Below are 144,179 nucleotides of genomic sequence, written 5' to 3'. Positions count from 1 at the left end.
TTGTGTCATTGGTCTACACACAATACTAGTTAAATATTTTTTTTATACATTTTTCTAAATTAATTAAAAATTAAAAGCAGGCCTCCCGGGTGGCACAGTGGTTAAGGGCGCTGTACTGCAGCGCCAGCTGTGCCATCAGAGTCCCTGGGTTCGCGCCCAGGCTCTGTCGTAAGCGGCCGCGACCGGGAGGTCCGTTGGGTGACGCACAATTGGCCTAGCGTCGCCCGGGTTAGGGAGGGATTGGTGTGTAGGGATCTCCTTGTCTCATCGCGCACCAGCAACTCCTGTGGCGGGCCGGGCGCAGTGTACGCTAACCAAGGTTGCCAGGTGCACGGTGTTTCCTCTGGCGCATTGGATGCACGCTGTGTTAAGAAGCAGTGCGGCTTGGTTGGGTTGTGTATTGGAGGACGCATGACTTTCAACCTTCGTCTCTCCCGAGCCCGTACGGGAGTTGTAGCGATGAGACAAGATAGTAGCTACTAAACAATTGAATACCACGAAATTGGGTAAAAAAATTAATAATTAAAAGCAGAAATATAATAAATATTGTTATGGCAAACCTAAGTTCAGGAGTAAAAATGTGCTTAACAAGTCACATAATAAGTTGCATGGAATAATTGTGTTGTGTAATTTTTGAATGACTACCTCCTATCTGTACTAAAAATAAAAAAGTATTTAGTCAGCCACCAATTGTGCAAGTTCTCCCACTTAAAAAGATGAGAGAGGCCTGTAAGTATTCGGCCCCCTTGAACTTTGCGACCTTTTGCCACATTTCAGGCTTCAAACATAAAGATATAAAACTGTATTTTTTTGTGAAGAATCAACAACAAGTGGGACACAATCATGAAGTGGAACGACATTTATTGGATATTTCAAACTTTTTTAACAAATCAAAAACTGAAAAATTGGGCGTTCAAAATTAGGACCGAATACTTTCGCAAGGCACTGTATATAGGGTACTGCACACACTACAATTACTAAGGTTTAAAAATAAGCTCAACTGAACACCTAAATGAGGCAGTGAATGAACTGAGAGAGAAAGTACGCAGGGCATTCTACGCCATTAAAAAGCTAATTCAAATTGAAATACCTATTAAAATTAGGCTAAAACGAATTGAATGTGTCATTGAAGCAATTGCACTTTATGGCAGCGAGGTGTGGGGTCCACTTGCAAAACAAGATTTCACCCAATGAGACAAACACCCCATTGAAACCCTGCATGCAGAGTTCTGTAAGAGTCTCCTACATGTCCAGAGGAAAACTACAAACAACACATGCAGGGAAGAATTAGGCCAATATCCACTAAAAATAAAAACTAAAAAAGAGCAATTAAGTTTTGGAAACATCTAAAATACAGTGACCCCCTCTCATATAATTACCAAGCCCTGCAATGCCAAGAGCTGAGCAAAGAAAAGAGTCCCCTCATCCAGCTGGTCCTGAGTTCACAAACCTGTTCTACTAACACATTGAAGCCTCAGGACTAATCAATCAGAATAAACCAAATGACAACACAGTAAAAAACAAAACTACATGACTTATTGGGAAACACAAGTACAAAGCAAAATGCAGTTTTATCTGGCCCTAAATCGATAGACACCATGGCAAAGTATTTTACCATGGTTACTGATCAAAACCTTAGAAAGTAGACAAAGTACAGGCTCAGTGAGCACAACCTTGCCATTGAGAAGGGTAGACACAGGAAAACCTGGCTCCCAAATTATATATTTTTTGCATTTCTTCAAAAGAAACGCACTTAGATTTTTTTTTAAAGCTTTACGTTAAATTCCTCTCCATTAGTGATGCCTCGTTTCCTGAAATGAGTCAAATATGCCAGTGAACCTGAACATCATGCACTCAGAAATTTAATTATTCTGCTGGGGGTGTAAAAACACAAAAGGGAACATATTAGCATCATGTCTTAAGTCTTGTGAAGACCGGCTGAATCCTGGCAAAGAGTATCTTCTTTTATCTCAGCATGTCTACAGATTCTCCCTTCTCCCTGTTTTTGTTTGTGTGGAAATGTTGATACTGGAGACCGTTATCAGAAGAAACTGTGTAACCTAGCATTTATACCGGCTAAGAAATGCATTGCCATTAAATGGAAGGTCCCACAATGGATGGAAGAAATGTCAAGTTATGCATTACTAGATTAGATTTTTTTTAACAAGATTAAGGGTATACTGTGCAACTTTCATAAAGGTCAAATCAAATCAAATTGTATTTGTCACATACACATGGTTAGCAGATGTTAATGCGAGTGTAGCGAAATGCTTGCGCTTCTAGTTCCGACCATGCAGTAATATCTAACAAGTAATCTAACCTAACAATTGTAAAGGAATGAATAAGAATATGTACATAAAAAATATATGAATGAGTGATGGCCGAACAGCATAGGCAATATGCAGTAGATGGTATAGAGTACAGTATATACATATGAGATGAGTAATGTAGGGTATGTAAACATTACATAAAGTGGCATTGTTTAAAGTGGCTAGTGATGCATTTATTACATACATTTTTCCATTAATATTAGGTCTGGATGGCTTATACTGTATTGAAAACATTCCCATGTCAGGGGAGATACCTATTTAGCCTATCCCTAGCTCCTGGGCTTGCTAAGGCCTGGCACTGTGGGTCCGCTGTACTGTTGACACTCTGGCCTTGGCCTAACACACCTGAAACCAATAATGAATGTTTCACTGAGATCCTCAAGCTGAGTGGGGTGTGTTGGGGCGCTGCAGGGCTGTGGACCCCTGGGGGCAGGACGGGGCAACCCAGCTATACAAGTAAAAAGAGCTCTACAGTACCATTAGCACTATGATATGAATTATATGGAGAATTTGCTGTTTATGTGTGTTTTTATTCAACTTTTGTTTTCCAAACATTTTCTTGAAACAAAAAAAAAAAAAACATGGGAAGGAAGTTGCTGGGGAGAGTTGAGTTATTGACTAGGCTGGTAGGGGGTCGGGGAGAGAGTTGAGTTGTTGACTAGGCTGGTAGGGGGTCGGGGAGAGAGTTGAGTTATTGACTAGGCTGGTAGGGGGTCGGGGAGAGAGTTGAGTTATTGACTAGGCTGGTAGGGGGTCGGGGAGAGAGTTGAGTTATTGACTAGGCTGGTAGGGGATCGGGGAGAGAGTTGAGTTATTGACTAGGCTGGTAGGGGTCGGGGAGAGAGTTGAGTTATTGACTAGGCTGGTAGGGGGTCGGGGAGAGAGTTGAGTTATTTACTAGGCTGGTAGGGGTCGGGAAGAGAGTTGAGTTATTGACTAGGCTGGTAGGGGGTCGGGGAGAGAGTTGAGTTATTGACTAGGCTGGTAGGGGTCGGGGAGAGAGTTGAGTTATTGACTAGGCTGGTAGGGGTCGGGGAGAGAGATGAGTTATTGATTAGGCTGGTAGGGGTCGAGGAGAGAGTTGAGTTATTGACTAGGCTGGTGGGGGTCGGGGAGAGAGTTGAGTTATTGACTAGGCTGGTAGGGGTCGGGGAGAGAGATGAGTTATTGACTAGGCTGGTAGGGGTCGAGGAGAGAGTTGAGTTATTGACTAGGCTGGTGGGGGTCTGGCATGCTGAAATTTGATATAGAGGATGTCTTAGTAGACAATGAAAAGTCTTTGTACTTTACTGGTAAGAGTTGTTCATTTGTTAGGATCTTGGTTAAAGTTGCAACACAATATTTAATATTGAATTATCATTGATCTATTTCAGTCTTATCAATCACTTAAACATATGTAATAATGATCTCTTACCTAGATTGATGTTTGGACATTTCTGATGACTTGTTATTCTAAATAGAGACGGTTAGAAGGGCCATTGGTCATATTAGATTGTGTAGAGATGCAGGAAATTAGCTTTAGATGCCCTCCAAAAAATGAGAGGACCCACACACCCCTACAAAGTGTTTTGTTTGGGACAAGTCGAATACACACATTACTGAGGATCATTCTCCATATTTTCAAGTATAGTAGTGGCGGCATCATGTTATGTGTATGCTTGTAATCGTTAAGGACTGGGGAGTTTTTCAGGATACAAAAATGTACGAAATTGAACTAAGCACAGGCAAAATCCTAGAGGAAAACCTGTTTCAGTCTGCTTTCCAACAGATACTGGGAGATGTATTCATCTTTCAGCAGAACAATAACCTATAACACACGGCCAAATATACACTGGAATTGCTTACCAAGAAAACAGTGAATGTTCCTGAGTGGCCAAGTTATTTTTTTTTTACTTAAATCTACATGAAAATGTATGGCAAGACCTGAAAATGGTTTTCTAGCAATGATCAATAACCAATTTGAGCTTGAAGAATTTTAATAAAATGGGCAAACGTTGCACAATCCAGGTGTGGAAAGCTCTTAGAGACTTACCCAGAAAGACCCACAGCTGTAATCACTACCAATCCAGGTGTGGAAAGCTCTTAGAGACTTACCCAGAAAGACCCACAGCTGTAATCACTACCAATCCAGGTGTGGAAAGCTCTTAGAGACTTACCCAGAAAGACCCCCAGATGTAATCACTACCAATCCAGGTGTGGAAAGCTCTTAGAGACTTACCCAGAAAGACCCACAGCTGTAATCACTACCAATCCAGGTGTGGAAAGCTCTTAGAGACTTACCCAGAAAGACCTACAGCTGTAATCACTACCAATCCAAGTGTGGAAAGCTCTTAGAGACTTACCCAGAAAGACCCACAGCTGTAATCACTACCAATCCAGGTGTGGAAAGCTCTTAGAGACTTACCCAGAAAGACCCACAGCTGTAATCACTACCAATCCAGGTGTGGAAAGCTCTTAGAGACTTACCCAGAAAGACCCACAGCTGTAATCACTACCAATCCAGGTGTGGAAATCTCTTAGAGACTTACCCAGAAAGACCTACAGCTGTAATCGTTGCCAAAAGGTGCTTCTACTGATGTGAATACTTATGTAAATTAGATATTTCTGTATTTCATTTCCAATACATTTGCAAAAATATCTAAAAACATGTTTTCAATTTGTCATTATGTGATATTGTGTGTAGATGGGTTAGAAAAATATATATATTTAATCCATTTTGAATTCAGGCTGTAACACAACAAAATGTGGAATAAGTGAAGGGGTTTGAACACTTTCTGAAGGCACTGTAATTTAATTATACCTCGAGTCCTCAGATGTAGTTACGGCCCTGATGATGGGTTCAATAAGGGTTTGATAATTTGCACCATGTTCAAGTTTCTCATGTTCCTCAACCTAGAGACAATAGTAGCTGACTAACGAAGGTTGAGAAAGTCACCGAGGTGATAGTGTGAGGAGAGGGAATTTGGTTGAGGTAAAAGTCCAGAACGCCCATGAGCAATTGGTTGAGATAAACAGAAAACCCTGTTCTGTGCCGCAAAAGCTAGAGATCTCTGCTGAATTTAAACACGACACTACTACTATCAGATCTGATATGCATATCACTGTCTACGTAAGCGAAAATATATGACTTGTTCTGTATATTCTATGGTATTTCACTTCTATTCCTCCCCCCAGTCTTCTACTTCATAGTATGACAAGTCTGTCATGTTGTGGTGGACATGTAGGCTTAAACCCTGCATACATATACTTTGCACAAGGAACGTATATGAAACTACCGAGTCTTGTGCAAAGCGTACGTGTCACATTGGTGGATAGACGAGAGGTCTTCTCATTCGCTAACAAGATCCGTATTTCAATCGGCACTGCTATTACTGAGAAAGAAGGTTGAGTAGAACACTTGGCTAAACTAAAAGAAACTGAACTGATCGTTACAAGTAACTCTTCCCGTCTTCCCCTTGAGGAAGTTGATTCCTTGTCTGGCTTCTCCTCAACAGACACTCAGCTATTTGCCCTCAGAACTGGTTTTATTTTTTTATTGTCTGCAACGCCTTATTTAATTACTTCATTATTTCACAACCATATATCAAAGATATTTACATTGAGATGAAATATATACAATTAAATCATTATTTTAGATTTTTACAAACTTTATGCTCAAGTATAGCGTGTATTCTAAAAACAAACTTGTGTGTTGGGCATGAGAGTGCTTGTATCTTCACAGACCTTGTCGTTTCCTGTGCGAGTGTATGCTGTGGCTTTGCCTCTAACCCAGGTGTTCAGATTCTTTAAATATCCCTTGTTTAAATACATCCGCTTTAGCTGCTTTCTGATAGAGATCTTTAGATATAGAGACTTGTAGCAGAACCTGGTTATGGATGTGGGGAGACAGACAGACAGAACAGACAGAACAGACAGAACAGACAGAACAGACAGACAGACAGACAAGACGGACAAGACGGACGGACGGACGGACGGACGGACGGACGGACGGACGGACGGACGGACAGACAGACAGACAGACAGACAGACAGACAGACAGACAGACAGACAGACAGACAGACAGGACAGGACAGACAGGACAGACAGGACAGACAGACATGTTGACTACTGTACATGAGAGAGCGATATGACCCAAAATTAAGCAAAGCTTTGACTATGTACAGACTCAGTGAGCATAGCCTTGCTATTGAGAAAGGCCGCTGAAGGCAGACCTGGTTCTCAAGAGAAGACAGGCTATGTGCACACGAGTAGTGTTAAAAATACTTGAAAGTACTACTTAAGTATTTTTTTGGGGGGGTATCTTTACTTTACTATTAATATTTTTTGACAACTTTTACTTTACTACATTTCTAAAGAAAATGATATACTTTTTATTCCATACAATTTCCCCTGACACCCAAAAGTACTCGTTACATTTGGAATGTTTAGCAGGACAGGAAAATGGTCTAATTCACACACTTGTACTTTTCCTTTTGATACTTAAGTACATTTTAGAAACTTACTTTTGATACTTTTGTATATTTAAAACCAAATACTTTTAGACTTTTACTCAAGAAGTATTTTACTGGGTGACTTTCACTTAAGTCATTTTCTATTACGGTATCTTTACTTTTAATCAATTATGATAATTGGGTACTTGTTCCACTACTGGTGCACACTGCCCACACAATGAGGTGGAAACTAAGTTGCACTTCCTAACCTCCTGATGTATGACCATATTAGAGACACATATTTCCCTCAGATTACACAGACCCACAAAGAATTTGGAAAAACAAAATCAATTTTGATAAACTCCCAAATCTACTGGGTGAAATACCACAGTGTACCACAGTGTGCCAATCCTACCGTATGTTGGCATGAATCCTACCGTATGTTGACATGAAAAGTCTCTTCATAAAACGTCAGCTGTTTCATCTGCTCAGAGATGTCTTCGTCAGGTTTCATTCGAACTCAATAACACAGCCAGAGTGGTGCTTGAGGTGAAATAGCATGCGCGCGCACACACACACACACACACACACACACACACACACACACACACACACACACACACACAGTGAGAAGAGCAGCCGCAGCACAGAGGAGAGCACACAGGAGAACTATAGAAGGTCATATCACCTGTGAGCTGTCACCAGAGGAACAGCAGGACGGACCGGATCAGACACGGACCGGAGGCCAGACAGTAAAGATGTATTTATTTATTTTTTAAACGATGCTCATTGTATAGGCTTTATTCCGGCATCAACGTAAAACATGGTTGTTTTCCTTAAGAAGAAGATGGGGGGGGGGAACGAGCTTCCGTCATTGTGCATCTGTCTCTGCTGATTCAACAACACTCAGAGAGGCCTGGAGAGAAGCCTGGAGAGAAGCCTGGAGAGAGGCCTGGAGAGAGGCCTGGAGAGAGGCCCGGAGAGAGGCCTGGAGAGAGGCCTGGAGTGAGGCCTGGAGAGAGGCCTGGAGAGAGGCCTGTGGTAACCTAATCTGTCTCTGCTGATTCAACAACACTCAGAGAGGCCTGGAGAGAGGCCTGGAGAGAGGCCTGGAGAGAGGCCTGTGGTAACCACCCACTTGATCTGAAAAGATTGGACAGGTGTAAACAATTTCTAAAAATATACTGCTTCAAATCTCCATTAGGTGCCTAAACCCTAAGGTGGGGTGTATGTGCTACAGCCTGGATATGACGATGGTGGTGATGAAGATGTCTTGGGAGAGACTCCTGGTACCAGTGGTAACTCAGGGTGAAACGCAGGTTAAAATACTCTCTCATTATTATGCAGTTGCCTGAAGCCCAGTCTGTAGTGGCCACAGGATTACACTGTAGTCTGTCTGACATTAAACCACGTTATATTTCTAACGTTCACAGAACATTCCCAGAACATTCCCACATTAGACAACAACCCTCTCTGGACCATTTCCATTTCAATCTCTGAACACACTCTCACACACACACACACACAAATACAAACACACACAAATACAAACACACACACACACACACACACTCACACACACACGTGCACACAGACACTCACAAGTACAAAACACACGTGCACACAGACACTCAGACACTCACAAGTACAAAGCACACGTGCACACAGACACTCAAACACACACACACACACACACACACACACGCACATTTAATTATATGTCCTTTACATTTCATGTTATTTAATGTATTTTATAAAGCTTCTAGAAAAAGAAGCAGTTTAACATAAGGAATTACACAGCAACAGTTTGATGTAGATATTAAGACGATCATCTCCTCAGATTAATGTCAATCTTCTTCAGTACACAGAGAACACTGACTGAGACGAGTTTGTGTGTGTGTGTGTGTGTGTGTGTGTGTGTGTGTGTGTGTGTGTGTGTGTGTGTGTGTGTGTGTGTGTGTGTGTGTGTGTGTGTGTAAAGTAGCTCACAGGGGCATAACAGACACCACTGCTCCACTTAGCTAGGTGTTGCTTTTACGAGATGTGGTTTGCAGTTAGTAAGCACACCTCCCGGTCAAAGACATACTGTATATTCTGTTTATAGAGAGCCTGTAAAAAAAAAAAGGTGCTTGTTGGTCTTTAGCAGGCTTTTGTTGCAAAAAGTAAGTAAATGATGTGTGCAGTATGCTTGAAAGAGGCCACAACAGAACACACACACACACACACACACACACACACACACACAGACAGACAGACAGACAGACAGACAGACAGACAGACAGACAGACAGACAGACAGACAAAGAATTCGCAAAAAAAACAGAGCAAACTAGAATGCTATTTGGCCCTAAACAGAGAGTATACAGTGGCAGAAAACCTGACCAATGTGACTGACCCAAACGTAAGGAAAGCTTTGACTATGTACAGACTCAGTGAGCATAGCCTTGCTATTGAGAAAGACCGCCGTAGGCAGACATGGCTCTCAAGAGGAGACAGGCTATGTGCTCACCAGTGGTGTAAAGTACTGAGTTATCCTTTATGTCCACAGAGAAAACACCAGGGCAAGTAGAGAGTCTACCACTATTCATACAGGGTCTGTTCAAGAAAAACAGGTGTGAAGAAAAGCAAGATGTGTGGCTGGCTGGTCTGACGATAGTCATATCAACACTATCCACAAGACGTGTGGCTGGCTGGTCTGACTATAGTCATATCAACACTATCCCCAAGACATGTGGCTGGCTGGCTGGTCTGACGATAGTCATATCAACACTATCCACAAGACGTGTGGCTGGCTGGTCTGACTATAGTCATATCAACACTATCCCCAAGATGTGTGGCTGGTTGGGTGGCTGGTCTGACTACAGTCATATCAACAGTATCCCCAAGATGTGTGGCTGGTTGGCTGGCTGGTCTGACTATAGTCATATCAACACTATCCCCAAGATGTGTGGCTGGTTGGGTGGCTGGTCTGACTACAGTCATATCAACAGTATCCCCAAGATGTGTGGCTGGTTGGCTGGCTGGTCTGACTATAGTCATATCAACACTATCCACAAGACGTGTGGCTGGCTGGTCTGACTATAGTCATATCAACACTATCCACAAGATGTGTGGCTGGCTGGTCTGACTATAGTCATATCAACAGTATCCCCAAGATGTGTGGCGGGTTGGCTGGCTGGTCTGACTACAGTCATATCAACACTATCCACAAGACGTGTGGCTGGCTGGTCTGATTGGTCTGACTATAGTCATATCAACAGTATCCACAAGATGTGTGGCTGGCTGGTCTGACTGGTCTGACTATAGTCATATCAACACTATCCACAAGACGTGTGGCTGGCTGGTCTGACTGGTCTGACTATAGTCATATCAACACTATCCACAAGACGTGTGGCTGGCTGGTCTGACGATAGTCATATCAACAGTATCCACAAGATGTGTGGCTGGCTGGTCTGACTATAGTCATATCAACAGTATCTCCAAGATGTGTTGCTGGCTGGTCTGACGATAGTCATATCAACAGTTTCCCCAAGATGTGTGGCTGGCTGGTCTGACTATAGTCATATCAACAGTTTCCCCAAGATGTGTGGCTGGCTGGCTGGTCTGACTATAGTCATATCAACACTATCCCCAAACCGTGTGGCTGGCTGGTCTGACTATAGTCATATCAACACTATCCCCAAGATGTGTGGCTGGCTGGTCTGACTATAGTCATATCAACACTATCCCCAATATGTGTGGCTGGCTGGTCTGACTATAGTCATATCAACAGTATCCACAAGATGTGTGGCTGGCTGGCTGGTCTGACGATAGTCATATCAACAGTATCCACAAGATGTGTGGCTGGCTGGCTGGCTGGTCTGACTATAGTCATATCAACACTATCCCCAAGACATGTGGCTGGCTGGCTGGTCTGACGATAGTCATATCAACAGTATCCACAAGATGTGTGGCTGGTTGGCTGGCTGGTCTGACTATAGTCATATCAACACTATCCCCAAGATGTGTGGCTGGCTGGCTGGTCTGACGATAGTCATATCAACAGTATCCCCAAGATGTGTGGCTGGTTGGCTGGCAGGTCTGACTATAGTCATATCAACAGTATCCACAAGATGTGTGGCTGGCTGGTCTGACGATAGTCATATCAACAGTATCCCCAAGATGTGTGGCTGGTTGGCTGGCTGGTCTGACTACAGTCATATCAACACTATCCACAAGACGTGTGGCTGGCTGGTCTGATTGGTCTGACTATAGTCATATCAACAGTATCCACAAGATGTGTGGCTGGCTGGTCTGACTGGTCTGACTATAGTCATATCAACACTATCCACAAGACGTGTGGCTGGCTGGTCTGACTGGTCTGACTATAGTCATATCAACACTATCCACAAGATGTGTTGCTGGCTGGTCTGACTATAGTCATATCAACAGTATCCCCAAGATGTGTGGCTGGCTGGTCTGACTATAGTCATATCAACACTATCCCCAAGACATGTGGCTGGCTGGCTGGCTGGTCTGACTATAGTCATATCAACACTATCCCCAAGACATGTGGCTGGCTGGTCTGATTGGTCTGACTATAGTCATATCAACACTATCCCCAAGATGTGTGGCTGGCTGGTCTGACTATAGTCATATCAACACTATCCCCAAGACGTGTGGCTGGCTGGTCTGACTATAGTCATATCAACACTATCCCCAAGATGTGTGGCTGGCTGGTCTGACTATATTCATATCAACACTATCCCCAAGATGTGTGGCTGGCATGTCTGACTATAGTCATATCAACACTATTCCCAAGATGTGTGGCTGGTTGGCTGGCTGGTCTGACTATAGTCATATCAACACTATCCACAAGATGTGTGGCTGGCTGGTCTGACGATAGTCATATCAACAGTATCCCCAAGATGTGTGGCTGGTTGGCTGGCTGGTCTGACTACAGTCATATCAACACTATCCACAAGACGTGTGGCTGGCTGGTCTGATTGGTCTGACTATAGTCATATCAACAGTATCCACAAGATGTGTGGCTGGCTGGTCTGACTGGTCTGACTATAGTCATATCAACACTATCCACAAGACGTGTGGCTGGCTGGTCTGACTGGTCTGACTATAGTCATATCAACACTATCCACAAGACGTGTGGCTGGCTGGTCTGACGATAGTCATATCAACAGTATCCACAAGATGTGTGGCTGGCTGGTCTGACTATAGTCATATCAACAGTATCTCCAAGATGTGTTGCTGGCTGGTCTGACGATAGTCATATCAACAGTTTCCCCAAGATGTGTGGCTGGCTGGTCTGACTATAGTCATATCAACACTATCCCCAAGATGTGTGGCTGGCTGGTCTGACTATAGTCATATCAACACTATCCCCAAGATGTGTGGCTGGCTGGTCTGACTATAGTCATATCAACACTATCCCCAATATGTGTGGCTGGCTGGTCTGACTATAGTCATATCAACAGTATCCACAAGATGTGTGGCTGGCTGGTCTGACTATAGTCATATCAACACTATCCCCAAGACATGTGGCTGGCTGGCTGGTCTGACGATAGTCATATCAACAGTATCCACAAGATGTGTGGCTGGTTGGCTGGCTGGTCTGACTATAGTCATATCAACACTATCCCCAAGATGTGTGGCTGGCTGGCTGGTCTGACGATAGTCATATCAACAGTATCCACAAGATGTGTGGCTGGCTGGTCTGACTATAGTCATATCAACAGTTTCCCCAAGATGTGTGGCTGGCTGGCTGGTCTGACGATAGTCATATCAACAGTATCCCCAAGATGTGTGGCTGGTTGGCTGGCAGGTCTGACTATAGTCATATCAACAGTATCCACAAGATGTGTGGCTGGCTGGTCTGACGATAGTCATATCAACAGTATCCCCAAGATGTGTGGCTGGTTGGCTGGCTGGTCTGACTACAGTCATATCAACACTATCCACAAGACGTGTGGCTGGCTGGTCTGATTGGTCTGACTATAGTCATATCAACAGTATCCACAAGATGTGTGGCTGGCTGGTCTGACTGGTCTGACTATAGTCATATCAACACTATCCACAAGACGTGTGGCTGGCTGGTCTGACTGGTCTGACTATAGTCATATCAACACTATCCACAAGACGTGTGGCTGGCTGGTCTGACTATAGTCATATCAACACTATCCACAAGATGTGTTGCTGGCTGGTCTGACTATAGTCATATCAACACTATCCCCAAGATGTGTGGCTGGCTGGCTGGTCTGACGATAGTCATATCAACAGTATCCCCAATATGTGTGGCTGGCTGGTCTGACGATAGTCATATCAACAGTATCCACAAGACGTGTGGCTGGCTGGTCTGACTATAGTCATATCAACACTATCCCCAAGATGTGTGGCTGGCTGGTCTGACGATAGTCATATCAACAGTATCCACAAGATGTGTGGCTGGTTGGCTGGCTGGTCTGACTATAGTCATATCAACACTATCCCCAAGATGTGTGGCTGGCTGGTCTGACTATAGTCATATCAACAGTATCCCCAAGATGTGTGGCTGGCTGGCTGGTCTGACGATAGTCATATCAACAGTATCCACAAGATGTGTGGCTGGCTGGTCTGACTGGTCTGACTATAGTCATATCAACAGTATCCACAAGATGTGTGGCTGGCTGGTCTGACTATAGTCATATCAACAGTATCCACAAGATGTGTGGCTGGCTGGCTGGCTGGTCTGACTATAGTCATATCAACACTATCCCCAAGACATGTGGCTGGCTGGCTGGTCTGACTATAGTCATATCAACAGTATCCACAAGACGTGTGGCTGTAATACAGTATATAACCTCATCGGAGCAGAGAGTAAAACATTTTGAAATCCAAACAGTGTACAAAAAATATATATATATTTTTTTACTAATGTTCATAATGGAAAAATGTTTTCAGTGTAAACTTAAAACGACTAAAACCAGATATACAGTTTGTAGAAACGATAATGAACCATTATAATATAATCTTTGAGAACTAACAATCACCAAAATAAAAGCTGGACAGTCAGAGAGAATAGAAAATAAACCACAAAAAATGATTTAGCAAAAGGATAGCATTAGCCATGGCAAAGTGCATCGAATAGCAGGAAATTAGATTTAAATCTACAACATTTTCTCTCAGCTTCATGGCAGAATATGTAGAATCGCAGGAAATTGCCTTAAAAATTCTAAAATCTCTCTACACCGCCAAGATGAGGGCCTAAACATGTTTCTAAAATTCAGCCGTGGCCATTGCTACTCCCCTTGCTACTCCCCTTGTCACTCCCCTTGTCACTCCCCTTGTCACTCCCCTTGTCACTCCCCTTGACACTACCCTTGACACTACCCTTGACACTCCCCTTGTCACTACCCTTGTCACTCCCCTTGTCACTCCCCTTGTCTCTCCCCTTGACACTCCCCTTGCTACTCCCCTTGTCTCTCCCCTTGTCACTCCCCTTGCTACTCCCCTTGCTACTCCACTTGCTATGAAAAAACAATACATTTACTAATTCATCTGTTTCTGATACCTTGTCTAATTTGCAGCTCCATTAGTCTACTAGTTAAAGCTCCCTTAGTCCAGTAGCCTACTAGTTAAAGCTCCCTTAGTCCAGTGGTCTACTAGTTAAAGCTCCCTTAGTCCAGTAGCCTACTAGTTAAAGCTCCCTTAGTCCAGTGGTCTACTAGTTAAAGCTCCATTAATCCAGTAGCCTACTAGTTAAAGCTCCCTTGGTCCAGTGGTCTATTAGTTAAAGCTCCCTTAGTCCAGTAGCCTACTAGTTAAAGCTCCCTTAGTCCAGTGGTCTACTAGTTAAAGCTCCATTAATCCAGTAGCCTACTAGTTAAAGCTCCATTAATCCAGTAGCCTACTAGTTAAAGCTCCCTTGGTCGAGTGGTCTACTAGTTAAAGCTCCCTTAGTCCAGTAGCCTACTAGTTAAAGTTCCATTAGTCCAGTGGTCTACTAGTTAAAGCTCCCTTAGTCCAGTAGCCTACTAGTTAAAGTTCCATTAGTCCAGTGGTCTACTAGTTAAAGCTCCCTTAGTCCAGTAGCCTACTAGTTAAAGCTCCCTTAGTCCAGTGGTCTACCAGTTAAAGGTCAGTAGCTTGTCTTTCACTACTACAGTATATCATGGGGCGGCAGGGTAGCCTAGTGGTTAGAGCGTTGGACTAGTAACCGGAAGGTTGACACGGTACAAATCTGTCGTTCTGCCCCTGAACAGGCAGTTAACCCACTGTTTCTAGGCCGTCATTGAAAATAAGAATTTGTTCTTAACTGACTTGCCTGGTTAAATAAAGGTCAAATAAAAAATACAATTGTTCACTATTTTGTCTCTGTTTTTCATGTAACACAGATGTTCTGTAGTGATATTCTGATGTTCTGTAGTGATATTCTGATGTTCTGTAGTGATATTCTGATGTTCTGTAGTGATATTCTGATGTTCTGTAGTGATATTCTGATGTTCTGTAGTGATATTCTGATGTTCTGTAGTGATATTCTGATGTTCTGTAGTGATATTCTGATGTTCTGTAGTGATATTCCGATGTTCTGTAGTGATATTCTGATGTTCTGTAGTGATATTCTGATGTTCTGTAGTGATATTCTGATGTTCTGTAGTGATATTCTGATGTTCTGTAGTGATATTCTGATGTTCTGTAGTGATATTCTGATGTTCTGTAGTGATATTCTGATGTTCTGTAGTGATATTCTGATGTTCTGTAGTGATATTCTGATGTTCTGTAGTGATATTCTGATGTTCTGTAGTGATATTCTGATGTTCTGTAGTGATATTCTGATGTTCTGTAGTGATATTCTGATGTTCTGTAGTGATATTCTGATGTTCTGTAGTGATATTCTGATGTTCTGTAGTGATATTCTGATGTCCTGTAGTGATATTCTGATGTTCTGTAGTGATATTCTGATGTTCTGTAGTGATATTCTGATGTTCTGTAGTGATATTCTGATGTTCTGTAGTGATATTCTGATGTTCTGTAGTGATATTCTGATGTTCTGTAGTGATATTCTGATGTTCTGTAGTGATATTCTGATGTCCTGTAGTGATATTCTGATGTTCTGTAGTGATATTCTGATGTTCTGTAGTGATATTCTGATGTTCTGTAGTGATATTCTGATGTTCTGTAGTGATATTCTGATGTTCTGTAGTGATATTCTGATGTTCTGTAGTGATATTCTGATGTTCTGTAGTGATATTCTGATGTGCTGTAGTGATATTCTGATGTTCTGTAGTGATATTCTGATGTTCTGTAGTGATATTCTGATGTTCTGTAGTGATATTCTGATGTTCTGTAGTGATATTCTGATGTGCTGTAGTGATATTCTGATGTTCTGTAGTGATATTCTGATGTTCTGTAGTGATATTCTGATGTTCTGTAGTGATATTCTGATGTTCTGTAGTGATATTCTGATGTTCTGTAGTGATATTCTGATGTTCTGTAGTGATATTCTGAAGTTCTGTAGTGATAACTCTGCCCCTGTCATCTGTCTCCTGTCCTCCTCAGTTAAGACAGAGCCTGTTAAAGTGAGACTGACTACCACAGAAGGCAGTACTGGATAGCCATGCAGGCGAAGGAAACACCACACACAGTTTCAACTTCACATTTGTCCCTTTAAAACGGAGCCTAACACACATGCTTCACTGTCAGATGTTGTTGTTGTACCAGCCATATTAAAACCAACTCTCACCATGTTTACCATTGCAGACATCCGTTTCACTTCACACCAGTACACACCGATACACACCAGTACACACCGATACACACCGATACACACCAATACACACCAGTACACACCGATACACACCGATACACACCGATACACACCAATACACACCGATACACACCAATACACACCAATACACACCAGTACACACCGATACACACCAGTACACACCGATACACACCGAAACACACCAGTACACACCGATACACACCGATACACACCGATACACACCAATACACACCAATACACATCAATACACACCAATACACACCAATACACACCAATACACATCAATACACACCAATACACACCAATACACACCAATACACATCAATACACACCAATACACACCAATACACATACGCTATTCACGTGATGTCATCGTTATTCTCACTCTTGTCACAAAATATCCTTTACCATATTTATTCAAAATCTACATAAAATTATATTTTATGCAGTGCTGGTGAAATGGACAATCCAACACATCAGCTGTTGCTTCATTGGATAATAACATCGCCATGCAACCTTATATCTTGTGCAATTTGTCCATTCTTTTGAAAGAATGTGAATTGTCCTACATGAAATTCTCTGAAAGATGAGGAAGGAATCCAGCAGGTGTTCCTACAGGAAAATGGCCGCCCTGGAAATCTTGTGGAATTACCTGGAGGATTCTTACCCGCAGGATATCCCACAGGATTTGGGGGCCATTTTGGTGTCGGACATTTCCTGCAGCTAGTCATTCAGGAAACAATCCTGCAAGATTTATTTGAGGTCTACCTGCAAGATTCCTACATGATTCTGCAGGATTCCTGTAAGAATTGTCCTACAGGAAAGTGGCCACGATAATCCTGCGATATATTCTGCAGGACTTCCTGTACGACCTTTTTTTGTTAAGGTAAGAACAAACAGAGAGGAGAGTTGGCAGCGGTACGTCTTTGTTACCTTTCCAAAGTCCCGGACATCAAACAGATCAAAGGCCTCGAACAGATCAGTCTTCTTCATCCCAAACACCTCACAGCAGGATGTCAGGAAGGTCCGGATATTCTTCAAGCAGAGGAACTGGGAACAGAAGAACACAAAATAGTTCAAAATAGAACACTGAGACATATTGGTTAGTGTTCTGTAACTAATACGTCGGCACAGGTGACAAATAACTGTTAAACGTCAGTATTTACACATATTCTAATGAGACCGGTTTGCACAATAAGACATTCATAACACATTCATAAGATAAAATACATTAGATGTTAAGACATTTATAACACATAAGACAGTAATAACCTCCTGGTGAACTCTAACATTTATCTCTGTTCATATTTCTGAAAACTCATCAAATTTATCAAACAGACTCAAAGAACACACACTGTATTTCAAAGCATTTGAGGGACTTCTAAGTTCCTACATTCTCTTTCTTGAACATTAATAACTGAAAGATGATGACATTAACCATCAATCTTTGATTGCTGGAGGAGGAGAAGGTTAAACCTTTAAGCAAAGTGGAGTTTTCCATCAAATCTATTCCGTTAGGATAAATCAGGACACATCACACTTGTGAACACTAGTCTGAGGGCCAGTCCAGGACAACATCACACTTGTGAACACTAGTCTGAGGGCCAGTCCAGGACAACATCACACTTGTGAACACTAGTCTGAGGGCCAGTCCAGGACAACATCACACTTGTGAACACTAGTCTGAGGGCCAGTCCAGGACAACATCACACTTGTGAACACTAGTCTGAGGGCCAGTCCAGGACAACATCACACTTGTGAACACTAGTCTGAGGGCCAGTCCAGGACAACATCACACTTGTGAACACTAGTCTGAGGGCCAGTCCAGGACAACATCACACTTGTGAACACTAGTCTGAGGGCCAGTCCAGGACAACATCACACTTGTGAACACTAGTCTGAGGGCCAGTCCAGGACAACATCACACTTGTGAACACTAGTCTGAGGGCCAGTCCAGGACAACATCACACTTGTGAACACTAGTCTGAGGGCCAGTCCAGGACAACATCACACTTGTGAACACTAGTCTGAGGGCCAGTCCAGGACAACATCACACTTGTGAACACTAGTCTGAGGGCCAGTCCAGGACAACATCACACTTGTGAACACTAGTCTGAGGGCCAGTCCAGGACAACATCACACTTGTGAACACTAGTCTGAGGGCCAGTCCAGGACAACATCACACTTGTGAACACTAGTCTGAGGGCCAGTCCAGGACAACATCACACTTGTGAACACTAGTCTGAGGGCCAGTCCAGGACAACATCACACTTGTGAACACTAGTCTGAGGGCCAGTCCAGGACAACATCACACTTGTGAACACTAGTCTGAGGGCCAGTCCAGGACAACATCACACTTGTGAACACTAGTCTGAGGGCCAGTCCAGGACAACATCACACTTGTGAACACTAGTCTGAGGGCCAGTCCAGGACAACATCACACTTGTGAACACTAGTCTGAGGGCCAGTCCAGGACAACATCAACACTGATTTTATGGCTTTTATGACTTTTTAACTTTCAGCTTTCCATTTATTTATTTGTATGTGTAAAAAAAAAAATGATATACTGTAATGGGATTTAATATATACATGTATTCAATCATGGCAATGTGATTGGCCGGATAAGAAATGTAGGGCTACAGGGGGGTTATTTGGTTGGGCTTTATACATTTTGACCAATTATCACGCTCAGTTGGGGGTCAGGAAATCCAGTCTTATTACAGTGTGGCAGGAAGTTGGAACAGGAATACTACACAACATTCATTCTCAACATGCCCAGAGCTGCTCAGAGCTGGTAACACAGTACAACTAGACATTTAGTTAATAAAGCCCTTTGTGAGTTAAATAGCTGTGACTTTGACTGTTGGGCAGCGCTCTTCCACTTCCTTCCACCGACAGAGAGCTAGCGCTAGAGCTAGAGAGAGAGAGAGAGAGAGAGAGAGAGAGGGCCCCTGGGGTTAGAGGATAAATCACAGGCATCTCTGTGATCAACTGTTATGATAAGGAGACCCAGGAGGAGACTAGCGACACATCCTCAGATGTAGAATACGCCAAGACTCTGCCATGTAACAACACTGGGGGGGAATCGATATGTAGGCCTAATAAATTTAGGTACTGTAGATACGCTATATTTTTTATTATATTGCACTGTTTTAAAGTGTGTCTGCCTAAAAGTCTCGGTTTTACTCCACGGGATCAATCTGAACGTCACAGCGCAAAGTAATCCACTTTCTCCCTCTCTCTTCTTTCTTCTTCTCTTTCAAGTCATCCATTTATTTTTCTCGGTCTCTGATTCTCTCGCTCTCTGTATGAATACACTGTTTTTGGTTGAAGAATCAGCTCTGTCAGAGATCAAAGACATGTCTCAACTACTGTGAGTATTCCACATTTAAATGTGAAATATATCAAAATGGTACAATATAAGTTGGCACCAACGTTGATAATGCATATCGTCACCCACACATACACATTCCACTGCCTGCTCCACAAAATGCAGATTTTACACTACCTACCCCTAGATGCAGTACTTGGCTAAAAATAGCAGTTCAGTAGGCTATAACTACTTAATCACAGTACACTGCCCGCTTATCCATCTCTCTCTCCCCATTCCTCCCTCTCTCCATCAATCCCTCCCTCCCCCTCTATCTCTCTCCATCCCTCCCTCCCTTCAATCCATTATGATAGACTTCTGCTTGTATTAAACCACCCACATCGTATGGCTAGAACAGTGGTAGCGCACAATGACAAAGCCATTTCCTATCTGGACTTACTACACAGATGACCTACTGCATCAGATGACCTACTGCTGTAGGCTACAGCTTTCTGCATTGTCCAGTAAGATATGCCTGGACCGGAGCTCTATTCTATTCTATAGTGCAGAATGGATAAACACACAATGGGAAAAGCTTACGAATCCACACAGATCAATGAAACAGCCATGTTGTGAGATAAAAACAACACTGATAATAAATGAATTGATTGTCCATTCGGGGAACGTTGACAATGACGTTGTGACATATTACAGAAACGGAAAGATTAAAACACATCCTAATCTATAGTGGGTGTTCTGACTGTGGGTGTTTCTGCAGAAATTGTCGGTTGCTCAATGCAGTGACACTCTTGAGCGAAACACACACCTTTAAAATGTCTTATGGCTGCGATCCCCGTACAGGGATCAACACCAGGGGAAATTTCAGAGTGACTAACTAAAAATACAACGTTGTAACATTAAACATTCTTGAAAATGCAAGTGTCTTACATCCTTCCAAAAGATTAGGATCTTGGTAATCAAACTACGTTTTTCCGATTTAAAATAGCTATTACAGAGAACAAATACCATTGCTTTTGTTTGAGAAGAGCAAGGTTTCTCTATGACCAAGGCCACAGGCAGGGCCAGATTCCCAGCTAAACATACACCTTTAAAACAGCGTTCTCTATGACCAAGGCCACAAGCAGGACCAGATTCACAGCTAAACATACACCTTTTAAAACAGCTTTCTCTATGACCAAGGCCACAAGCAGGGCCAGATTCACAGCTAAACATACACCTTTTAAAACAGCTTTCTCTATGACCAAGGCCACAAGCAGGACCAGATTCACAGCTAAACATACACCTTTTAAAACAGCTTTCTCTATGACCAAGGCCACAAGCAGGACCAGATTCACAGCTAAACATACACCTTTTAAAACAGCTTTCTCTATGACCAAGGCCACAAGCAGGACCAGATTCACAGAAGGTTATAATATGGTTTTAGCACATGGCAATGGCACCACATATAACATGTTGTGTGCGTTCACTGTTTCGGGAACAACAAAGTTGCTCAATAAGTTCTACACAGAGTACACCAAAACATTAAGAACGCCTTCCTAGTATATTGAGTTGCATCGCCGTTTTGCCCTCAGAACAGACTCAATTTGTCGGGGGCATGGACTTTACAAGGTGTCAAAAACAATTCCACAAGGATGCTGGCCCCATGTTGACTCCGATGATTCTCATCAGTCGTGTCCAGTTGGCTGGATGTCCTTTGGGTGGTGGACCATTCTAGATACACACAGGAAACAGTTGCGTGTGAAGAACTCAGCAGTGTTGCAGTTCTTGACACACTCAAACCGATGCGCCTGGCACCTACTCCCAGACCCTGTTCAAAGGCACTTCAATCTTTTGTCTTGTCCATTTGCCCTCTGAATGGCACACATACACAATCCATGTGTCAAATGTCTCAAGGTTTAAAAATCATTCTTTAACCCGTCTCCTCCCCTTCATCTACACTGATTGAAGTGGATTTAACAAGTGACATCATAAAGGGATCACAGCTTTCACCTGGATTCACCTGGTCAGTCTGTGTCATGGAAAGAGCAGGTGTCTTTGATGTTTTGTACACTCACTGTAAATCTGCCATTTTGATTTTAAGAGAATCTGGCAAAAAAACTACAAGGCCTAGTGGTCATTTCAATAAAGTCTACAACTAGTAAAAGGCTACTGACAGATGTAGTATAAATCATGCAGCCGACACACATCTGTGTGTGTGTGTGTGTGTGTGTGTGTGTGTGTGTGTGTGTGTGTGTGTGTGTGTGTGTGTGTGTGTGTGTGTGTGTGTGTGTGTGTGTGCGTGTGTGTGTGTGTGTGTGTGTGTGTGTGTGTGTGTGTGTGTGTGTCTGTAACTAAAGGGTGGATCAAAGCTGGGATGTTATCTGTCCCCTGGAATGAGTGTTGTGGTGGAGAGGATGGATGATTCTGGGTAGAGAGCAGCGATGTACCCTATGTCCTGTGCACTACTTTTGACCAGAGCCCCTATAGGGTAATAGGGTGCCAGTTGGGATGCACACTCTGGACAGCATTCCTGTGTCCCCATGGGGCTGAAGCTTTTTACAAACTTCCTCAACATGATGAGTTGAAGTAGTTAAGAGGAACCCGAGGTTGAAAACCAACAAGGTTTATAAGACTGTAGGCCAATAGAGTCAATATTATTCATGAACAGCTAGGAAATACATGTGTGTATTTGAAGTATTAGTTGTAGCTGGGTAGTATAGACCACTTAATTATGTAACAAACATGTCCATAAGAAAGTTGAGTATACTGACTGTCATTACTAAGAAGAGCGCTGGGGATTTTAGAATAGCAATTAGCAAACCTACTTGGCTTTGTGTCAACATAATAATATTGTTTGACACAGGGCCAAGAACAAACAGAAATACATGAGATGGTTTACCTCTCACTGACTCAGGCACCAGTTTCACAAGTTGGGGATGAAATAGGCCTATATGTTTAATATAATTACAGTGGCAGATGGTATTTATCTGTGATGATGAATAAACTAGCCAAACCCGAAATCGCATAATATAGTTTAACTAATGAGAATTATTTCAAATGTGTGTATGACATCAGGGACTATCATTTTCAAATAAATAATGAAATAAATTAATGTATTTAATCATTTACAAAAACAAATGTTGCTCGCACCAAAGAATCCTTGAATAAAAACAAATGGTTTGGTAGCCATTGAATTTATCACACTTTTAAGACTTTTCCCCTGTAGCTAGCCTACTAGGCTACACACCAAGCAAAATAACAGTTGTCTTTACCTGAGACATCTGTGGTCTAAGGTTAATCTCCTTCAGGTTGATGGTGTGGGGTTTCAAGTTGTTGAGCAGCTGACAGAGCAGCACCCCGTCCCGGAGCGTCTGAGCCAAGTCAAATACCTGGGCACTGTCCCCGGTTACCCGATGGGTCGGAGGAAGCACCTTGCAGTTTATCAGCCACAACGCGCACTGCCGCCAGTACTTCATCTCCGCTTTCGAGAGTCGAAACAAAGTAGAAGAATAACTAAAAATAGTTAAGTCTATTCAATAAGTGTTTGAATCGACATTGTAAACGAAGAACTAGACGTTTGAAAACTGTCACTCTGGTTCTGTTCCTTGTGACGATGAAGAAAGTGACGCTACTTTCTGCTCCACTCCAGCAGAATCGCGAGGTGCGCAATACTGAATTGGTTACAGTGTGTTTATGGAGCGTGATACTTTTGCACATGAATTCGAGCTCCGAAACGTCAAGCTCTATTTCACTTCCTCTTCCGTCTACATTTTTGTTTTTTTTTGTTGAATTCGTATGACAAATACTAAATGCTTCTCTAAAGAAGTGACATATTTGGACATGTCATTCATTCATTAAAAAAAAAATGGCAATTGACAAATGGCCAAATATTATTGAGGGAAATTCACTGAAATGCACTTAGCGAGTGGAATTCAATGGATTACCACACCATAATACACTATATGATACATAATCCCCGAATTTACTATGACAATCTATGTGAAAGTTTATTGGATCCATTAGAGTGATGTCATTCACTGTACAATATCATTAAGGCATACATACAGATTGTGACAACTGTATTTCTAGAAACACTTCATTGCTGTATAAAAATTAAAAAAGTAAAGCAGTGAAACATTGAGAAAGAAGACACAACCTTGTTTTAAAGCAGACATTCCTTCTGGATTACACTGTAAATGGCTTTACATGGTGACTGTTCACTTTAAAGTAAGGGATTTGGTGAAAGGAACCAGAAATATATTTTTGTTTCATGAAACTACAGTCTGAGACAATACTGGAATAGGCCTGCTATAGCGAACATTCACACATTTAAGGACCAGCCATGAAATGGGTTTAGAGTATTTATTGAGGAGATGGAATGGGTGTGCGAATGAGGATTCACTGGGAGAATGAGAACGGGTCGGATGAAGCCAAGGGCTTCAGATGAAGGATCCGGAGACGTTGACTCTCTAGGTTTTAGCTTGGAGTCTCAGGTGGCCTGATGGGGATGTCTATGGTAGTTAAGTTTTATCAATAATCTTCTGTGGGGGATTTCCTTCACCACAGCAGCCTAAGTAATAAAAAAAAAAAAGATGAAAAAAATAGAAAAACGGGGGAGGAGGGATGTGATGCAAAACAGAGAGAAGGAATGACTGTTTGGTCAGGGTTAAGTAGGGAGGTGGTAGTGATTAATGAGAGTGAGAACAGGTGTTGAGGCTGATTAGCAGTTAGTAGCAGCTGGAGCCTGTTTGAGGAGTTACATTCAATGTAACTAGTTAAGTGTTGCAAACAGTAGTGGAGGCTGATTGGCAATGGTTAGAAGCCCGGTGCTTGTTGAGTTGCGTTCAAGGCAACTAGTTAAGTGTTGCGTTCAAGTCTGGTCTGTTCTCCTGAATTTTTGTGAATCCATAACATTGGAGTTTAAGGACCAGACACTTTTAGAGTATTTATTGAGGAAATGTAATGGATGTGTGAATGAGGATTCAGTGGGGAAATGAGAATGGACAGATGAAGCCAAGGGCTGCAGATGCAGGATCCTGTCACGACTTCCGCCGAAGTTGGTCACCCTCCTTTTTCGGGCGGCGTTTGGCGGTCGAAGTCAGGTTTTGTTTGACCCATTTATTGTATTATTCTGTTGACGGTTGTTTATGGATATTAAACGACACCGTTGTAAATTAGTTTCCGCTCTCCTGCACCTGACTTCTCTGCTGCCAGTAGCATCGCATTACAGATAAATAACTACCTGGAAACTATAGTTATAACTACCTATAACTACCTGGAAACTGTAGTTATAACTACCTATAACTACCTGGAAACTATAGTTATAACTACCTATAACTACCTGGAAACTATAGTTATAACTACCTATAACTACCTGGAAACTATAGTTATAACTACCTGGACACTATAGTTATAACTACCTATAACTACCTGGAAACTATAGTTATAACTACCTATAACTACCTGGAAACTGTAGTTATAACTACCTGGAAACTATAGTTATAACTACCTGGAAACTATAGTTATAACTACCTGGAAACTAAAGTTATAACTACCTGGAAACTATAGTTATAACTACCTATAACTACCTGGAAACTATAGTTATAACTACCTGGAAACTGTAGTTATAACTACCTATAACTACCTGGAAACTATAGTTATAACTACCTATAACTACCTGGAAACTATAGTTATAACTACCTTGAAACTATAGTTATAACTACCTATAACTACCTGGAAACTATAGTTATAACTACCTATAACTACCTGGAAACTATAGTTATAACTACCTATAACTACCTGGAAACTATAGTTATAACTACCTATAACTACCTGGAAACTGTAGTTATAACTACCTATAACTACCTTGAAACTATAGTTATAACTACCTATAACTACCTGGAAACTATAGTTATAACTACCTGGAAACTATAGTTATAACTACCTGGAAACTATAGTTATAACTACCTATAACTACCTGGAAACTGTAGTTATAACTACCTATAACTACCTGGAAACTATAGTTATAACTACCTATAACTACCTGGAAACTATAGTTATAACTACCTATGACTACCTGGAAACTATAGTTATAACTACCTATAACTACCTGGAAACTATAGTTATAACTACCTGGAAACTATAGTTATAACTACCTATAACTACCTGGAAACTATAGTTATAACTACATGGAAACTATAGTTATAACTACCTGGAAACTATAGTTATAACTACCTGGAAACTATAGTTATAACTACCTATAACTACCTGGAAACTATAGTTATAACTACCTATAACTACCTGGAAACTATAGTTATAACTACCTGGAAACTATAGTTATAACTACCTGGAAACTATAGTTATAACTACCTATAACTACCTGGAAACTATAGTTATAACTACCTGGAAACTATAGTTATAACTACCTATAACTACCTGGAAACTATAGTTATAACTACCTATAACTACCTGGAAACTATAGTTATAACTACCTGGAAACTATAGTTATAACTACCTATAACTACCTGGAAACTATAGTTATAACTACCTATAACTACCTGGAAACTATAGTTATAACTACCTATAACTACATGGAAACTATAGTTATAACTACCTGGAAACTATAGTTATAACTACCTATAACTACCTGGAAACTGTAGTTATAACTAACTACCTATAACTACCTGGAAACTATAGTTATAACTACCTATAACTACCTGGAAACTATAGTTATAACTACCTATAACTACCTGGAAACTATAGTTATAACTACCTATAACTACCTGGAAACTGTAGTTATAACTACCTATAACTACCTGGAAACTATAGTTATAACTACCTATAACTACCTGGAAACTATAGTTATAACTACCTGGACACTATAGTTATAACTACCTATAACTACCTGGAAACTATAGTTATAACTACCTATAACTACCTGGAAACTGTAGTTATAACTACCTGGAAACTATAGTTATAACTACCTGGAAACTATAGTTATAACTACCTGGAAACTAAAGTTATAACTACCTGGAAACTATAGTTATAACTACCTATAACTACCTGGAAACTATAGTTATAACTACCTGGAAACTGTAGTTATAACTACCTATAACTACCTGGAAACTATAGTTATAACTACCTATAACTACCTGGAAACTATAGTTATAACTACCTTGAAACTATAGTTATAACTACCTATAACTACCTGGAAACTATAGTTATAACTACCTATAACTACCTGGAAACTATAGTTATAACTACCTATAACTACCTGGAAACTATAGTTATAACTACCTATAACTACCTGGAAACTGTAGTTATAACTACCTATAACTACCTTGAAACTATAGTTATAACTACCTATAACTACCTGGAAACTATAGTTATAACTACCTGGAAACTATAGTTATAACTACCTGGAAACTATAGTTATAACTACCTATAACTACCTGGAAACTGTAGTTATAACTACCTATAACTACCTGGAAACTATAGTTATAACTACCTATAACTACCTGGAAACTATAGTTATAACTACCTATGACTACCTGGAAACTATAGTTATAACTACCTATAACTACCTGGAAACTATAGTTATAACTACCTGGAAACTATAGTTATAACTACCTATAACTACCTGGAAACTATAGTTATAACTACATGGAAACTATAGTTATAACTACCTGGAAACTATAGTTATAACTACCTGGAAACTATAGTTATAACTACCTATAACTACCTGGAAACTATAGTTATAACTACCTATAACTACCTGGAAACTATAGTTATAACTACCTGGAAACTATAGTTATAACTACCTGGAAACTATAGTTATAACTACCTATAACTACCTGGAAACTATAGTTATAACTACCTGGAAACTATAGTTATAACTACCTATAACTACCTGGAAACTATAGTTATAACTACCTATAACTACCTGGAAACTATAGTTATAACTACCTGGAAACTATAGTTATAACTACCTATAACTACCTGGAAACTATAGTTATAACTACCTATAACTACCTGGAAACTATAGTTATAACTACCTATAACTACATGGAAACTATAGTTATAACTACCTGGAAACTATAGTTATAACTACCTATAACTACCTGGAAACTGTAGTTATAACTACCTATAACTACCTGGAAACTATAGTTATAACTACCTATAACTACCTGGAAACTATAGTTATAACTACCTATAACTACCTGGAAACTATAGTTATAACTACCTATAACTACCTGGAAACTGTAGTTATAACTACCTATAACTACCTGGAAACTATAGTTATAACTACCTATAACTACCTGGAAACTATAGTTATAACTACCTATAACTACCTGGAAACTATAGTTATAACTACCTATAACTACCTGGAAACTATAGTTATAACTACCTATAACTACCTGGAAACTATAGTTATAACTACCTATAACTACCTGGAAACTATAGTTATAACTACCTGGAAACTATAGTTATAACTACCTGGAAACTATAGTTATAACTACCTATAACTACCTGGAAACTGTAGTTATAACTACCTATAACTACCTGGAAACTATAGTTATAACTACCTATAACTACCTGGAAACTATAGTTATAACTACCTATGACTACCTGGAAACTATAGTTATAACTACCTATAACTACCTGGAAACTATAGTTATAACTACCTGGAAACTATAGTTATAACTACCTATAACTACCTGGAAACTATAGTTATAACTACATGGAAACTATAGTTATAACTACCTGGAAACTATAGTTATAACTACCTGGAAACTATAGTTATAACTACCTATAACTACCTGGAAACTATAGTTATAACTACCTATAACTACCTGGAAACTATAGTTATAACTACCTGGAAACTATAGTTATAACTACCTGGAAACTATAGTTATAACTACCTATAACTACCTGGAAACTATAGTTATAACTACCTGGAAACTATAGTTATAACTACCTATAACTACCTGGAAACTATAGTTATAACTACCTATAACTACCTGGAAACTATAGTTATAACTACCTGGAAACTATAGTTATAACTACCTATAACTACCTGGAAACTATAGTTATAACTACCTATAACTACCTGGAAACTATAGTTATAACTACCTATAACTACATGGAAACTATAGTTATAACTACCTGGAAACTATAGTTATAACTACCTATAACTACCTGGAAACTGTAGTTATAACTACCTATAACTACCTGGAAACTATAGTTATAACTACCTATAACTACCTGGAAACTATAGTTATAACTACCTATAACTACCTGGAAACTATAGTTATAACTACCTATAACTACCTGGAAACTGTAGTTATAACTACCTATAACTACCTGGAAACTATAGTTATAACTACCTATAACTACCTGGAAACTATAGTTATAACTACCTATAACTACCTGGAAACTATAGTTATAACTACCTATAACTACCTGGAAACTATAGTTATAACTACCTATAACTACCTGGAAACTATAGTTATAGCTACCTATAACTACCTTGAAACTATAGTTATAACTACCTATAACTACCTGGAAACTATAGTTATAACTACCTATAACTACCTTGAAACTATAGTTATAACTACCTGGAAACTATAGTTATAACTACCTGGAAACTATAGTTATAACTACCTATAACTACCTGGAAACTATAGTTATAACTACCTATAACTACCTGGAAACTATAGTTATAACTACCTATAACTACCTGGAAACTATAGTTATAACTACCTATAACTACCTGGAAACTATAGTTATAACTACCTGCACCTCATTACAGATCCAGAGGGGTTGACCCTGTAGGGTTTGATTGGAGTCTCAGGTAGACATCACTGCCAGGCCGTGGAAGTAAGGGTGCTGTGGTCAATGTGATCCCCCATAAAAGATAGCGTCAAGTTAGTCAGAACCTGGAATGGAAGTAAGCTGTTCTGGACTGCAGATGCTGAATGGTTGACAGTATAGTTGAGGTAGTACATCCATGTGGACTAAATGCCCAAGGACCAACCTTAGACCCCAGAGCGAACGAGCAGAAGCGACGGTCGCAAGAAAATAAAAAGGAAAACTGAAGGAAGAAGACCTTCAGAACCGATTGACTCAGCAGGGGAGCCAATCGTTCACTTCAGAACCGATTGACTCAGCTGGGGAGCCAATCGTTCACTTCAGAACCGATTGACTCAGCTGGGGAGCCAATCGTTCACTTCAGAACCGATTGACTCAGCTGGGGAGCCAATCGTTCACTTCAGAACCGATTGACTCAGCTGGGGAGCCAATCGTTCACTTCAGAACCGATTGACTCAGCTGGGGAGCCAATCGTTCACTTCAGAACCGATTGACTCAGCAGGGGAGCCAATCGTTCACTTCAGAACCGATTGACTCAGCAGGGGAGCCAATCGTTCACTTCAGAACCGATTGATTCAGCAGGGGAGCCAATCGTTCACTTCAGAACCGATTGACTCAGCTGGGGAGCCAATCCTTTTTTTGGGGGGGGGCTGGTTGTGTAGGATAACGGTGCGTGAGGTGGATTGGTGTCCGTGAAATGAGGCAGAGGCTGGAAGACTGCGCCTGAGTTAATGCAGTTTGAGAGATGAGCATGTTGTAGGCTGTCCGGATGTTGATGTCAGATTGGATGTAGGAATGATAAGCTTGAGAGGACCGGCGGCCGAGGAGTTGTATGGTCAAGTCCAGGGTGCCAAGGAGGCGGTGCAGATGCGGAAGGAGTCAATCAATTAAATGGATTTATAAAGCCCTTTTTATATCAGCCAATATCACATCGTGCTATACAGAAACCCAGCCTAAAACCCCAAACAGCAAGCAATGCAGATGTAGAAGCACGGTGGCTAGGAAAAACTCCCTAGAAAGGCAGGAAACTAGGAAGAAACCTAGAGAGGAAACAGGCTCTGAGGGGGGGCCAGTCCTCTTCTGGCTGTGCCGGGTGGTATTGAACATCTTGGCCATGTACTGTTATAAACATTCATAGATGACAAGCAGGGTCAAATAATCATCACAGTGGTTGTAGAGGGTGTAACAGGTCAGCACCTCAGGAGTAAGACCCCACACCACTAGAGGGATATCTTCGAACCACCAACTTACTATCCTGAGACAAGGCCGAGTATAGCCAACAAAGATCTCCCCACGGCACGAACCCGACAGGGGCGCCAATGCGGACTGGAAGATCACGTCAGTGACTCAACCCACTCAAGTGACGCACTCCTCCTAGGGACGGCATGGAAGAGCACCTGTAAGCCAGTGACTCAGCCCCTGTAATAGGGTTAGAGGCAGAGAATTCCAGTGGAGAGAGGGGAACCGGGCCAGGCAGAGACAGCAAGGGCGGTTCATCGGTCCAGTGCCTTTCCGTTCACCTTCACACCCCTGGGATAAACTACACTCAATCATAGGACCTACTGAAGAGACGAGTCTTCAATAAAGATTTAAAGGTCGAGACAGAGTCTGCATCTTTCACACGGGTAGGCAGACCATTCCATAAAAATGGTGCTCTATAGGAGAAATCCTGCTTCTAGCTGTTTGCTTAGAAATTTTAGGGACAATAAGGAGGCCTGAGTCTTTTGACCGTAGCGCACATAGGTAGGTAGGAGCAAGCCCATGTAATGCTTTGTAGGTTAGCAGTAAAACCTTGAAATCAGCCCTTGCCTTAACAGGAAGCCAGTATAGACGCTAGCACTGGAGTAATATGATCACGTGTTTTTGTTCTAGTTAAGATTCTAGCAGCCGTGTTTATCACTAACTGAAGTTTATTTAGTGCTTTGTCAGGGTAGCCAGAAAGTAGAGCATTGCATTAGTCTAATCTGGAAGTGACAAAAGCGTGGATACATTTTTCTGCATCATGTTTGGACAGAAAGTTTCAGATTTTTGCAATGTTACGTAGATGGAAAAAAGCTGTCCTTGAAACAGTCTTGATATGTTTGTCAAAAGAGAGATCAGGGTCCAGAGTAACGCAGAGGTCCTTCACAGTTTTATTTGAGATGACTGTACAACCATCAAGATTAATTGTCAGATCCAACAGATCTAGATCTAGAATCTTAACTAGAACCAAAACACATATTACTCCAGTGCAAGCTTCTCTACATTGGCTTCCTGTTAAGGCTAGGGCTGATTTCAAGGTTTTACTGCTAACCTACAAAGCATTAGATTTCTTTGTTTCTTGGGGCCTAAAACTAGCATCTGTTTTGTCTGAGGTTAAAAGTAAAACATTTGCCGCCATCCACTTCCTTATGTCTGAAACACAGGCTTCTAGGTCGGTAAATTTTGGATCTTCACCATGTTTCATCGAAATGTACAGCCGTGTATCATTTGCATAGCAGTGAAAGTTAACATTGTGTTTCCGAATGACATCACCAAGAGGTAAAATGTACAGCTTTTTCAAACATTTGAGAGGAATGGAAGATTTGATATAGGCAGATTAGTTTTTATATTTGCTGGGTCAAGGTTTGGCTTTATTCCTGTCACTTTTCAGTGAGTTTGGTACATATCCGGTGGATAGGGAGCCGTTTATTATGTTCAACATAGGAGGGCCAAGCACAGGAAGCAGCTCTTTCAGTAGTTTAGTTGGACTAGGGTCCAGTATACAGCTTGAAGGTTTAGAGGCCATGACTATGTTCATCAATGTGTTAATAGATATAGTATTGAAAAAACTCGAGTGTCTCCCATGATCCTAGGTCGTGGCAGTGTTGGGCAGACTCAGGACAACTGAGCTTTGGAGAAATGTGCAGATTTAAGAGGAATAATTTGCTTTCTGATTATCATCTTTTCATCATGGAAGTTCATGAATTTATCACTGCTGAAGTGAAAGCCATCCTGTCTTGGGGAATGCTGCTTTTTAGTTAGCTTTGGAGAATTGGTCAGAAGGACTGGTAAAGCATTGGTCTCAGATGGGAATGGAGCAACTGGAGTGAGGCGATGGAACCAGAATCGTGATGAATACTGGATCGGATGGAGAGACATGTTGAGATTGAGCTGCTTGAAGTAGGTGAGTTGTTCGTAAGGGTAGATGGTAGCCGGAACAGGTAGACTGTGGTTCTGCCAAACTGATCGGTTCTGCTGTGTTTGATGGGGAAGATGAGGGTTTCTTTGTCAAGGATGGTGACGTCTGACACGCTGGGAGGAGATCGAAGGATTGTAGATAGCAGACGAGGATGTAAACACTGAACATAGCAGGAATTCCAAAAGAAACATTGATTCTAGTGTGGAAGACACAGCGATGGAGATGTAGCCAGACAAGATGTTGAGTGTGATAGGCTGGCGGCGAGGGAGGGGGGGTGGTGGACTTTGGTTCATGAGCGCAAGGAGATGGATGAGCTGGCATAGGTGACGAAGGCAGACACAGTGACCAAGTCATTGGCGGGAAATAGATGTGATAAATGGTAAGGAAACCCTACATGCATCTTCAGACTGTCCAGTAAGATGGCAGAGTACTTGGTTCAACTGCCGATAGGATGGAGTGGTGTGATTCAGAAATGAGGCAATGGAGTGGATGGTTCACAGGAAGGTCAACATGGAATAAGGTTGGTAGGGTTTCTGCATACGGGGACAAGCGCCTGAATCTCTGAAATTTAAGAAAGACAGAATCAACGATTGAGTTACGTTGATCAGGTACACGGGCAGCTCTGAGAAGGGACTGATAGCCAGGTTTGACGTCTTAGGAAAACTCATGATAAAGGAGTCAGAACGGCCCTTGTTAAGGATGTGTACCATAGAAAGGTTGTCGGGAATGAATGAGTATGAACCTTCTGCACAAAGCTGAGGGGCCAGAGCAGGTGTACAAAGTGGGCAGGCACTGCTGGCAGAGGAGGAGACAAGGGCAGGGAGGGAGGGTTAGAGAGTAGGAAAAGCTGACGATAAGGTAGAGAAGTTAACGGGAACAGAAAGAAATGGAAGGCCCTTGGCAGGGGCAGAGGCATGGCGTCCAGGATGTTTACAGGTTGTGGGCCCGAGCCACCCCGCATGTGGAGAGGCTGATTGGTCTGGAGGCCGACCACCGCATTCCGGTTCTTTGTGAGGCCTGGAACGGTGGTGTTACAGGACTCATAAAGACTAAACTTTGAGGAGACCTTTTTGCTAACTCAAGGCTTGTCACACAGCATGCGACACAAAACAGAGAGAAGGAATGACTGTTTGGTCAGGGTTAAGTAGGGTGGTGGTGGTGAGTAAGGAGAGTGAGAACAGGTGTTGAGGCTGATTAGCAGTTAGTAGCAGCTGGAGCTTGTCGAGTTGCATGGGAGCTATGTTCAAGGCAACTAGTTAAGTGTTGCAAACAGTAGTGGAGGCTAATTGGCAATGGGTAGCAGCAGCTGGTGCTTGTTGAGTTGCGTTCAAGGCAACTAGTTAAGTCTTGCGTTCAAGTCTGATCTGTTCTCCTGAATTTTTGTTCATCCTTAACACCAAACACATGTGTCTGGGGGTTGCAAATACTTTTCTGTAGAAACAATAAGCTTCATGCGATTTCCAGAATATTGTTATTAAATTCATAGGAACAGACTGGATTGGGGAATCATAACAAGTGACATCAATAAGGGCTCATAGCTTTCATCTGTATTAACCTGGTCAGTCTATCTATGTAATTGAAAGATAAAGTGTTCATAATGTTTTGTAAGCTCAGTTTACTGTACACATACACAAACGTGCACAAACAGGAGTTTTGAGTCATGAAATAATTTGCAAGAGCAACAAACGACTGAGAGAGAGAAATAATCAAATAAAAGCTGTCTGAATGGAGTTCTTTACTTTCACCTGTGTGTATGTGTATGTGTGTGTGTGTGTGTGTGTGTGTGTGTGTGTGTGTGTGTGTGTGTGTGTGTGTGTGTGTGTGTGTGTGTGTGTTTTGGTTTTCAATTTGCAATGAAATGTATTTGAAACTGATATATTTGTTATTTTCTGGCAACAGCCTACGTTTAATTTTTATATATATATATATATATATATATATATATATATATAAAAATTTTGGGGGGCTACACCCTTTGTCTCGCCCGCCTCCTATAATATCTCTATCCCGCCTCCACACACAGCTGACCAATGAAAGCGTTTAGCTCACACAGAAGGACCAATCACTGAATAATGTACTCTGGAATCTGGAGCAATGGCGGTGTAATTCGGGTTTCCTTTTCGCGTCAACGGGTCGTTGTTCTGCTGCGTAAATGTATGAATCTACAAATCATCTAGATAGTCAGACACATGATGATGTTATAATTTGGGCTGTGAATATTTTGTATAGATCAATGAAAGTGTATGCGCCATGAGCGCACTTAATGTGAAGTCTGGAGCCGCATGGCGTAAGGAGGAGCGGCTTTTACGCAAATGTAGATTCTCATTGAGTCTGTCCAATGAGAGAACGGCTGAAGTTATTATTTTATAACGTCAGACAGCTGCATGGTGTAAATAGGCCCTGTATCTAGAACAATCTGAGGAGGTTTTCCACGGTAAGACATTTAACAAAAAGATATATATATATTATATGACAATCAGTGTTGTAGCGCGTCTTCAGCAAACCAAAATGTATCCAGCGACTGTAGCCTGTATCTCGTTCTGCCCCCCTGAATCGTCTGTAGACTGTTGCCTGTATCTATTTCTGCCCCATTGAATCGTCTTTAGCCTATTGGTAGATAGGCTATTATAGCACTGTCACTATTCTAGTCACAGTGCTATAGTAGATCTAAAGTAAATATCCTACAGGCATAGATTCCAACGTCATATGTCCAATATACATGAATAACGCCAGATTGGATTGATCCTAGGTTGACGTGTGTGTTTTTCCCCCAGATGGCCATGTCTCTGGCTGACAGAGCTCTAGGAGCCATCATTGGATCAGCTGTAGCCGACGCAGCAGGTAATAACTAATACAAATCGTTGGCGTTACTGTATAAATAGTTTGGACTTTTTTTTGTATAAATAAGGAGTTTTCCTTGACCAACTCTAGGTGCTATAGTTTCAGCCTGTAAATAGGGCGCAGTTTTTTGTAATTTTTATTTATTTGATTTTTTACAGATTTTCTATAATGTTGTTGGAATTTGGTTTATAGAGCTCCCATCACATGGTCTCTTCTCAGAGGCCAACATAGATAAGTGCTCACAAGTTAAGATTTAGAACATAAAATGGCATCATTGTATTCAGCATCAGTGTGTATTAATAACTCTGTGAAATAATGTTGAAAAACCTGCACCATCCCTTCTAGCCCAGCAATTTTCATTTTAAAGATTAAAAAAAACAAAGAACATACACATAATAAACAGATATTTACTTTGGCCATCAGCTTCCCCTCATGACATGACGTCAATTTGACTGTCAATCCCATCCCAGCCCAGCCCCTGCACTGGGTGTACGACCTGGATAAACTGGATGGCTTCCTGAATGAGGCCCCTACACCTGAGTTCAGGCCCAAGTCAGCCAACCCTTTCTACCGCCGTGACACGGGTAACCAGAGCTGCTATGGGGACCAGGCCTTCGTGTTGCTGGAATCACTGTCTGAATGTGGAGGTATAGTCAGTTGCATATTGTGCCACACTATAATAGAACAATTATTTTTTTTAACTAACTGTTCTCTTAAGATTAACCTCAAAACTATTCCTTTAGCTACACAGCATCTTCATAGATTCAGACCTCGTTGTTGTTTGTTTTGTTTTTTGTTCAGGTCTGAACGTCAATGATCTGAGGAAGAGGACGTATAACTTCTTTGGGCCCAGGTCCGAGTATGACACCCCTGTCAATGACCCGTACAGGGATAGGAGTGGTAAGGAAACCTGATGATGAAGGCTGAAAGGAATGAATACACTCCATTCAGGATGACGTAGTGGATAAATATAGTTGCATCTAAAATAAAACAAACATGACAGGACTGTATATATATATATATTTTTTAGGCTGTGGATATATACGACCAGCAGATCCCTAGCCTTAAATTTTACTTTACCCTAACCTCACCCCTTCCTCTATGTCAGGGGAAACTGGCCCCCAACCATGCATGTTAATGATTGTCAAAAAGCTGAATGTGTTGTATTGTGTGTCGTGTAAGGACCCAGACCCCAGCTGCCCATTGAGGGACCATGGCGACATGGAAGTATAAAGAGCTTCATGAAAAACATGGACGCAGGCAAGGAAGAAACAGGTAAACAATAATAAAAACAACATTATGTGTATACTATACGTACGTGATAGATGTAAAAATAAAGCCTTAGCAGCTCTAATCTTGCGTAATGTCTCTCTGGTCTTCTTCTAGGATGTGAGACGGACTTTCAGCCGGATGGCATAGCAAAGCTGGCTCCAATCGTTGCGTTGTATGCTGGGAAGCCTGACATGTTGGAGAAGGTAGAGGAGGCTGTCCGAGTCACTCAGAACAATGACGCGTGTGTGGCTGAGACACTGGCAGCAGCAAGGTCAGTTTCCTGTATGAAGGAAACATACTGTATGGCATGTACAGGTATCAGGACATGGTGATCACAAGAGCTCGGAGTTCAGGCGGGCCTTCGCGCTTCAGTGAATAAAGGAACGGAGGGATGCTCAACAACAATGACAGACATCATGTGAAGGACTTACCAAGAAAGACTTCCAAACGGACTAGGTAGAGGTAGAAAGGAGTTGGGAGTACTCCACACAAACAGCCAAACAGACTAGGTAGAAAGGAGTTGGGAGTACTCCACACAAACAGCCAAACAGACTAGGTAGAGGTAGAAAGGAGTTGGGAGTACTCCACACAAACAGCCAAACAGACTAGGTAGAAAGGAGTTGGGAGTACTCCACACAAACAGCCAAACAGACTAGGTAGAGGTAGAAAGGAGTTGGGAGTACTCCACACAAACAGCCAAACAGACTAGGTAGAGGTAGAAAGGAGTTGGAGTACTCCACACAAACAGCCAAACAGACTAGGTAGAGGTAGAGAGGAGTTGGGAGTACTCCACACAAACAGCCAAACAGACTAGGTAGAGGTAGAAAGGAGTTGGGAGTACTCCACACAAACAGCCAAACAGACTAGGTAGAGGTTGAAAGGAGTTGGGAGTACTCCACACAAACAGCCAAACAGACTAGGTAGAGGTAGAAAGGAGTTGGAGTACTCCACACAAACGTCCAAACAGACTAGGTAGAAAGGAGTTGGAGTACTCCACACAAACAGCCAAACAGACTAGGTAGAAAGGAGTTGGAGTACTCCACACAAACAGCCAAACAGACTAGGTAGAAAGGAGTTGGAGTACTCCACACAAACAGCCAAACAGACTAGGTAGAGGTTGAAAGGAGTTGGAGTACTCCACACAAACAGCCAACCAGACTAGGTAGAGGTAGAAAGGAGTTGGGAGTACTCCACACAGACAGCCAAACAGACTAGGTAGAGGTAGAAAGGAGTTGGGAGTACTCCACACAGACAGCCAAACAGACTAAGTAGAGGTAGAAAGGAGTTGGGAGTACTCCACACAAACAGCCAAACAGACTAGGTAGAGGTAGAAAGGAGTTGGAGTACTCCACACAAACAGCCAAACAGACTAGGTAGAGGTAGAGAGGAGTTGGGAGTACTCCACACAAACAGCCAAACAGACTAGGTAGAGGTAGAAAGGAGTTGGAGTACTCCACACAAACAGCCAAACAGACTAGGTAGAGGTAGAAAGGAGTTGGAGCACTCCACAAAAAAAAGGCAGATGAAAACATTTGCTGACTTTAATCCATTGTACAGGATGCGAACAGATGACTGACGTTTCAACATTGCAAAACACATCATTACAGACCTAATAACTCTGGTTATACACAGAGCAAAACACAACATTATAGACCTAATAACTTATACACAGAGCAAAACATATCATTACAGACCTAATAACTCTGGTTATACACAGAGCAAAACATATCATTACAGACCTAATAACTCTGGTTATACACAGAGCAAAACACATCATTACAGACCTAATAACTGGTTATACACAGAGCAAAACACAACATTATAGACCTAATAACTGGTTATACACAGAGCAAAACACATCATTACAGACCTACAGTGCCTTGCGAAAATATTCGGCCCCCTTGAACTTTGCGACCTTTTGCCACATTTCAGGCTTCAAACATAAAGATATAAAACTGTATTTTTTTGTGAAGAATCAACAACAAGTGGGACACAATCATGAAGTGGAACGACATTTATTGGATATTTCAAACTTTTTTAACAAATCAAAAACTGAAAAATTGGGCGTGCAAAATTATTCAGCCCCTTTACTTTCAGTGCAGCAAACTCTCTCCAGAAGTTCAGTGAGGATCTCTGAATGATCCAATGTTTACCTAAATGACTAATGATGATAAATACAATCCACCTGTGTGTAATCAAGTCTCCGTATAAATGCACCTGCACTGTGATAGTATCAGAGGTCCGTTAAAAGCGCAGAGAGCATCATGAAGAACAAGGAACACACCAGGCAGGTCCGAGATACTGTTGCGAAGAAGTTTAAAGCCGGATTTGGATACAAAAAGATTTCCCAAGCTTTAAACATCCCAAGGAGCACTGTGCAAGCGATAATATTGAAATGGAAGGAGTATCAGACCACTGCAAATCTACCAAGACCTGGCCGTCCCTCTAAACTTTCAGCTCATACAAGGAGAAGACTGATCAGAGATGCAGCCAAGAGGCCCATGATCACTCTGGATGAACTGCAGAGATCTACAGCTGAGGTGGGAGACTCTGTCCATAGGTCAACAATCAGTCGTATATTGCACAAATCTGGCCTTTATGGAAGAGTGGCAAGAAGAAAGCCATTTCTTAAAGATATCCATAAAAAGTGTTGTTTAAAGTTTGCCACAAGCCACCTGGGAGACACACCAAACATGTGGAAGAAGGTGCTCTGGTCAGATGAAAACAAAATTGAACTTTTTGGCAACAATGCAAAACGTTATGTTTGGCGTAAAAGCAACACAGCTCATAACCCTGAACACACCATCCCCACTGTCAAACATGGTGGTGGCAGCATCATGGTTTGGGCCTGCTTTTCTTCAGCAGGGACAGGGAAGATGGTTAAAATTGATGGGAAGATGGATGGAGCCAAATACAGGACCATTCTGGAAGAAAACCTGATGGAGTCTGCAAAAGACCTGAGACTGGGACGGAGATTTGTCTTCCAACAAGACAATGATCCAAAACATAAAGCAAAATCTACAATGGAATGGTTCAGAAATAAACATATCCAGGTGTTAGAATGGCCAAGTCAAAGTCCAGACCTGAATCCAATCGAGAATCTGTGGAAAGAACTGAAAACTGCTGTTCACAAATGCTCTCCATCCAACCTCACTGAGCTCGAGCTGTTTTGCAAGGAGGAATGGGAAAAAATGTCTGTCTCTCGATGTGCAAAACTGATAGAGACATACCCCAAGCGACTTACAGCTGTAATCGCAGCAAAAGGTGGCGCTACAAAGTATTAACTTAAGGGGGCTGAATAATTTTGCACGCCCAATTTTTCAGTTTTTGATTTGTTAAAAAAGTTTGAAATATCCAATAAATGTCGTTCCACTTCATGATTGTGTCCCACTTGTTGTTGATTCTTCACAAAAAAATACAGTTTTATATCTTCGTTTGAAGCCTGAAATGTGGCAAAAGGTCGCAAAGTTCAAGGGGGCCGAATACTTTTGCAAGGCACTGTAATTACTCTGGTTATACACAGAGCAAAACACATCATTACAGACCTAATAACTGGTTATACACAGAGCAAAACACATCATTATAGACCTAATAACTCTGGTTATACACAGAGCAAAACACAACATTATAGACCTAATAACTCTGGTTATACACAGAGCAAAACACATCATTACAGACCTAATAACTGGTTATACACAGAGCAAAACACAACATTATAGACCTAATAACTGGTTATACACAGAGCAAAACACAACATTATAGACCTAATAACTCTGGTTATACACAGAGCAAAACACATCATTACAGACCTAATAACTCTGGTTATACACAGAGCAAAACACAACATTACAGACCTAATAACTCTGGTTATACACAGAGCAAAACACATCATTATAGACCTAATAACTCTGGTTATACACAGAGCAAAACACAACATTATAGACCTAATAACTGGTTATACACAGAGCAAAACACAACATTATAGACCTAATAACTCTGGTTATACACAGAGCAAAACACATCATTATAGACCTAATAACTCTGGTTATACACAGAGCAAAACACAACATTATAGACCTAATACCTGGTTATACACAGAGCAAAACACAACATTATAGACCTAATAACTGGTTATACACAGAGCAAAACACAACATTATAGACCTAATAACTCTGGTTATACACAGAGCAAAACACAACATTATAGACCTAATAACTGGTTATACACAGAGCAAAACACATCATTACAGACCTAATAACTCTGGTTATACACAGAGCAAAACACATCATTATAGACCTAATAACTCTGGTTATACACAGAGCAAAACACATCATTATAGACCTAATAACTGGTTATACACAGAGCAAAACACAACATTACAGACCTAATAACTCTGGTTATACACAGAGCAAAACACAACATTATAGACCTAATAACTCTGGTTATACACCGAGCAAAACACAACATTATAGACCTAATAACTGGTTATACACAGAGCAAAACACAACATTATAGACCTAATAACTCTGGTTATACACAGAGCAAAACACAACATTATAGACCTAATAACTGGTTATACACCGAGCAAAACACAACATTATAGACCTAATAACTCTGGTTATACACAGAGCAAAACACAACATTATAGACCTAATAACTCTGGTTATACACAGAGCAAAACACATCATTACAGACCTAATAACTGGTTATACACAGAGCAAAACACAACATTATAGACCTAATAACTGGTTATACACAGAGCAAAACACAACATTATAGACCTAATAACTCTGGTTATACACAGAGCAAAACACATCATTACAGACCTAATAACTCTGGTTATACACAGAGCAAAACACAACATTACAGACCTAATAACTCTGGTTATACACAGAGCAAAACACATCATTATAGACCTAATAACTCTGGTTATACACAGAGCAAAACACAACATTATAGACCTAATAACTGGTTATACACAGAGCAAAACACAACATTATAGACCTAATAACTCTGGTTATACACAGAGCAAAACACATCATTATAGACCTAATAACTCTGGTTATACACAGAGCAAAACACAACATTATAGACCTAATACCTGGTTATACACAGAGCAAAACACAACATTATAGACCTAATAACTGGTTATACACAGAGCAAAACACAACATTATAGACCTAATAACTCTGGTTATACACAGAGCAAAACACAACATTATAGACCTAATAACTGGTTATACACAGAGCAAAACACATCATTACAGACCTAATAACTCTGGTTATACACAGAGCAAAACACATCATTATAGACCTAATAACTCTGGTTATACACAGAGCAAAACACATCATTATAGACCTAATAACTGGTTATACACAGAGCAAAACACAACATTACAGACCTAATAACTCTGGTTATACACAGAGCAAAACACAACATTATAGACCTAATAACTCTGGTTATACACCGAGCAAAACACAACATTATAGACCTAATAACTGGTTATACACAGAGCAAAACACAACATTATAGACCTAATAACTCTGGTTATACACAGAGCAAAACACAACATTATAGACCTAATAACTGGTTATACACCGAGCAAAACACAACATTATAGACCTAATAACTCTGGTTATACACAGAGCAAAACACATCATTATAGACCTAATAACTCTGGTTATACACATAGCAAAACACAACATTATAGACCTAATAACTGGTTATACACAGAGCAAAACACAACATTATAGACCTAATAACTCTGGTTATACACAGAGCAAAACACAACATTATATACCTAATAACTCTGGTTATACACAGAGCAAAACACATCATTACAGACCTAATAACTCTGGTTATACACATAGCAAAACACAACATTATAGACCTAATAACTGGTTATACACAGAGCAAAACACAACATTATAGACCTAATAACTGGTTATACACAGAGCAAAACACAACATTATAGACCTAATAACTCTGGTTATACACAGAGCAAAACACATCATTACAGACCTAATAACTCTGGTTATACACAGAGCAAAACACATCATTACAGACCTAATAACTCTGGTTATACACAGAGCAAAACACATCATTACAGACCTAATAACTGGTTATACACAGAGCAAAACACAACATTATAGACCTAATAACTGGTTATACACAGAGCAAAACACAACATTATAGACCTAATAACTCTGGTTATACACAGAGCAAAACACATCATTACAGACCTAATAACTCTGGTTATACACCGAGCAAAACACATCATTACAGACCTAATAACTCTGGTTATACACAGAGAAAAACACATCATTATAGCCTTAATAACTCTGGTTATTCACAGAGCAAAACGCATCATTACAGACCTAATAACTCTGGTTATTCATTTAAAACCCAAATGTATTTTTCCTTCTTTCTGTTCCAGGATCCTAGAGCATTTCATCCTGAATGGTCCTGATGAGAAGGTCCTGGATTCTGTGCTTGATCAGCTCACTGACCCGGACAGGAAACAGCCACAGGACTTGGACAAAGCTGTGGTTGGTATGTGACTCAATGACTGGGAGGCCCACCCTGGCCTGTGTCCCAATAATCTGTCCTTTCTCTTAAAGTGTGCAGTCGTCCACTACTAACTATTCATGCATCCTGTATGAATAGTTACCATGGAAAAAAAGTAATTCTATTAGAATAAATATGTAATGATCTAACACATTTCTTATCAATTCTACTCTGTTTTAGGCCACATTTACCAGGTGAGGGAGAATCTGTCCAAGGCTCACCAGGATCTGATCCCCAGTGTGTTCCCCAACAGCTGTGGTCAGCTATGTCATTTACTTTTTTTTGTGGCGATATGAAATATAAACAGAATTAAACTATGGTTGTCCGTCCTCGTCTTGATCTCAGTCTGTCAGTTGTGTTCGAGTGGGTTTTTAGTGATCGGGTTGGGTATAGTGGCTGATGTTTTCTATTCTACTGTATGGTCTCGATCTCTTAGGTTTGCCTGGTTCGTTCCAAGCGGCGCTGCATGGGGTCCTGACGGCTAAGGAGTTTGATCAAGCTATCAGGGACACCATGGTCTGCGGAGGATGCACCTGCAGCAGGAGCTCCTTCATCGGTGCTTGTCTAGGGGCTCAGGTACCACGGACCCTTAACACTAGTTTTTTATTATTTGCCACTGACTTTGCTAATAGTTACTTACCGAAGAAAATGCTTAGTTCCCCTTTTTAAGATGAATGCCCAACGTGTACGTCGCTCTGGGCAAGAGCATCTGCTAAATGACTACAATGTAAAAATGTATCAGGGCTCTGGTATGGAACACTGTATAACTGGGACCTAACTAGGACCGAACTAGGACCTAACTAGGACCGAACTAGGACCGAACTAGGACCGAACTAGGACCTAACTAGGACCGAACTAGGACCTAACTGGGACCGAACTAGGACCTAACTAGGACCGAACTAGGACCGAACTAGGACCTAACTAACTGTGGATCTCTTCTGGATGTTCTGGTGACTTACTGATATGACTCGGGTAACTATGGACACTATCAAACAGGGCTTTACTTGGTCAGGTAACTATGGACACTATTAAACAGGGCTGTACCTGGTCAGGTAACTATGGACACTATCAAACAGGGCTTTACTTGGTCAGGTAACTATGGACACTATTAAACAGGGCTGTACCTGGTCAGGTAACTATGGACACTATCAAACAGGGCTGTACCTGGTCAGGTAACTATGGACACTATTAAACAGGGCTGTACCTGGTCAGGTAACTATGGACACTATTAAACAGGGCTGTACCTGGTCAGGTAACTATGGACACTATTAAACAGGGCTGTACCTGGTCAGGTAACTATGGACACTATCAAACAGGGCTTTACTTGGTCAGGTAACTATGGACACTATCAAACAGGGCTGTACCTGGTCAGGTAACTATGGACACTATTAAACAGGGCTGTACCTGGTCAGGTAACTATGGACACTATTAAACAGGGCTGTACTTGGTCAGGTAACTATGGACACTATCAAACAGGGCTGTACCTGGTCAGGTAACTATGGACACTATTAAACAGGGCTGTACCTGGTCAGGTAACTATGGGCACTATCAAACAGGGCTGTACCTGGTCAGGTAACTATGGACACTATTAAACAGGGCTGTACCTGGTCAGGTAACTATGGACACTATCAAACAGGGCAGTACCTGGTCAACTCGGGGACATACCTCTAATGTATCTCTTCTGTATAATCTGATGTTCTAGGGTCAGCAGTTTCCTGGCCATGTTTATGACTTGGCTGGGAAAGACTACTACTAAGACTGTTCAAGTCACGTATGGTCATGAAAAACTTGTGTCTTTATATTAAATATACATTTCATTATGGTTAGATGTTTTTTTTGTTTTTTTTTATGAACTCAAAAAATAATATTACTAACGTTTTTATACAATGTTTTTATCCGTACAGATTGGGCTTCAAGGCATCCCTAACTCATGGAAGACCAAGACACTACGGTACAACTCTCTCCTGGAACTCGGCAAAAAAGTGACTGAACGTTATCACCAAATGTAATCCAACTACTTCTGACCGTTTATTATTCACATTCTAGATGACCACGTATGTAATGTAACCTTATTACCACCCGTTCCCACTATCTTCACTGACTGGTGCACTTTGACAGAACGTTAAATGAAGGTCCCAGCCTAGACTAGTGGCTTGGAACTGGATGCTCTTGATTCTGTTGACCCGTAGCATGTTGTATGAAGATGTTTCTACTTGTTATTTTCAATGAAGGCATTTCTATAATAAAGCCATCCTTATAAACACTTCCTCTGTGACTTGATGTTTGTAAAGCCCACCATGGCTAGGAGATACGCTCCTGGAGTAATGTGAAGATGACACAGATGCCTAAAGAAAGATCTGGTAAAAGTGGGTTTAACGTGAGGTGAAATGTAGGTTAAAATGGCCCCCTCCATTAGATATGCGCTGGCCTAAAGCCCAGTCTGTTCAGTCAGTCTATGACCACAACTCCTTACCACAGGATTACACTGTAGTCTGTCTGAGATTAAACCATGTTCTTTTCCCTAATGTTTAGAGAACATTCCCAGAACATTCCTACATTTCTTGAACAAGAACATATTGGCCAGAACCACCCTTCCTGGACACTGTCCATTCCAATCTCTGAACTCATACACACAAGTTGAACTTGCGAGCACGCGTGGTTGCACGCACGCACGCTCACACACACACACACACACACACACATGCTCACACACACACACACACACACCACACACACACACACACACACACACCACACACACACACACACACACACACACACCACACACACACACACACAGCCAAAGGTTAAATAAAAAATGTTTAAAATAAAAACACCATTGCAATGATATGAGTTCCCCAATGAACTGCAGAAAGAGTATGGCATGTTCTCATGTAACTTTATGTATTTTATTCAACATGGGATTCTTTTTCTCCCGCCTAAGACCCTCTCTCACCACATCTGACACGGAAAAGCGTTTTCATTCATTCATTTTCTCCCCAATCGATTATGGAAATGCAGTATTTGGGGGTCAAATGATATAGCTCATCTAAAACCGTGTTCAACAATTCTCCTTGTCTACGAATCCCTAAATGGAATTGAACCTGCCTATCTGTCAGACCTACTCTCCCCCTATGAACCTCCACCCACGCCATGTTCAACTCAGGTCAAACTGCTCCATGGCCCCAGGACCTGGCTCCTCCCACGCACCACACAGTTGGAACTCCCTTCCTGACAAACTCAGGGCTGTTCAGACAGTTGGGGCTTTTAAAGCAGGCCTTGAGACTCAGACGGTTGGGGCTTTTAAAGCAGGCCTTGAGACTCAGACGGTTGGGGCTTTTAAAGCAGGCCTTGAGACTCAGACGGTTGGGGCTTTTAAAGCAGGCCTTGAGACTCAGACGGTTGGGGCTTTTATTAAAGCAGGCCTTGAGACTCAGACGGTTGGGGCTTTTATTAAAGCAGGCCTTGAGACTCAGACGGTTAGGGCTTTTATTAAAGCAGGCCTTGAGACTCAGACGGTTAGGGCTTTTATTAAAGCAGGCCTTGAGACTCAGACGGTTAGGGCTTTTATTAAAGCAGGCCTTGAGACTCAGACGTTTATTTTTCTCCTAGATCTTTTATTTTATGCACTTTGAGATTATTCTTGTATAATTAAAAGCGCTTTACAAATGTTATTATCTCTGAAATAAGTAAGAATTATTGTGACTGATTTGATTTCAGGAAAAGTATTTTGTATTCATTTACAATTTTCTCCCCCTGCAGAACTACAAGGCCACAGTGAAAAGGTAAGTGATCTCCCTCCTGTCTCTCTTGACTCTGTGGTTCTGAACCCAACCCCCCACAGCAGCACTGACTTGACTCTGTGGTTCTGAACCCAACCCCCCACAGCAGCACTGACTTGACTCTGTGGTTCTGAACCCAACCCCACAGCAGCACTGACTTGACTCTGTGGTTCTGAACCCAACCCCACAGCAGCACTGACTTGACTCTGTGGTTCTGAACCCAACCCCACAGCAGCACTGACTTGACTCTGTGGTTCTGAACCCAACCCCACAGCAGCACTGACTTGACTCTGTGGTTCTGAACCCAACCCCACAGCAGCACTGACTTGACTCTGTGGTTCTGAACCCAACCCCCCACAGCAGCACTGACTTGACTCTGTGGTTCTGAACCCAACCCCCTACAGCAGCACTGACTTGACTCTGTGGTTCTGAACCCAACCCCACAGCAGCACTGACTTGACTCTGTGGTTCTGAACCCAACCCCCTACAGCAGCACTGACTTGACTCTGTGGTTCTGAACCCAACCCCCACAGCAGCAATGACTTGACTCTGTGGTTCTGAAGCCAACACGGGAAGCTTTTCGGGATGTTTTGTTATTTCTGTATAACAAAAGATTTTACACCTGGGATCAATGGGATTAAAAAAATATATATATCCACAATTTGTGGGTGTGGTCGAGGGGGAATTCAGTATTATTACGTTTATATTGACTGACTATATGTGCATATCTACCTCAATGACCCTGTACCCCTGCACATGGACTCAGTACTGGTAGCCCGTGTATATAGCCAAGTTATTGTTACTCATTGTGTATTTTTACATGCTATTTTTTCTATATTTTTCTCTCTGCATTGTTGGGAAGGGTTCACTGTTAGTCTACAACTGTTGTTTAAGAAGCATGTGACAAATACAATTTGATTTGACTTTGAATGTATCACTATTTCTCAGGGTTATTCAGATAAGAGTGTTTATCGAGTTTATAGTTATCTTTTACTTTCCCCTCATTTGAACAGATACAACCAAGAAAGGAGGCAAGAAGAAGGGTGGCTCCATGCAGACTGTGTCGTCCCAGTTCAGGGTGAGCTTCTGAAATGTGTCTATTCAGTCCTTCAAAAGGAGCCTTGACGATGATCAATTATTTCGGAGAAAATGGTTTGTAACCCTCTTACAGGAGAACTTGGGCAAGCTGATGACCAACTTGAGCAGCACTCATCCTCACTTTGTGCGCTGCCTGATCCCCAACGAGTCAAAGACTCCAGGTGTATATTGAGTTAAATAGGACATCTTATCAGTACAGTATCACTACCCTTAACCATCTGAATCTTTAACCTGTTTATGAATATTAAAAGAGTCTTGGTTTGTTTTACCAGGTCTGATGGAGAACTTCCTGGTTATCCACCAGCTCAGGTGTAATGTTGTTCTGGAGGGTATAAGGATCTGCAGAAAGGGCTTCCCCAGCAGAATCATCTATGCTGACTTCAAGCAGAGGTACATATATATAAACACTAATGTAAACACAGAATTTCTGCTCCAAGGGTTTCCCGACATCAGAATAGGCTCAGGGATTGACATAACTTTTTTAGCAACTTATCCGCACCCGGAGGACACTTCAATCTAATTCTTCTGAGTAGTCTAAATGCTTGATATTGTGATCTTTTTTAATTCTCCATTCTGACAACTTAAATCTATAATCTGCTTGTCCCCCAAAAAATGTACTTGCCCCGGACAAGTGCCCTGAGGCTTACCTTTTACGTCATTTAACCAAGCTATTGCAACTTGGCATATGTTAAAAATGTCTCCTCATTCAGGTATAAAGTACTGAATGCCAGTGTCATCCCCGAGGGCCAGTTCATGGACAACAAGAAGGCTTCTGAGAAGCTACTTGGGTCCATTGATATAAATCACGAGGTTTATAAATTTGGACACACCAAGGGTCAGTCAAATACAACCCAGCCATGGCTGACAACAAAACACAACTACAAAAATGTAAACCACAATGTAACTAATGGAGTATAAAGGTGGAAAAACAATGGGTTTTGAGAAGGAGGCCGAAGTGAGAGGGCGCGATGAGAAGGCAATTGAGATTCTCCCAGACACACACAAACAAACAACCCTGTTCCATAAAGCCCCTCCACCAGAAAGGAGTACTAGAAAATATTTGCCTGAACCTAGCCTAGCTAGTCAAACATTACTAATAATATAGAAGATAAACTCAATCAGTCTACTGGTGTTGTTCCCCTCTTTTGATTCAATATTTTTATTTTTTTTTTAGGTATTTTCAGAACAGATTCTAATTTCGTTGTTTCTCAAGTTGTCAGTTCGACCATTTTACACACTCAGTTGGAACGAGGCTAGTCTACCAGTTACAGTGCTTTGAGCTTATGGTTTGCCTGTGCCTCTTTAACTGATGTCTGACAGAATGATATGAATTTAATATTCTTCAAATTATTGAACCTCAAATAATTATCTGGCATATCAAAAAATATATATCTGTGAAGAGACACACACACACACACAGGCACACATACACACGATAAGACACGCACCCTACACACACGTTCACGTGGATTTTGTATTGTAGATATATGATAGAGTAGTGGCTTAAGGGAACACACCGGATGTGTTGTGAAAATAGTTTTGTGTTGTGAAAAGAATGCCAAGAGTGTGCAAAGCTGTCATCAAGGTCAAAGGTTGGCTATTTATAAAATAATCTCAAATATAAAATATATTTAGATTTGTTTAACACTTTTTTGGTTACGACATGATTCCATATGTGTTATTTATTAGTTTTGATGTCTTCATTTATTATTCTACAATGTAGAACATAATACAATAATAAAGAAAACCCCTTGAATTAGTAGGTGTCCTAAAACTTTTGACCGGTAGTGTAAATCTAAAAGACAGTATGGATATGATGTGTAACGGATGTGAAACGGCGCTAAATAGCGTTTCAATCGGTGACGTCACTTGCTCTGAGACCTTGAAGTAGTGGTTCCGCAACTTTTGTGGAGCGATGGGTAACGATGCTTCGTGGGTGACTGTTGTTGATGTGTGCAGAGGGTCCCTGGTTAGCGCCCGGGAATGGGCGAGGGAACGGTCTAAAGTTAAACTGTTACAGATGCATTGGAAATGGTGTGTATAGCCTACACACTGGTCTAGAATATCAAACACTTGTCATGTAAAGATATCCCCTGATATGGTCCCTTTTCACCCAGAGTGTAGGCTATACAATTTGTTTTATTTTTATAACACCATCCAAAAGAGCACTAGGGAGATTATATATTACGAAACGGAATAGAGCTGAGCACAGGCACAATCCTAGAGGAAAACCTGGTTCAGACTGCTTTCCAACACACAGTAGGGGAACAATTCACCTTTCAACAAGACACGGCCAAATACATACTATACACCAAAATATATACTTACCAAGGTGACAACGGGTATGAATACAAATTGAAGGCGCTATATATTTCTCTAATATGCGTGGGAATACTTTAGAACATATTTCCAAAATTAAAATCACATCATTTTCTGGTGTTTGTACAGTCGTTTATGTCCAACAAATTATTGACTTTTGTGTTTTAAATCCTTTGTTTGGGGAACCCTGTCATGGTCTGTCCGCAAGATATTATTGTGTGCATAATCTGTAACAAAATGAGCCAGGTTTTCATCCAATTGGCAATACATTTTCATGGTAATATTCAAAAAAATATTCATAAAAACAACATGGGCATTTTCCCACCAGAGATGTTTACATCAAATTGAGTTGTTGCGGGAAAAAAAATATGTGCGTGATGAGGTAGTGCACAGAAAAATACCTTTTGCGGTTAAAACATGGGTTTCCCTTGCATTTTCAACCCTGCTGGTTGTTCTCTCACAGAAAATGTAACATTAAATAGCGTGTGCCCACTCTGGTGTGAACACCTGCGCTCCAGCCAACAGCGCGCAGATACAGTGCGGGTATAGCCTACATCAGTGGTTCCCCGAACTTTTCGGTTACTGTACCACCAGTACCCCTGAAGTGCCTCCTTATGTACGTTTTACTGTTAGGCCAATGGTCTCACGAGTCTTCCAAAGTACCCCCTGCCCCTGGTTGGGAACCACTGGCCTAAATGATGAGACTATTATGGACAAAAGAGCGAGATTCTTTGTATTTGTCAAATGGCAGCCAAGCATCGGAAAGGAGCATCAAGCTTCATCACTTTGCACTTTTACCATCCTGTGAATTTTGATCATCATTCATATCATCTGTAGCCTAATTAACTACACGCTTTCCCGACGACTCATAGCGGAAGGATCGCATCACATGTCATCGAGTGATTACAACATTTCTCGCATAATTAATTTTACTGAAACAAAAAGATCCCACCATGTCTATCATATTTAGCTTTGTCTACATTTGAAAAAAAATATGTTTCCATCCTGCCTTACATTACATTTTCTTATCCGACATGTACTTTACTCGCATAAAAAATGTTGGATGAAATCTGGCCATGGGAAATGCACAAATCCGGTCTGTTGTTTCGTGAGAACTTTGTTCTGAGAATTCTCACATTCTCCAAAGTGTTCCCTTTCAATTGCTATCATGGTGATGCATATGTGTAGTGGGTTATTTGCGGTATAACTCAAAGTAAATGATATTCAGGTGATACCTTTTCTTATTTTCTGGTCTGAGTATATTCATTCCTTCACGGTCAGGCGTGTTATGCAGTAGATTGAATTACAATAAGGAGTCAGGACACAAGAGGGCGCTCTTACTTTTTTGTTGGACTAGCGATCAAGGCAAATGACTTTTGAACTGTCACTTGATGTAGTTGAATCATTCTCATGTGCTTACTTTTCCCACTGCGTTTCAGGTAAAGATTCCTTTATTTGTCCAAACCGAGAGTGTTGAGAATTTATAAGGAACACGGTGTGACATTCTTTAAGATGTTTATCGGTAACAAATGAATACATTTGACCAGAATGCAATGAAGCTAATAAGCTCTGGAGCTAAAATATCTAGCTATCAAGAGGGACTGCTAGTTAGTTTTAGAGGGGTGCCGCCAGTGAATCTCAGGTATGCTGTCCATATTCAAACAACTATTTTGTAATACATATTGCAGTCAATGTATCAGACTGTATAATTGTATAAAAGGGAGAATATGTAATCTCATGTTTTAAAGGGAGATGCAGAATGTAGTTGTGCTGGTTTTACTGTAAATCACTGTCATGGTTGTATTATAAACCTTTTGAACTGGTGTCGTGCTGATCCTGTCGTCATGAAATGAAGGGGCTTTCTATACTAGACTGGAACAATATGTGAATGTTCTTAGTGTGTTCATGGATGAGATTGAAATACTACATGTTGTTGTATTTGGCAGTGTTTCTGTTATTTTGTGAATATCATTCAGAGTTTAATTTCCTATTTATGTAAAGTTATTTCATATATGGGTTGGGGCGATGTCAACCTTTGTCCTATCATGATTATGTACCAATTAAACATTGTGATATGATGGTAGCGCCCCCTATTGGCCAATAATAATAAATAAAAACAGCGAACTAGAATGCTACAGCTGGATGAATCATGACGAAATGTGATGTTGTTAAAAGCCTGGGCAGAGGCTAGGTTCAGGCAAATATTTTCTAGTACTCCTTTCAGGTGGAGGGGCTTTATGGAACAGGGTTGTTTGTTTGTTTGTGTGTGTGTGTGTCTGGGAGAATCTCAATTGCCTTCTCATCGCGCCCTCTCACTGCGGCCTCCTTCTCAAAACCCATTGGATGAGAAAGCCAGCGGAGGTCCCTCTACTCTGACCTCATCCAATGGGTTTTGAGAAGGAAGCCGAAGTGAGAGGACGCGAGAAGTATGCCATTGAGATTCTCCCAATGCCTGTGTGGCGTACACACGATGGATCAGTGACAGTGATGAAAGACGGTCTGACAGCAGTGAATAAAAGGACCACTGAGTGGTCAATCTGACGTCTGCATTGGGCCCGTGCAGCATTTATGGTGATACGGCCTCTGCAGAAGTCAGGACATTCATACTTATTGTGCTTCGCGGAGCAGCGCAGAGCTATTGTGAAGGAAGTTGTCAAAGAAGTGTGTTTGTGTTTATACAGGACCTGTCGTCCCTGCTACCGTCAACCAATCACGTCAATGCGGAGCTTTACAGAGCCCTTCTGCATTGTTAAAACATTTGGGAGTCGCAAGGAGCACATTTTGACCTCTGCATACATCCGGAGGCTCTGCAATTGCATCACACCATCCATATAAGAGCCTCCAACCCCATTTTCTGATCAAGCATAAATTGGCTTTTAGATTATACAACATGGGCTGGATAGAAGCAGTCTACCGTCCTCAGAAATGGATAATAGCACTTTAGGATAGCACCTTCTTATGCTAGAACATTTGGGAAGTAAGATACTGTTCTTAACTTTAAAGGTTCACTGTACCTTCAAAGGTAACAATTCAACAACAGACCACGTCTTTTTGTCAAATTGACTGGGGCCAGCAAATCTGTTGTCAAATTGACTGGGACCAGCAAATCTGTTGTCAAATTGACTGGGACCAGCAAATCTGTTGTCAAATTGACTGGGACCAGCAAATCTGTTGTTGTCAAATTGACTGGGACCAGCAAATCTGTTGTTGTCAAATTGACTGGGACCAGCAAATCTGTTGTTGTCAAATTGACTGGGACCAGCAAATCTGTTGTCAAATTGACTGGGACCAGCAAATCTGTTGTTGTCAAATTGACTGGGACCAGCAAATCTGTTGTCAAATTGACTGGGACCAGCAAATCTGTTGTCAAATTGACTGGGACCAGCAAATCTGTTGTCAAATTGACTGGGACCAGCAAATCTGTTGTTGTCAAATTGACTGGGACCAGCAAATCTGTTGTCAAATTGACTGGGACCAGCAAATCTGTTGTTGTCAAATTGACTGGGACCAGCAAATCTGTTGTTGTCAAATTGACTGGGACCAGCAAATCTGTTGTCAAATTGACTGGGACCAGCAAATCTGTTGTTGTCAAATTGACTGGGACCAGCAAATCTGTTGTCAAATTGACTGGGGCCAGCAAATCTGTTGTTGTCAAATTGACTGGGGCCAGCAAATCTGTTGTTGTCAAATTGACTGGGGCCAGCAAATCTGTTGTTGTCAAATTGACTGGGGCCAGCAAATCTGTTGTTGTCAAATGAACTGGGGCCAGCAAATCTGTTGTTGTCAAATGAACTGGGGCCAGCAAATCTGTTGTTGTCAAATGAACTGGGGCCAGCAAATATCCTGTTGTCAAATGAACTGGGGCCAGCAAATCTGTTGTCAAATTGACTGGGGACAGAAATTCTCTTGTTGTCAAATGAACTGGGGCAGAGCGGTTTTTACATGTTTGATGCTTACCCTTTGCTCACCCCAGTCAATTTAAGAAGTATTTTGTTGACCAATAAGAAGACTGCACCATTAGAATGCAATTTTGTGTGGAAACAAATATTGTGAATCTATCATTCCACTATTACTGTAGATATATTAAGGAACATTTCTGAAATTACAATGCAAAAATATTACATATAACTCCTTTAACTTTTCTTAAAGCTTTTATGATTGGCCTAGTAGGAGCACAGATTATTGGCTATTTGGTTTTCAGCTTTGCATGGAGGGATTTTCCCAGCCCGCATGGATAATTTATTTATTAATAAGCTTAAACTTGATTCAACTTGTCATTCGATTTTTCTACAGGTTATTGAGATTGTTTGTTCTCTCTCATGGCTACCTCATAAATGTTTTGGCTTTTCAAATAATTTCTTAAGATGGAATTCATTGTTTGATCGGGAGAAAGTGATTCATAAAATCGATTTTAAAAAGTGTAGCCTATAGCTCAAAGTTATATTCATAGCCGATCGAATAGAGAGAGAAGGGAATATAGGCACAAGATAGTTAAGGAGTGTCCGTTATGAAAAATATAGTCTAAGGCCCATGCATCCGACAGAGAGAGAAACCATGGTTACTAACTGGACATTTAGCTCTGCTTTGGTGGAATTCTCCAGCTCCGTCTGGTCCACATTCCTCTTGCCTTCTGTATTTAACTTATTTATTGAAGTAGGTTATAGCAGATAGGAATAGGCAAATTACTCTCACTGTCAAACAACAATAATTTAGATTTATGGATCGTAAGTCCTTGAATCCATAGCTGTCTATGAATTTGAAAGTGGTTGCATTTCTCCAGCTTCATCCCACAGCTGTTTAACCCCCCCCCAAAAAATGACCGCTTTGTTGTTGTTGGAATACCAGATTGCTCCTTTAATTAAAGTACAGTATTTTTATGGTATGAAAAAACTGTTTGCTGAGTAATAAATCCAACGTCACAAGAGGTATGTAGGCCTACATGTTTTTAATCAACAATCATTTTCACCATGAAAATCATATTTTATGCAACACAGGAAAATGATATAAGACTTCGGTCTTGTTTATTCAGCAACTTCTTTTCCCTGTGAGAAGAAAGAAAAGAATGGATCAGTATTAACAATGAACATGCAATATATACTCTATGTATTCAAAAGTATGTGGACACTCCATTTCATGAAGCTCACGACGAACAGTTCTTGTTCTGACATTTCTTCCAGAGGCAGTTTGGAACTTGGTAGTGAGTGTTGCAACCCGAAGACAGAATATTTTTTACACGCTACGTGTGAGCTTGTGGCCTACCACTTCGCGGCTGAGCCGTTGTTGCTCTTAGACGTTTCCACTTCACAATAACAGCACTTACAGTTGACCGGGCAGCTCTAGCAGGGCAGACATTTTAGAAATGACTTGTTGGAAAAGTGGCATCCTATGACGATGCCATGTTGAAAGTCACTGAGCTCCTCAGTTTTGCCAATGTTTGTCTATGGAGATTGCATGGCTTTGTGCACGGATTCTATACACCTGGCAGCAACTGGTGTGGCTGAATAACCAAATCCACTATTTTGAAGGGGTGTCCACATACTTTTGTGTATATAGTGTATCTTAAATATGTTTCATTGAGTGTAAGAGGATTTATTGACTTCTGTGAAGACTGAATCAGAGGTGGTGTTGATGTGGTCATATCTGAGAATGAGTCAGATGTAGAATTAGTGGCAGCTCTGTACCTTTCCAGTGTCGCGGGTCTTGGCTCTGAGCTTGTTGACTTGAGTCTCAGCGATGTCAGCACGCTCCTCAGCCTCCTCCAGTTCATGCTGAACCTTCCGGAACTTAGACATGTGGCCGTTGGCTTGTTCCTCCTGTGTGAGGAACAGAGAGGGAGAGCACAACATCAGCATTCAAAGTTTGAAGCTTCAGGTAGCAAATTAATATATATTTTTTTTAAGGTATTTTAATTAAATTTTTATTTTCATTGACAGATTTAGGATTGCACTGTATATAGGGAGATAGATGATACAGTAGAGAAAGTGGGTGTCGTAAATGTGCATCCAACCACTGCCTCCAGTGCCTATTGTAAGTATTCACCCCTCTTCACATTTTGTGTTACAAAGTGGTATTAAAATGGTTTTAAAATTGTTTAATTGTCAACAAGCTACACATAATTGTCTGGAACATATGCAAAACCATATGGAGTATGTTTTTTTTCAGTTGAACTGGTAACATTTTGATTTGTTTTCATCATGTGGTATGATTTCTCATGACATTATTTATGGAGAAATATTCTTCAAACTGTCTTGGAAGGGATCATCACGCAAAGTGTTAATCAATTGTACATAAAACTGGCAAATATATGAATTATTGTTGATGATGAACTAAGCAATGTTATCCATTCCAAATGAGTGACACAATTGCGTTTTGGGGTATATTTTGTAAATGAACTCGTGATTATATATTTTATTATATATGTGATGGAACATCTTTTAAGAATTATTGAAAAATAAAACACTATATCTTGACTAGATAAGTATTCACTCCCCTGAGTCAACACATGCTATAAACAAATTAATTTAGCAACAATTACAATAAGAGTATTTTTTGGGCTATCCTAAGTCTATAGGAGCTTTGCACATCTGAATTGTGCAATACTTGCCTATTTTTCTTCAGAAAATTATTCAAGCTCAGTCAATTTGGTTGTTGATCATCGCTAGACAGCCATTTTCTAGTCTCACAATATATGTCTAAGCAATTATATGTCAAAACTGTAACTAGGCCACTCAGGAATGTTCACTGTCTACCTGGTAGGCGACTGCAGTGTAGATTTGACCTTGTGTTTTAGGTTGTCTTGCTGAAAGGTAAATTCATCTCCCAGTGTCAGGTGGAAAGCGGGACTGAATCAGGTTTTCCCTCTATGATTGTGCCTGTGCTTAGCTCCATCCCCCCCCCCCCCCCCGAAAAACTCCCTCGCACTTGTCGATGACAAGCATACCAGTAACATGATGCAGCCATCATCATGCTTGAAAATATTGAGAGTGGTACTCAGTGATGTGTTGGGTTTGATTTGCCCCAAACCTAACACTTTTTATTCCGGAAAAAAACGTTTATTCCTTTGCCACATTTTTTTGCAGTTTTACTTTAGTGCCTTTGTTGCAAACAGGATGCATGTTTAGGAATATTCTGTGCAGGCTTCCTTCTTTTCACTCTGTCAATTAGATTAGCATTGTGAATTAACTACAATGTTGTTTATCCTATCCTCAGTTTTCTCCTATCACAGCCATTAAACTCTGTAACTGTTTTAAAATCACCATTGGCCTCATGGTGATATCCCTGAGTGGTTTCCTTTCTCTTCGGCAACTGAGTTAAGAAGGACGCCTTTATCTTTGTATTGACTGGTGTGTATTGATACACCATACAAATTCTAGAATAGTTTTGTAAGCTTTCCAATGATATCAAACTCAACCTTTTATCTTTTCCAATGAGGAAAATATGGCTGTCTCATGGTAGTGAGGTCAAAGTAGGTTTTAACTTTTAATACCCCTATCTTCATAATGTTTTGACATTCAGTTCCAAAAAGTAACTTTCTGACCACTTCTACCACTTCTAAATATGTTCTACCACTTCTAAATATGTTCTACCATATCTTCTACCACTTCTAAATATGTTCTACCACTTCTAAATATGTTCTACCACTTCTAAATATGTTCTACCATATCTTCTACCACTTCTAAATATGTTCTACCACTTCTAAATATGTTCTACCACTTCTAAATATGTTCTACCATATCTTCTACCACTTCTAAATATGTTCTACCACTTCTAAATATGTTCTACCATATCTTCTACCACTTTTAAATATGTTCTACCATATCTTCTACCACTTCTAAATATGTTCTACCATATCTTCTACCACTTCTAAATATGTTCTAACATATCTTCTACCACTTCCAAATATGTTCTACCATATCTTCTACCACTTCTAAATATGTTCTACCATATCTTCTACCACTTCTAAATATGTATGGCAAGTTATGTTCAAATCAAAAGGTGATTCAAATCAAGTGGAACGACCCAGGAAGAACGACAATTAACGGATTAAAACATTTTTTGGACATTTTACCGTAATTCTCTTACCAAACTTTGCATCTGCACAGTTTTTCCAGTAAATGTGTAATTAATTTATTATTTTTTTTAATAGTGTAAATTGTTAAAAATAGTAATTGTGCATAGAGTTGGTTGCTATGTTAAAATGTATAAATCAATGTTTTTTTTGTTTGGCATTTTAAAGTAAAAAAAAAATCGGACTCAGCTCAATTACATCTTTTCTATTCACTTTGACATTATGTAGAGTTTGTGACCTCCCCTAAAAAAAATAACTATTTCAATCCCACTTTGTAACACAACAAAATGTGAAAACATCCAATGGGGGTGAATACTTAAAGAAGGCTGTATGTGATCCAGCTCGACCACTAGACTAGTCCCCCTCCTTCAAGTTGGTCAAATGTAGACATGGGAGTAACTCAAAAAATGTGCATAATTTCTTCAGCAATTACTTGCACTATCAATTGAGTCATTGGTGGCTGATGTGCAGTAGCAACACTTACTTCAACTTGTAATGTCTCCTAGGGAAGAAATATGTTTTTGAATGTATGCTTTCAGAGTATTTGACTAATGAAGGGTGCTCACCGCTTCCTCAGCCTGTCTCTTGTAGGCCTTCACTTTCATCTGGAGCTTATCTACCAGGTCCTGAAGTCTGACAACGTTCTTCTTGTCCTCCTCAGTCTGTGGGAGAAGATCAAAGAATCAAAGCCCAATAGTTTTATACACAAACCTGTCTGTGTTTGTGTCTACCCACTGGGCAAAGGCATCAAATCAACATCTATTTCACATTGGTTCAATGTATTTTCATTGAAATGCGGTGGAAACGATGTTGATTTAACCAGTGTGCTCAGTGGGAAGTGTTTGAAGAAGGTGCTTTCTCTTACCTGGTAAGTGAGCTCCTTGACTCTGCGCTCATACTTGCGGACTCCCTTGACTGCGTCTGCACCTCTTCTCTGCTCGGCCTCCACCTCAGTCTCGAGCTCGCGCACCTTTGTGAAATAAATGAACGTAGGCATTTGTTTGAGGGGGTGAAATCAGATATAACAAATCTTTGTTAAACAGATGTATATTCTTCTACTCAGTCAAGGAGGCAAAATTGTTGTCTGTTCCTATGTACTTTTACAATTTTTATTGAGGGGGTCTGTATTGATAACAGCTTTTCATTATGTAGTTTGGTTATAGACAGAAAAAGTCATTACGCAATGCTCCTGTCTATTGTTACAGTGCATTCAGAAAGTATTCAGACCCTTTCCCCTTTTCCACATTTAGTTACGTTACAGCCTTATTTTCTCCTCGTCAATCTGACATCACAATACCCCATAATGACATCACAATACCCCAAGATGACATCACAATACCCCATAATGACATCACAATACCCCAAGATGACATCACAATACCCCATAATGACATCACAATACCCCAAGATGACATCACAATACCCCATAATGACAAAACAAAAACTTTTTTTTTTTTATGTTCGCAAATGTATTATAAAACTAAACACAAATACCTTATTTACATAAGTATTCAGACCCTTTGCTATGAGACTCGAAATTGAGCTAAGTTGTATCCTCTTTCCATTGATCATCCTTGAGATGTTTCTACATCTTGATTGGAATCCACCTGTGGTAAAATCAATTGATTGGACATGATTTGGAAAGTCATACACCTGTCTATATAAGGTCCCAAAGTTGGCAGTGCCATGAGATTCTCTGGTCTGAAGAAACCAAGATTGAACTCTTTGGCCTGAATGCCAAGCGTAACATCTGGAGGAAACCTGGCACCATCCCTACGGTGAAGCATGGTGGTGGAAGCATCATGATGTGGAGAGGTTTTTCAGCTGCAGGGAGACTAGTCAGGGAAAGGTGAAGGGAGCAAAGTACAGAGAGATCCTTGACAAAAACCTTCTCCAGAGCACTCAGGATTTCCAAAAGGACAACAACCCTAAGCACACAGCCAAGAGAATGCAGGAGTGGCTTCGGGACAAGTCTCTGAATGTGGCCCAGCCAGAGCACAGACTTGAACCCAATCGAACATCTCTGGAGAGACCTGAAAATAGCTGTGCAGCGATGCTCCCCATCCAACCTAAGAGGATCTGCAGAGAAGAATTGGAGAAACTCCCCAAATACATATGTGCCAAGCTTGTAGCGTCATACCCAAGACGACTCAATGCTGTAATCGCTGCCAAAGGTGCTTCAACAAAGTACTGAGTAAAGGGTCTGAATAATTATGTAAATGTGATATTTCAACTTTTTTATTTATAATAAATTAGCAAACATTTCTGAAAACCTGTTTTTTCTTTGTCATTATGGGGTATCGTGTGTAGATTGATGATGAAAAAAAAGATTGAATCCCTTTTGGAGTAAGGCTGTAACGTAACAACATGTTGAAGTAAAGGGTTCTGAAAAACTTTCCCGGATGCACTGTATATAATTCGGAAAGCCTGATGAAAGTGGCATGAATTTGCTAAAAAAAAAAGGGGTGTAAATCTGGTGTAAATCATTGACGCCTCACAACACGCCGAAAAAATCAAAAGACTTGCTTGGGCAGAGAGTGTTCAAAGGAGTTGTAATGCCTTAATTTGGGGGGGGGGGGGGGGGTTCTGGAAATGTAACATCCAATAAAAATGGAGCTTCCAGCGGACCATTCTAGGCATTTCGGCTAATACAAAATTATCCAGACCTCCAAGGTGTGATGACAATGTGATTTCGAAGTATGGCTATGCAAGACATAATTCAACCTAATCCACCCTGCTGTTAACTCACCCTGGACTCCAGTTTCTGGAGCTGCTTCTTGCCTCCCTTCATGGCCAGATTCTCAGCCTCATCCAGTCGGTGCTGCAGGTCCTTGACTGTGACCTCCAGGTTCTTCTTCATCCTCTCCAGGTGAGAACTGGTGTCCTGCTCCTTCTTCAGCTCCTCAGCCATCATGGCCGCCTGGAATGGTAGTTTGTTTAATTTATGCACCAATTGGCACCAATCATAACGTCCCTCTGAGATCTTTGTTGTTGTAAATTAGCTCAGCTACCATTGGCCCTTGGTGACAAATCATGTGGATGTAATTCAATAGATCATAAAGACTCACGTCAGTGATGGCCTTCTTGGCCTTCTCCTCTGCATTTCTAGCCTCCTGGACAATGTCCTCAACCTCTCCCTGCACCTGCACCAGGTCAGTCTCCAGCTTCTTCTTGGTGTTCAGAAGGCTGGTGTTCTGGAAGATGAAACAAGACCATTTGTTTGAATCTCAAGATAACTTACAAGGCGGGAAAGGTATGCTTGGTTGAGTTTATTGAGAAATGGCTCCGTACCTGGGAGTGCAGCAGTCCAACGCGCTCGCTGGCATCTACCAGCTCAGTTTCAGCCACTTTGCGGCCTCTCTCAGTCTGCTCCAGAGCAACTCTCAGCTCCTCAATTTCAGCCACCATCAGACCGTTCCTGCGCTCCACCATGGCTACCTGTTCCTTCATGTCCTCTGAGGCACGGACAGCGTCATCAAGGTGCAATTGGGCATCCTGGGGTTCAAAATGACATAGGTTCATTAGGACTTGTGGAAGTAGAGGCGATAGGATTGGTGATAGAACTGTTCATTGGTAAGAATTTCCCCTATATCCCTACCTTTCTACAGTATATTAGTCAACACTATTCAATTGCTCTGTTCCATTATTTTCTACAGATTCACAAACAAATCCCTCCCCATGTTCAGATGTTTGAGCCTGATATCCCAGTCCCTTTACCTTGAGCAGTCCCTGGACGTTCCTCAGCTGTTTCTGGGCCTCAGCGGCCTGCCTGTTGGAGTGGCTCAGCTGGATCTCCATCTCGTTCAGGTCTCCCTCCATCTTCTTCTTCACCCTCAGGGCGTCATTCCTGCTCCTGACCTCAGAGTCCAGGGTGCTCTGCATGGAGTCAACCATCCTCTGGCTGCTCCTCTTGATCTGCTCCATCTCCTCGTCCTTCTCAGCCAGCTTCCTGTCCACCTCACCCTTGATCTGGTTCAGCTCCAGCTGCACACGCAGAATCTTGGATTCTTCGTGCTCCAGTGTTCCCTGGACAAGGAGAAGCAGTCGGGTAAATTGTGTTCAATACATTTGGATGTGAATAACACAAGGAATTAAATATATATAACTACAATAAACACAAATACAGGGAGCATTGAACTGAAGCTGGCTATTGTTACACTGCTTTTCCCATCAAACAGCTGCAGTTTGTACCTCCGCCTCCTCCAGAGCGGTCTGGATCTCAGACTTCTCTGTCTCCACGGTCTTCTTGGCCTTCTCCAACTCATGGATGCTCTTGCCAGTCTCTCCGATCTGCTCAGTCAGATCAGAGATCTCCTCTGCACACACAAGCACAAGAGCAGTTTAGACTTGGTAGAGATTTTCAGTGGATATCTCCAATGCACTCAAGTTGACATTGAATCATAATGATTTATTCATTTTTTACTCAGTAGTTCATATGGTCTTGCAAATCTAATTGCTCCTGCTTCCTTGGGTTTTTCAAAGGAATACCGATTACAAGTTCAAAAAAGGATATTTTATACCGTTCAAAAATGGTGTTATCAAAATGTTAATGGTTACAGTTTTCTCCATCTTCATTACCCCAGTCAAACATGAGCCAAGTAAAACTGCTGTCAAATGCTCACGTTGCAGGTTCTTGTTCTCTCTCTTCAGAGTCTCCAGATGATCCAGAGCCTCCTCGTAGGAGTTCTTCATCTTGAAGAGTTCAGTGCTCATAGAGCGAGCCTCCTTCTGAGCTCCTTCCAGCTCAGCCTGGCTCTCCTCATATTTCTGCTTCCACTCTGCCAGGACCTATGGAAATCCATGTGATTTTCATTAGAAGGGATTGATGAAGAGTTTTGAATCAGAAATATGCTACAATTACACTACAATTAATCATATAGCAGAACCTAGCGTGAGGTTTATTTATTTGCACCTTGTCAAAGTTCCGCTGCTTCTTGTCTAGGTTGGCGGCCATTGCGTTGGCTCTCTCAACGTCAATCATGAGGTCCTCCACCTCTCCCTGCAGCCTCTGCTTGGTCTTCTCCAGGGAGGCGCACTTGGAGTTGGTCGCCTCAATGGTCTCCTCAGCATCCTGCAGTCGCTGGGCCAGCTTCTTCCTGTTTGACGACAGAAGGTATAGGAATGTTACATATGGACCCTCACCATCCACACCCTATAGTTGAGTTGTTGCTGTTGCATGTGACTCACTTGGCCTCCTCCAGCTCCTCTGTGCGTTGGATGGCATCAGTTTCATACTTAGTCCTCCACTGAGCCACCTCACTGTTGGCCTTGGACATGCCGCGCTGCAGCTCTGCCTTGGCCTCCTGCTCCTCCTCAAACTGCTCTCTCAGGAGGTCACAGTCATGGCGGGCAGACTGGACACCGTGGGCCAGGGCGTTTTTAGCCTGTGAAAGAGAACAACAAAGAGATATTAGAGAGATAGTACAGCAAATGACAGTAGAAGTCTCTGAGGGTGGCGTAGGCACCATCTATATGACGATATGGCTGTTAACTCTGTGATCGGTAGTGTCCGTTTTATGTCCCTTACCTTGACCTCCTCCTCAATCTGCCTCTTCAGCTCCTCAACCTGTTGGATGAAGGCCTGTTTTCCTCTGGTCAGCTGAGACACCAGGGCTTCCTTCTCCTCCAGCTGGCGTCCAAACTCACCTGCAGGGATAGAGGGATACCTTGTTAATTGGGTGTCTGACCTCCTAAGATTGAAAATGTATTTTTAGGTATCGTAGGGCAATGTTATGTCGTGAATATGATGCTAGAAACTATTGTGGACTGGACTATCAGGATATATCCTACAATACATGTTATTGTCTTTTACTGAAGGAAACCATTTGCTTGTTGTTCATTGTTGATGATGGTACCATTTTCTGTCAGGAGTCTGGCCCTCTGTCCACTGATGTCGTTGATCTGGCGAGAATTCTCATCATTCTTAGTCTTGAGCTCACTCAGCTGGTCCTCAAGAGTACGGCACATCTTCTCCAGATTGCCCTGTTAGTGAAATATGTTCCATCATTACTTTATATATGGGACTCCTGTCAGCTGCAGTTCGCTTGAATGGTAATGTATTTTGACCCTCCTCAACGCTGCTTCATCAAAATATCACTACTCACCTTAGCCTTGGCGACGGCCTCCATGTTGCTGGAGAGGTCATCAATCTCCATCTTGTACTCGCTCTTCTCCTTCTCTAGCTTCTGCTTGACGCGTTGCAGGTTGTCGATCTGCTCCCCGAGCTCAGCCACGCTGTCGGCCTGCTTCTTGCGCAGAGCGGCGGCTGTGGCCTCATGCTGCAAAGTGGACTCTTCAAGATCACGACGCAGCTTCTGGAACTCAGCCTCACGCTTCTTGTTCATCTCAATCTGAGCAGCAGTGGCGCCACCGGCCTCCTCCAGCCTCTCGCTGATCTCCTCAAGTTCCCTGGAGAGATCGGCCCTCTGCTTCTCAACCTTAGCCCTGGCAGCACGCTCAGCCTCAATTTCCTCCTCCAGCTCCTCAATACGGGCCTAGAACAGGGGGCAGGACCAGGAGGAATGAACACTACAATGCAGTTGAAACAATTGAATGTGTTCACACAAAGCCAGTTCCACTAATATATTCAGTAGAAACTTTCCCATGCAGGAACCAAAACCACAACGGTAAGAAGCACCATCTTTACAATGGTAAGAAGCAACAGTAAGAAGCACCAGGAAAAATGTATGCTACCAGATTAATTGTTTTCAGGAAATGAAGGAAATGATTCAGGTGTTGGCTTTCCTGTACTGGAGCTGAGATCCTGTACTGTACCTGGAGTTCCTTGATCTTCTTCTGCAACTGAGCTCCCAGAGACTGTTCATCCTCAACCTTGCTGAGGAGCTGGCTGGTCTCAAACTCCTTTCTAAGAAACACAAACACGTAGATTGCATTGTTTTGGTTTGATAATGAAAAGAGAGAGTATCATACCATTCAGTTTTCTATCAAGAATCACATGCAAATGGTAATTTATAATTACAAGAATTAGTCAAGAACAACCATTATTTTGATCAATATGGCAGGTAATACTGTGTGTTTACTTCTTGATTTTCTCATCGGCTTGCTGCTTGTCATTCTCCAGGTCCATTATGGACTCCTGGGCCAGTTTCAGATCTCCCTCCAGCTTTCTCTTGGCTCTCTCAAGGTCCATACGGAGCTTCTTCTCTTGCTCCAGAGAACCCTCAAGCTATAAGATATAACCACAATGTTAAAATCTTAACAACTGAAGATAATATCATCTCACATACTATCATGGCCAAAATGTCAAACTCCTCTCACGTCGTCCACTTGCTGTTCCAGCTTGGTCTTGGCCTTGGTCAGAGTGTTGACTTTGTCCTCCTCTGACTGCAGGTCGTCCAGTGTCTGCTGGTGGGCCTCTTGGAGGGCTTTCTTCTCCTTGGTCAGCTTGGCAACACTCTCATCCATAGACGCCATCTCCTCTGTCAGGTTTTTAACCTGAAAACCGGAAAACAAAATTTGTCTTTGGTCTCTTCACCATGAAGGGGACATTTACAGTGGTTTGATGTACAGGTAACTGCCCCCAAAAAATAAAACACCAACATAGTGTGTTTGGCCACCACGAGCTGCCAAATCAGCTTCAATGCTCTTTGACAGATTCTACAAGTGTCTATAACTCTATTGGAGGGATGTAACAACATTCTTCCACAAGAAATGTCCTAATTTGGTGTTTTGTTGATGGTTGTGGAAAATGTCTCAGGCACCACACCAGAATCTCCTAGAAGTGTTCAATCCGGTTGAGATCTGGGCACTGAGATATTCAAACACATACACACCCTTTAAAACCCCTGTACTCCTCTTTCAAAGTCACTGAGATCTCCTCTAACCGTTGTAGACAAAATAATTGACTCCTGGGCATTTTTATACATGACACTAACCATGATGGAATGTTAATTGCTTCATTTTTTTTTCATGAACCAACCGTGTTGAAGCACCTGCTTTTGTATCCCTCATTCACTCAAGTGTTTTATTTTGTTAATTACCTGCATTAGTTTCATTCAGATTAGAAATGTCAACAAGTACTGTACTTATATATTCAACCGGTGTACACCACGCCAGTGTACTGAATGGAACTCATAATGAAGTGGGGAACATGCAATGAGTGTGAGAAGTACTCCGCAACTTAAATTCTACTATTTTTCATTTTTCCTGCACCCACAATACGACTTGAATTCCATTTCTGTTAAGCTATGTTTTCAGTTGATTATTGTTTGGTGGTTAGACTGTCTCTGGTAAAAACACGAGACCTTGTTTTCAGTGGCGTGCTTCTCCTTCTCCACTTTGGCTAGGGTGAGCTCCAGGTCATCAATGTCCTTCTTCAGCTCAGAGCACTCATCCTCAAGCTTCCTCTTCTTGGCAGTCAACTCAGCATTCATCTCCTCCTCATCCTCCAGCCTCTCAGTCGTCTCTTTGAGTTTGGCCTCCAGCTGGATCTTGCTCTTGATGAGCCCCTCGCACCTTTCCTCAGCATCGTTCAGATTCTCTGATTCCTGGTTTCAGAACAGGAGAAAAAAATCAGAGGCCTCACTTTGTATATTAAAATATAGACATCATTTAGTTTAGAGCACATCAATATAAATTGATTAAATATATTAATGGGCTATTAAAATGTGTGAGTTAGCCACATACTTCTTTCACAGTGTGTGTGTTTGTAAATGTTCCCTTTGAGGGTTGTTGCTCACTCACAGATGTGACTTGGAGTGCCAGGTCGTTTTTCTCTTGCAGCAGGGACACCATCTTTTCCTCCAACTCCTTCTTCTTGGCCAGAGCCTTGGCCAGGTCTGTCTTCATCTTCTCATAGTTCTCCTTCATGTTGGCCAGCTCCTTCTCAGTCTCAGCACTCTTCAGCAGGGGCTTGATCTTGAAGTACAACTTCATCCATGGCCAAGTTTTCACATTCATGAATGAGCGGATGTTGTACTGGATGGAGAAGATGGCCTCTCTGGTCGACAGAAAGGATAGAGTGGCATGTTGAGTGACATGCTTAATAAACCTACATTCTGGGAGTCAAAGAATAACAATTTGGAGCCCTGTCCCACTTTTTGTATACAGTTGTAACCAGGCATGATAATGAAAGGTTTTTTCACTTTAAAATATTTACTAAACAAAAACCATTGATTTCAAAGTTGAACAAACCATACAACTCTATGCACAAGGACACATTTTACAAAAACACTTTCACAGGAAGAACTGTGCAAATACAAAGTTAGTTAACAGAATCAATCGAAATGAGATTTTACCATAATTCTACATTTTGTATTTGCTGTATTTACATTCTTGACATCATTGTGCTTAGATTTGTATGGCTTGTTAAATTTTGAGAACGTTTTTTGTTTGGCATACATTTTGAAGTGAAAAGTCGGGAGTTTCTGTTTCCATGGAATTGCCCAACCCCCTTCCTAAATTCATAGACAGCGTTCTTGATGCAAGGACTGACAGGTTATGCTAAGTTCATGAGGCACACATTTAAAGGAAAACTGAACAGCTTTCCAAACTTACTTTCTCATTATGATCAACTCACATCATATACAGTATATAATCATGATGAATTACATACTGGTGGATCACAGAAAGCTTTTCCAAGTCTACTCTTCCTCACCTCCTCTCCATCATCTTGGTGAATTCTTTCCTCATGAGGAATCCACGGCTGAGAGCCTGGACCATGCCGACCAGAGCTGCTAGCTTCTCATCTCTCATCTCCTCCAGGACCCCCAGCAGACCGGCTTTGAAGAACACCTGAAACAGGTTAACGTTGTCAATGGAAGCACAGTGGTAACACATAGAAAGGGTTGAATCAAAAGAGGGGAACAACACCAGTAGACTGATTTAGTTTATCTTCTATATTATTAGTAATGTTTGACTTTGAAAAACAAACCACCTTTATACTCCATTAGTTACATTGTCGTTAACATTTTTGTTGTTGTGTTTTGTTGTCAGACATGGCTGGGTTGTATTTGACTGACCTTGGTGTGTCCAAACTTATAATCCTCGTGATTTATATCAATGGACCCAAGTAGCTTCTCAGAAGCCTTCTTGTTGTCCATGAACTGGCCCTCGGGGATGACACTGGCATTCAGTACTTTATACCTGAATGAGGAGACATTTTTAACATATGCCAAGTTGCAATAGCTTGGTTAAATGACGTAAAAGGTAAGCCTCAGGGCACTTGTCCGGGGCAAGTACATTTTTTTGGGGACAAGCAGATTATAGATTTAAGTTGTCAGAATGGAGAATTAAAAAAGATCACAATATCAAGCATTCAGAAGACTTAGATTGAAGTGTCCTCCGGGTGCGGATAAGTTGCTAAAAAGTTATGTCAATCCCTGAGCCTATTCTGATGCCGGGAAACCCTTGGAGCAGAAATTCTGTGTGTACATTAGTGTTTATATGCATGTACCTCTGCTTGAAGTCAGCATAGATGATTCTGCTGGGGAAGCCCTTTCTGCAGATCCTGATACCCTCCAGAACACCATTACACCTGAGCTGGTGGATAACCAGGAAGTTCTCCATCAGACCTGGTAAAACAAACCAAGTCTCTGTTAATACTCATAAACAGGTTAAAGATTGGTTCTTTAAGGTTACTGATACTGTACTGATAAGATGTCCTATTTAACTCAATATACACCTGGAGTCTTTGACTCGTTGGGGATCAGGCAGCGCACAAAGTGAGGATGAGTGCTCCTCAAGTTGGTCATCAGCTTGCCCAAGTTCTCCTGTAAGAGGGTTACAAACCATTTTCTCAGAAATAATTGATCATCGTCAAGGCTCCTTTTGAAGGACTGAATAGACACATTTCAGAAGCTCACCCTGAACTGGGACGACACAGTCTGCATGGATCCACCCTTCTTCTTGCCTCCTTTCTTGGTTGTATCTGTTAAAATGAGGGGAAAGTAAAAGATAACTATAAACTCGATAAACACTCTTATCTGAATAACCCTGAGAAATAGTGATACATTCAAAGTCAAATCAAATTGTATTTGTCACATGCTTCTTAAACAACAGTTGTAGACCAACAGTGAACCCTTCCCAACAATGCAGAGCGAAAAATATAGAAAAAATAGTGTGTAAAAATACACAATGAGTAACAATAACTTGGCTATTTACACGGGCTACCAGTACTGAGTCCATGTGCAGGGGTACAAGGTCATTGAGGTAGATATGCACATATAGTCAGTCAATATAAACATAATAATACTGAATTCCCCCTCGACCACACCCACAAATTGTGGAGAAAAATAAAAATCCCATTGATCCCCGGTGTAAAATCTTTTGTTATACAGAAATAACAAAGCATCCCAAAAAGCATCCCGTGTTGTAACCAGGTCAAAAATCCAGACCCGGTTCACAATGCTCCCACAGGGAAATAGATCCTGCAAGAAGAGCCTTGTGGTTTTTGGCTGTACGGAAATGTGGGGACATGGTGTCCAATTAGGCTACACATAGCATTTATGTGTGGAAAACATTTCATCACCCATAAGACATTTCACTAGTTTAGTAAAGTCTGTTTTGTATTTCTACTCACTACCAGAGGCTGTATAGTCTGTTTGTATTGTTGGTCTAGGTTGATAGCTAACTAGCATCCACTCACTACCAGAGGCTGTATAGTCTGTTTGTATTGTTGGTCTAGGTTGATAGCTAACTAGCATCCACTCACTACCAGAGGCTGTATAGTCTGTTTGTATTGTTGGTTTAGGTTGATAGCTAACTAGCATCCACTCACTACCAGAGGCTGTATAGTCTGTTTGTATTGTTGGTCTAGGTTGATAGCTAACTAGCATCCACTCACTACCAGAGGCTGTATAGTCTGTTTGTATTGTTGGTCTAGGTTGATAGCTAACTAGCATCCACTCACTCATGTGGCTGCTAGCAACGTCATGAAAAGGGGCATGAGGGAAGCCCTACAATATTATATTATTTTAAGTAGTGAGAATACTCTGGAGTAGACAATGTTGAAAATAAATCTTTACACATGTTGTACTTTGCATAAATGTTGTTTTGTAATTGACTAAAACAAGCAGACAAAAAGTAAATTTTGTTTGAAAAAGGCCAAGTATTTACTCTGAGCCAATGGGGTAACCTAGGTAACCATATGTTGTTGTCCCCACAGGCGGGTAGGGTGTTCTATCTAATACCGCCTGGGTCTATAGTTATGGTAAAGTGGCTAGGCAGCAGGATAGATAATAAACATAACTAACTTCCTTCTTACTGGACACAGAGACATAGAAATGGTATCCACAAGTTCATCTGACTTTGGGGAAGTATATAAAGGGTATCATTGCCAAAATCCTGAAATATTCCTTTCAGGAAAATGTGGGTCTGAGTTTTAACTGGTGCTTAGTTAAATCTTTTGACGTGACGCTAGTCTTACCCTCAGGTGGGGCAGCAGGGTACAGGGCAGCCAACAGTTTGACTGAGGCCTTCCCGTACATCAGAATAACTGATTCGTTCAGGGGGTCCTTGTTCTTCTCCAGCCAGCCAGTGATGTTGTAGTCCACAGTGCCGGCGTAGTGTACCAGAGAGAAGTGGGCCTCTGCCTTGCCTTTGGCAGGTTTGGGCTTCTCATATGCCTTGGTTTTGCCAAGATGCTGGTCGTTCAACTTGTTCTTGAAGGTAGTGTCTGAAGCCTTGGGGAACATGCACTCCTCTTCAAGGATGGAGAAGATGCCCAATGGCTTTAAGAAAAGAGATTTAAGAAACATTTATTCCTTTAGTAAACATGCTATTATAGGATTCTATTCCTTTAGGGTCACATATATGGAGGCATATTGAGTTCTCGACCGTCAGATACATTGTACCTCTGTGATAATATATCACACATCACTTGCTATGAGCTTTGCTGTTGTGGTCCATTATAATCTTCACAGACAGTTTACCTTCTCAATAAGCTCAATGCAGGCAGCCAAGTCCATGCCGAAGTCAATGAATTCCCAGACAATTCCCTCCTTCTTGTACTCCTCTTGCTCAAGGACGAACATGGTGTGGTTGAAAAACTGTTGCAGTTTCTCATTGGTGAAGTTGATGCACAGTTGCTCCATACTGTTGTACTGTTGAAGCAATTTCAAAAGGGATCATTTCATTGTACAAGGCTGTAATCCCTCTCAATCACAACTAATTGTCTTGTTCTGGTCTCGTACTCACATCAAAGATCTCAAATCCGGCAATGTCGAGCACACCGATATAGAACTGCCTTGGATTCTTGGTGTCCAACATCTCGTTGATACGGATGACCATCCACAAGAACATCCTCTCATAGATGGACTTGGCCAGAGCCATGACTGCATTATAAACCTGCAAAGATAATACCTCAAATGAATACTGGAGATATTGACCATGGCTAGTGATTAAGTGATAAGCGTATGGAAAAACAAAAGTACTGTAAAACAAAAAAGCTATGCACTCGTCCCCAACAGAATTACGGTGCGCAGAAAGTGTTTGACGCTGGTTTGACCACCTTACCTGAGGCACAGTCTGTCCCTTGGTCACATACTCGTTGCCGACCTTCACTCTGGGGTAGCACAAACATTTCAGCAACTCCGCTGAGTTCAGGCCCAGCAGGTAACCGATTTTATCAGCCACTGGAGAGAGAACCAACATCAACAGACTCAGGCACTCAAGATCGCTTGTTTCTGATGTTACACTGACAACATAGTTTATCGAACTCTTTTGTGGGATAAGTTTTGAATTTCCTCCTCAACCATTGCTTCAAATAATTTGTGGAGGTTGGAATTTAGTCTGCATCGTTTATCTCCTAACTGACTTTCATGTGGTACTGTCTGTCTTACCGTTTCTATTTCCAAATACATTTAAACTCAGTTTTTCACATTTCCTGACATTTAATCCATGGAAAAATTCCCTGTTTTAGGTCAGTTAGGATCACCACTTTATTTTCAGAATGTGAAATGTCAGAATAATAGTAGAGAGAATGATTTATTTCAGCTCTTAATTCCTTCATCACATTCCCAGTGGGTCAGAAGTTTACATACACTCAATTAGTATTTGGTAGCATTGCCTTTAAATTGTTTAACTTGGGTCAAATGTTTCGGGTAGCCTTCCAAATGCTTCCCACAATATGTTGGGTGAATTTTGGCCCATTCCTCCCGACAGAGCTGGTGTAACTGTAACTGTATATCTATGAGTGCGACTCACCCTCTGTGCCTTCTGGCTCGGCCTGCTCCTCACGCTGCTTCTGCTTGAATTTCAAGTTGCCATGATGCATTACAGCACCTGTCAACTTGTAGATGGCCATCTTCTCATCATTAGTGAAGCCCAGGATCGTAATGGCATCCTGGAATTAGAAAGGAAGTACAACAGTGATGAACTCAACAGTAGGTTGCTCTGTTACAGTACACTACAGTTCTGCGCTCACTCCAGAACAAACGGGATGGATAGAATTGACTGGCTTCTCTGTTTCACATGATTACTTTTGGCCAACACTATTATGTGGCAGCACGAACAGTTTTACACAGTTCCACAGGACATTTAGTGGCACTCTCTTGTCTTACATGTACTTAAAGGTGAATTGTGGAGGCATGACAAGTGGTTTGAGACACATGCCAACTAACACAAAGGTGCCCATCTGACACCAAGTTGGAATTGCACAATGTTCCTACCCGTTCCATGACTTGTGGACATGCACAAGTCCACAACTCCTGCACCGGAGTTTGGTTAGCCCTTTGTATAACTCACATCCGTGGCATCCAGCTCTTCCTTGTCGTTGATGCTGGCCACAGTGATCTGACCCTGGCTGATCATGGGATAGTCGTAGGGGTTGGTAGTGATGAGCGTCATTTCTGTCGACAACGGAAAACGGCTTCTCAGTTAAATCTAGTAGAATTCCCCTGTCCCACCTTTACAGTATCTCTCCCTCCTTTAGTCAGTAGATGGACTCAAAGATATTTGTTGTACATAGTAAATAGCATCAAAAAACTGGACTGAGGCTCCTAGAGTAGTGCATCACAGTGCATTACTTGATAGGTCTTTCCAATGAAAGATCTATAAAGACCTGAAACATGTCTAGATGCCTTGTTATCTTGGATGTTCTCATTGTAATAGTATTAATAATAGATGGACTATGATTATTTTAATACAAATGTCTAAAATATTCATCATTTCAGTATCTTCCTTCCTCATCATCTCAACATAAAATAAAGCACCACCCCAACATCAACAAGTGTCTCCAATGGAAGACAAGTGTCTCCAATGACATCATCGATGTGCATCAAGTGATTTCAATCTACTAGTTGTCTACTAATTGGTTGATGATGTCATTGGAAACACTTCCTCTATAGTTGTTTACTACAAAACACAGAAATGCACAATTTTCACATAATGTTGATGTTGGGGTGATGCTGGAGAAGATTTCCCAGATGGGGATAGTTTCCCCCTAACCTCTACTTTTCCTTACCAACTAGCTCAGGTTTGTGGCCTGTCATCATCTGGTAGAAGATGTGGTAGCCTCTCTCATCGGGCAGCTGGAAGGACACTCTGGACTTCTCCAGCAGGTCTGAGAGACAGAGAGAGAGAGAGAGAGAGAACATGAGAACATTACATACGATGACATGATCTCACAAAAATATTCTGTGTGAATTAAAGAAAGCATTGAGAAACAATCAAAACCAACTCACAGGTCTCAATATCAGCTTTAGCCAGTTTGCCTGCTTGGAAGTGAATCCTGATGAATTTACCCTGTAGTAGAGCATGGGGGTTAGAAATAGGTATTTGATAGGACCCCTTGACATGTTAGTTTGTTGGACTGTTATATCTATAAGGAACTACTGAAAAAAAATGTTTTCCAAATATAATATCACTTCCACAGTATGTCCTTCATACTTACAAAGCGAGACGAGTTGTCGTTCCTCACTGTCTTGGCATTACCGTAAGACTCCAGCAGAGGGTTAGCTGCAATGATCTGATCCTCAAGAGACCCCTGATTGAGACAAACACACAAGTTGCTTAGAAAGTGGTAAACCCTTTCTTGAAACAAGATTCACCGCTGGAGAAAAACTTTTACACAGCCCACCAAACTGAAATGTGTTAAAAAGGCACAACCTACCTGCATTTTGCTGGGGTCTACTTCCTTCTTGGCACCAGATACCGCAATGGTGGCGAAGTACTGGATGACACGCTTGGTGTTGACAGTCTTTCCTGCACCGGATTCTCCACTGGTTAATATGACAGAGAAAGAGGTTCTTTAGTCACAGATTGCGTCAGATTGGCTTTCACTAAGAAATAGCATTAGAATATACACTGTTGACCTGTTTTCTAACAGAAGTAAATAATTAACAAATATTCCCACTCATTGATGTATTATTGCACATAGCCATATCCAGGGGTCATTCTTAATGTCATGTATTTTATAAAAACTTACGTAATCAGGACAGACTGGTTCTCCTTATCTGTAACCAAAAAAAAACATTTTGCTTATCATACTCCTGCAACATTATGGGTACATTATTGCATTCATAGTAGAGGTCGACCGATTAATCGGAATGGCCGATTTAAAGTTTTCATATCAATTGGTAATTGGCATTTTTGGACACCGATTGTGGCCGCTTTTTATTTATTTATCATTATTTATTTTGTTTACCTTTATTTAACAAGGCAAGTCAGTTAAGAACAAATTCTTATTTTCAATGTCGGCCTAGGAACAGTGGGTTAACTGCCTTGTTCAGGGGCAGAACGACAGATTTTTACCTTGTCAGCTCGAGGGTTCGATCTTGCAACCTTCCGGCTACTAGTCCAACGCTCTAACCACCTGCCTTACATTACACTCCACGAGGAGCCTGCGTGGCAGGCTGACTACCTGTTACGCGAGTGCAGCAAGAAGCCAAGGTAAGTTGCTAGCTAGCATAAAACTCCTCTGATAAAAAACAATCAACCTTAACATAATCACTAGTAAACTACACATGGTTGATGATATTACTAGTTTATCTAGCGTGACCTGCGTTGCATATAATCAATGGGGTGCTTGTTGATTTCTCATCGAATCACAGCCTACTTCTCGAAAACAGGTGATGATTTAACAAGCACGTTCGCGAAATGCACTGTCATTGCACCAATGTGTCCCTAACCATAAACATCAATGCCTTTCTTTAAAATCAATACAGAAGTATATATTTTTAAACCTGAATATTTAGTTAATATTTCCTGCTAACATTACTTTCTTTTAACTAGTGAAATTGTGTCACTTGCGTTCCGTGCAATCAGTAGTTTGGGCCACCTGGCTCGTTGCGAACTGTGTGAAGACCATTTCTTCCTAACAAAGACCATAATTAATTTGCCAGAATTGTGCAAATTATGACATAATATTGAAGGTTGTACAATGTAACAGCAATATTTACACTTAGGGATGCCACCCATTAGATAAAATACGGAACGGTTACGTATTTCACTGAAATAATAAACGTTTTGTTTTCGAAATGATAGTTTCCGGATTTAACCATATGACCTAAGGCTCGTATTTCTGTGTGTTATTATGTTATAATTAAGTCTATGATTTGATATTTTAATAGAGCAGTCTGACTGAGCGGGGGTAGGCAGCAGCAGGCTCGTAAGCATTCTCAGCACTTTTGTACGTTTGCCAGCAGCTCTTCGTTGTGCTTCAAGAATTGAGCTGTTTATGACTTCAAGCCTATCAACTCCCGAGATTAGGATGTGAAATGGCTAGTTAGTTAGCGGTGTGCGAGCTAATAGCGTTTCAATCGGTGACGGCACTCGCTCTGAGACCTTGAAGTAGTTGTTCCCTTTGCTCTGCAAAGGCCGCGGCAATGGATAATGATGCTTCGAAGGGGGACTGTTTTCGATGTGTTCCTGGTTCGAGTCCAGGTAGGGGCGAGGAGAGGGACGGAAGCTCGACTGTTACACTGGCACACTACTAATGTGTTACACTACTAAAGTGCCTTGAAGAACATCCAATAGTCAAAGGTATATGAAATACAGTACAAATGGTATAGAGAGAAATAGTCCTATAATTCCTATAATAACTACAACCTAAAACTTCTTACCTGGGAATATTGAAGACTCATGTTAAAAGGAACCACCAGCTTTCATATGTTCCCATGTTCTGAGCAAGGAACTGAAACGTTAGCTTTCTTACATGGCACATATTGCACTTTTACTTTCTTCTCCAACACTTTGTTTTTGCATTATTTCAACCAAATTGAACATGTTTCATTATTTATTTGAGGCCAAATTGATTTGATTGATGTATTATATTAAGTTAAAATAAAAGTGTTCATTCAGTATTGTTGTAATTGTCATTATTACAAATAAATAAATAAAAATCTTCTGATTAATCGGCATCTGCTTTTTTTGGTCCTCCGGTATCTGTATCATTGTTGAAGAATCATAATCGGTCGACCTCTAATTCATAGCATCATCATGAATTTCATTTTGGAACATTTTACAATTGGAGACTAATGAAATTCCCAGCAAACTAACATGCATGAGAAAACAGTAGATTCCATCTGTCCATCCATCCATGAGAGCTCTTACCAATCATCATGAACTGAAAGGCGTTGTCAGAGACGGAGAAGATATGGGGTGGAGCCTCCATCCTCTTCTTCCCTCTGTAGGCGTTGACAACCTCTTCATCGTACACAGGGAGCCACTTGTAGGGGTTCACCGTGGCACAGAAGAGCCCAGAGTAGGTCTGGATGAAAGGGATTCATTTGAATTCGGGGATTAGTAAATCAGAATGACTTTTACCTGGATTTATGTGAGGATGTGTGTGTACTTTGGTATACTTATGTTGGTCTACTGTATTGGCATGTATTCTACCATTTAATTTACAGTTCGAAAAGTATTGGGACAGTGACAAATATTTAGTTGTTTTGTCCTTTGTTCTCCAGCACTTTGGATTTGAAATGATACAATGACAATGAGATTAAAGAGCAGACTGTCAATTTATCATACCCCCATTACAATAACAGGGGAGGTTAGCATACCCCCAAGACATGCTAACCCCTCACCATTACAATAACAGGGGAGGTTAGCATACCCCCAATACATGCTAACCCCTCACCATTACAATAACAGGGGAGGTTAGCATACCCCCAAGACATGCTAACCCCTCACCATTACAATAACAGGGGAGGTTAGCATACCCCCAAGACATGCTAACCCCTCACCATTACAATAACAGGGGAGGTTAGCATACCCCCAAGACATGCTAACCCCTCACCATTACAATAACAGGGGAGGTTAGCATACCCCCAAGACATGCTAACCCCTCACCATTACAATAACAGGGGAGGTTAGCATACCCCCAAGACATGCTAACCCCTCACCATTACAGTAACAGGCGAGGTTATAATTTTTTTTTTGGGGGGGGGGGGGGGGGGGGGTGATATTTGTGCGTCTGTAACTTTCTCACTCATCATTATTCACGATTTATTCAAGATTATCCGTAATTATAGTAGGAGCCACGTTAATGTAGAAGTATTTAGAAACATATTCAAATCTTGTTTACAGTAGGTGACTCCAAAATGATACAATACATTATTTACCATTCATTTTCTTGGGCCACAAAATACTCTGAAACACAACCAAAAAAAACAGCAAATGCATCCAACAACAACGTTGATTTAATCATAACACGCTAAGAATATGGGACCAAATACTTCACTTTTTACTACTTTAATATACACAAGTGTCCCGATACTTTTGGTCCACTAAAATGGGGGGACTATGTACATAAAGTGCTGTAATTTCCAAACGGTTCACCCGATATTCATGAAAATACCAATACATACAAATTAAAGCGGACAGTCTGCACTTTAATGTCATGGTCATTGTATCATTTCAAATCCCCAAAATGTGTCACTGTCCCAATACTTTTGGAGCTCACTGTATGTGTAGTCCTGTATGTGTGTATTTCTTATGTTGATGTATGTGTAGTACTTTGTGTGTGTATTTCTTATGTTGACGTATGTGTGTGTGTATGTTTATACAGGTATCTTACATAGATCATCCATGCTGCATAACGCTCTTTGAGGTTATACAACACAGAGGCTTCATTCAGGTAGGTCATCATGGCCATGTCCTCAATCTTGTCGTACTTAGGGGGGTTCATCTGATAGATGTCTGCTTCTTTGAACTCTTTTCCTTCCTGAAACAGTCAGAAATCTACATTACACACAGATCAAACTGGACATGACTGAATGCTTTTTGCTCCTTAATTAGTCCAAAAAATTAAACTGCCATTTAATCCAACTACTCTGTTATCACCCATTGACACATACATGGTTATTCTTGACTAATCAATATCAATAATTTATGCCATTTTTAAATAGCAGTAAGAAAAATGGTGTGCTTGAAGGTTATATTCTGTTTATACAAAAACAATACTAATCTGTCTTGTTACTGATTTTCATATCGTTTGTTTTTTTAATCATTTTTAAGATTTTTTTTTTCAAGAAATAGAGTAATGGCACAAACTTGAACTTGAATACTTTTCAGATCAGACTTACCTCCTTAGTCCCATCAGGTTTCGTGACTGTCACAGTACACTTGCCATCGGCCCTGGCAGTGACCAAACCCTTTAGGTACAGCTCCTTGACATCTGTCACATAGCAGGCGTTCTTTGAATCAAAAGGTGCTGCTTGTGCCTCCATCCTCTCCCTCTCAGGCTTACGAAGGTACAAGGCAGCCTTGCCGTAGATTTGCATCTCCGCGTCCGTACTCATGGTGACGGATTACTAGGAAAGAGATAAAACAAGAAACTAGAATGACTCTGTGGTGCTTCCTCCACATTCAGCAGAGTTAGATGAGCGATATCCCTCACAGTATATTTTCATAATTTTTATATGAAGACTCAAACAATGTCTCACCTTCTTTTTCCCCGCCTACAGATGAAGTTGTACTTCTTGGATGAGCCTGTGAAACATTAGGGTGTTGTGAATTCTGAAGCCTTATCATTTAGCCCCCGAAGGTCTAGAAAACATTTGGAATGCCAACATTCAACCCAAATCATTACAGCCATGTCCAATTCAACTACAGGTGCAACTGGTAATTTTTTTTTTTTTTTTTTTTTTTTTAGCAACTTATGTTACTAGACATTCTGTCAATAATTTAAATAAATACTTCTGAAAACCCAGTTACATTCGATACCACCCCCCTCAATTTACAAACAAGTGCAGAAGCACCACTTTTGACTGTGAATTAAAGTGCCAGATTTTAAGTAAAACAAATATTTTTTTACATTTCAAATCAATGCCACTTCATTGCATGTTGTCAATATTACAAGAGACAGGCAAAACATTTATTTATGTAAAACTCAATTCAGACAGTGCAGTTAGTTACTACCTCAGACGCTGAGCGCAAAGATGAGACAAATAAACAAATCTTAGGAGGTAGAGAGAGAGTCTTACCACAGAAGAAGAAGGTATCTGACTTATGGATGCTGGGGCCTCAGCCTCCTTATATCTGGTCGAAAGTGCCAACCAAGCAGAAGTTAATTATGGACCACCCTGGTGAAGGAAATGGATTGGATGAGAGATCTCTGTGTGTCCCCTCCCACGTCAAGGAGCATCACACTCCTTATTCTTTTACCGTTGATATGTTCTAGGCTATTCTGAGACATACATTAAGGAGCGTCAGGTAGCCTACTGCAGGAATGTCCACAAATGGCATGTCTTTTTGCGCGCAATTACACTGGTCATTCGAAACGTTTGTAAAGTATAAATAGCCCTCACTTTAGGTTATGCAAAAAAATACTTAACTAATGATTAGTAAATGGTTTTATAAGGACCTATATTAAACATCTTACGAATCATTATGACATACTGTAAAAGTTAAGTGTTTATAAATGCGTGAATAAGTAGCTTATTAACATGTACAAATGTGGGAGTAATGATTAATAAATGATGAGTAAACTAGTTATAATCCATTATAAGTGCTTTATTATAAGGTGTTATTGTAAAATGATACCCAATAATGTTATCCACTCATATTGCTGACTGCAATATAGCTGCCTCAAACTTTTATTACACTCTGCGGTAAACCGCATAGCAGCTGAGCTGGCTTCAATAAAACTGATATAACATTTATACGGAATAGTTACAATAAAGTAATTTATTCCTATTCATTTACATTTCATGTCAATTCATCCTTTACTAAAGCCTATATCCATAGGGTTGTGGCAGTAATGCTAGTCTCCGGTAAGTTTAATTAACACGTTACAATAGCATCAAATTGCTCAGGTGCCTTCCACACCTGGGTTCAAATCGAATTTGCTTGAACCTGCCTTGAATTTTCAGACGGGTTGGGTTTGCACGTTTGGGACTATTCCGTTGGTTTCATTGCGTCTGGAAAGTGAAATCAAGCTAATCTAGCTCAAAAATGTGAAATGTACAATTTAAACCTCGGTCGACCTTGAGCAAGGGATTTAACCCCTAACGTGCGGAGGAGTAAAGCGCTGTGACTGACCCTCTGCTGCTCTACGTACTAAACTTCCACACATGTTAATTTACATGAATAGAATACAGAGATTAAGTTTAGAACATGGCCTACCGCTTGTATGTAAATATTAGACTGGGAAGAATTGACATTCGATCTCCCGCTATCAACAAGCGTGGCCAACGGCAATACGTCTTATTGGCATGCAAATTCAATCAACCGATCATAAACATTAGATTACTAAATTGGCATATAACACCCCTGTTACACTGCCCACTAGCCTTTTGAGTGAACAGTGTGTCAGGGTGCTTAGGGATTGCAACAGTAAAAATACACATTTTCATTGTGAAATTGATAAATATGAATGATGTTGAACAGGTGTTTTGAATGCTGCTGTGAATGGCACTAACAACACTTGTTTAAATTGTTTCACCAAGGTGTTGTCGAAGCTTCATGTGTAACCCTTTCAAATGATACCAAAAGAAACCACCAATCCTGTGGCCAAAACAATTAATTTGTTTTTCCAAATTGGAGATCTGAGATTTATCCTTAAAATTTGATATACTACTACTACTGTATGTAGTTGTTAAGAGATGTGTCTGTTCATGGTATCATTTTTTATTTTATTTTTTAAATGTTTAAGTCAGTAATTTCACAGCTTTTAACATCCAGTGAATATTTTCTGTCAAACTTCTGCAATCAGCTGTTGTTCAATAAAAGGGAGTTATTTCCAATTGGTTCAGCTAAATTAATGTGGCATTCTGTTTATGTTAGATGTCTCATCCTATCCCCTGCTAGTAAACTGATGATGTAACAACGTTCTCCAAACCTGTGCAACAATGTGTCAATGTCACAATGTTAATACAGTTGGAAACGCCATTGGGGGCGTTGCAGGAGACACATGTTGAGTAGGCAAGGCAAACAATCTTTAAATTTCTTGGGCTATGCTATTCTCATCTCTGCATTCAAGGCTTATTGTTTAACACCTTTGAAGTGATTATCAGCCAACACTTGCACACAGCTATGTTTGGCCACTGATGCCACACAGAGACACAACATATTTTCTTGGACTCGTTTGTGGATAGAGAGACGTTCTTCGCACGTGAAGATTATTTCAATGGAGTTCATGACATTAAAGATATTTGAATGGGAAGAGATGTAGCATACTTGATATTTGACACCTGTTTCTCTAAGATAAACAGTTGGTTAGAAGCTTCCCTTAACATCAGTTTACCAAATCTTCAATTTAACCATTACAGGTGGAGGGGGATTTACAAAACAAATCTTAGATCAATGTAAAAGTAATTATATACCTTTCACTCCAAGCCAGAGGGCACACCTGTACAGTAGGCCACAAAGGTCAAAACTGACTTCACAGCCAAGGGAGGACTCTCATAATGGAATGAGCAGTGTAAAGGAGTGTTAAAACGGTACCTGGCCTGGAAGGGGTAAAGGTGTGCTGTGGACCAATGCCCTGGACTGGAAGGGGTAACGGTGTGCTGACGATGAATGCTGTGGACAGGAAGGGGTAAAGGTGTGCTGGCGATGAATGCTGTGGACCAAAGCCCTGGACAGGAAGGAGTAAAGGTGTGCTGACAATGAATGCTGTGGACAGGAAGGGGTAAAGGTGTGCTGACGATGAATGCTGTGGACTGGAAGGGGTAACGGTGTGCTGACGGTGAATGCTGTGGACCAAAGCCCCGGACTGGAAAGGGAAAGGTGGATACCTAGTCAGCTGTACAACTGAATGCATTCAACTGAAATGTGTTTTCCGCATTAAAAAAAGAAAAGAAAGAAGACTTAAATCGGAGAGATGCGGGAGGGGGGCCGGCCTTAATTGACATCCACGTCATCGGCGCCCAGGGAAACAGTGGGTTAACTGCCTTGCTCAGGGGAAGAACAACAGATTTTGACCTTGTCAGCTCAGGATACGATCCACCTGACTGGAGAGCTGCTGTCAATGTGCACATGCTTTATTAAACCAGTCCCAGCATTAACACACCTGGCTCATCTAAATGAAAACTATGAGCTGTGATCAACCCACTATCACAGATTATTGTGAAAAACATCCAAATTATTTATTGGAAATTCGTTTTTTTTTGTGTGTGTACAGTACACTAATATACAGTGCATTTCAATCAGATCAAGACAGTAGGTTACTTAAGACAGAAACAATAGAAGGCCGGTGGTCAGGACGGATAACGCAAAGGTCTAGCAAACCAAATGTTGAGTGTTCGAATCACATCATTGACAACTTTAGCTAATTAGCAACTGTGCAACTACTTACTACTTAGCTAGCATGTTAACTAAACCCTAACCTTAACATGCTAGCAAATGGTTATTTTAGCCTAGCTAACGTTAGCCACTTAGTTGACCTAGCTTATTTTAGCCTAGCTAACGTTAGCCACTTAGTTGACCTAGCTTATTTTAGCCTAGCTAACGTTAGCCACAGAGTTGTCCTAGCTTATTTTAGCCACAACAAATTGGAATTCGTAAGAAAATGGTGTAATGTACACGATTATGTTATGAAAAAAATGGTGTATAATACACAACGAACAATGAATTTCGTATAAGTAGGCTAATTTGTCTATTTCGCAATAAGCTGTGATAGGGTGTTTGCTGGGATGGAACATAAGTCTGCACACCTTGCAGCTGTCAGAACCATTGCCAAACCCCGATGGTATTGTTGACCGTCAGCTGTCGATAAGAATGCTAAACTGTCATTACTGTCATTCTAAAAGTCTGATCTTTTTTTGACCGTGGAGCCTTTGTGTGGTTGCTAAGTAAACTCTTGATCCAGTACACTTTAATGGTGTTTTAAACTACATCTACACTCACAAAGTAGTTTTCATTACAACAGGCATGAGCCGTTGGATCACAACAGCGGATTTTTTTTTTTTAACATGATTTAATCCATAACAATGTCCCCACGGTAAAAGGTCTATTTTGGGATGTGTAATGTCACATGCGGTGGCAGGGATCCACATAACACTCCTGGTCCCCTTTGAAAGACTTGGAGAGGCCAGTGCAAGGCTCAGCTCATTCAGAGCTTGTTTTTTTTCCAGGCCATATCTCCGTCTATTACAGTACCCAATGTCAGCAATGTGAAGACAGGGTCTACTAATATGGTCAAAATACTGTGCTGTCCTGCACCGGATCCCTCTGCTCTACAGTGTAGGTTGTCCTTGGCTTTACTTTTACAGCAAGTCTGAAATGTATAATTTAACATATTTCTTAAAAGTATAAATAAATGAATCCAAAGGTGAGTTATTGTGTCTTTTAGAAAGATTTACATCCCCCATAACCACCCAATCAAAAATATCTGTTAAACCTTAATAAGGTTCAATGTCAGGAAGTCAAAGACAGAGGTACACACCGTAGACCAAAACAGGATTATTTACTAGCCTTATCAATGACCGTGTCTTCAATATGTTCACAAACTGGGTGTTAGAAGTAAATGCAGCCACCATAGCACGTTGGCTTTATTACCCCCCTGCCATTGTAATGAGTATCAAACCACATCTGCTGCAATTTGAGCTGCGCTCCAGCGTGATATGGCCAAATACAGACCAGACAAAGCCAAATACAGACCAGTGTGAAATACAAAAGAGAACATTGATGAAAGCGGTAATCCCACCCCCTCCCTTCCTTCAAGGTCGCTTGTCCTGCAGCTGTTGGCAGAACAAGCATCTTGGGTAGCAGGGGCGACTCGTCCAGACCAGCCTTAGGAAAGAGTGACATCACAGTCCTCTAGAGTATAGTCTCTTGTGACAGACCGTTAACATAAATGTTAATGTCTGTCGTCTATCTCTGCTTTGCTGTGTTGCAGATGGGAGAAATATACAGTCAGGTCCAAAATTATTGGCACCCTTTGATAAAGATGAGCAGAAAAGACTGTATAAAAGAAATTATACAAATACTGAGCTACATTTTCAGGCACGCACACCAGTAGAGGGTTTGGCGTCGAAAAATGGATGCATATGCAGAAACGAACCTCGTACCTACTGTAAAATACGGTGGTGGATCTTTAATGTTATGGGACTATTTTGCTTCCACTGGTCCTGGGGCCCTTGTTAAGCTCAACGGCATCATGAACATTTTTGCAATGGCCATCTCAGTCTCCGGACTTGAATCCGGAATGAAATCATGTGGTTTGAATTGATGAGAGTAGTCCACAAGCGCAGACAAAGGATATCAAGGATCTGGGAAAGATTCTGTATGGAGGAATTGTCTAAGATCCTTTCCAATGTGTTCTCCCATCTCAGAAAACATTTTATAAAAAGGCTCAGCGCCGTTATCCTCGCAAGGGGAGGGTGCTGGAGCATTGAAACTAGGGCTGGGTGGTATAGCGTATTTTACAATATACCGGTATTGATGCACAGACCAGTTTGTGTTTTACTTTAACTTCCATAACGGGTATTTGAATGTTTGGTTTGTTGAATGTGATATGCCGTGTGTAACATGGACACGGGACTAGAGAGCAGGGGTCCAGTCAGCTCTGAGGGTTAGGGTTTAGAGAGCAGGGATAGAGGAGCAGGGGTCCAGTCAGCTCTGAGGGTTAGAGTTTGAGGAGCAGTGGTCCAGTCAGCTCTGAGGGTTAGGGTTTAGAGGAGCAGGGGCCCAGTCAGCTCTGAGGGTTAGGGTTTAGAGGAGCAGGGGTCCAGTCAGCTCTGAGGGTTCGGGTTTAGAGGAGCAGGGGTCCAGTCAGCTCTGAGGGTTTGGGTTTAGAGGAGCAGGGGTCCAGTCAGCTCTGAGGGTTTGGGTTTAGAGGAGCAGGGGTCCAGTCAGCTCTGAGGGTTAGGGTTTAGAGGGCAAGGGACTAGAGGAGCAGGGGTCCAGTCAACTCTGAGGGTTAGGGTTTAGAGGAGCAGGGGTCCAGTCAGCTCTGAGGGTTAGGGTTTAGAGGGCAAGGGACTAGAGGAGCAGGGGTCCAGTCAACTCTGAGGGTTAGGGTTTAGAGGAGCAGGGGTCCAGTCAGCTCTGAGGGTTAGGGTTTAGAGGGCAAGGGACTAGAGGAGCAGGGGTCCAGTCAACTCTGAGGGTTAGGGTTTAGAGGAGCAGGGGTCCAGTCAACTCTGAGGGTTAGGGTTTAGAGGAGCAAGGGTCCAGTCAGCTCTGAGGGTTAGGGTTTAGAGGAGCAGGGGTCCAGTCAGCTCTGAGGGTTAGGGTTTAGAGGAGCAGGGGTCCAGTCAGCTCTGAGGGTTTGGGTTTAGAGGAGCAGGGGTCCAGTCAGCTCTGAGGGTTAGGGTTTAGAGGAGCAGGGGTCCAGTCAGCTCTGAGGGTTTGGGTTTAGAGGAGCAGGGGTCCAGTCAGCTCTGAGGGTTAGGGTTTAGAGGACCAGGAAGTATAGGTGCAGGTGTCTAGTCAGCTCTAAGAAAGAGAAAGGTATAGCACAGTCCATTCGTTTGCAGTTGCCCCATCAGTCGCACACTTGACTGATTGTGTTCCTGTCTGTGCATGAATGAGTTGAAAGTAAAGTTGTCCCTGACTGTTTAGTGTCTGTAGCACTTGCTTCATAGCCTTGACCTCTATGGCAGCTGTTGTTTCTGTTGGACACTGAGGATAGCAGTCTGACTGAAGACGTGATGAAAGGATCTATCTGGCCCTGACATCCACCCCATGAACAGATACATATTCTGAGAGACTCACTTTGATAACTGTCAACTGACATCCACCCCACGAACAAAGACATATTCTGAGGGACTCACTGTAATAGCTGTCAAAACTGTCATGATATCCGTCAACGTAATTTAGTGATCATCTTAATAATGCTGTATGGAGTTGACTGTGAAATTGAAGTAATGTTCATTTGTTGGGTTGGAATCAGATTTGCTGCATCAGTTGGCTTGGCATCACTGTAAGGTTGTCATAGTGTAGTGGCTATAATACTGTGGGTTACAATGCACTATGACTATCTATATTCTTTGTTAAGCAGTTCAAGTTATCGATTCCTTTTTTAAAAACGTATATAATTTTTTTACCTCGTAATTCCTACCTGAACACTCCATATTAGCTGAATCTGAAAATATGACAACACAGTTTTTCAAACACTTGAAGCTGACGTATAATGTATTATGAAGTGGCTGTAATGAAGTAGTTATATGCATTATGATATGGTTATAACACCTTGTAAATCAAATTGAATGATATTTGTATGAAACCAGTTAAAAGTGCTGTAGGTATGAAAAATGACTGTAGATGCTACATTGATAAAGTTTGATCATAATGTTAGTGGTGCCCCTCCCCTTGTGGATTCAGGAGGAAGTCATTACCAAGGATTTACTTCCTGGTTTAAGCAATGTCACATAAAGCCAGAAATGTTATTATACCAACGGTAGCTACCAACGGTAGCGTCTTATCATTTTAATTAATTGAAATATGTACCACCTTAAAACCATCGTCACATGTGTGCCTACGACCAAAGACACTGGTAACCTTCAGTCAAGCAGACTTCACTGGTAAACTCATCTGTGGTTTGACCGTTAGCTAGCAAGCTACTTACCAGCATGCCGTCAAAAGCACACAGTGTTGTGACTGGATGTCATAGTGTAATATTAACTTTTCACTATTTTACGAAGAATGAAGACATCTGACAGAAGTGGCTGCTTCTCATTTTGGGTGGACAGGGTGCACCGAAAATTGTGCAGTGTGCAGTGCACATTTCAAGTGAAGTTGCTTTGTCAATTAGGGAGAACATTCGATGGGTGTTGCCAGGAAGCTAATCCTGAATAAGGATGATGTACCATCATTGACAGTGGGTTAGTGGATCTTGTAAGCGCTGACCATAGGAGGTCAGAGACCTAGCAGTGTAGTGTCAGGACAACAACATCTCTCTCAACGTGATCAAGACAAAGGAGCAAATAGTGGACTACAGTAAAAGGAGGGCCGAGCACACCACCATTCACATCAACAGGGCTGTAGTGGAGCAATTTGAGAGCTTCAAGTTCCTTGGTGTCCACATCACCAACAAACTATCATGGTCCAAGCACACCAAGACATTCATGAAGAGGGCACGATAACGCATAATCCCCCCAGGAGACTGAAATACTTGGCATGGGTACTCAGATCCTCAAACAGTCCTATAGATGCACCATCGAGAGCATCGTGACTGGTTGTATCGCCGCCTTGTATGGCAACTGCTCGGCGTTCGACCGCAAGGCACGAGAGAGGGTAGTGCGTACGGCCCAGTACATCACTGCGGTCAAGCTTCCTGCCACCCAGGACCTCTGTACCAAGCGGTGTCAGAGGAAGTCCCAAAGAATTGTCAACGACTCCAGCAATCCTAGCAACTGTTCTGTCTGCTACCGCATGGCAAATGGTACCGGAGCACCAAGTCTAGGTCCAGAAGGCTCCCCCCAACTGTTCTGTCTGCTACCGCATGGCAAATGGTACCGGAGCACCAAGTCTAGGTCCAGAAGGCTCCCCCCAACTGTTCTGTCTGCTACCGCATGGCAAATGGTACCGGAGCACCAAGTCTAGGTCCAGAAGGCTCCTTAACAAGCCATAAGACTTCTGAACGTTAATCAAATGGCTACCCGGACTATTTGCATTGACCCCCTCCTTTTTTACACTGCTGCCACTCGCTGTTTATTATCTATTCACTTTACCCATACTGTGCCTACATTTACATACATACTAACTCAATTAGCTCGACCAACCTGTTCCCCCACACATTGACTCGGTACTGGGACCTCCCTGTATGAATCCTCGTTATTTTAATTTCATTGTTTTACTTTCTTTCTTTTTTTTTCTTTTTTTTCTTTAGTTTATTTAGTCAATATTTTAATAACTCTTATTTTTGTTAAAACTGCATTGTTGGTTAAGGGCTTGTAAGTAAGCATTTCACTGTAAGGCGATTTGACAAATACAATTTGATTTGATTCGATTTGACTGAAGCCAAGTGGGTGACTGAAGCCAAGTGAGTGACTGAAGCCAAGTGGGTGACTGAGGCCAAGTGGGTGACTGAAGCCAAGTGGGTGACTGAAGCCAAGTGGGTGACTGAGGCCAAGTGGGTGACTGAGGCCAAGTGGGTGACTGAGGCCAAGTGGGTGACTGAAGCCAAGTGGGTGACTGAAGCCAAGTGGGTGACTGAAGCCAAGTGGGTGACTGAGGCCAAGTGGGTGACTGAAGCCAAGTGGGTGACTGAGGCCAAGTGGGTGACTGAAGCCAAGTGGGTGACTGAGGCCAAGTGGGTGACTGAGGCCAAGTGGGTGACTGAGGCCAAGTGGGTGACTGAGGCCAAGTGGGTGACTGCGGCCAAGTGGGTGACTGAGGCCAAGTGGGTGACTGAGGCCAAGTGGGTGACTGAGGCCAAGTGGGTGACTGAGGCCAAGTGGTTGACTGAGGCCAAGTGGGTGACTGAAGCCAAGTGGGTGACTGAGGCCAAGTGGGTGACTGAGGCCAAGTGGGTGACTGAGGCCAAGTGGGTGACTGAGGCCAAGTGGGTGACTGAAGCCAAGTGGGTGACTGAGGCCAAGTGGGTGACTGAGGCCAAGTGGGTGACTGAGGCCAAGTGGGTGACTGAAGCCAAGTGGGTGACTGAAGCCAAGTGGGTGACTGAGGCCAAGTGGGTGACTGCGGCCAAGTGGGTGACTGAGGCCAAGTGGGTGACTGAGGCCAAGTGGGTGACTGAGGCCAAGTGGGTGACTGAAACCAAGTGGGTGACTGAAGTCTGCTTGATTGAAGTGGGATACATGGGCCCCCTTTCATTCCCACTCCCCTCCCCATCAATCTCTGTAGTTGGTTGCATTTCCTAAAGCCTAAGTAATTCACTTTAATGTGATATTATATCATATTTTGTTACCTTGTGGTATTGTTTTTTTTTCCAAGCATTCGGACGGGAGATGAGTGTTACAAACTGTACAAATTAGTGGGTCCTGCGGCCGGGTGCCGATATTAGGCAGTGGTGGGAAAAGTAGTCAAAAGTCCTACTGTTGTAAAAGTAGAGATACCTTACTAGACTCAAGTAAAAGTGAAAGTCACCCAGTTAAAATACTACTTGAGTAAACGTCTAAAAGTATTTGGTTTTGAATATACTTAAATATCAAAAGTAAATGGAATTGCTAAAATGTACTTAAGTATCAAAAGTAAAAGTACAAATATTAATCATTAAAAATGCCTTGTATTATTCAAGCCAGACAGCACAATTTATTTATTTTTTGTTGTAATTTACAGCCAGAGGCACACTACAACACTCTGACATTAATTTAAAAACAACGCATTTGTTTTTAGTGAGTCCTCCAGATCAGAGGCTAGAAGGGATGACCAGGGATGTTCTCTGTTTAGTGAGTCCTCCAGATCAGAGGCTAGAAGGGATGACCAGGGATGTTCTCTGTTTAGTGAGTCCTCCAGATCAGAGGCAGTAGGGATGACCAGGGATGTTCTCTGTTTAGTGAGTCCTCCAGATCAGAGGCTAGAAGGGATGACCAGGGATGTTCTCTGTTTAGTGAGTCCTCCAGATCAGAGGCTAGAAGGGATGACCAGGGATGTTCTCTGTTTAGTGAGTCCTCCAGATCAGAGGCTAGAAGGGATGACCAGGGATGTTCTCTGTTTAGTGAGTCCTCCAGATCATAGGCTAGAAGGGATGACCAGGGATGTTCTCTGTTTAATGAGTCCTCCAGATCAGAGGCAGTAGGGATGACCAGGGATGTTCTCTGTTTAGTGAGTCCACCAGATCAGAGGCAGTAGGGATGACCAGGGATGTTCTCTGTTTAGTGAGTCCTCCAGATCAGAGGCAGTAGGGATGACCAGGGATGTTCTCTGTTTAGTGAGTCCTCCAGATCAGAGGCTAGAAGGGATGACCAGGGATGTTCTCTTGATAAGAGCGTGAATTGGACAATTTTTCTGTCAAAATGTAACAAGTACTTTTGGGTGTCAGAGAAAATGTATGGAGTAGAAAGTACATTATTTTCTTTAGGTATGTAGTAAAGTAAAAGTTGTCATAAATATAAATAGTAAAGTACAGATACCAAAAAAACTACTTAAGTAGTACTTTAAAGTATTTTTACTTAAGTACTTTACATCACTGATACTAGGCATGATGTCTCATCATTATTTCTCACCTTTATGTCTCTTGAGTGTTCATTCTGATAACTATTTTGGTTATGCTGGCCTATTGTACATGATCAAATAAATTCTGAACATATTGTCATTCATTATGTTAATGCAGCGACACCAATCAATTCTCCAGTAGACTTATTGTATGCTGTTTACATGTACAGTCCCTTACGTCTAAGCTTCAAAGGTGACTTGGGCGTTACTAATTATTGTGAAGAAGAAGTGTATCAGCAAACTGTATTCTGTAATTATATTATATTTCACTCAAATGTTGTGCACACATTTGTTTACATCCCTGTTAGTAAGCATTTCTCCTTTGCCCAGATAGTCCATCTGACAGGTGTGGCATATCAAGAAGCTGATTAAACAGCATGATCATTACACAGGTGCACCTTGTGCTGTGGACAATGAAGGCCACTCTAAAATGTGCAGTTTTTTCACACAACGCAATGCCACGGATGTCTGAAGTTTTGATGGAGCATGCAATTGGCATGCTGACTGCAGGATTTTCCACCAGAGTCGTTGCCAGATAACTGCATGTTAATTTCTCAACCATAAGCCGCCTCCAACGTCGTGTGGGTGAGCGGTTTGCTGTTGTCAACGTTGTGAACAGAGTGCCCCATGGTGGCGGTGGGCTTATGGTATGGGGCAGGCATAAGCTACGGACAACAAACACAACTGCATTTTATCGATGACAATTTGAATGCATAGAGATTCATCCGCCACCATTACCTCATGTTTCAGCATGATAACATGTCGTATTGATCTGTACACAATTCCTGGAAGCTGAAAATGTCCCAGTTCTTCCATGGCCTGCATACCTACCACCCATTGTTTGGGATGCTCTGGATTGACATGTACGACAGCGGGTTCCAGTTCCAACCAAAATATCCAGCAACTTCACACAGCCATTGAAGAGGAGTGAGACAACATTCCACAGGCCACAATCAACAGCCCAGTCAACTCTATGTGAAGGAGATGTGTCGCGCTGCATGAGGCAATTGGTGGTCACACCAGATACTGACTGGTTTTCTGATCCACGCCCCTAATTAAAAAAAAAAAAAGGTATCTGTGACCATCCCAGTCGTGATATCCATAGATTAGGGCCTAATGAATTGATTTAAATCGACTGATTTCCTTATGAACTGTAACTCAGTAAACTCTTTGAAATGGTTCCATGTTGCGTTTATGTTTTTGTTCAGTATAGTTACAAAACAATAGAAAATTAAGTTTTGTATTGCTGCTGTTTGTCTGATATCCAACAGTTCATGATCAACTCTGTTGACCATGAGAGCATTTTGCAGACAAAATGGCTCGATATTTAGGCTCAGAATAACATGTGGAATAACTGCCCCTGAACTGCCTGTTCAGGGGCAGAATGACAAATTTGTACCATGTCAGCTCCGGGAGTTGAACTTGCAACCTTTCGGTTACTAGTCCAACGCTCTAACCACTAGGCTACCCTGCCGCCCCTGAGAACCATTGTTCTCACACAAACAATCTAAACTGTGGTTAACTATAAACCACAACCTTCAAACACCATAGCTGTGTTATTTAAATTTAATTAACTTATTAATTATTACATTTAAATGTAACTGTCTGCTTGGCCTTGAAGCCAACCTTTCCCGCCAAACTGGATTCTATGTTTAGCTGTCCCATAAATGCCTGAGGCCTGCACTATGTATGTGGCATGATAGATATAGTGGAGATCTAAGATCAGACAAATTTGATGTAATACCTGCTTACAAAGATCTACAAGACTCGGCTCATTGCAACTTGAAGCCCCTGGTATGTGGATAAGTGTAACATTACTGAATACCTAACTTGCTTTTATCTTGGTCTTAAACAGGTTGGTTCAGCTTGGTTCAAGTAAACCCTGACAGCATTAACCATCATTTTATCATTTACAATATCGAGGAGAGTGGAAGGCAAGTTGATGAATACATTTGATGGGATAATTGAGAGTAAGATTTATTGTACTATCACAAACCAATTGTGTTGATACTAGATTGCACTGGTCATGCTGTTCCTAAAGAGTGCATCCACGCAGGCACATTCTCTCTCCCACAGCCAGGCACACACACTGGTAGACCAAGAATGTAAAGTATCAGGCAAAGCCATGCCAGCATGCTGACTACTTCAGTGATCCCTTGTTTCCTAAAGAGCGCACACACACTCTGGCTGAAAAAGATGCTGGCAGGTCTGGTGAGGGAGCCACCTGGGACTCTGTCTAAAATGTTTGCTTGGGCCTCAGGTCCAGGCCAAGCATGCCTGTGAGGGAAGCAAGCAATGTTGGGACCTGTTCCGGCCTTGGCATGTGAAGAGATGCATCGGTTTTGGTGGCAGCGCTGGCTCCAACTCTGCTGGCTTTTGTGCGGGCTGGCGCTCTAGGGGGGCAGATTAAGCACTCTATTATTAAGTGCTTGTTAAATTGTGAATGAGAGACTGATGAAGTGTGTGCAGCCTGCCCAAGATAGCATAGTGCATGCCTTTCATGCAACTTTTTTCATATCATCATTAGAGTCACATCATGTAGCCTTTGTAAGGATCGACACTGGAGACAAGAAGCAGGTACAGGGAGTGAACATTTAATGAAACACAGACATTAAACAGAACAGGAACAGCGTCTGGACAGGGGAAAATTGTGTCATTGTGGGGTATTGTGTGTAAATTGATGAGGAAAATGTTTTATTTCATCCATTTTAGAATAAGGCGTTAACTTAACAAAATGTGGAAAAGGGGAAGGGGTCGGAATACTTTCCGAATGCACCGTATAGCCGAAGATTTGTATCACAACTAAAGTTGCATAAATAACTCTAAATTAAGCATATAGGATATGTTTCAATCATCACTTTGCTAACCCCTCAACACAGAATAGCGAACTCCCTTGGAAATCATTTGGGGAAAATGATCCTTTCTATTTTATTCAGCTTTATTGTTTATTATTCTTCTTCTTACTATAAAATAATATAAAATAATGGCAAATATAAGCAAATCTTCTCTGCTAAATGATCTAGTTTAGCCACAGCCATAAGCATTAGACGATCAGGGCCTGACTTAAGGACGACTCTTTAATACCTTGTAAGTGAATTTGTCAAAATACTTATGAGTTTTACACATCTAATATCAGTGGCATCAGTGCCAGAATAAGGCTGTTTGGAAAATGTTGGCAGATATACCAAACAATAAACCTTGGCTGCCTTGAACACGAGAGCAACAGTCCAAGAAATGCAAAGGCCTTGATGGGGTCCATCCAGATGGTCAGCCCAGCATCCTTCCAGATGGTCAGCCCAGCATCCTTCCAGATGGTCAGCCCAGCATCCTTCCAGATGGTCAGCCCAGCCTCCTTCCAGATGGTCAGCCCAGCATCCTTCCAGATGGTCAGCCCAGCCTCCTTCCAGATGGTCAGCCCAGCCTCCTTCCAGTTGGTCAGCCCAGCATCCTTCCAGATGGTCAGCCCAGCCTCCTTCCAGATGGTCAGCCCAGCCTCCTGCTCAACTAGTGCATCCAGCAGTAACTCCTGCATTCAATTACATGCGTCAATATTTCAACAAATGTCTCTACTGATGGTGGCTCCTACACAAGTTGCTAGAGCTGTCTTTTAGAAAGACATAACACCTGTAATGTAAAGGATTAAATTACATGTAATGTAAAAGGAAATGTACTTGTATTGTAACTATTCACTATTAATTTTATATTTTTTAAGCCAGCTCAGCTGAAAAGCGATTTACTTCAGAGTGTAATAAACAGCTATATCGAGGTAAGCAATATAGGACGGCAGGTAGGCTAGTGTTTTAGAGCGTTGGGCCAGTAACCAAAAGGTTGCTGGATCGAATCCCCGAGCTAACGAGGTAAAAATCTGTCGTTCTGCCCCTGAACAAGGCAGTTAACCCATTGTCCCCCGGTAGGCCGTCATTATAAATAAGAATTTGTTCTTAACTGGCTTGCCAAGTAAAACAAAATATGAATGGATAAGATTATTGGCTAGCATTTTATAATAACACATTGTAATAAAGCACTTAGAATGAATTAGTAAAAACATATATATATATATATATTTATCAATCGTGACTCCCGCATTTGTACATTTATTAACACATTTATAAATCATATCAAATTAAATGTTATTGGTCACATACACATGGAGATGTTAATGCTAGTGTAGCGAAATGTTTGTGCTTCTAGTTCCGACAGTGCAGCAATATCTAACAAGTAATCTAACAACTCCACAACAACTAACTAATACACACAAATCTAAGTAAAGGGATGGAATAAGAATATATACATATGAATATATGGTTGAGAAGTATGTAATAATGATGTGTAAGACATATGTAGGGCTCTGGCGATCATTACATTTTTGTCAGCCGATGACAAAAATCTCCGGGCTTCCATAGCCTACAAGCTACAAATGCAAACTTTTTGAACTTTTAAAAGGTTTTTTCTACATTTTAAAAGGTCTAATAAATCAATTCAATACAGCCTACACCATCACAATAAATCCATTATTTATTTTAGGCATGTCTAAAGAAACATGATATCAATAAAAATGTAGCCTATTTCAGACGAACAGAATAGCGTATTTTCACTACACTCGCAATAACATCTGCTAACCATGTGTATGTGACTAATAACATTTGATTTGATTTGAAAGTTGTCAAAGCTTTAGTATAGTATTTAGTATACAGAATATACTCTCTCATCTTTTGAATGTACTGGCTGTGCTGATTTATCAGCCTCCTAAACTCAAGTCTGACTTGTTAAACTATTTGAGCTACTACCACTCCTAAGCCTCTTGTGCACTGCTATGCTAGTGTTTGGTGATTACAACATACATGTCGACTTCCCTGACTGCTGTCTCTCTACTGGCCTTGCTGATGTACTGGACAACGTTGGACTCCAACAGCACATGAACTTTGCCATCCACAACAAAGGTCATATCACTGGACGTGGTCTGTATCACGGGCGTGGATCTGTACAAACTGAATGGTAATGTGTCAGGGCTGTCTGACCACGTCAACCTAGCTATTCCTCTTCTCACTTTGCCCAAGATAAGCTCCGTTAATTTTAGGAGTCTGAAAACTATAAACACTGCCTAGCTTACTGAATCCATCTCCAAACTGCTAGTTACTGACTCTGTGGCTCAATACAACACTGCCTCAATACAACACTTCCTCAATACAACGCTACCTCAATACAACACTACCTCAATACAACGCTACCTCAATACAACACTACCTCAATACAACGCTACCTTAATACAACACTACAACATTACCTCAATACACTACCTCAATACAACACTGCCTCAATACAACACTACCTCAATACAACACAACACTGCCTCAATACAACACTACCTCAATACAACACTACCTCAATACAACACTGCCTCAATACAACACTGCCTCAATACAACACAACACTTCCTCAATACAACACTGCCTCAAAAGAACACAACCTCAATACAACACTGCCTCAATACAACACTGCCTCAATACAATACAACACTACTTCAATACAATACAACACTACCTCAATACAATACAACACTACCTCAATACAACACTACCTCAATACAACGCTGCCTCAATACAACACTCCCTCAATACAACACTACCTCAATACAACACTGCCTCAATACAACACTGCCTCAATACAACACTGCCTCAATACAACACGTACTGAATGAAGCTGCTCCTTTGAAAGCCCGCCTGGTGTCTTTCTCCAAATCTTCTACCTGGTACACCGAGGCGCTACGCTCTCTCAGAGAAAGTGGCCGTCGTCCAGAACAACAGCATAGGTGTTAACCGTTAGTATCTCCACCAAGCAATCTGTCTTAGCCTTACTTCTGATTCTGTGTGTTGTTGCGGTAGTGGTGCTGATTGTGGACAAACAGAGCATCTAGTAGGAGAAGGATTCTGATGAGGACTAGGCAGCATCTATCTCCCTGTGGTGAGGTGTTGGTGGGGGTCAGACCTCACTATGATCTCAGACAGGCTATAACAGAGACGTGGTTGGGATACCTCAGGGAATGTACAGCCTAACTACACTGGGTGCAGGTGAAGTTTATTATTGGGAAACATGGCTGTTACATTCCAGAGAGGATCCCTAATCATGTTCCCTCCTGAACCTCACAGACCCACATCCCGCAGCTCAGTTGCTGTGAACGCTACTATCTGTCCTGGGATCCTGCCAGATTCCATGTAAAGAGAGAGACACGGAAACTCAGCTAGCCGAGCTGGGTCGGCAGTCTCAAATGGAGGTCGCTATTGAACGTTTTCAATGCTGCAGGAGCTGTGTATATTTTGCTCTATTCCGGGGACAATGTGGACCGCCCAGACTTTCAATGTAGCAAATGTTTGCTTGCAGAGGACTACATGGGTGAAGCAGCTACTCTTAGCAAACAAGTGGTGAACCTACACAAGCTACTGGGGAATCCACGTCCACCTACTTTTTCATTTTCTTCTACCCCAGTAGTCGGACGCCACTCTGGTCTGCGGGAAGTGTTGCCGCCGTGTCAGCTCACCACAGCCAACTGGCCGTCACTCTGCAGGGATTCTTCCCCGGAGGGATCTTCCCCTTCCCTGGAGAAACGGAGTTAGTAGGATGCTCCTGGATGACTTAGGGGATGTTCCTGTTCTCGACCCAACCAACCAGCCATGGAGATATGACATTCGCCGTGGAAGTCAAAGAAAGCGTCCTCTGGCAACGTGGACCTCCTTGGGGTCGTTAAGCACGGATCGGACACAGACCAGAAACGGCTTTGCCGCCCTGGATCCAGAAATTCTGGACACCTTCTTCCCTAGGGGCTTCCGATTCGAGATCGGATCCGGAGTACATTACAATGCTGCTTCTGACTGTTCTACGACAGATGCCGGTAGCTGACACTGTCGTAGTCCATGTGGGGTCAAACGACATCAGGAGGGCTAGCTCGGAACTTCTGAAAATGTATTTTAAAGAACTGATTCTATCACTGAAAGATTACAAAAAAAATTGGCCAATGATTTCAGGTCCGGTACCATCGTTGGGCCGCGGATGTGAAAGATTCAGCTACTATAGCTCTGTTGGAATCACTTTTTTAGATAACTTGGCAATCTTCTGGAAACAGACGATACCCTACAGGAATGATGGAGTCCATCCAAATCATCTTGGCTCCTGCATTTCAAGGCTGCGTTGAGACAATGACTTATCAAGGACCCAAGATCAGTTAATCCCTACCATTATGTCACTGAGTTGTCATAATACTGAATCAAATGTACATTATCCCCGGGGCGTTGGCAGACACAATGTAAGTCAATTAATTTATGTCTCCCTAACTGCCCTGAAAACCTCTGTTGATCCTGCAGCTATTCTATGCAGTCATCATGGGCCTATGAACCAGTGTTACACTGTGCCCTAGTTGGAATTTGGAATGCCACTGTGTGCAGCTCAACATGCACTATTAGCTCCAATATAAATAACATGAGCAAGTCTACTTATGATAAGCTTCCCAGTAAAGCATTAAAAACAATTAAGCATCCCAGAAAAGTACTAAAAATAACCCATGTTAACATATGTAGCCTAAGAATCAAGGTTCATGAAGTCAATAACTTCCATTCATATGCTGACTATCTCTGAAACTCACTTTGATAATACCTTTGATGATACGGTGGTAGCAATACGTGATTATAAAATCTACCAAAAATACAGAAATGCCAATGGGGGTGGTGTTGCGGCCTATATTCAGAACCACGTTCCTGTAAAGCTTAGAGAAGATTGCATGTTAAATATTGCTGAAGTAATATGGCTACAGGTTAATCTGCCTCACCTAAAGCCCATTCTTGTGGGAAGCTGCTCTAGGCTACCAAGTGCTAACAGTCAGTATTTGGATAATATGTTTGAATTGTTTGATAATGTATGTGATATCAACAGAGCGATATCTTTTCTGGGTGATTTAAATATTGACTGGCTTTCAACCTGTAAAAAATGTTACCTGTAACCAGTGTCTGCAACCTGGTTCAGGTTATCTGTCAGAGTAGTTACATACAGCATAGGAATGAAATCATCAAACACCTATTGGTCACATCTTTACTAATGCTGCAGAAATTTGCTTTAAAGCAGTATCCAAATCCATAGGATGAAGTGATCACAAAATAGTAGCCATATCTAGGAAAGCCAAAGTTCCAAAGGCTGAGCCTAATACAGTGTATAAGAGGTCATACAATACGTTTTAAGGTGATTCTTATGTTGATGATGTAAAGAATATTTGCTGGTCTGTGGTGTGTAATGAGGAGCAACAAGACACTACACTTGACACATTTATGAAGTTGCTTATTCCAGTTACTAATAAGCACGCACCCATTAAGAAAATGACTGTAAAAATGGTTAAATCCCCTTGATTTGATGAGGAATTGAAAAATTGTATGGTTGAGAGGTATGAGGCAAAAGGTATGGCAAATCTGGCAGCAAGTCTGGCAGCAAACATACTGCAAATTTAGAAATTGTGACTAAACTATATAAAAATAAAGTATACTATGAAACAAAAATAAATGATTTAAAGAATGACAGTAAAAAGTGGTGGAGCACCTTAAATGAAATGTAGGGCAAAAAGGCAAACTCGGCTCCATCATTCATTGAATCAGATGGCTCATTCTTCACAAAACCCACTGATATTGCCAACTACTTTAATTACTTTTTCATTGGCATGATTAGTAAACTTAGGTATGACATGCCAGCAACAAACACTATCAGTACACTTTCAAGTATATCTGACAAAATTATGAAAGACAAGCATTGTACTTTTGAATTCGAGTGGAAGAGGTGAAACAAGTATTGTTGTCTATCAACAATGACAAGCCACCGGGGTCTTGCCACTCCTATTTGTCATATATTCAATTTGAGCCTAATACAAAGTGTGTGCCTTCAGGCCTGGTGTCACGGCAGATTTCCTCCTCTTCGTCAGAGGTGTTGCAAGGATCGGCCCAAAGCGCAGCGTGGTAAGTGTCCATGTTTTAATAGAATAAACTGAACATGACACAATATAAAATAACTAAGTGAATATAAACGCAACAGTCCTGTGTGGCACAAACATTGACACAGGAAACAATCACCCACAACCCACAATGACAAAACAGGCTACCTAAATATGGTTCCCAATCAGAGACAACGACTAACACCTGCCTCTGATTGAGAACCATATCAGGCCCAAACACAGAAACAGACAAACTAGACATACAACATAGAATGCCCACTCAGATCACACCCTGACCAAACAAAACATATAAACATACAAAGCAAACTATGGTCAGGGCGTGACACCTGGAGGGAAGCAAAAGTCATTCCGCTACCCAAGAATATTAAAGCCTCCTTTACTAGCTCAAATAGCTGACCCATCAGCCTGTTACCAATACTCAGTAAACATTTGGAAAAAATTGTGTTTGACCAGATACAATGCTATTTTACAGTAAACAAGTTGACAACAGACTTTCAGCATGCTTATAGGGAAGGACATTCAACAAGCACAACACTTTCACAAATGACTGATAATTGCCTGAGAGAAATTGATGATAAAAAGATTGTGGGGGCTGTTTTGTTAGACTTTTGACATTATCGATCATAGTCTGCTGCTGGTAAAACGTAAGTGTTATGGATTTCCACCTGCTGCTATATTGTGGATAAAAAGTTACACGTGGGGGTATTCTTTAATGGAAGTCTCTCCAACATAATCCAGGTAGAATCAGGAATTCCCCAGGGCAGTTGTTTAGGCCCCTTTCTTTTTTAATCTTTACTAATGACATGCCACTTGCTTTGACTAAAGTCAGTTTTTCTATGTATGCGGATGACTCAACACTATACAGTCAGCTACTACAACAACTGAAATTCTGCAACGCTTAACAAAGAGCTTCAGAATGGGTGGCAAGGAATAAGTTAGTCATAAATATTTCAAAATGTTTAAATCATTATTTTTGGGACACATCATTCACTAAACCCTAAACCTCAACTAAATATTGTAATGAATAATGTGGAAATTGAGCAAGTTGAGGTGACTAAACTGCTTGGAGTAACCCTGGATCGTAAATTGCCATGGTCAAAACATATCGAAGAACAGTAGCTAAGATGGGGAGAAATCTGTACATAATAAAGTGTAGCTCTGCCTTCTTAACAACACTATCAGCAAGGCAGGTCCAACAGACCCAGGTTTTGTTGCACCTGGACTACCGTTCAATCATGTGGTCAGGTGCCACAAAGAGGGACTTAGTAAAATTACACAGGGCAGCACGGCTGGCTTAGGTAACATTAATGATATGCATGTCAATCTCTCATGGCTCAATGTGGAACAGAGATTGACTATCATCACTACTTGTTTTTGTTAGAAGTGTTGACATGCTGAATGTGCCAAGCTGTCTGTTTGAACTACAAGCACACAGCTAGGACACCCATGCATACCCCACAAGACATGCCACCAGAGGTCTTTTCACAAACCGCAAGTCCAGAACAAACCATGGGAGGCGCACAGTACTACATAGAGCCATGACTACATGGAACTCTATTCCACAGGACTACATAGAGCCATGACTACATGGAACTCTATTCCACAGTACCACATAGAGCCATGACTACATGGAACTCTATTCCACAGTACTACATCGAGCCATGACTACATGGAACTCTATTCCACAGTACCACATAGAGCCATGACTACATGGAACTCTATTCCACAGTACTACATCGAGCCATGACTACATGGAACTCTATTCCACAGTACTACATAGAGCCATGACTACATGGAACTCTATTCCACAGTACCACATAGAGCCATGACTACATGGAACTCTATTCCACAGTACTACATAGACATGACTACATGGAACTCTATTCCACAGTACTACATAGACATGACTACATGGAACTCTATTCCACATCAGTAGAATCAGATTTTAAAAAAGCAGGTAAAAATACACCTTATGGAACAATGGGGACTGTGAAGAGACGCACACAAAGGTACATACACACGCATATGCACACAATTGCTAGCACTCTACACACACCTACATTGTAATAGTGTTGTACTGTGGTGTTAGAAATGTTGTATTGTAGAAATGTAGTGGTGTAATAATGTTATATGATGTACTGTTTTATCTTTTGTGTTATATGTAATGTAAGTGCCTTAATGTGTTTGGACCCCAGAATGAGTAGCTGCTGCCTTGGCAGGAATAAATGGGGATCCATAATAAACCCCAGGAAGAGTAGCTGCTGCCTTGGCAGGAACTAATGAGGATCCATAATAAACACCAGGAAGAGTAGCTGCTGCCTTGGCAGGAACTAATGGGGATCCATAATAAACCCCAGGAAGAGTAGCTGCTGCCTTGGCTGGAAAGGAAAGAATGAATGGGGCCACGTATCGTGAGATTTTGAGTGAAAACCTCCTTCCATCAGCAAGGGCATTGAATGGCTGGGTCTTTCAGCATGACAATGATCCCAAACACACCGCCCGGGCAACGAAGGAGTGGCTTCGTAAGAAGCATTTCAAGGTCCTGGAGTGGCCTAGCCAGTCTCCAGATCTCAACCACATAGAAAATCTTTGTAGGGAGTTGAAAGTCCGTGTTTCCCAGCAACAGCCCCAAAACATCACTGCTCTAGAGGAGATCTGCATGGAGGAATGGGCCAAAAAACCAGCAACAGTGTGTGAAAACCTTGTGAAGACTTACAGAAAACGTTTGACCTCTGTCATTGCCAACAAAGGGTATATAACAAAGTATTGAGATAAACTTTGTTATTGACCAAATACTTATTTTCCACCATCATTTGCAAAATAAATTCATAAAAAATCCTAACATGTGATTTTCTGGATTTTTTTCTTCTAATTTTGTCTGTCATAGTTGAAGTGTACCTATGATGAAAATTACAGGCCTCTCTCATCTATTTAAGTGGGAGAACTTGCACAATTGGTGGCTGACTAAATACTTTTTTGCCCCACTGTATATTCTGAAGTAAAATCATAATGATCATACTTTACAAACATACCATTTTTGTTCTGCAGGTCTCAAAATATGTAAATAGTACACAAAGCAGTTTAAAATGTATAGGTTTACCAAACTGTTAAGTGATTATCAATTAAGAGAAGTAGGATTAAGTAATAGTAAAAATGTATTTTAACAAATCAGATGACAATCACATCAAAAGTAAAGTGAACATTGCATTGTGAAAAGCAAGTGCTGTACATGAACATGTATTGCAGTGTGAAACATGTATTTCTAGATTAAACACCGATTAAGTATGGTGAAAAGGTGACTGTGTGATTATGTGTGAGTCAATTGAAAATGTGCTTAGAGTTTTGAAACAACAGCCTTTTTTGATGATCTGTTTTGAGTTTTGTACTAAGAGTTGTGAAAATATACCACAGACTTGAAAAAAACGGTCACTTTAAATATCAACCACTCTACAACGCAGGTCTTCTGCTCTACGGATTGAATCGAGCCCTTAGTCTGTGCTCGCAGAGAAGTTTTATCACCACAGACAAGAGTTTGCCTGAGACACCCCAACCCCTTGGCTCTCGTCAGCATTTTTTTTTTTTTAACATGATTCAATCCATTAAAATGTCACAGGTATGTAAAAATCTAAATCTGGATGTGAAATGTCACATGCTGTGGCATGGATCCACAAAACAACTGAGCTGGTTGTTTTTTACCCCCTGACAGTGACCTTCTCCGCAGCCAATGGCCATGTTCTGAAACTGAGTGTCAGAAATACATGCAGCCTAAAGTTGTTTAGGATTGTTCTGTGACCCTCCGTCATAGAGATGGTATCAAACCACAGCTGCTGAGCTGTTCTTCAAACTCCATTTTGATCCCATACAGTCGATGGCAGAGATACAGGAAGTACACCAAAGCAAAAGATCATTTACAAGCGCAATATGGCGCAGAAATACATCCAGCTTCCACAGCAATTTATATCGAAAGTCATTTGGCGTTGCTTTATTGTCATTTGAGCCGTGCACCAGAAGATATGACCATATACAAAGCAGACTTATACTTGACATGGCCATTATACAGACCAGTCAAATACATGCTTCTTTTTGGACAGATTTATTTTTAGATGCTCAAATGTCAAGACAATACAGATTGTAGGAAGACACAGTCAAGGACAAGAAAAGTAAAGTCCATAACTAAGAACATCAATAAAACTGGGAATCCCACACCCTCCTTTCAGCTGCAGCTGTTGGAACAAAAGCGTCTGGTGGGAGCAGGGGGACTCATCCTAGCCAAGATTTTGGAAGAGCCAAGACAAGTGGCAGCCCAATCCACTAGATGGCCCAACCAATGATCAATGTTAAGAGGTGTAACACATCACATCCAGTTACACTATTGAAAGACATTTAAATCATGGGGGAAATGTTGAATAGAAAGTGTTAACAATGACTCAATAACCCATGCCTTCTGGGAATGTTATACAGTCTAAAAGTTACAAGTGGTGTTATAGAAAGCTGGTTGTCAGAAGTATTACAATGTAAACATACTTTGAATCTGTGTCTGCATATTTCAAGACATGTCATATGAGGTGCAGTGAGAAACCTGATGGGTTGGAAGATACTTTTCTCATCAATCATCTTGAAAAAACATATACTTAACTGGAAATCTACCAATTCTCCATCGTTAACATGGAAAGGTCAAACTCTTTATTATCTAAATTTTGAAAGTGCGCTGGAGGTGGGATGGGGGCGCTGGAGATGGGATGGGGGCGCTGGTGATGGGATGGGGAACTGGAGATGGGATGGGGGCGCTGGAGATGTGGATGGGGGCGCTGAAGATGTGGATAGGGCTGCTGGAGATGGGATGGGGCTGCTGGAGATGGGATGGGGGAGCTGGAGATGGGATGGGGGAACTGGAGATAGGATGGGGGAGCTGGAGATGGGATGGGGGAACTGGAGATAGGATTGGGGTGGTGGAGATGGGATGGGGGAACTGGAGATGGGATGGGGGAACTGGAGATGGGATGGGGGAGCTGGAGATGGGATGGGGGTGGTGGAGATGTGGATGGGGCGGTGGAGATGTGGATGGGGGCGCTGGAGATGGGATGGAGGCGCTGGAGATGGGATGGGGGAACTGGAGATGGGATGGGGGAACTGGAGATGGGATGGGGGAACTGGAGATAGGATGGGGGGGCTGGAGATGGGATGGGGTTTCTGGAGATGGAAGGGGGAACTGGAGATGGGATGGGGGTGGTGGAGATGTGGATGGGGGCGCTGGAGATGGGATGGGGGAACTGGAGATGGGATGGGGGTGGTGGAGATGGGATGGGATGGGGTTTCTGGAGATGGGATGGGGCTGCTGGAGATGGGATGGGGGCGCTGGAGATGGGATGGGGGAACTGGAGATGGGATGGGGGCGCTGGAGATGGGATGGGGGCACTGGAGATGGGATGGGGGCGCTGGAGATGGGATGGGGGAACTGGAGATAGGATGGGGGAACTGGAGATATGATGGGGGTGGTGGAGATGGGATGGGGCTGCTAGAGATGGGATGGTGGAGATGGGATGGGATGGGGGAACTGGAGATGGGATGGGGGCACTGGAGATGGGATGGGGGAACTGGAGATGGGATGGGGGCGCTGGAGATGGGATGGGGGAACTGGAGATAGGATGGGGGAACTGGAGATATGATGGGGGTGGTGGAGATGGGATAGGGCTGCTAGAGATGGGATGGTGGAGATGGGATGGGGGAGCTGGAGATGGGATGGGGGAACTGGAGATAGGATGGGGGAGCTGGAGATGGGATGGGGGAACTGGAGATGGGATGGAGGCGCTGGAGATGGGATGGGGGAACTGGAGATGGGGGCGCTGGAGATGGGATGGGGCTGCTGGAGATGGGATGGGGGCGCTGGAGATGGGATGGGGGCGCTGGAGATGGGATGGGGGAACTGGAGATGGGATGGGGGCACTGGAGATGGGATGGGAGAACTGGAGATGGGATGGGGGAACTGGAGATGGGATGGGGGAGCTGGAGATGGGATTGAGGGGCTGGAGATGGGATGGGGGAACTGGAGATGGGATGAGGGCGCTGGAGATGGGATGGGGGAACTGGAGATAGGAGGGGGGTGGTGGAGATGGGATGGGGGAACTGGAGATGGGATGGGGGAACTGGAGATAGGATTGTTAATTAGGGCGTGGCCCACACTGCCTTGTTGTGTAATTCAAGGGGTCCATCTCTTTACTCAGTGCTGGTCGGCGTGCCTTAGGAGCAGTGGTGGATTTAGGTATAGGCGACATGGGCAGCCGCCCTCCGACGAGGTCAATTAACCGCGTCGGAGTGGGCGCCCTGATTCTAGTCTGTGAGGGGGTCGGGGGTAGGTTGACCTCAGGTCTCACAACTGGAAGCCCGAGGTAGTGGGAGCAGGGGAATCTATCAAATATCACACCTCTAACTTTGTACAGTACTAATGAATTAGTAAAATCAGTCACACTACGAAATGCTACCAAATGAACCACAATTCATTCATAATACTGTGAATAAATAGTTTCAGACATATTGTTGCATTTTTTTTCTGGTTTGTTTGTAATCAGTAAGAATAATATAAAACCAGTCTTCACACTGCCAAGGTGAATTGGTTTAGTCTTGACTCTTGGGTGACAGTGTTGGGGGATGGGTAATGTATTGATGCTCGAGTGCCAAATCAACACAAACGTGTTTATTTTTTGTCTTTGATATTAATGAATCTTAGTTTTGTATGTTTATATAGTTTCAAAAGTTTGGATTATTTATGTGTTGTTCCAAATGTCTGAATACAAATGACAGTTAGTGCAGAATGGTGTGTGTTTTTGTATGTTGGGGTGTGCCAAGGGGGGGGGGGGGGGGGGGGGGGGGGGGGTTCACCCAGGGAGCCAAACAAACTACAACCCAGGGAGCCAAACAAACTACAACCACCACTGCTTAGAACCCCTGGTTCGGTGATGGTGGTTTTAACTGTATGATCATCGGTTTTCTTTCTCCACTGTTTTAATCCAAACTGTAGTTCCTCAACATAAAATGACAACTCTTAATAACTACAATGGACTCTGTTGCATTACTTAGGATTGCATCCACAGAGTCTGACATGGAACCAACCAATACTACCTGATGACTGATAACAAAAGAGGGCTATATAAAGGGTAGGTAATCAAGGAAGTAATGAAGTCCAGGTGTGACTGATGATGAGCTGCAGGTGTGCATATTGATGGTTGCCAGGTATGTGTAAAGATGGGTTGCCAGGACCGTAGAGGGAGTGACAGTACCGGCCAGGAGGACGGCCCTGAGTGATTCCACCAAGTATTATCCCTGGGTTGTGAAGACAAACACAATCAAGACGTCTTCATTTCTTATTTTGTCTTCATTTGGAAATGTTTCGTTCACTTAGAAAATATGGAGGAGGTTGTGTAGATCAGTAGGAATTATTAGTTTTTAAATTAATTTAATCATTTTTATATTTAATTAAGGCAGCTTTATTTAAACTGTGCTGTGTGCACATTTTGGCGTGTTCATCTCTTCTTTGACTGCAAGACTTTTTGGGGAAGTACCGCAGCTCACATATAGCTTCATCTACATTTGTTTAGCTTGGTTTAGGGACATTGACCTCCATATTGAGTCTTGTCTATCTGAATGTTTGACACACGTTTCTCTTTCCTCCTCCCACTGTTTCTGTTTTGAGGAGCAGCGGTTGAACCCTGAAGTGGACGTACCTTTTGTTCTTCTACATCGACCCCGAGTTTGACAAGCCAAGGAAGGACAGTGTCCCTTTCCAGAAGTGTATATCTGCCCAAACTCTATTGGAAATGCAAATTGATTAATGATAAATCATTATCATGTTTGTAATTTCTTTTACCATTTGTGGGCATTATCTCGGTTAACCCAGAACTAAAATCTCACATAATTTGGTCAGATGTTCATTAGCCATTTATTCAGTGGTATAAAGTAACTAAATAAACATGTTTTTTTTTTGGGGGGGGGGGGGGGGGGTGGTATCTGTTCTTTACTTGTTTGTAAATGATGCCTGAGTGTTGGAATGTGACCGTGGCTATCGGTAAATGAAACTGAAAAAAACAAGAAAAATGTACCGTCTGGTTAGCGTTATATAAGGAATTTGAAATGATTTATTATATTGAAAACCAGAGAAGTTGACTTTTAATGAAGTTGTAATTTACTGGGCGACTTTTATTTGAGTAATTTTTTATGAAGTGTGGTGTACCGCAGTTTAGCCACCCATTGGAGACTCATCGAGGCCTCGTGACAGAAGGAGTCGACAGCACGCGGCGATGTCTCCCTCTGCTGAACGTGCCAGGTCTCGACGGGCTCTCCGGAGAGGAATAATTGAGGATGATTATGGTTGGTGAGTAATCAAGGGGCTAATCGCTCACCAGCTGGACGAGTCCCATAAAGCTGCCAGAACGGCAGCACATGGGGGTGGTAACTAGGGAAGAGAGGTTACTCCTGTATAGTTGTGGACAGTACCAGAGATAACGGAGGGAGTTGGGTTTTGTTCTCCACTGGAGACAGCAGGAGCCCAGAGAACAGTTTCCCAGAGAAGTCCTTTTTGTTTCTTATTTAAATAAACACCCTTGAAACTGAGCTAATGCAATTCTGTCTGTATCTGATATGTGTAAACGTCTCGACCAAACCCCCTGGTCTTCCACAGAAGGTATCTTCATTTTTTTTGTCAAGTAAGACAATTGGGTTATTGTTCCACCACCACATTTACAGCATGTTTACGTAGTCTGATCACCAGAGATGATATGTAATCCAGTCTGTTTCCTGAGAACTTTGTTCTGAGAATTTCACCTTAATCTTCAGTGTTCCCTTTCAGTTGCTACCACGGTTATGCGTAAACTTCTCTCTTTATTTATTTTATGAAATGTTCCAATTTGGGTCTTTCCATATACTGTAGGTCAATATCCCCTCCAAGTTTAAAGGGTTAATTTTAGATTTTAGGCATCCATAGCTCAGTCTATGCATTTCAGATTGGTTGCATTTCTCCAGCCCCATCACTGATCTGTTTACCAAAATACGTGACATTTGTTGTTGGAATCCCAGAATACAATATGGTACAAATTACAATATTTTTATGGTATGAACAAACTGTTTGCTGAGTAATAAATCCACCGTCACAAGGGGTATGTAGGCCTACATGTTTTTAATGAACAATCATTTTCACCATGAAAATCATATTTTATGCATCACAGGAAAATGATATGATGTTTGTCTTGTTTATTCAGCAACTTCTTCTCTTGTTTATTCAGCAACTTCTTTGCCCTGTCAAAAACAAAACAACGAAAATGACAAATCTGTATTCATGAGTGTGTTTACACTTGGAAAGAGTATAATGGATCCAGCATTTAAGGCTCAGCCTTAATCTAGTTTTTTTTTTTTGCGCTACATGAAATGTGCTTATTAGCAGTCTGAAATACCTACATGATAGTGAGTGTAAAAGGTCAATATTGATTTCTGTGAAGACTGAATCATAGGTGGTGTTGATGTGGTCATATCTGAGCATGAGTCAGATGTAGAATTAGTAGCAGCTCTGTACCTTTCCAGTGCTGCGAGATTTGGCTCTGAGCTTGTTGACTTGAGTCTCAGCGATGTCAGCACGCTCTTCAGCCTCCTCCAGTTCATGCTGAACCTTCCGGAACTTAGACATGTGGCCGTTGGCTTGTTCCTCCTGTGTGAGGAACAGAGAGGGAGAGCACAACATCAGCATTCAAAGTTTGAAGCTTCAGGTAGCAAATTAATATTATTGTTTTATGAGTATTTTAAGTTTTTATTTTTATATGACAGATTTAGGATTACAAAGTATGTAGGGAGATATATGATACAGTAGAGAAAGTGATTGGTGGGATGGGGGATCAAACCACTCCCTCCAGGGACGGAAAGTGCCTAACCTTTGTTTACGTCACATTTTATAGTCTTACAAATTAGGATTTAAATGGATTGAAGTGTTATTTTTTTGTCAACGATCTACACAAACTGCTCTGGAATGACAAACTGGATTCCAAAACATTTAAAAAAGAATGAAAAATAGAACAATGTCATTGTCTATGGTGATTGCATGACTGTGTGCTCGATTTTATACACCTGTCAGCCACGGATGTGGCTGAAATATTTGAAAGGGTGTCCACATACTTTTGCATGTGTATACATGTATATATATATATATATATAAAAAAAAATATATATATATATATATATATATATATATAGCCCCCGAGTCAATATAAATCTTTTTGGGTCAGTCTGAGAGCTTAACAAACCTGGACCATTCAATATTAGCCCATTATTACTTTCAAAATTCTTCATGCACTGTCGATTTGGATGATAATCACTGCTATATAGACATATTTAAGTCTCACCATAGACTTTCAAGCAGATTTAAGTCAAAACTGTAACTTGGCCAATCAGGAACATTCCTTGTCTCCCTGGTAAGCAAATCCAGTGTAGACTTGGCCTTGTGTTATGGGTTATTGTCTTGCTGAAAGGTGAATTCATCTCCTAGTGTTTGTTGAGAAGCAGACTGAACCAAGTTTTTCCTCTGGGATTTTGTCTTTATTGAGCTCATGCTGTTTTTTTTGTACTGAAAAACTCCCCAGTACTTGTCAATGACAAGCATACCCATAACAGGATGCAGCCATCACCATGCTTGAAAATACTATGCTTTTTTTGCGGTATTACTTTAGTGCCTTCCCGAGGGGCAAAAAAATGGTTGAATCAACGTTGTTTATACAACCAAAAAAAAAGCAATGTTGACTCAACATGGAAACTGATTTGATTTGCAACAAGTAATCAACCTAAAGGCTTTTTGTCTTTTTTTTTCAACCAAGAGAATTTACCTCAATTCATAGAAGTGGTGACATTTGTTGTTGATTTCACGTTGAATTCAGTTAGTTGACAACTCAACCAAATTCAAAAACTAGACCAAGAAATGTCTTGTTGCAAAAATGTTTTGGAATATTTTTATACTGGCTTCCTTTTCACTCTGTCATTTAGGTTAGTAAAGTAACTACAATGTTCCCTGATCCTTCCTCAGTTTTCTCCTATCACAGCCATTAAACTCTGTAACCGTTTTAAACTCGCCAATGCCCTCAGGATAAAATGACTGATCGGTTTCCTTCCTCCCCGGCTACTCTGTTAGGAAGGATGTCTGTATCTTCGTAGTGACTGGGTATATCGATACAACATTGAAAGCCTTATTAAAAACTTCACCATGCTCAAAAGGATACTCAGCGTCAGCTTTCTTCATTTTGCCAGTCAGTGCCCTTCTTTGCGAGGCATTTGAAAAGTGTAAACTAAAATGTTGTAATGTCTCCTAGGGAAGAAATATGTTTTCAGAGTATTTGACTAATGAAGGGTGCTCACCGCTTCCTCAGCCTGTCTCTTGTAGGCCTTCACTTTCATCTGCAGCTTATCTACCAGGTCCTGAAGTCTGCCAACGTTCTTCTTATCCTCCTCAGTCTGTGGGAGAAGATCAAAGAATCAAAGCCCAATAGTTTTATACACAAACCTGTCTGTGTTTGTGTCTACCCACTGGGCAAAGGCATCAAATCAACATTTATTTCACATTGGTTCAACGTATTTGCAATGAATTGATGTGGAAACGATGTTGATTTAACCAGTGTGCCCAGTGGGAAGTGTTTGAAGAAGGTCTTACCTGGTAAGTGAGCTCCTTGACTCTGCGCTCATACTTGCGGACTCCCTTGACTGCGTCTGCACCTCTTCTCTGCTCAGCCTCCACCTCAGTCTCGAGCTCACGAACCTTGTTTGGAAGAAATTAATGAAGGCATTTGTTTGAGGGGGTGAAATCAGACGTAACAAATCTTTGTAAAACAGAGGTATATTGTTCTACTCAGTCAAGGAGGCAAAATTGTTGTCTAATTGAAGGGTCTGTAATGATAACAGCTGTTCATTATCTAGGTGGGTTATTGAGAGAAAAAAGTCATTACACAATGATCCTGAGTATGTTATCAAATACATTTCCAGAAATCAGTCTTTCAATATGTCCTAATCCACCCTGCTGTTAACTCACCCTGGACTCCAGTTTCTGGAGCTGCTTCTTGCCTCCCTTCATGGCCAGATTCTCAGCCTCATCCAGTCGGTGCTGCAGGTCCTTGACTGTGATCTCCAGGTTCTTCTTCATCCTCTCCAGGTGAGAGCTGGTGTCCTGCTCCTTCTTCAGCTCCTCAGCCATCATGGCCGCCTGGAATGGTAGTTTGTTTAATTTATGCACCAATTGGCAACAATCATAACACCCAACTGAGATCTTTGTTGTGGTAAACCAGCCCAGCAACCATTGGTGACAAATCAAGTGGATGTAATGCAATAGATCATAAGGACTCACGTCAGTGATGGCCTTCTTGGCCTTCTCCTCTGCGTTCCTGGCCTCCTGGACGATGTCGTCCACCTCTCCCTGCACCTGCACCAGGTCAGTCTCCAGCTTCTTCTTGGTGTTCAGAAGGCTGGTGTTCTGGAAGATGAAACAAGACCATGTGTTTGAATCTCAAGAGAACTTACAAGTAAGTCACAAAGCAGGAAAGGTATGCTTGGTTGAGTTGAATGAGAAATGGCTTAGAGCCGCACCTGGGAGTGCAGGAGTCCAACGCGCTCGCTGGCATCTACCAGCTCAGTCTCAGCCACTTTGCGGCCTCTCTCAGTCTGCTCCAGAGCAACTCTCAGCTCCTCAATTTCAGCCACCATCAGACCGTTCCTGCGCTCCACCATGGCTACCTGCTCCTTCATGTCCTCTGAGGCACGGACAGCGTCATCAAGGTGCAATTGGGCATCCTGGGGTTCAAAATGACATAGGTTCATTAGGACTTGTGGAAGTAGAGGCGATAGGATTGGTGATAGAACTGTTCATTGGTAAGAATTTCCCCTATATCCCTACCTTTCTACAGTATATTAGTCAACACTATTCAATTCCTCTGTTCTATTCTTTTCTACAGATTCACAAACAAATCCCACCCCATGTTCAGATGTTTGAGCCTGATATCCCGGTCCCTTTACCTTGAGCAGTCCCTGGACGTTCCTCAGCTGTTTCTGGGCCTCAGCGGCCTGCCTGTTGGAGTGGCTCAGCTGGACCTCCATCTCGTTCAGGTCTCCCTCCATCTTCTTCTTCACCCTCAGGGCGTCATTCCTGCTCCTGACCTCAGAGTCCAGGGTGCTCTGCATGGAGTCAATCATCCTCTGGCTGTTCCTCTTGATCTGCTCCATCTCCTCGTCCTTCTCAGCCAGCTTCCTGTCCACCTCACCCTTGATTTGGTTCAGCTCCAGCTGCACACGCAGAATCTTGGATTCCTCGTGCTCCAGTGTTGCCTGGACAAGGAGAAGCAGTCGGGTAAATTGTGTTCAACGCATTTGGATGTGAATAACACAAGGAATTAAATATATATAACTACAATAAACACAAATACGGGGAGCATTGAACTGTAGCTGGCACTGGCTATTGTTACACTGCTTTTCCCATCAAACAGCTGCAGTTAGTACCTCAGCCTCCTCCAGAGCGGTCTGGATCTCAGACTTCTCTGTCTCCACGGTCTTCTTGGCCTTCTCCAACTCATGGATGCTCTTGCTCGTCTCTCCGATCTGCTCAGTCAGGTCAGAGATCTCCTCTGCACACACAAACACAGGAGCAGTTCAGACTTGGGAGATTTTCAGTGGATATCTCCAATGCGCTGAAGTTGACATTGAGGGTGCGTTCGTAAATTCACTCTGGCTACCTACTCCAATTTCAGAGCACTCTCGTCTGCGTGTGCCAGGGCACAGAATAATTTATGAATTTATAAATGCTCAACACCCTTTGAATATGGTCGATGTCAGTAAACGTCGGCAATAAAGCATATTTAAATAGTTGCCAGCAGCACAGTTACAGTCACCAATGCTCTGGATAACATGAAAACAGCCTAACCAGCTCTGCTAGGGTGAGTAACATGGTCAGAGTGAGGTCTTCTCTCATTTGTGTCTGGAAGTAGCTAGCCAACGTTAGCTAGTTAGCTTGGGTGCTTGACTGCTGTTGTGAGGTCAGAACGCTCGGATTAAACCTACTCGTAGGCCAGTGTCCAATTTACAAACGGACAATCTGACAACGCTCTGAATTTACGAACGCCAAGAGCGCACTCTGGCACTCCAGATGGAATTTACGATTACAAGTTAAGTTTTTATTTGATTTATTTCATACCTTTCTAATATAAATTGTGATGGTTACAGTTTCCCCATTTTCAAAACCCCAGTCAAACATGAGCCAAGTAAAACTGCTGTCAAATGCTCACGTTGCAGGTTCTTGTTCTCTCTCTTCAGAGTCTCCAGATGATCCAGAGCCTCCTCGTAGGAGTTCTTCAACTTGAAGAGTTCAGTGCTCATAGAGCGAGCCTCCTTCTGAGCTCCTTCCAGTTCAGCCTGACCCTCCTCATACTTCTGCTTCCACTCTGCCAGGACCTAGGGCGAATCCATGGGATTTTCATTTCAAGCAATTGATGAAGAGTTTTAAATCAGAAAATGCTACAATTATACCACAATTGATCATATGTCAACAGATGTCAACCTAGTGTGAGGTTTATTTATTTTCACCTTGTCAAAGTTACGCTGCTTCTTGTCTAGGTTGGCGGCCATGGCGTTGGCTCTCTCAACGTCAATCATGAGGTCCTCCACCTCTCCCTGCAGCCTCTGCTTGGTCTTCTCCAGGGAGGAGCACTTGGAGTTGGTCGCCTCAATGGTCTCCTCAGCGTCCTGCAGACGCTGGGCCAGCTTCTTCCTGTTTGACGACAGAGGGTGTAGGAATGTTACAATACATATGGAACCTCACCATCCACACCCTATATTTGAGTTGTTGCTGTTGCGTGTGACTCACTTGGCCTCCTCCAGCTCCTCTGTGCGCTGGATGGCATCAGTTTCATACTTAGTCCTCCACTGAGCCACCTCACTGTTGGCCTTGGACATGCCGCGCTGCAGCTCTGCCTTGGCCTCCTGCTCCTCCTCAAACTGCTCTCTCAGGAGGTCACAGTCATGGCGGGCAGACTGGACACCGTGGGCCAGGGCGTTTTTAGCCTGTGATAGAGAATGACAAAGATATATTAGAGAGATAGTACAGCAAATGACAGTAGAAGTCTCTGAGGGTGGCGTAGGCACCATCTATATGACGATATGGCTGTTAACTCTGTGGTCGGTAGTGTCCATTTTATGTCCCTTACCTTGACCTCCTCCTCAATCTGCCTCTTCAGCTCCTCCACCTGCTGGGTGAAGGCCTGTTTTCCTCTGGTCAGCTGAGACACCAGGGCTTCCTTCTCCTCCAGCTGGCGTCCAAACTCACCTGCAGGGATAGAGGGATACCATTATTAATGGGGTCTCTGACCTCCTAAGATTGAAAATGTATTTTTAGGTATCGTAGGGCATTGTGATGTGGTGAATAGTACGCTAGAAACTATTGTGGACTGGACTATCAGGATATATCCTACAATACATGTTATTGTCTTTTACTGAAGGAAACTATTTGCTTGTTGTTCCTTGTTGATGATGGTACCATTTTCTGTCAGGAGTCTGGCCCTCTGTCCGCTGATGTCGTTGACCTGGCGAACATTCTCATCATTCTTAGTCTTCAGCTCACTCAGCTGGTCCTCAAGAGTACGGCACATCTTCTCCAGATTGCCCTGTTAGTGAAATATGTTCCATCATTACTTTATATATGGGACTCCTGTCAGCTGCAGTTCTCTTGAATGGTAATGTATTTTGACCCTCCTCAACGCTGCTTCATCAAAATATCACTACTCACCTTAGCCTTGGCGACGGCCTCCATGTTGCTGGAGAGGTCATCAATCTCCATCTTGTACTCGCTCTTCTCCTTCTCTAGCTTCTGCTTGACGCGTTGCAGGTTGTCGATCTGCTCCCCGAGCTCAGCCACACTGTCGGCCTGCTTCTTGCGCAGAGCGGCGGCTGTGGCCTCATGCTGCAAAGTGGACTCTTCAAGATCACGACGCAGCTTCTGGAACTCAGCCTCACGCTTCTTGTTCATATCAATCTGAGCAGCAGTGGCGCCTCCAGCCTCCTCCAGCCTCTCGCTGATCTCCTCAAGTTCCCTGGAGAGATCGGCCCTCTGCTTCTCAACCTTAGCCCTGGCAGCACGCTCAGCCTCAATTTCCTCCTCCAGCTCCTCAATACGGGCCTAGAACAGGGGGCAGGACCAGGAGGAATGAACACTACAATGCAGTTGAAACAATTACATTTGTGCAAACTAAGCCAGTTCCACTAATATATTCCGTATTAACTTGCCCACGCAGGAACCAAAACCACAATGGTAAAAAGCACCATCTTTACAATGGTAAGAAGGACCAGTAAGAAGCACCATCTTCCATCCTACTGAGCCATCAGAAGCCACCAGGAAAAATGTGTGCTGCCAGATTAATTGTTTTCAGCTGAGATCCTGTACTGTACCTGGAGTTCCTTGATCTTCTTCTGCAACTGAGCTCCCAGAGACTGTTCATCCTCAACCTTGCTGAGGAGCTGGCTGGTCTCAAACTCCTTTCTAAGAAACACAAACAGATAGATTGCATTGTTTTGGTTCGATATTGTAAAGAGAGAGTATCATACCATTCAGTTTTCTTTCAAGAATCACATGCAAATGGTAATTTATAATTACAAGAATTAGTCAAGAACAACTGTTGTTTTGATCAATATGGCAGGTAGTACTGTGTGTTTACTTCTTGATTTTCTCATCGGCTTGCTGCTTGTCATTCTCCAGGTCCATTATGGACTCCTGGGCCAGTTTCAGATCTCCCTCCAGCTTTCTCTTGGCTCTCTCAAGGTCCATACGGAGCTTCTTCTCTTGCTCCAGAGAACCCTCAAGCTATAAGATACAAACACATATTGTTCAAATCTTAACAACTGAAGATAATATCATCTCACATATTATCATGGTCAAAATGTCAAACTCCTCTCACGTCGTCCACTTGCTGTTCCAGCTTGGTCTTGGCCTTGGTCAGAGTGTTGACTTTGTCCTCCTCTGCCTGCAGGTCGTCCAGTGTCTGCTGGTGGGCCTCTTGGAGGGCTTTCTTCTCCTTGGTCAGCTTGGCAACACTCTCATCCAAAGACGCCATCTCTTCTGTCAGGTTTTTAACCTGAAAACCGCCAAACAAAATTAGTCTTTAAAGGAGAGATTTAGTTTGATATATATTGCATTCATTTAAATTATATTAGAAATGGGTCACCAAGTACAGTACCATATAGTCAACACTAGATGGAAGTGTACACCATGCCGGTGTACTGAATGGAATTCATAAACGAGGGGGGAACGTGCAATGAGTGTGGGAAGTACTCTGAACTATTTTTCATTTTTCCTGCACCCACAATACGACTTGAATTCCATTTCTGTTAAGCTATGTTTTCAGTTGATTATTGTTGGGTGGTTAAACTGTCTCTGGTAAAAACACGAGACCTTGTTTTCAGTGGCGTGCTTCTCCTTCTCCACTTTGGCTAGGGTGAGCTCCAGGTCATCAATGTCCTTCTTCAGCTCAGAGCACTCGTCCTCCAGCTTCCTCTTCTTGGCAGTCAACTCAGCATTCATCTCCTCCTCATCCTCCAGCCTCTCAGTCGTCTCTTTGAGTTTGGCCTCCAGCTGGATCTTGCTCTTGATGAGCCCCTCGCACCTTTCCTCAGCATCGTTCAGACTCTCACCTTCCTGGTTTCAGAACAGGAGAACAAACTCAGAGGCTTCACATTGTGTATCAAAATATAGACTTAATTTAATCAGAGATCAGAGTAAATCAATATAAATTCATGAAATATATTTTTAACATGGGCTATAAAAATGTGGGAGTTAGCCACATACTTCACAGTGTGCGTGTGTGTGTATTGATGTGTGTGTCAATATGCCTTTATGAGGGTCGTTGGTCACTCACAGATGCGACTTGGAGAGCCAGGTCTGCCCTCTCCTGCACCAGGGCCACTAACTTCTCCTCCAAATGCTTCTTGGTGGCCAGAGCCTTGGCCAGGTCTGTCTTCATCTTCTCATAGTTCTCCTTCATGTTGGCCAGCTCCTTCTCAGTCTCAGCGCTCTGCAGCAGGGGCTTGATCTTAAAGTACAACTTCATCCATGGCCAGGTTTTCACATTCATGAATGAGCGGATGTTGTACTGGATGGAGAAGATGGACTCTCTGGTCGACAGAAAGGATAGAGTGGCATGCTTATTTAAAAACAAATCTTTATTCAACTAGGCATGTCAGTTAAGAACAATTTCATATTTCCAATGACGGCCTAGGAACAGTGGGTTAACTGCCTTGTTCAGGGGCAGAACGACAGATTTTAACATTATCAGCTCGGGGATTTTATCTTGCTACCTTTCGGTTGCTAGTCCAATGCTCTAACCACTAATAATAATGCATTACATACAGGGGGTTGACAGAACGCTTTGCCAAGATGTCTACTCTTTCTCACCTCCTCTCCATCATCTTGGAGAACTCTCTCCTCATGAGGAATCCACGGCTGAGAGCCTGGACCATGCCGACCAGAGCTGCTAGCTTCTCATCTCTCATCTCCTCCAGGACACCCAGCAGACCGGCTTTGAAGAACACCTGAAACAGGTTAACGTTGTCAATGGAAACACAGTCAGATGGGGACAGATATAAATGGTTGACTCCAAAGAGGGGAACAACACCACTAGACTGAATTGATCAACATAAACATTGCAATTCTTACAGACAAACCATGGGATAGGTTGTACAGTTAGTACAGTTGTAGATTAATAATGTCTACTGATATAAATGCAGCCATACCACTCTAACACAATGCACATGATAATGGGTTGAGTTTATCTGTTCTATACTTGTGACGTTTGAATATGATGGAGAAATAAAAGGTACAATGTTTATCCACTTTTTCCATGAGTTAAATGAAGAAGAAAGAACAATATCATGGATATATCAACTGGAGAGATTTTGAATGGTTGAGGTTTATATTATCATTGTAGTTGTGTTTTGTTGTCAGCCATGGCTGGGTTGTATTTGACTGACCTTGGTGTGTCCAAACTTATAATCCTCGTGATTTACATCAATGGACCCAAGCAGCTTCTCAGAAGCCTTCTTGTTGTCCATGAACTGGCCCTCTGGGATGACACTGGCATTCAGTACTTTATACCTGAATGAGGAGACATTTTTAACATGTGTCAAGTTGTAACAGGTTGGTCAAATTACGTAAAAGGTAAGCCTATTCTGATGCTGGGAAAACACTTGACGTGTGTGTGTGTGTGTGTGTGTGTTGTGTGTGTGTGTGTGTGCGGTGAGTGTGTACATTAGTATTTGTCTGAATGTACCTCTGCTTGAAGTCAGCATAGATGATTCTGCTGGGGAAGCCCTTTCTGCAGATCCTGATCCCCTCCAGAACACCATTACACCTGAGCTGGTGGATAACCAGGAAGTTCTCCATCAGACCTGGAAACACAAACCAAGTCTCTTTTAATACTCATAAACAGGTTAAAGATTCAGATGGTTAAGGTTAGTGATATTGTACTGATAAGATGTCCTATTTAACTCAATATACACCTGGAGTCTTTGACTCGTTGGGGATCAGGCAGCGCACAAAGTGAGGATGAGTGCTCCTCAAGTTGGTCATCAGCTTGTGTAAGTTCTCCTGTAAGAGGGGTTACAAACCATTTTCTCAGAAATCATTCATGATTATCATTTCACCTTTTGAACGTCTGAATAGATACATTTCAAAAGCTCACCCTGAACTGGGAGGACACAGTCTGCATGGAACCACCCTTCTTCTTGCCTCCTTTCTTGGCTTTATCTATTAAAATGAGGGGAAAGTCGAGAGATAATTAGAAGTACATTTCCTAGAGCAGAATAAAATAGAATAATAATAAGATGTACGATATCTATAGGGGTGGTGTCTTCAGCAAGCACGCTAATTATAAACCAGATCATGTCGGGATATCTTCACACTTATCTCAATGCAATTGGTATCGATGAGATGGTGTAAATGAACACATATTGTAGGAGGAAATTAACCCAGTGAATAATCCTGAGACATTGTAATATGTTCAATGACAAGAAGCATTTAAATTGTCACGTGCTTTGTAAACAACAGTTGTAGATCAACAGTGAAATGCTTACCTACAATTTAGAGTGAAATATATAGATGAAAAATAATAACATGTGGAAAAATACACAATGAGTAACAATATCTTGGCTATAGATACACAGGGTACCAGTACGAGTCGATGTACCAGGTCATTGAGGTAGATATGTGATGCTAGTCTTACCCTCAGGTGGGGCAGCAGGGTACAGGGTAGCCAACAGTTTGACTGAGGCCTTCCCGTACATCAGAATAACTGATTCGTTCAGGGGGTCCTTGTTCTTATCCAGCCAGCCAGTGATGTTGTAGTCCACAGTGCCGGCGTAGTGTACCAGAGAGAAGTGGGCCTCTGGCTTGCCTTTGGCAGGCTTGGGCTTCTCAAACGCCTTGGTTTTGCCAAGATGCTGGTCGTTCAACTTGTTCTTGAAGGTAGTGTCTGAAGCCTTGGGGAACATGCACTCCTCTTCAAGGATGGAGAAGATGCCCAATGGCTTTAAGAAAACAGATTTAAGAAACATTTATTCCTTTAGTAAACATACTATTATAGGATTCAATTATTTTAGGGTCACATGTATGGAGACATATTGAGTTCTCAACCGTCAGACACATTGTACCTCTGTGATAATATATCACACATTACTCTCTATGAGCTTTGCTGTTGTGGTCCAGTATAATCCTCACAGACAGTTTACCTTCTCAATAAGCTCAATGCAGGCAGCCAAGTCCATGCCGAAGTCAATGAATTCCCAGACAATTCCCTCCTTCTTGTACTCCTCTTGCTCCAGGACGAACATTGTGTGGTTGAAAAACTGTTGCAGTTTCTCATTGGTGAAGTTGATGCACAGTTGCTCCATACTGTTGTACTGTTGAAGCAATTTCAAAAGGGATCATTTCATTGTACAAGGCTGTAATCCCTCTCAATCACAACTAATTGTCTTGTTCTGGTCTCGTACTCACATCAAAGATCTCAAACCCGGCAATGTCGAGCACACCGATATAGAACTGCCTTGGATTCTTGGTGTCCAACATCTCGTTGATACGGATGACCATCCACAAGAACATCCTCTCATAGATGGACTTGGCCAGAGCCATGACTGCATTATAAACCTGCAAAGATAATACCTCAAATGAATACAGGAGATATTGACCATATCTAGCCAGAAGGTGATAAGCGCTTGGAAAAACAACATTAGACCGACTATTGAAAAAAAAAGGCAATGTTCTCATCCCCAAAATAATTACAGTGCTCAGAAAATGGTAGATGCTGTGTTTCACTTTACCTGAGCCACAGTCTGTCCCTTGGTCACATACTCGTTGCCGACCTTCACTCTGGGGTAGCACAGACATTTCAGCAACTCCGCTGAGTTCAGGCCCAGCAGGTAGCCGATTTTATCAGCCACTGGAGAGAGAACCAACATCAACAGACTCAGGCACTCAAGATCGCTTGTTTCTGATGTTACACTGGACAGGTTTTGATTTTCATCCTCATCCTCTTTGTTTCAAATCATTTGTGGAGGTTGGAATTTAGTCTCCATCATGTATCTCCTACCTGACCTTGATGTGGTACTGTCTGTCTTACCGTTTCTATTTCTATGTTGGGGAATGGGACTAACGCTTTACATGTTGTATATCTATGAGTGGGACTCACCCTCTGTGCCGTCTGGCTCGGCCTGCTCCTCACGCTGCTTCTGCTTGAATTTCAAGTTGCCATGGTGCGTTACAGCTCCTGTCAGCTTGTAGATGGCCATCTTCTCATCATTTGTGAAGCCCAGGATCGTAATGGCATCCTGGCATTAGACAGGAAGTACAACAGTGATGAACTCAACAGTAGGCTGCTCTGTTACAGAACACTACAGTTCTGTGCTCACTCCAGAACAAACGGGATGGATAGAATTGACTGGCTTCTATGTTCCACATGATTACTTTTGGCCAACACTATTATGTGGCAGCACAAGAGCAGTTTTACACAGTTCCACAGGACATTTAGTGGCACTCTCTTGTCTTACATGTACTTAAAGGTGAAGTGTGGAGGCATGACAAGTGGTTTGAGACACATGCCAACTAACACAAAGGTGCCCATCTGTCACCAAGTTGGAATTGCACAATGTTCCTACCCGTTCCATGTCTAGAGTTTGTTTAGCATTTTGTATAACTCACGTCTGTGGCATCCAGCTCTTCCTTGTCGTTGATGCTGGGCACAGCGATATGACCCTGGCTGATCATGGGGAAGTCGTAGGGGTTTGTGGTGAGGAGCGTCATTTCTGTAGACAACGGAGAATGGCTTCTCAGTTAAATCCAGTAGAATTCCCCTGTCCCACCTTTACAGTATCTCACCCTCCTTTACTCAGTAGATGGACTCAAGGATAAACTCAGCAAAAAAAGAAACGTCCCCTTTTCAGGACCCTGTCTTTCAAAGATAATTCGTAAAAATCCAAATCACTTCACAGATCTTCATTGTAAAGGGTTTAAACACTGTTTCCCATGCTTGTTCAATGAACCATAAACAATTAATGAACATGCACCTGTGGAACGGTCATTAAGACACTAACATTTTACAGACGGTAGGCAATTAAAGGTCGGAGTTCTGAAAACTGGAAAGCTGGACTGACGGCTTGTAGACCTGTTTGTTGTAAGGCAGGTCCTCACCAGACATCACCGGCACAAACCCACCGTCGCTGGACCAGACATGACCAGCAAAAATTGTTCTTCACTGACGAGTCGCGGTTTTGTCTCTCCAGGGGTGATGGTCGGATTTGGGTTTATTGTCGAAGGAATGAGCGTTACACCGAGGCCTGAGCTTGTTGTCATTGCAGGCATTGCATTGTCATTGCAGGCAATCTCAATGCTGTGCGTTACAGGGAAGACATCTTCCTCCCTCATGTGGTACCCTTCCCGCAGGCTCATCCTGACATGACCCTCCAGCATGACAATGCCACCGGCCATACTGTTCATACAAATATTTACACATAATAAACGCAGTTGACAGTCAGAGGACGTTTCTTTTTTTTCTGAGTTTATATATAGTATATAATAAATAGCATAAAAAGACTGGACTGAAGCTTCTAGAATATCACAGTCTTTCCCATGAAAGATCTATAAAGACCTGACACATGTCTAGATGCCTTGTTATCTTGGATGTACTCATTGTAATAGTATAAATAGAGAAACTATGATTATTTTATTTTTTAAAGTTCCACAGATGGAGGTGTTAATAATTTCACATCAACCTCTACTTTTCCTTACCAACTAGTTCAGGTTTGTGGCCTGTCATTAACTGGTAGAAGATGTGGTAGCCTCTCTCATCGGGCAGCTGGAAGGCCACTCTGGACTTCTCCAGCAGGTCTGAGAGAGAGAGAGAGAGAGAATTACATGTGATGAATGTATCTCCTAAAATATTCTGTGTGAATTATGGAAAGCATTGAGAAACAATCAAATCCAACTCACAGGTCTCAATGTCAGCTTTAGCCAGTTTGCCTGCTTGGAAGTGAATCCTGATGAATTTACCCTGTAGTGGGGGTTAGAAATAGGTATTTGATAGGACCCCTTGACATGTTAGTTTGTTGGACTGTTATAACTAACTATAAGGAACTACTGAAATGTTTTTTTTCCCACATATAATATCACTTCCACAGTATGTCCTTCAAACTTACAAAGCGAGACGAGTTGTCGTTCCTCACTGTCTTGGCATTACCGTAAGACTCCAGCAGAGGGTTAGCTGCAATGATCTGATCCTCAAGAGACCCCTGATTGAGAAAAACACACAAGTTGCTTAGAAACTGGTAAACCCTTTCTTGAAACAAGATTCACCGCTGGGAAAAAACGTTTACACCAAACTGAAATGTGTTAAAAAGGCACAACCTACCTGCATTTTGCTGGGGTCTACTTCCTTCTTGGAACCAGATACCGCAATGGTGGCGAAGTACTGGATGACACGCTTGGTGTTGACAGTCTTTCCTGCACCGGATTCTCCACTGGTTAATATGACAGAGAAAGAGGTTCTTTAGTCACAGATTGCGTCAGATTGGCTTTCACTAAGAAATAGCATTAAAATATACACTGTTGACCTGTTTTCTAACAGAAGTAAATAATTAACAAATATTCCCACTCATTGATGTATTATTGCACATAGCCTAGTCCAAAACAATCCCAAATACATTAAAGCAGATGTTGTTTTGTTTCTGAGGAGGGGGCCGGAACATAATTGTAAATCATTTGTGCACTGCAAATTGACTGCAAGAAACCCAAACAGATTTAACAAAAACATAATCATTTCAAACCTGGATTACATTGGGATATGATCACATATATCTCTCTATTTATGTGTGGGAATACTTTGAGAACAGATTTCCTACATTATAATCACTTGGACCTGATTCCCATTTATACATTTTTTACAGTCTTTTATGTCCAACAATGATATCTCAATAAAATATATGTTGAGTGAACAACACAGTACGAACACGTTCTCTTTCCATGACATCGACTGACCAGGTGAATCCAGGTGAAAACTACGCTCCCTTATTAATGTCACCTGTTAAATCCATTTCAATCAGTGTAGATAAAGGTGAGGAGACGGGTTAAAGAAGGATTTTTAAGCCTTGAGACAATTGAGACATGGACTATGTATGTGTGCTATTCAGAGGGTGAATGGGCAAGACAAAAGATTGCAGTGCCTTTGAAACAGGGTATGGTAGTAGGTGCCAGGCGCACCAGTTTGAGTGTGTTAACTACAATGACTATAATCCATTGTGCAGAGAGGGAGAGAAGAGACAGAAGACGTGCGATGGAGAGTGATATAGAGAAGTTGCTTCACAAGGTATCTCTACCTGAAAATATATGATCTAAGTGATGGATAGTTGGTATTCAGCAGTCATAAAAGTATGCCTTATTTACTTTGAAGAACTACTTAAATTGTGATTATGTCAGACAACATAGGCAGCAGCTCTCTAGAAAATAGATGACTTGGAATTAAAACATAAAGTCATCAAATTAAACAAATGCGAGGCCTCCCGGGTGGCGCAGTGGTTAAGGGCGCTGTACTGCAGCGCCAGCTGTGCCACCAGAGACTCTGGGTTCTGCATACAACTTAAATATTTAATTAAAGTAAAGTAATGTGACTAAATGATGAAGCACTAAGGCCAGAGGGGGAATGGTATAATGCATTTAGTTGTGCAATTGACCAGGTATCCCCTTTCCCTAGTTATAAAAAAAAAAAAAAAACAGACATTTTGGTTAATCGCTCCAGCACAAACAACTTACGTAATCAGGATGGACTGGTTCTCCTTATCTGGAACCAAAAAACGTCATGTTTATTATACTCAAGCAACATTATGGGTATATCATTAATTTCATTTTGGAACATTTTCTATTCGAGGTTAATGAAATCCGATATTCCATGCAAAATGTTCAAACCTACATGAGAAACAGTAGATTTCCTCCCTCCCTCCCTCCACCCACCCACCCATCCCACCCATCCATCCATCCATCCATCCATCCATCCATCCATCCACCCATCCATCCATGAGAGCTCGTACCAATCATCATGAACTGAAAGGCGTTGTCAGAGACGGAGAAGATATGGGGTGGAGCCTCCATCCTCTTCTTCCCTCTGTAGGCGTTGACAACCTCTTCGTCGTACACGGGGAGCCACTTGTAGGGGTTCACCGTGGCACAGAAGAGCCCAGAGTAGGTCTGGATGAAAGGGATTCAATCAAATTGGATAAATGTACTTGTTTTCTTGTTGGTCTACTGCAGTGGTATGTTTTGGTTTATACCGCTCATGTATGTGTAGTCCTGTATGTGTGTATTTCTTATGTTGACGTATGTGTAGTACTTTGTGTGTGTATTTCTTATGTTGACGTATGTGTGTGTGTGTATATGTTTATGCAGGTTTCTTACATAGATCATCCATGCTGCATAACGCTCTTTGAGGTTATACAACACAGAGGCTTCATTCAGGTAGGTCATCATGGCCATGTCCTCAATCTTGTCGTACTTAGGGGGGTTCATCTGATAGATGTCTGCTTCTTTGAACTCTTTTCCTTCCTGAAACAGTCAGAAATCTACATTACACACAGATCGAACTGGACATGACTCAATGCGTTTTGCTCATTATTTAGTTAAATCTTTTTTTTTAAATGCATACCCCAGTTGAATCCAACTACTCTGTTATCACCCAGTGACACATACATTGATATTCTTGACTACTCAATATAAATAATTCATGCCATTGTTAAAGATTATATTCTGCTTACAAAATAACTAAGACCTATTTCTACCTCTATCTTTTGTTCCTGATTTCATATGGCCTTATAGGCATTTTGTTTAAATTCATGTTGATGATTTTTCAAGAAAAAGGGTAATGGCACAAACTTGAACTTGAATACTTTTCAGATCAGACTTACCTCCTTACTGCCGTCAGGTTTGGTGACTGTCACAGTACACTTGCCATCGGCCCTGGCAGTGACCAAACCCTTTAGGTACAGCTCCACCTTGTCTGTCACATAGCAGGCGTTCTTTGAATCAAAAGGTGCTGCCTGTGCCTCCATCCTCTCCCTCTCAGGCTTACGAAGGTACAAGGCAGCCTTGCCGTAGATTTGCATCTCCGCGTCCGTACTCATGGTGACGGATTACTAGGAAAGAGATGAAACAAGGAAACTAGAGTGACTCTGTGGTGCTTCCTCCACATTCAGCAGAGTTAGATGAGCGATAGCCCTCACAGTATATTTTCATCGTTTTAATATGAAGACTTAAACAATGTCTCACCTTCGTTATCCCCTCCTGCAGATGAATTTGTCCCCCTTGGTTGAGCCTGTGAAACATTAGGGTGTTGTGAATTCTGAAGCCTTATCATTTAGTCCCCTGAAAGGCTAGAAGACAATTTGAATGCCAACATTCAACCCAAATCATTACAGCCATGTCCATTTCAACTACAGGTGCAACTGGAAACTTTCATTTTACTGGTGGCAACTTAGATGACTAGACATTCGGTCAATAATTTAAATAAATACCTCTGAAAACCCAGTTACATTTGAGAGCACCCCCTCAATTTACAAACAAGTGCAGGAGCACCACTTTTGACTGTGAATTAAAGTTATAGATTTTAATGATAACACCTTTAATGTTAAAATAATAATAATAAAAATAGTTTTAATCAATGCCACTTGATTGCATATTGTAAAATCGTATAAGAGAAAATGCAGAACTCAATTCAAATGTTGCATTTAGCTACTACCTCAGATGCTGAGTGATTGTAAAAATCCAAGGAGGTGGAGAGAGTCTTACCACAGAGGAAGAAGGTATCTGACTTATGAATGCTGGGGCCTCAGCCTCCTTATATCTGGTTGAAAGTGCCAACCAAGCAAAAGTTAATTATGGACCACCGTGGTGAAGGAAATGGATTGGATGAGAGACCTCTGTATTTCTGTGTCTCACTATCCCCGCCCACTCCAGGGAGCATCCCACACACTCCCGTTACATGACTTTGTAATATCATATTTGTCTCTCAACGGAATTTCACAGAATATACGTACATTAGATGTATTTTAATAATTAGGACAACGTCATCATTTTTTAAATCACTGATGAATGATCTTGAGACTGATTCCCCTGACCTGTCAATGTTTTTATTTAGCTGTTTTTGATTTTGTTTTACTCTTGTGAATTCTAGGGTTTTTACTAGTTTACTTGTAGTTTTTCATGTTGTTTGGCTGTAATTTTTGTAATGACTTGGTGCTGCCTATCTTGGCCAGGAGGACGCTCTTGAAAAAAAATAGATTTTAAATCTCAATGAGCCCTTCCTGGTTAAATAAAGGTTAAAATAAAAATGACTAGTTTCTTTATCAAATGTATTCCAATATTACAACCACGGGCCCTCAAGTACTGAAATGGAGTCAGTCCATGTTGCCCCAATACCATTAAAATAGATTTCATAAAATAGAATCTGAGAATATTTAGTTACATTTTTGTGGTATTAACACAATTCTTTTTGTGTCATTTTGTATTTGGTTTTCAATAATCGCTCATTAAACTGTTGAATGAAATGTGTATTTATTCATCTAGAATATGATATTTTGAAGATTCTGGAGGCACTTTGATTTGTCTCACATTTCAGTTGCATAGAACGGTCCAGCAAGTTTTCTAGCCACTTGGAGTTTGCTTTAGGGTTACAATTCTTATGGCCAGCACACTATTTCAATGTTCGGTATAACACTTTCAAATACCACATTGTTTAAACACTGTTTATTTGCCCACAAAGACCTCTTTACAGTCGGGGGTCTTCTCACAATGTACTGAGCACTGTACTGAGATCAGGGCTGGGGTAATTTCAAATCATTTCAAGTCAATTCAGGAAGTGAACTTTTATTTCTCTTTTTTTTTTAAAAGTCATTGTGCACAGTTTACTTCCTGAATGAACTGATTTGTATTTCTTCCACTGCAGCACTAACGTACTGAACCTGATTTCAGTACTAAATTGAAGATTATGATCAGACGATTTAGCTGAAGGCGTTGTGTTAATGCTGGGGTGGAATAAAAGTTTGAACACCATGTGGATGGCTGTCCAGAACAGAAGTTGAATACCCCTGATACACTATTAATAACTGGCATTAGTAAACTGGCATAATAAAACTGGCATTGTACATATTTGACGTATTTTGGCAGGGCCGGGAGGATTCGTAATGGAAGTCTTGACCCAATACATTTTAAGGGCGTGACTCAGGGCTTCATTCAATCCGTAGCGTGGAAGATCTGCATTGTAGTGCGACTGACATTTTAAAGGCAATGTCGCCGGAGACTGAATTCACGGTAAACGCTGCATACGTCGGCTCAATAGGAAATGTCCGTTTAGATGTCAACCCGTGGTACAGCGCAGATCTTGTGGTCTGTGGATTGAATCGAGCCCCTAGTCTGTAGTTTCATCACCACAGACATGAGTTTGCCTGAGACACCCCAACACCTTGGCTCTCGTCAGCATTTTTTTTACATGATTTCAATCCATTAAAATGTCACAGCCAGTAAAAATCTAAATCTGGAAATGAAATGTCACAAGCTGTGGCATGGATCCACAAGACAACTGAGCTGGGCTCGGTTCACTCACATCTTATTTTCCAGGACCCATATTTTGCTCTAAATTTATTACAGTGGCCAATAAAGGCAACGTGAGGACCTCATGATGGACTAATATGGTGAAAATAATGTGCTGGTCTGCATCGGATCTCTGTGTGTTCCACAGTATAGGTCAGGGGTACTCAAATTATATTTTAAATGGTCCAGTCATACAAATGCCCCCCCCCCCCCCCCCCACCCACCCACCCACATAAGATCCCACATAAGACGTGACATTTAGTCGCGTCTTGTGTTTTTTCATGTTTGAGTTTGAGTTTATTTTTATTTTTACAGGGACAGTGCACATTAATCAACGTTTCAGTAAAAGTGCCGGTTTTAGCCAGCCGGCTAATTTTCAACCGCAGTCCCTGGACAGGTTATTAAAAACAATTACAATATAGACAATAGCAGCATAGAACAAGCAAGACATAGCATACAGACATAGCAACATAGGACAAGCAAGACGTAGCATACAGACAGAGCAACATAAAACAAAAAGCAGCAAGACAAAATTCATAAAAGCAACAAAGTGTTTCCACATCTCACAAGCTACAGACAACAGACAACATGGAAAGCGGCAACCTCACAAGCTACAGACAACAGACAACATGGAAAGCGGCAACACACAGCTAGGGACCATGTTCACAAATCTGATTGACCTTTATGTGAAATCTGAGAGACTCAACAACAAAATCAATGGGATTTAAAACGTTAGCTGACATGGGCTTTCTGATCAACTGTCATAAATATCTCTCTTTAATCAACTGTCATAAATACCTCCCTTTGACTGACACAACAAGAGGAAAAACTGCAAATTATGAAATTGCAGCTTGTGCATTCCACAAGTAAAAACTTCAAGTTGAAAGCCTGACTGAGTTCCTTAAAAATCAAAATGAATATATACTATAATTTGTTTTGTCGGGACCTGTTGTCCATAATGACCCCGTTCTGGGTGTGGATGGGGACCGCAGTCCACCTGTTGAGGATGGCTGGTATTGGTTATGAGGTTTTCACTTTTCAGCATGCAGTATGACGTCAATGGAGGGGCCAAATGTAATATTAATGTCATGCATACAAGAAGTAGTCAACCCAGTCTGTGACCTTCTCCGCGGCCAATGGCCATGTTCTGAAACTGAGTGTCAGAAATACATGCAGCCTAAAGTTGTTTAGGATTGTTCTGTGACCCTCCGTCACAGAGATGGTATCAAACCACAGCTGCTGAGCTGTTCTTCAAACTCCATTTTGATCCCATACAGTCGATGGCAGAGATACAGGAAGTACACCAAAGCAACGGATCGTTTAATCTGTAACCTTTGAACTCTTGTAGCTGTTCAGAGCTGAAGATGTATGGAAATTGCATAGAGGAGATTCTTGTGATGCTGAAAACTAAAATAAATATATTGTGTCGTTGCATTCGGGGCTCCCGAGTGGCGCAGCGGACTAAGGCACTGCATCTCAGTGCTTGAGGTGTCACTGCTGACCCTGGTTCAATTCCTGGTTGTATCACAACTTGCTGTGATTGGGAGTCCCATAGGGCGGCTCACAAGTGTCGCCGGGGTAGGGCCGTCGTTGTAAATAATAATTTGTTCTTATCTGACTTGCCTGGTTAAATAAATAAAACATTGCTGATATTGTTGTCTTTCCACTTGTCACCACTTTTAAGGAACCTGTATGTTTTAGTTCAGTCCCAAGGACCACACCTACAGGAGAGTTTATTTATTGTTAATTCCCCTGCGTTTACAAATAGCCTTGACCTCTACAGCAGCTGTTGTATCTGGGATGACTGAAGACCTGATGAAAATAGCCTCTACTTTATAATTTAGCTATTTATCCCATGAACCGGTCCATGGGGTAAGGGAATTGCATTTAACTTTAACTACACAATCATCTGAATGTTTTACTCAATTTGTTTGATCGGAATCGGGTTTATGTTCATTAGGTACACCCCAGTAAAACATGAAATAAATAAGACTAGTAAGTGTTATGAAGGGAACAGGGTTGACCGTAACATTTGAGGTTTTAATCTTATGACGGCCGTAAATCCCCGTCTGACAGGGGGAATGGAAGCTTGTCGTGTACAGCAGGGAAGGGCAATTGAATGCAGTGGCTTGTATTCATGGATGCTAAAAAAAAATGTACAATTCGAAAAACATTCAAAATAACGTGTATTTTTCATCTCTGTGTTTCATAAATGTCCTTCAATTCACAAGGGGCTGAATGTATCCCACCGGAGAAGGCATCCGAGCGAAGAAAAAATTGACCCCTCTGTCTCAGTATGTGTAGCGTAACTATCTGATGTGGTCTGGTCCAAAAGAGTATGATATTGTTGCCGCTGTTGCACTGAACGCAAGGGAAGCCAGCGAGCATTTGGCCTCCCTTGATAAATTTTTTAAAAATAAAATAATAGAGAATCAGCGTTGAGCTAAACTGAGTGAGCTCAGCTATGAATGGACCTGGCGCACCAAAAAAGCAATTGTCAAGAGAAGCCGGTTTGGATTTGGCTTCAAACCAATCACATTACCAGCATCCAGAAATGTAATTGACAGAAAAACATTTAATTGTTACATCTCGTTGTGTTGTTGTCCTCTGGTGGCTAATATTGTCACTTTCCTAAATTAGCCATGGTTGGAGATGGGGATTTGGACTTGTGGTTTTACTTAATTCTCCGTGCTGGCCAATGATTATAATGGCAATTCTGATCCAAACATTAATTCATACATTGTGTTCCTCCTTGTGAAATTTTTAGGTAAGATTACTCGTTGGTTACTCGTCATCGCTGCTTTCTCTTCCTTAACTCCGTCTAATCCAGACGTTCTGTGCGTCCATGAATCCACCACACACTACCCAGTAAATATACCACTTTATGGTTAAAGGACTTCCTGCCTCAGTCTCATCCATTCCTCACCTGACCCGTGACCACCTGTTCACCTTCACTGTCAGTCATCCTACCTCTCCAGCTACCCAAAACAGATTCCACTAATCTTTCAGGTGTGGTTGAATTGATTCTGCCACTGTGTCTTCTTATTGTCTCTGCCTTTAGGCCTATATACAGGTTCACGGGGTCAAGGCAGGTTATAGAGCACCGCTACTGACGGAAGGCAAGACTATCTATGGGTTAACAGTGTTGACATGTAAATGCTTGACCTGCTCAGTTTTCCACCACAAAACACCAGAAAATGGCCAAAGACTAGAACCAGCTCGTCTGCTTATAGACTGATTTAGATGTTCAATGTTTCTTCCAGAAATCATTTAAAAATAATAGTTTCACCATATTAAAAAAACGAGTTCAGTTCACGTAACGGGGGTTGACCTTAATGTGGGACAGACGTAAATTAATCACGTGAATTGAATAATCTTCAGAAATGACTTTTGTTGACGCAATAACAATAGCGAGGCATTTACAATGATAGTGAAATGTTGGTTAAGTGGGTTAATATCAAGTTGGAAAAACATGACAAAGGGACAAATTAAGATTGCTAGAATTTTCCGTGTGCTCTATATTTAAGGCACTTCGTTTACGATAAGGGGCTTTTAAATTCAATATCGGTGCACAATTTCTACTTAAAATGTCAAAGGGCTGCAAAATGTACTCTATTTGCGGAACGACCCAGGTAATGACATGGCAAGAGATGGGACCGTTTTGGGAAGGAGTTCAGCCCCTCTGTGATTGGTCCTGTTATCAGGCCTTGGTTGCTCCTGCAGCCAGCAGTACACCTAACATTGCTTCAAATCAAATCAACATTTTACAGGGTAAAAGAGCTGGTGAGGAAGAAGTAGATCCAGTAGATATTGTAAGTGAACGTTTAAGAACACTACTGTGCTTTCGTGAATACACTGAGAGAACAGCGGTCTAAAGTGGCGAGAGGCGCAGCAGTCTAAGGTTCTGCGTCTCAGTGCATGAGGTGTAACTATAGTACCTGGTTCGAAGCCTGGCTGTATCACATCTGGGCGGTGATTGGGCGGCGCACAATAGGCCCAGCGTCATCCGGGTTTGGCTGGAGTAGGTCGTTGTTGTAAATAATAATTTGTTCTTAACTGGCTTGCCTAGTTAAATAAAAAAAATAAAAAAACACTCTCTTTCCATGACACAGACTGACCAGGTGAGTCCAGGTGAAAGCTATGATCCCTTATTGATGTCACGTGTTAAATCCACTTCAATCAGTGTCGATGACAGGTTAAAGAAGCCTTGAGATGTGTATGAGACATGGACTATGTATGTGTGCCATTCAGAGGGTGACAGGGCAAGACAAAATATTGAAGTGCCTTTGAACGGGGTATGGTAGTAGGTGCCAGGCACACTGGTTTGTGTCTTTGAAAGGGGTATGGTAGTAGATGCCAGGCACACTTGTTTGTGTCTTTGAACGGGGTATGGTAGTAGGTGCCAGGCACACTGGTTTGGGTGTACATGGACACCTTGTAGAGTCCATGTCCTGAAGAATTGAGGGTTAAAGAGGGTGCAATGCAATTATAGGAAGGTGTTCCTAATGTTTGGTACACTCAATGTATATTCACTGATGCATCTAAGGGCCCCAAACAGGAAGGACAGGCACTGCCTTTAGAGTCCTTGTGTCACACCCTGGTCAAAGTATTTTGTGTTTATCTTTATTTATTTGGTCAGGCCAGGGTGTGGCATGGGTTTGTGTATGTGGTGTGTATGTATGGGGATTGTAGCTAGTGGGGTGTTCTGGCTAAGTCTATGGCTGTCTGAAGTGGTTCTCAATCAGAGGCAGGTGTTTATCGTTGTCTCTGATTGGGAACCATATTTAGGCAGTCATATTCTTTGAGTTTGTCGTGGGTGATTGTCCTTAGTGTTCTGATGTCATTGTTCTGTGTTAGGTTACACAAGTATAGGCTGTTTCGGTTTTCGTTAAGTTTATTGTTTTGGTAGTGTTTGTGTTTAGTGTGTTACTTCATTAAACATGGATTGCAATAGACACGCCGCATTTTGGTCCGACTCTCCTTCTCATCAAGAAAACCGTTACAGAATCACCCACCACCAACGGACCAAGCAGCGTGTCAACAGGCATCAACAGCAGCGTAAAGAGGAATGGACATGGGAGGACGTTTTAGATGGCAAGGGCTGTTACACTTGGGAGGAGATACTGGCTGGAAGAGATCGCCTCCCATGGGAACAGGTGGAGGCACTTAGGAGAGCAGAGGCAGCCGGAGAGAGGAGCCGGCGATATGAGGGAACACGGCTGGCAAGGAAGCCCGAGAGGCAGCCCCAAAAATTTATTGGGGGGGGGCTAACAGGGAGTATGGCTACGCCAGGTAGGAGACCTGGGCAGACTCCCTGTGCTTACCGGGGGGCTAGAGAGACCGGACAGGCACCGTGTTATGCAGTGGTGCGCGCACGGTGTCTCCAGTGCGGGTGCATAGCCCGGTGCGGTATATTCCAGCTCTGCGTGTCGGCCGGGCTAGATTGAGCGTCGAGCCTAATGCCATGAAGCCGGCTCTACGCAGCTGGTCCCCAGTGCGTCTCCTTGGGCCGGCTTACATGGCACCAGCCTTGCGCTCGGTGTCTCCGGTTCGCCTGCATAGCCCAGTGCGGGCTATTCCACCTCGCCGCACTGGCAGAGCGACCGTGAGCATTCAACCAGGTAAGGTTGGGCAGGCTCGGTGCTCAAGAGCTCCAGTGCGCCTGCACGGTCCGGTTTTTCCAGTACCACCTCCACACCCCAGCCCTCCGGTAGCAGCTCCCCGCACCAGGCTTCCTGTGCGTGTCCTCGGCCCAGTACCACCAGTGCCAGCACCACGCATCAGGCCTACAGTGCGCCTCGCCTGTCCAGCGCTGTCGGAGCCCTCCTCCTCTCCAGCGCTGTCGGAGTCTCCCGCCTGTTTAGCGCTGTTAGAGCCTTCCTTCTCTACAGCGCTGCCGGAGTCTCCCGCCTGTTCAGAACTGCCAGTTTGCAAAGAGCTGCCAGTTTGCATAGAGCTGCCAGTTTGCATAGAGCTGCCAGTTTGCATAGAGCTGCCAGTTAGCAAGGAGCTGCCAGTCTGCAAGGAGCTGCCAGTCTGCAAGGAGCTGCCAGTCTGCAAGGAGCTGCCAGTCTGCAAGGAGCTGCCAGTCTGCAAGGAGCTGCCAGTCTGCAAGGAGCCGCCAGAGCTGCCTGTCTGCAGGATGCCGCCAAAGCTGCCAGTCTGCAAGGAGCCGCCAGAGCTGCCAGTCTGCAAGGAGCCGCCAGAGCTGCCAGTCTGCAAGGAGCCGCCAGAGCTGCCAGTCTGCAAGGAGCCGCCAGGGCCGCCAGTCAGTATGGAGCAGCCAGGGCCGCCAGTCAGCATGGAGCAGCCAGGGCCGCCAGTCAGCATGGAGCAGCCAGGGCCGCCAGTCAGCATGGAGCAGCCAGTCAGCATGGAGCAGCCAGTCAGCATGGAGCAGCCAGAGCAGCCAGTCAGCATGGAGCAGCCAGAGCAGCCAGTCAGCATGGAGCAGCCAGTCAGCATGGAGCAGCCAGAGCTGCCAGTCAGCATGGAGCAGCCAGTCAGCATGGAGCAGCCAGAGCTGCCAGTCAGCATGGAGCAGCCAGTTAGCATGGAGCAGCCAGAGCTGCCAGTCATCATGGAGCAGCCAGTCAGCATGGAGCAGCCAGAGCTGCCAGTCGACCAGACTCTCCCAGATCTGCCAGTCGACCAGACTCTTCCAGATCTGCCAGTCGACCAGACTCTTCCAGATCTGCCAGTCGACCAGACTCTTCCAGATCTGCCAGTCGACCAGACTCTTCCAGATCTGCCAGTCGACCAGACTCTTCCAGATCTGCCAGTCGACCAGACTCTTCCAGATCTGCCAGTCGACCAGACTCTTCCAGATCTGCCAGTCGACCAGACTCTTCCAGATCTGCCAGTCGACCAGACTCTTCCAGATCTGCCAGTCGACCAGACTCTTCCATAACTGCCAGTCGACCAGACTCTTCCAGATCTGCCAGTCGACCAGACTCTTCCAGATCTGCCAGTCAGCCAGGATCTGCCAGTCAGCCAGGATCTGGTAGATTCATCAACCTGCCTGAGCTTCCTTTCACTCCTGAGCTTCCTTTCACTCCTGAGCTTCCTCTCACTCCTGAGCTTCCCCTCAGTCCCGAGCTGCCTCAGTCCCGAGCTGCCCCTCAGTCCCGATCTGCTCCTCAGTCCAGTGGGGTTCTGGGTGAGGACTACTAGGCCATGGTCGGCGGCGAGGGTGGACTATCCAGGGACGCGAGGAGAAGGGACTAAGACATTGATGGAGTGGGGTCCACGTCCCGCGCCGGAGCCGCCACCATGGACAGACGCCCACCCGGACCCTCCCTATTGTTTTGAGGTGCGTTCGGGAGTCCGCACCTTAGGGGGGGGGGGGTTCTGTCACACCCTGGTCAAAGTATTTTGTGTTTATCTTTATTTATTTGGTCAGGCCAGGGTGTGGCATGGGTTTGTGTATGTGGTGTGTATGTATGGGGATTGTAGCTAGTGGGGTGTTCTGGCTAAGTCTATGGCTGTCTGAAGTGGTTCTCAATCAGAGGCAGGTGTTTATCGTTGTCTCTGATTGGGAACCATATTTAGGCAGTCATATTCTTTGAGTTTGTCGTGGGTGATTGTCCTTAGTGTTCTGATGTCATTGTTCTGTGTTAGGTTACACAAGTATAGGCTGTTTCGGTTTTCGTTAAGTTTATTGTTTTGGTAGTGTTTGTGTTTAGTGTGTTACTTCATTTAACATGGATTGCAATAGACACGCCGCATTTTGGTCCGACTCTCCTTCTCATCAAGAAAACCGTTACACCTTGAGTTCAAATCAAATTTTATTTGTCACATGCGCTGAATACAACAGGTGTAGACCTAAAAGTGAAATGCTTACTTACAGGCCCTTAACCAACAATGCAGTTTCAAGAAAATAGCTTTAAAAAAAGTAAGAGATAAGAATAACAAATAATTAAAGGACCATAGGGGCCACAGGGACTATGGTGGTCTGCTTGAAACATGTTGGTATTACAGACTCAAACAGGGCGAGGTTGAAAATGTCAGTGAAGACACTTGCCATTTGGTCCACGCATGCTCAGAGTACACGTCCGGGTAATCCGTCTGACCCTGCAGCCTTGTGAATGTTGACCTGTTTAAAGGTCTTACTCACATCGGCTGCGGAGAGCATGATCACACAGTCATCCGGAACAGCTGATGCTCTCATGCATGTTTCAGTGTTACTTGCCTCAAAGCGAGGATATAAGTTATTTAGCTCATCTGGTAGGCTCGTGTCACTGGGCAGCTCTTGGCTGTGCTTCCCTTTGTAGTCTGTAATGGTTTGCAAGCCCTGCCACATCCGACGAGCGGTGGAGCCGGTGTAGTATGATGTAGTACGATCTTAGCCCTGTATTGATGCTTTGACTGTTTGATGGTTTGTCGGAGGGCATAGCGGGATTTCTTATTAGCTTCTGGGTTAGAGTCCCGCTCCTTGAAAGCGGCAGATCTACCCTTTAGCTCAGTGCGAATGTTGCCAGTAATCCATGGCTTCTGGTTGGAGTATGTACTGTACAGACAGTCACAATGGGGACGACGTCGTCGATGCACTTATTGATAAAGCCTGTGACTGATGTGATGTACTCCTTAATGGCATCGGAAGAATCCCGGAACATATTCTGTGCAAGCAAAACAGTCCTGTAGTTTAGCATCTGCTTCATCTGACCACGTTTTTATAGACGGAGTCACTTGTGCTTCCTGCTTTAATTTTTGCTTGTAAGCAGGAATCAGGAGGGTAGAATTATGGTCGCCAAGTGGAGGGCGAGGGAGTGCTTTGTATCTATCTCTGTTTGTGGAGTAAAGGTGATCTAGAGTTTTGTTTCCCTCTGGTTGCACATTTAACATGCTGGTAGAAATGAGGTAAAACTGATTTAAGTTTGCCTGCATTAAAGTCCCCGGCCACTAGGGGCACCGCTTCTGGGTGAGCATTTTCCTGTTTGCTTATGGCGGAATACAGCTCAGTGAGTGCGGTTTTAGTGCCAGTATCAGTCTGCTGTGGTCTGTAGACAGCTACGAAAAATACAGGTGAAAAATTTCTAGGTAGATAGTTTGGTCTACAGCTTATCATGAGATACTCTACCTCAGGCAAGCAAAGCCTCATGACTTCCTTAGATATCTTGCACCAGATGTTGTTTACATATATGCATAGGCCCCCGCCCGTGTCTTTCCAGAGGCTGCTGTTCTCTCCTGCCGATAGAGTGTATAACAGCTGTATGTTCTTAATGTCGTCGTTCAGCCACAACTCTGTGAAACAGATTTGAATGTCCCGTCGGTAGGATATACTGTACGTGCTTTCAGTTCGTCTAATTTATTTCCCAGCGATTGAACGTTAGCTAGCAGGACGGAAGGCAAAGGCAGATTAGCCACTCGTCGCCTGATCCTCACAAGGCACCCAGATCTTTTTCCAAGAAATCTCAGTTTCCTTCTCCAGCGAATGACGGGGATCTGGGCCTGTGTCGAGTGTCCTTGGTATATCCCTACCCTCCGACTCTTTGAAGAAAAACATTTTGTCTCATCTGAGGTGAGAGATCGCAGTTCTGATGTCCAGAAGCTCTTTTTGGGTCATAAGAGACGGTAGCAGCAACATTGTGTACAAAACAAATTATGAACAATGCGAAAAAACCATCAAAATAGCATGGTTGGTTAAGAGCCGATAAGACGGCAGCCCCATGGCAATTACAATCAATAAGGCAAAAAGATAAGGGGTTAATAAGAACAGTGGTTAAAAAAAATACAAGAGCTGCTGGACGATGGCGGTGAAGGGACAACAGCTGTATAATTTTATTATTATCTTTATTTAACTAGATAAGTCAGTTATCAACAAATTCTTATTCACAATGATTGCCTAGGAACAGTGGGTTTAACTGCCTTGTTCAAAACAACATATTTCTACCAGCTCAGGGATTTGATCTTGCAACTTTTCAGTTACTGGCCCACTGCTCTAACCACTAGGCTACCTGCCATCCCGAGGCCCAGGAGAAGGGAGGAAAGTGTAATCACAAGGCTGATACTGGGACTAACAAGGCTCAACAGCACTTTGAAAATACAGCAGTAGGAAAAACATTAAAATGGGAAGTGTGCATTGATGTAGTCATAAAAACCCCCACAAAAAAACAGAAGATAAGGGGGTTAAAAAAGGTTTGAAATGGGGTCGTGGTGAAAAAAGTAACTCTTCCTATACTTTCATTCTTTGAAATCGCACAAGTTTGGTAAACTGTTAGGGAACTGTTTTAAAACATGCATATTAAGTACTTCAAAAAACATTAAAACACTTTCTCTACTGGCAGTGTGATCACTGCCAGGACGAGATACAAACTGTGGAACACATCCTATTTCAGTGTCAGCAGTATGGGAGGTTTAAGAAAGAATGGTATTGAGGAGCCAAGTTTAACTGAGTTGTTAATAAGTAAACCTTCAGGCGATGTTGCATTTAGTTTAAGACCGGTTTAATAAGGGTCTGGAGGAAGAACTGAGTTATCAATCTCATAGCCCACACCCCAGTACATGAGGTGGCGGCATTGGCACCATTGACGTTGGATGCCAACCGCTGATAAATCCCACAAAATAGGATGACCTGTCCCAACGCAGACGCCGTAGTTGTACCAAAGATTTTTATAATTAACTCAAGATAGACCACCACCTTAATCATAGTGGGCAGAACAAGCAAGAAGTTGGGCAGAGCCAAGCACGATCTAGCGAGATCTTATTTGCGCGTTCTAGCATGTATTTGCATATTTCCCTTAGAGAACATATAGATTTTAGGTGGGGGAAGAGGTTTTAGATTTCAGTTTGGGGCTGGTAGCCTCGTGGTTAGAGAGTTGGTTGCTGGATCAAACCCCCAAAGTAGAAATCTGTTCTTCCCCAGAATAAGGCAGTTAACTCACTGTTCCCCGGTAGGCTGTCATTGTAAATAAGAATTTGTTCTTAACTGACTTGCCTGGTTAAAAGAAGAACTGTATTAAGATCAAATGTTTCATCAATTCGAAAATGAGCAGAATGTCGTTCGGCCACTGGGATTCCTCTTGTCACCATATTTGGTGGTGAGTGGAAATGCCAACCGGATGCTTCAGATTTATACATCCGGTGCAACATCTGGCTCATTGTTCTATCTGTGGTTGTTACTATCTGACGAAAGGTTGTTGAAATTTTGCTAGTAACGTTAACTAGCTACCTAGTTATCAGACAAACACCATGTCTAGCAGAGGAGGAAAACAGAAGAAAGGTAATGTCACCAGTGAACAGGAGGAAGAGGAGCAGCCGCTTCAAGCTGTGCTAGTCGCCGATAGCTTCAACCGGAGGTTTTTCCCCATCTCCAAAGACCAACCCAGGGTATGCGATGGTGCCATGGCTTAATAGTGCATGCTAGCGCTCGAAAACTCTAGGTGGCAGATGGAACTGAGAGTCATGATCTAGGGCTAAGTACATGCATGCTATTGTCAATGGATGACAGCGCTAGCATAGCATAGCTAGCTACAGTTCTTGCATGCAACCTCGTGTTCTTGAAATGCAACATTTCATAACAGCTATGGCCAATATGTTTTCCTCCTAACTAGTTAGTAATATTCGTGGTATAAAATCTGTAGGAGCCACATGTCAACAGATCTCGTCTGTAGTTTTGCCAGGTAGCGAACCAGCAATTGTATCACTGTTCCAGATGGCATTATATATGATTATCTCTTTTAAGCGGGACACCATCAGATCCATGTAGCTAGGCTAATCGTGACAAAAGCACAATAACAACAACAATGTTAATTTATTAATCCTGCTAGTAAATGGACATTGGTAATAAAACATGTTTTTTTATTTATTAACTTGTCCAACAAGTGTTCTCTACCCTTAACCTTGTTCTGAACACCCCCGAAACAAAGGTAATGTGGTTTGGTAAGAGGAATGCCCCCCTTCCCACAGGTGTTATTACTACCTCTGAGGGTTTAGAGCTTGAGGTAGTCACCTCACACAAGTAAGGTGTACTGTCCTTCTCTCAGCACATATTAAAGCTTCAGGCTAAAGTTAAATGTAGACTTGGGCTCCTCTTTCACCCCAGCTGCCAAACTAACCCTGATTCCGATGACCATCCTACCCATGCTAGATTACAGAGACATAATTTATAGATCGTCAGGTAAGGGTGCTCTCGAGCGGCTAGATGTTCTTTAACATTCGGCCATCAGATTTGCCACCAATGCTCCTGATAGGACACCTCAGTGCACTCTATACTCCTCTGTAAACTGGTCATCTCTGTATACCCGTCGCAAGACCCACTGGTTGATGCTTATTTATAAAACCCTCTCCCCCCTATCTGAGAGATCTACTGCAGACCTCATCCTGCATATACAACATCTGTTCTGCCAGTCACATTCTGTTAAAGGTCCCCAAAGCACACATCCCTGGGTCGCTCCTCTTTTCAGTTCGCTGCAGCTAGCGACTGGAACGAGCTGCAACAAACACTCAAACTGGACAGTTTTATCTCAATCTCTTCATTCAAAGACTCAATCATGGACACTCTTACTGACAGTTGTGGCTGCTTTGTGTGAGGTATTGTTGTCTCTACCTTCTTGCCCTTTGTGCTGTTGTCTGTGCCCAATAATGTGTGTACCATGTTTTGTGCTGCTACCACGCTGTGTTGTCATGTTGTGTTGCTACCACGCTGTGTTGTCATGTGTTGCTGCCTTGCTATGTTGTTGTCTAAGGTCTCTCTTTATGTAGTGTAGTGTTGTCTCTCTTGTTGTGATGTGTGTTTTGTCCTATATTTATATTGTATTCATTATTTATTTTTAATATCAGGCCCCCGTCCCCACAGGAGGCCTTTTGGTAGGCCGTCATTGTTAACAAGAATTTGTTTTTAACTGAATTTGTTCTTAGCCTAGTTACATCAAATAAATAACTAAAAATAAAGTTGCCATCATTCTGGTCATCAGTCTAATCCAAAACCAAATATCACGTGAGTGCTAGCCAGCGTCACTCAGAACTTCAGATTTCCCGACACCATCCTATGCTTTTATAAGTGAGACTCCAAACCTGATGGTCATTGTTGCACTCATCACATCATCTCTGCACTCATCACATCATCTCTGCACTCCTCACATCATCTCTGCACTCCTCACATCATCTCTGCTGTGTTTTGTGCCATCCAGGCCCTCCTACCATTGGGCAATGTGGCCATGATAGACTACACCCTGGAGTTCCTAACATCCACTGGTGTTCAGGAGACATTTGTCTTCTGCTGCTGGATGTCCAACAAGATCAAGGACCACCTGCTGTAAGAACACACACACACACACACTCTGACCAAGAAAAAGTAGTCATTGACACTATTTAGGGCCCAAATACACAGGGTTTTCTCAATATAAATGTTCCCTCAATTCTTCCAACAGTAAGTCCAAGTGGTGTCGTCCCACCTCTCCAAACGTGGTCCACATCATCACCTCTGATCTGTACCGTTCCCTCGGCGACGTGCTGCGGGATGTGGACGCCAAGAATCTGGTGAGGAACGACTTCATCCTGGTCTACGGAGACGTGGTGTCCAACATCGATGTCAGCCAGGCCCTACAGGAGCACCGGTCAGTCACCTTTGACCCTTGACCTTAGTAGACAACAGGGCTGGAGGAAAAGCCAGCACACCCAGCATCTCTCCAAGAGGAGGGTTTGGGTGGCCAAACCTCATCCTGGAGAGCTACAGATACCTATGGAACACCGTTTGGGTCTTTAAATGTCAAAAAAAGATACATGTGAAATAACACTATTTGACATGTCAAATATGCTTGTTGACCAATCAGGACCTGAATATGACTGCACTTCACGTACTAATTTAACATGTTCATACGTAGTTATTACACATTGATTACACGATCACTCGTATTTTAATATGTCACAACGATTCATTGATACGTATGCTGTGATGCTGGTAAAGTTGTCTCGTCACCTACAGTGCTGGTCATAAAAATTTTAAAAAGCTGAGGGATGCAAACAATGTTCTTCCCTAAAAACATAACAAAACGACAATCTGTTTCAGTAGCTATAGTAGCTAACTATCTAGCTAGCTGTCATCATCTAAAATAAGCCTGATTTATAGGACAGTTCTTATTTGATTAATGGTGGTCGGACCCATCTATGTGAAGCTAGCCACAACAAGGATTAGCCACAATAATGACTAGCCACAATAATGACTAGCCACAATAATGATTAGCCACAATAATGACTAGCCACAATAATGATTAGCCACAATAATGATTAGCCACAATAATGACTAGCCACAATAATGACTAGCCACAATAATGACTAGCCACAATAATGACTAGCCACAATAATGATTAGCCACAATAATGATTAGCCACAATAATGATTAGCCACAATAATGACTAGCCACAATAATGACTAGCCACAATAATGACTAGCCACAATAATGATTAGCCACAATAATGATTAGCCACAATAATGATTAGCCACAATAATGATTAGCCACAATAATGATTAGCCACAATAATGACTAGCCACAATAATGACTAGCCACAATAATGACTAGCCACAATAATGATTAGCCACAATAATGACTAGCCACAATAATGATTAGCCACAATAATGACTAGCCACAATAATGACTAGCCACAATAATGACTAGCCACAATAATGACTAGCCACAATAATGATTAGCCACAATAATGATTAGCCACAATAATGATTAGCCACAATAATGATTAGCCACAATAATGATTAGCCACAATAATGACTAGCCACAATAATGACTAGCCACAATAATGACTAGCCACAATA

General features: G+C 42.1%; 6 protein-coding genes across 10 annotated transcripts in view; 3 read left to right on the top strand and 3 right to left on the bottom strand.

Annotated features, from left to right (window-relative positions):
* The window catches only part of vav3b (vav guanine nucleotide exchange factor 3b), a 98,342-nt gene extending 74,796 nt beyond the window's left edge, over positions 1 to 23,546 (bottom strand). For both annotated transcript variants that reach the window (XM_036986618.2, XM_090182918.1), the window contains exons 1-2: positions 23,102 to 23,546; positions 17,453 to 17,569 (exon numbers count right to left, since the gene is read on the bottom strand). In XM_036986618.2, coding sequence (XP_036842513.2) covers positions 17,453 to 17,569; positions 23,102 to 23,305 — 321 coding nt within the window. In that variant the 5' untranslated portion in view covers positions 23,306 to 23,546. The remainder of the gene's footprint in view (positions 1 to 17,452; positions 17,570 to 23,101) is intronic.
* LOC149982177 (uncharacterized) lies at positions 15,273 to 16,393 on the top strand. Its single transcript, XM_090183181.1, has one exon. The coding sequence runs from the start codon at positions 15,273 to 15,275 to the stop codon at positions 16,344 to 16,346; it is 1,074 nt and encodes a 357-aa protein (XP_090039307.1). The 3' UTR covers positions 16,347 to 16,393.
* An 11,377-nt stretch (positions 23,547 to 34,923) lies between the features above and the next one.
* LOC110530825 (crystallin J1A) lies at positions 34,924 to 45,802 on the top strand. 2 transcript variants are annotated; one of them, XM_021614108.3, is made up of 10 exons: positions 34,924 to 35,293; positions 35,634 to 35,700; positions 36,171 to 36,347; positions 36,502 to 36,600; positions 36,883 to 36,975; positions 37,087 to 37,243; positions 43,409 to 43,524; positions 43,720 to 43,797; positions 43,976 to 44,115; positions 45,444 to 45,802. In XM_021614108.3, exons 2-10 carry the CDS (start codon positions 35,634 to 35,636, stop codon positions 45,546 to 45,548), a joined length of 1,032 nt encoding a protein of 343 aa, XP_021469783.3. In that variant the 5' UTR covers positions 34,924 to 35,293; the 3' UTR covers positions 45,549 to 45,802. The 2 variants fall into 2 exon arrangements, with proteins under 2 accessions (XP_021469783.3, XP_090039043.1); XM_090182917.1 differs by having other exon boundaries at positions 34,941 to 35,293; positions 36,124 to 36,347.
* A 9,864-nt stretch (positions 45,803 to 55,666) lies between these two features.
* LOC110530826 (myosin heavy chain, fast skeletal muscle) lies at positions 55,667 to 80,332 on the bottom strand. Its single transcript, XM_021614109.3, has 41 exons — positions 80,193 to 80,332; positions 79,653 to 79,698; positions 79,293 to 79,520; positions 78,785 to 78,931; positions 77,317 to 77,473; positions 75,191 to 75,218; positions 74,876 to 74,984; positions 74,657 to 74,749; positions 74,448 to 74,508; positions 74,228 to 74,326; positions 73,510 to 73,613; positions 72,970 to 73,108; positions 72,280 to 72,398; positions 71,962 to 72,111; positions 71,697 to 71,867; positions 71,192 to 71,495; positions 69,630 to 69,694; positions 69,449 to 69,536; positions 69,221 to 69,338; positions 68,787 to 68,910; positions 68,423 to 68,559; positions 67,510 to 67,765; positions 67,071 to 67,313; positions 66,085 to 66,261; positions 65,847 to 65,992; positions 65,581 to 65,671; positions 64,911 to 65,300; positions 64,662 to 64,788; positions 64,334 to 64,452; positions 63,994 to 64,190; positions 63,719 to 63,902; positions 63,429 to 63,594; positions 62,998 to 63,122; positions 62,524 to 62,832; positions 62,098 to 62,301; positions 61,875 to 62,000; positions 61,556 to 61,726; positions 59,672 to 59,776; positions 59,373 to 59,468; positions 56,420 to 56,551; positions 55,667 to 55,780 (listed from the first exon to the last, which is right to left on the bottom strand). The coding sequence occupies exons 3-41, from the start codon at positions 79,506 to 79,508 to the stop codon at positions 55,760 to 55,762; spliced, it is 5,814 nt and encodes a 1,937-aa protein (XP_021469784.3). The 5' UTR covers positions 79,509 to 79,520; positions 79,653 to 79,698; positions 80,193 to 80,332; the 3' UTR covers positions 55,667 to 55,759.
* On the bottom strand, positions 55,667 to 127,689 carry LOC110530827 (myosin heavy chain, fast skeletal muscle). Of its 3 annotated transcripts, XM_090182914.1 has the most exons (42): positions 127,614 to 127,689; positions 127,095 to 127,140; positions 126,734 to 126,961; positions 126,228 to 126,374; positions 125,864 to 126,020; positions 125,589 to 125,616; positions 124,192 to 124,300; positions 123,980 to 124,072; positions 123,774 to 123,834; positions 123,573 to 123,671; positions 122,487 to 122,590; positions 121,978 to 122,116; positions 121,610 to 121,728; positions 121,287 to 121,436; positions 121,022 to 121,192; positions 120,517 to 120,820; positions 119,977 to 120,041; positions 119,795 to 119,882; positions 119,566 to 119,683; positions 119,267 to 119,390; positions 118,692 to 118,828; positions 118,156 to 118,411; positions 117,693 to 117,935; positions 117,199 to 117,375; positions 116,959 to 117,104; positions 116,693 to 116,783; positions 116,034 to 116,423; positions 115,785 to 115,911; positions 115,456 to 115,574; positions 115,116 to 115,312; positions 114,836 to 115,019; positions 114,538 to 114,703; positions 113,756 to 113,880; positions 113,276 to 113,584; positions 112,850 to 113,053; positions 112,611 to 112,736; positions 112,299 to 112,469; positions 111,924 to 112,028; positions 111,632 to 111,727; positions 109,809 to 109,940; positions 109,478 to 109,534; positions 55,667 to 55,747 (listed from the first exon to the last, which is right to left on the bottom strand). In XM_090182914.1, exons 3-41 carry the CDS (start codon positions 126,947 to 126,949, stop codon positions 109,514 to 109,516), a joined length of 5,814 nt encoding a protein of 1,937 aa, XP_090039040.1. In that variant the 5' UTR covers positions 126,950 to 126,961; positions 127,095 to 127,140; positions 127,614 to 127,689; the 3' UTR covers positions 55,667 to 55,747; positions 109,478 to 109,513. The 3 variants fall into 3 exon arrangements, with proteins under 3 accessions (XP_090039040.1, XP_021469785.2, XP_090039042.1); XM_021614110.3 differs by lacking the exon at positions 55,667 to 55,747 and having other exon boundaries at positions 109,399 to 109,534; XM_090182916.1 differs by lacking the exon at positions 55,667 to 55,747 and having other exon boundaries at positions 109,399 to 109,534; positions 127,564 to 127,640.
* A 12,782-nt stretch (positions 127,690 to 140,471) lies between these two features.
* Positions 140,472 to 144,179, top strand: part of eif2b5 (eukaryotic translation initiation factor 2B subunit epsilon) — a 19,237-nt gene continuing 15,529 nt past the window's right edge. The window contains exons 1-3 of the mRNA XM_036986616.2: positions 140,472 to 140,741; positions 142,544 to 142,668; positions 142,784 to 142,969. Of these exons, the coding sequence (XP_036842511.2) occupies positions 140,604 to 140,741; positions 142,544 to 142,668; positions 142,784 to 142,969 (449 nt within the window). The 5' untranslated portion in view covers positions 140,472 to 140,603. The remainder of the gene's footprint in view (positions 140,742 to 142,543; positions 142,669 to 142,783; positions 142,970 to 144,179) is intronic.

Source organism: Oncorhynchus mykiss, chromosome 8 (genome assembly GCF_057628025.1).
Source record: "Oncorhynchus mykiss isolate SJ-2025 chromosome 8, ASM5762802v1, whole genome shotgun sequence".
NCBI lineage: Eukaryota > Metazoa > Chordata > Actinopteri > Salmoniformes > Salmonidae > Oncorhynchus > Oncorhynchus mykiss.
This window is presented reverse-complemented; position numbering and strand designations above follow the sequence as displayed.

Coding starts and splice junctions, on each gene's coding strand:
- LOC149982177 (XM_090183181.1), top strand. CDS start 15,273: ATGTTCTGTAGTGATATTCTGATGTTCTGTAGTGATATTCCGATGTTC.
- LOC110530825 (XM_021614108.3), top strand. CDS start 35,634: ATGGCCATGTCTCTGGCTGACAGAGCTCTAGGAGCCATCATTGGATCA. Junction 37,244..43,408: donor GAGACACTGGCAGCAGCAAG/GTCAGTTTCCTG, acceptor TTTCTGTTCCAG/GATCCTAGAGCATTTCATCC. Junction 43,525..43,719: donor CTTGGACAAAGCTGTGGTTG/GTATGTGACTCA, acceptor ACTCTGTTTTAG/GCCACATTTACCAGGTGAGG.
- LOC110530826 (XM_021614109.3), bottom strand. CDS start 79,508: ATGAGTACGGACGCGGAGATGCAAATCTACGGCAAGGCTGCCTTGTAC. Junction 63,903..63,993: donor GAGGAGCTGGAGGAGGCCAA/GTGAGTCACATG, acceptor GTCGTCAAACAG/GAAGAAGCTGGCCCAGCGAC. Junction 59,777..61,555: donor TCCAGAAACTGGAGTCCAGG/GTGAGTTAACAG, acceptor TATTTCACAAAG/GTGCGCGAGCTCGAGACTGA.
- LOC110530827 (XM_090182914.1), bottom strand. CDS start 126,949: ATGAGTACGGACGCGGAGATGCAAATCTACGGCAAGGCTGCCTTGTAC. Junction 121,729..121,977: donor CGAGCCAGACGGCACAGAGG/GTGAGTCCCACT, acceptor TTCTCTCTCCAG/TGGCTGATAAAATCGGCTAC. Junction 115,020..115,115: donor GAGGAGCTGGAGGAGGCCAA/GTGAGTCACACG, acceptor GTCGTCAAACAG/GAAGAAGCTGGCCCAGCGTC.